We start from the raw sequence: 144,179 nt of genomic DNA, 5'->3' as shown, positions 1-144,179 counted from the left end.
TGCGAGGTTACAAGATTTGAAAGCTATTTGAATGTCGTCCACGTAGACAGAGTAAAAGATAGCGGGTGGTAAGGATGCACGAAGCGTGTTCATCTTTACGACAAAGAGCATGCAGCTGAGTACGCCACCCTGGGGTACCCCAGTTTCCTGTATAAATATACGCGACAGTGCAGGACCTATTTTCACTCGAAATGTACGGTTCTCTAGGTAGCTCTCTATAGTATTTAACATGTTCCCGCGGATACCTAGCGCGGAAAGATCGCGCAGGATTCCGTACCGCCAGGCTGTGTCGTACGCTTTTTCCATATCCAGAAATACAGATAAGAAAGATTGCTTGTGCACGAAGGCATCGCGAATGCTCGCTTCGATCCGCACAAGATGGTCGATTGTAGATCGCCCTTCACGAAAACCACATTGAAATGGGTCAAGCATTTTTCTGGACTCGAGGAGATGCACGAGACGGCGATTGATCATTTTTTCAAATACTTTACAGAGGCAACTTGTCAGGGCTATCGGGCGGTAACTTGCCACTGAGGAAGGATCTTTGCCTTGTTTCAAAACCGGGATCACAATGGCTTCTTTCCATGCAGTCGGGAAGTATCCCGCAGCCCAAATCGTGTTGAAAATTGTGACTAGTGTAACTTGGGTGTCTTTATGTAAGTGTTTGATCATTTCGTACATGATTCTGTCAGATCCCGGGGCAGAGCTCTTGCATGCGCTCAAGGCAGCTCTCAACTCGGCAATGCTAAAAGGACAATTGTATGGTTCATTCTGTTGGCATTTTCTCATGAGTGGTTTACATTCTTCTATTTGTTTATATTTCAGAAAGGATTGCGAGTAATGGTTGGCACTTGACACGCTCTCAAAGTGCTCCCCAAGTGAGTCCGCCTGATCTTGTAGGGTATCGCCTTCTGTGTTTACCAAAGGGAGTGCATGTGCTTGTCGCCCTCTTATCCTATTGACCCTGTTCCAGGCTTTCGCCTCATCTCTGAACGAGTTAATACTTGATAGAAACTTCTGCCAACTTTCTCGTCTGGCCTGTCGGCGGGTTCGCCTGCCTTCGGATTTTACTTTTTTAAAGTTAATAAGATTTTCCGCAGTGGGGGAGGCGCGTAGCAACCCCCACGCTTTGTTCTGATTTTTACGTGCGATCCTACAATCGTCGTTCCACCACGGAACACGCGGTTTGCACGACAGGCCATTTACTTGTGATATACATTTAGACGCAGCATCTATTATGAAGGCTGTAAAATATTCGACAGCAGCGTCAATTCCTAGCGAGGACATGTCATCCCACGAAATACAAGATAGAGTTCGGAATTTTTCCCAGTCGGCAGTGTCAATTTTCCACCTAGGAGTTTGTGGTGGATATTCCTTTACTTCAGGTGTTCTAAGCAGGATTGGGAAGTGGTCGCTTCCGTAAGGATTGTTCATAACTTCCCATACGATTTCAGGCAGTATACACGGGGAAACTAGGCTGAGGTCAATTGATGAAAATGTTCTGTTGGCGAGAGAATAATATGTGGGTGCCTTCTTATTCAGCAGGCATGCACCAGAAGAGAATAGGAACTGTTCAACAAGACGACCTCGCGCATCTATACGAGAGTCACCCCACAGGCTGTTGTGCGCATTGAAATCCCCGAGTACCAGGTAAGGTTCTGGCAGTTCATCTATGAAGGATTGAAATTCATGTTTGCTTAGTTTGTAGTGTGGGGGTATATAAATTGAGCAAATAGTGATAAGTTTGTTTAGCAGAACAGCTCGCACTGCCACTGCTTCAAGGGGCGTTCGTAGCTGTAAAGGTTGACATGCTATACTTTTATGGGTGAGAATGGCCACACCACCGGATGATGCGACGGCATCATCGCGATCTTTGCGAAAACTTATGTACTGTCGGAGAAAGTTTGTGTGTTTGGATTTTAAGTGTGTTTCCTGTAAACACAGCACTTTGGGATTGTGTTGGTGGATGATTTCCTGCACATCATCAAGGTTTCTAAGAAGACCTCGGACATTCCACTGAATTATTTGTGTATCCATTTTTAAAGTAAGTTGGTGCTGTGTGTACGGAAACTGAAAGATGTCTTAGATTACAGAGCTCTTTCGAGGCCCTGTAATCGGGGTTTTGCCCTTTCTGGAGCGTTCGAGGGAGCCTCGCCGCTCCTTAGGCGCTTGGCGCGCCGTGAAGACAGGTGTAGTGTCCATTGCCTCGTGTGAGGTGCCGGACACGTGCTCTTGCGAGCGAGAAGTTACTAGAGAGGGTCCCACCTTGGAGGGCAAGACCCCTGCGCCCACCAGCCCGGAGGTCGATGGGGTTCCCTGAGGGATTTGGCTGCGCCGGCTGTTGCCAGCGCAGGAAGGGGCCGGGGAGGCCGGGGAGGCCGGGGCAACCTCGGTTGCGCCAACCTTCGGGGTCGGTGATCCCTCATTCAGGGTTGACGGAGCAGCGCTAGCTGCAACCGCCGTGGGGGCAGACGGCGTAGCTGCCGACTCACTGCCTGTGGGTCGGACAGCCGCCGGAGGCCGTTGTGACGCTGCCCCCTGACGCGCCACTTCGGCAAAGCTTTTCTTTGGCAAGTATGCTACCCGCCTGCGTGCCTCTTTGAATGATATGTTTTCCTTTACTTTGATTGTGACTATGTCTTTCTCTTTTTTCCAGGACGGGCACGACCGCGAGTATGCGGCGTGCTCGCCTTCACAGTTTACGCAATGGAGGGTGTTCACGCAAGCTTCAGAAGTATGTTCGTGTGCACTGCACTTCGCACAGGTTTGACGGCCTCGGCAGCTCTGCGAGCTGTGGCCGAAGCGTTGGCATTTAAAACACCTAAGGGGATTTGGCACATATGGCCGAACACGGAGCTTGATGTACCCGGCCTCTACAGACTCGGGCAGAATGCTTGAGCCGAAAGTCAATATAAGGTGTTTGGTCTTGATTTCTTTGCTGTCACGCCTGATCTTAATTCTTTTAACATTGATAACGTTCTGGTCACTGAAGCCCTCCAAGAGTTCATCCTCAGTGAGCTCCAGCAAGTCATCGTCCGAGACAACACCGCGGCTTGTGTTCATGGTACGGTGCGGGGTTACTGTTATTTGGGTCTCGCCAAATGCGACAAGTTTCGGCAGCTTTTCATACTGCTTCTGGTTTTGGAGCTCCAAAAGGAGATCGCCACTTGACATTCTCGACACCTTATATCCTGTACCGAAAACTTCGGTCAAAGACTTGGAAACAAGGAACGGTGAAATGGATCGCACTAGTTTGTCTGGCTTTTCTGAGTGAATGACGTGGAATCGAGGGAAGTTGTGGACTTGTCGTCCGAAAAATTGAAAGAGCTCTTCGGTGCGCCCTCGTTTCTGAGGGCGATCAGGAAGTTTGGGGAAAGTGGTTTCCATGAAAATGTATAAAAATTCGGCAACAGCGCCGACCACCCACCACGGAGCCCAACGAGGGGACGCGGCAGAGCTTGCATGCAAGTCTGCACGACGCCAGCCGTACGCCGCCACTATAACCAAATATGGTGTACCCAAGATTGGATAGCCACACAGGGTTAACCCTTGCCGCCAAGAAGAAGGAAGTAAATAGAAGAGAGAAGAAGACAGGAAAGATGTAAAGTGAGAGATAAAGACGAAGGTTTGAGAAGAGAGAGACAGGAAAAGGCGACTACCGATTTCCCCCGGGTGGGTCAGTCCGGGGGTGCCGTCTACGTGAAGCAGAGGCCAAAGAGGCGTGTTGCCTCCGCCGGGGGGCCGTAAAGGTCCGAGCACCCGGCATTGGCTCAACCCCCAGGATCCCCTTTTCCCCGGACACGGCTAAGCCGCGCACGGCTACACGCGGGAGGGTCCAACCCTCGTGTGCTCGGGTCCGTGGTGTCGCAACACACCAAACGCCTGCTTACGCAGACGCCCCTGCGGGGGTATCCGCCTTTTAATCGCAAAACTACGTGTTCATGGGACTGGCTGCTCCTGTGCAAATGGTAGTTCTATGTGCCTCAGCTCAATTAGTACGTAACTCAGAGGTCGGGGAAGACAGATTGTAGCAACACTAGGGGGAGAAATTCATCCTCATGTTAGCGATTTTTCCAGAGATGACCTGCCCTTGTGGAAGGCCTACGTGATATAACTAAAATGAAATAGAGCTCTTCTCTCGACCTCTGATGGTGCTATGAGCTATCGGCAATTAATTTGGGCTAAATAATAAGTGTGCTTAGAATTCGTAATTGTGCGCGCTTACTTGCCTTAGGCAACTGCTTATCTTGATGTCTTGTCGTTGAGATGTTGAATTCTTGCGTATTGCCTTCTCCGCAGTTGCCGTGGTTTTATTGGATAGTCTGTCGCTTAACAGCGCAACTTGACGATAATAGGTGTTTTTTTGAAAGATCGTACTACTCAAGCCCGCTGAAATAAAGCTAATATCGTGTGCTGCCCGCCACGTTAGACAACATGGACAGAAAATCGGAAACCGTTTCTATCAATCTCTCTATGCATTTGTAATTATTTTGGTATTATACACGAGATTCACAAACGCATCCACGTTAGTGGGCACGTGATTCATGCATTCTAGAGAAACCCACTAAGGCAGAGGCTGGATGCCATCGCGCAGTGAACGTTTCTTGTACACAAACCATTACATGCAGGTCTGACAATATATATCGCCAACTGCACGTGGCGAAATATGTCCTTCAGCGTACAAATAATACGCGCTTCGCAAAACGCATATTCAACAGTTACAAATTAGGGCATTCAAAAGAAATACAAAGAAAATATTTGCAATGGCATCGTGGCCATTGAAGGAAAACGTAACAAGAAAGGAAGCCCTAAACAAAATAAATTCGTCATATCAGCTTAGGCATGACGGAAACACTTGAAAGTGAGCACTACTGTATCACCGAGCCTTGTCGCGACAACGTCCATTCTTGACTCGAAGAAAACGCCATTCGTGTATGAGTTACCACACTTTTGCCACACCGAGAAGCTTTTGTTCTGGGCACAGACATTTGTTCACATATGCAGACGTAGCCTTGGCGAAATCTCCATAAGGTCCCACAATCATGCGACTGACTTTCTGAAGGACTGCGTCGCTATTATATCGACGAAACATTTGAATAATATTGTGTGGCTGAATAATTTCTGACGCGGTTGATAACTTGACCCACATTTTCGCCTTCCTTGTTAAGTATTTCTGGAATGATGTCAATTTCCCTCACTGAAGCAGCTTTAATTTAAATATTAGTATTCCATGCGTACTGTTCCCACAGAAATACCTGAAGCTGACGGGTAGATGGCTCCTTGGATAAATATTTACATTTAGACATTAGGGTGCGTTAGAGAGCATAATTGCACAAAAATATTTGGCTCATGTCAAGCCGAGGCAGTCCTATAGTTGAAATTTTCCTCACCCACTGCGGCGGCTTAGCGCCTGTGTTGTTCCAAAGCTAAACATGAGATCGTCGGATCGAATCCCGTCCCCGGTGGCTGCATTTAGGTGGGGGCGAGTTGCATAAACACCCACGTTGCGTGCATTCGGGGTACGAACAAAATCCGCAAATATGGCATGGCTCAATCAAACCGTGATTTCGGCACGTAAACCCAGAATTCATTCACTTATTCGCTTTCCGCTTGAAATCCTTGTTCACTGGACTTGAAGATGAAGAAGGCCTTGTCGTTTTCGAAACGCTAATATAGATCAGATTTTGCCAGCCACTGTTGGTCGTGCGCAAAGGAAATGTACACACGCGGCTCTGTGTTCTTTGTAGCAGTTCTTTTGTTGCGGTGGTAGCGGTCTCGACTTTATAGCGACGCCTTTCTTTGCGAACCGTGCTATATTTTCCTGACCATCGCTGGTGGGCGCTGCAGTTGTTTTATGGCATAGCTCACACCTAATGAAATGAATGGCGTGCCCACGATGATGCAATCGACTGTCTCTCTGAGACGATCACCACGTGTTTCACGGATTAGCACGTGGTTGCGTGAGATCGTGCACAGGCAAAGTTTCTTTTCGCGAAAGACGCATGAATGACATGGGTCAACGTATAGCCCTTGATTAACAGCTTCAGGAAAGCTTCACTTTAGATCTATTGCAATATGTGCGTTTGACAGTATATTCTTTTTTTTTGTTCATTTGCATTTTCTAATCTCGCAGCGCCCAGAAGATCGGAATCTTCGTCGGGCTGGTCAATAGCAACAAATTGCTTCGGCTACAGCTGCCGTGAGCTCCGTGCAGCTGTCTCGACACGCCGCCGCTACATTGGCCAGTGTATCCACCGGAACCCGACGCTTCCGAAGGACTGCAGCCTTGGACCGAAGTACTGAGGCAGGACTGCGCGATCCGGGAGCTGGTGATCGACTTGCGTCGTTTCGGGGAGACCGAGTGCCTCAGCTTCCTCGAAGCGGTAGCAGCAAACAAATACCTCCGGAAGGTCACAGTTCTCCACCTACCTGCAACGGCCAGCATTGAGAACATCTGCGGCGTGATCATTAAGCTCGGACTCGAGCACCGAGTGAGCATCAGTGACCATCACGTATCCGAGCTCGACGTAACCGCGCTGCCAAAATGTCCGTCGATTTCCAAAATCACGGTCAACGGCGCGCATTTCATTCCCCCCTGGCAGCCCGGTCCGGAACGACTTCACGCGGCATTGGAGCCCCTCCGTCTCGCGAACCACGTGAAGTCGCTACGTGTGGATTGCGTGTGTTTTGAGGCACGATCGTACGCCTTGTTGGCCGCTTACATCAAAGCGTCTCCGGTGCTAGCCGAGCTGAAGGTGATCTTGCCTGCATCACAAGATGAGCTGAAGGACGATCAGCGGAAGGACGTTAGCGGCAAACTGGTCAGGGCGATTGCTCTCAACGAAAGCCTCACCAGCGTCACGCTTAATGAAATTAAGCTGGAGGTAGAAGAGTGTGAAGCCTTCGCCGAAACTGCGCTGCGATATCTCGTTGAGGTTCATATAGAACCGTACTTCGATATCAACGCTCCGCTTATTCGTCACCTGGCATCTGGCGCGAGCAGCCATTTCTCCTTGCTGCAATTTGAGCTGCAAGGCTGCGGCGACAACATTGCTGAACTGGCAGCCATCCAGGTAACGCTTTGTGTTTTGATAACTACTTTTGACAAGTTTTATAAAATAACTTACACAGGCATTACGAGTATGTGTGCGTGGCAAACACTAGACAGTGCATTAAATCAGAAATACGGTGTCCATCTGCTACATGAAGGTACACATTCGCAATTTCAAAATATTTTCAATATGTATTCGCGGTGAGCTGCTGCAGTGAAGAATTTATTTTTCATGGCAGGCGCCGCTACCCAAAATTTTACATGAACTTTACGGAAATATATGTTCCATAGAGCTCTACAAACCTATGTCTGTGTTAGCTATGACTGTAAATGAGACCCCACCAGGAACAAAATGTAGGATGACGTGGCACGCGAACTGCTGCGTGAAAGACTTCGGATGGTTTGTAAGGGTGTACAGCTGGTATGCAAATATCACGTATGATATGCACCATATTCAGCAGCCTGCAACTTGGTGCCGTTGGTGTTCCGCCACTGAGATTCAGGTGACGGAGTAGATATTTTGGCGGTAGGGGTAAGCCTTCCGTGCACCTTAATATACCAAATGTTGTTAAACATAATCCAATGCGATTTCTTTTATAATTGAAATGCAACTTGGATTAGAAGCTAATTATGAGCTAATTCTACTGTAGTTTTGGGATTGAGAGCCACGGAAAATATTTTTTTTCGCTGAAATATTCTCCTTGATTTCATGTAATGTACAAGAGATGTAATGTATATACAAGTACATATCAACATCTGTGGAGCGGTTGACAGTTGCTTCAAACCTGCTTTTGGGATTCCCCGAGAGCTAGTCGGCGCACTGCAGTCGACATTACAGAATTTGCACCAGTCGCCTGGAGAGACAGGCACTGAAGCCGAGCAAAGCATCGGCGAGATTACTAGTTATATTTAGATAGAAAGCAGAAAAAAGAGAGTAATGAATGACCCAAAAGAACATAACCGCACGAGTAATGCATAGGTGCTTATTACGCAATTGCTCTTACTCCCAGGAAGCAGCAAAAAGGAATGGCTCCCTCATCGAGCATGCGGCCCGCTTTGTTCTCAACGGCGACTCGGGCGACGACCGCAGCGGAGCACGAGCCATCAACCTCGTCCACCAGCACCCGCGGCTCGTGGACATCAATCGGAACGGCGCAGGTGTGGAGATGGCCAAGGCACTGTACATGGTTCGGTCTTCACTGGCAGCGGTCCGACGCTGCAGCCTGGACGAATTTATGAGGCTCGCCGGTGTGGTGGGAGAACGCGTGGAGTGCTCTGACCAACCCGACGCAGGCCTCCGTCTTGCTGACATCGGGAAAACCAACTGGTGGCACATTAGGCAGATCATCAGGCTCGCTGACGTTGTGCGGTCGTGAAAGACGCTCCGGTAAGCAAAAGGCACAGAGCGTTGTCTCTCTTAGGTTGCACATGGGACTAGCGCTGCAGCAATTTGCAAGTTCAGATTGGTTATCGCGTTTAAAGACATTGCTTAACCAGAAGACGTTACTTTTTCGCGGAGATTATTTTTGCTGTCTGGAATGTACTGTGAGTGCATAAAGCACAAGTGCTCCTGCTGTTTTGCAAGGTTTTCGAGCATTTTATTATTATCATCACCACGCATAACCCTATTTTTATGTACACCGTGATCGCCAATTATCCCCAGTGATCCCCAGTGATCCCCAGTGATCCCTAGTGGTCCCCAATTACGCCTTTCTTGCACTCTCTGATTTCAACGTTCGTCTGCAAATTTCCTAATTTCATCACCCCACAAACTTCCTGCTTTACTGGAATGCACTGCCCTTCCCTTGACACCCATTCTGTAAATGTGATTGGGCCGGCTATCTGCCTCGCGCATTACATATACGGCCCAGGTTTATTTTTTTCACTAATGCCAGCTTGAATATCTTCTTTCCCTGTCAGCTCTGCAGGTGGTCCAAGTCGCTCTCATCATTTTTAGTCAAATCACTCTCGGGGGTGTCCCAACTCTTTGGCAAGTTTCTGTCTACTACTGGCACCGGTAGAATGCAATGATTTTACACTTTTCTTTTCAATGACAGCGGTCAACTTCCAGTCATTGATTTTGGTAATATCTGTCCTATGTACGCAAAAAAATGTTTCTTCTGCAAATGGCTAAATAACGTTTTTATAATCAGGTTCCGATATGAGTAATTGACTTAGATGAATGTATTTGTGCAGATACTCCAGGGAATAACTTCCAATTAGGAATACTTGTGTCATGGCTAGGCTGTTGGACATTACTTTTCTCCTGCCTACTGATCTTGAAACCTACTCTTACAGCTTCTCGGTTAAGGTGCTAATCTTTTCTTACATTTCATCCGCAGTGTTGCTCAAGACGGCAATGTAATCCGCGAACAGTAGGTTATTGAGATATTCCCCGTCGTGCCTTACTCCTCAGCGTTCCGACTCTAATAGCTTCTTTTAGCATGCAGAGGGAGAGCTTGCTGCTTTCTTGATAGTACTTTTCAACTTTTGTTGTGCAAGGTGGCTGTGGATTATATAGATAGTTGTCAAGATATTCACGTATGACACATGTATTCTTTAATTGCGCAATGTCTTCATGAACCATGTTATTTCTACCGATACAAATGCATTTTCCTAATCTAGCAAAGGTATACATATAGATTTATTTACGCAGATTTCCAGATCACCGGATAGATGACACGGATGTAATCCATTGTAGAATATCTTTTCCTAAAGCTTGCCTGTTCTCTTGGTTAATTCCGCTGGAAATTATCTTGTTCAACATTTTATACAATACTGAAGTCGAGATGTAGGGCCCATAATTCTTCAATTCTTTATGGCCCCTCGTCGTATGGATTAACTGTCTGATAAACTTGAACAACCATATAAAGCATAAAACCACCTTTACTTTGGTTATACTGAATGGTAGCACTAAAGTGGAATTACTCAAGTTCTAAAGCATAATCACATTCCTTTTTTACGCTAAGCACATTGTGAACTCAAAATCGCGGTTCAGCTCTTTTTTGTGCATTAAGGATACATATGTAGGTAAAGGCTTCCGTAATCTGCCAACTTTGGGGTAATTAATCGTAGGCGTCACAGAGTGCGTGAGCTTTCCGACTAGGCAGTTGGCTATAACAGCTATTATGCCAGGTCATAATAAAACCGTGAAAGGCGTAATAAGAGGTGAAAGCAATGAAACTTAACGCACTCAGTGTGCACTGATTGGTTGAAATACACGGTAAAATAATGTAAACCGTTAAAAGTGAGAAATGTTGCAAATGTGTCCTTAATTCAGACCCTAAGGGTGTAATTTATATAACTCAGACCCTAAAGACGCTAGTTATATACATATTTACATCCTTTTTCACTCCTAAGGGTGTAAATTATTTTAGAGTGTTGTGGAATCTTGGCACCTTATTTTTGTTAAAACATTATTTTGAAGCAATCAAGGAAGGAAGCTAGCTGTCGTCCTAAAAGCTAACTTTCATTAATGATAACACATTTTTGCACGCTTTGTCTCTGTTAGCAGTCTGCCTGCTTTAAATAATTGTTAAGCACAAGCCAGTGGTAGGACAAAGAAGTCCCTAACTTAAAGAATTGTGGCGTCATAAACCGTATTTTGGGCACATATATTATACAGAAATTAAGACGCCCTTCTTACTTGTGCTTCATGCTGCATTGGGAATAGTTTAATCAAAATGGCTCGTCACACAAGATTCCTTTCTGAAGCATTCATACTCCTGAACTCCCTCTTGAATCTTGTTACCGCAGACCACTTCCAGGTTAACCTATGCCACCCAGAAAATCCATTAATGTGTATTAACAACAAAATAGGACCGCTCTCTTCAGTAGAAGAGACTCAGAAAACAAGATGTGATCTATACGCCGCTAGCAGAAATTGGACATTTCTGGAATAAATTGATGAGCCGGATCCGCTCTATTTCCAGGAACCGGCCGCCTTGGTGATTTGACTCGCGGCAGTGGCCATGAACCGTTCACGGGGTAGTGTCGTCACCAGGGCACATCCAGGATGGAACTCGCCAACATCGACAAGTGCCGGCGGCGCGTCCACCAGTTCCTTATGAATGCGGCCATCTCCAAAACTTGACTCGCTTGTTTGGCCTGCAACCTCTCTGGCTGCAGCGTGGTCACCAAGCTAAATCGTGCATGAAGCTTGCCACCATCGACAAGTGTTGGGGTTTGGAGGGGGGGGGGGGGGGGAGTGGTGCGCGTCCTCAAGACTACGGCCCTACTGAAGATTTGACTATCATTGGCCTGCAACAACTCCGCGCACAGCGCTGTCACCAGGCCAGCTATAGACCGTTTTATTGAGGGCGCCGCCATTTTTCTATTGCAGTGCCGTCTATCGTGCGGCGCCATGCGGGACCTATAGGTCTCGGATGGGGCCTGCGCGTGCGAGAACTAAAAAAAACGAATAACTACATTTTGCAGCAGCAACTTTATTTTCTGCGCTAATACTGCGCGCAACGAGCGGCGTTGAAAGCTTGCCGTTGAGATTCGGATGCACGGGGGAGCCCATGTGAAGTAGGGCTGGCCGACACACGGTAGGCATGGCTTCGGCTACAGAAGGCAAAGAACTCACCTTAGTTTCTAAGCTGGCACGTATTGTTTTCATTATATGTGGTCGGTCTGCTTCCGCCAGAAGGTTGGTTGCCAATCATGATAAAATTGGAATACGTTTGAACAGAATAAGTTTAGTGTGTGTGCACGAAGAAATAGTTGGCTTCATCCATTCGCAATAGTTGACCGACTCCAATAAGCACATTTAAAAGTTAAACTTGGGGGTTTTACGTGCCAAAACTACGATCTGATTGTGTGGCACGCCATAGCGGGGGACTCCGAAAATCTGGGGTTCTTTAACGTGCACCTAAATCTAAGTAAACGGGTGTTTTTGCCCCCATCGAAATGCGCCCGCTATGGCTGGGATTCAATCCCGTGACCTTCTGCTTAGCTGCCAAGCACTATAGCCACTAAGCAACCAAGGCGGGTAATATTAACATCTCTTCCATAACCCAGTTTGATCATGGGTGCCCAGTTCCGAGTCCATCGCCGAGCGCTCCCTATAGGAACAAAGCCTCACGAACATGCACGCGATGGTGTCAAACGCTTTCTGTTGATGCTGGCAATACAAAACGGAGGCTTCTCTGCTATCGCAGTGGCGGTGTCCTCGAAGTCGACACGGCTGAAGATCCACTTCACGCTTGCTTCATAAAGTCATTTCTTTAGACGAATACAGCAGAGTGGTAGCCCCTCAGCCTTGAGTCATCTCACATCGCAGAAATCCCAGACAGCACGCGTTAGAATAGCACTAATATGAAATTAAACCGCTACTTTTCCAAACTACCGATGGCAGAAAATGGAATCCACACATACAAGTGCGAGAGCGAGAGGCGCGGAGCGCTGGTTCTCAGAGGCTACGTCCCTCCTCGCCAATAAAACGGTCTATACGATTAAGCTCGGACCACGGAGCCTCTCACATAGCTCGGCTTGCGACAAAATAGCAGGCGCCTGCTGACATATGTTCAAGCACCTGAACGACAACAAAAAGTACTCCTTCATGTAGGAAACGAGCTCCGAATAGACGAGCCGAACAAGAAGGCTCCTCACTATCGAGTCGGCATCGTGTGAAGAACACCGACTGGAAACCCCGGAAGCGGCAGCTGACAATATGGGCCTGGGACCACGGCGCTGAAACATCTTTCATTCCTGGAAATGCTCCGCTGCATCAAAGATCTAGAAATTACCTGGAGCTGGACGAATTCGAGAACCGACAACAACGCCAGGCGTTGGATGCCTGGATGTGAGCCGGAATGAGGTGAAGCGTTTCGTCCGGGCGCTGACGTATTCGCCACAGCTCGGTCGGCGACCAGATTGTTGGGCACTGCCTGTTCACGTCTGGCAGCCTCTACGGCGACTCAGGATCGCCTTTCTCCCGGTACCAGCGTAACCACGAGACAACGCTGCGAAGCTGACGCTTAAGGCGTTGTCCTCCCCGGAACAGAGCCTGACGCGGAGCATTGTCAGCAGAATGTCACAGATGGCAACGCTGCGCGGCTACAACGAGACATTTGGATATACCGTAAAGCCTATGTACGTATAACCCACAGTCTATTCTCATGCCTAGATATTAACACCTAATGACAAACACAAAAACAGTGGGCCAGCACTTCTATGAAAGGACTTGTTTTTTATAAAGTTGTAGAACAAACATTCTTTTTTCGCAATGCAGAAAAAGAAGCAACGCAATATTTCTAAATTCTCAATTTGTTCTAGTTATACCGCCGTATGTCATATGTAATCAGCTATTAAGATCATTTGAATGAAATAATCTGGCTTAATCAAAATGCTACTGTTGAAATTCGCGGCGTATATTTATTGGATATATTCTTTCAACGCGCTATACTACGAGGGAAAGCCTAAATTCATCCCCTTTCTAGAGTTATCATGTACTTGAGCAGGCAAGAGCCGCATGCATAATCTAGTTCAAAAGAAAATCACTATATATGCCGTTGCGTCAACAAAAATGTACAGATGTTTTCTTTTCAATGTAAGTCCTCTTATTGTTTGCTTTTCAGTTCATTTTCGAGAACGCACAAGAAGCCGAGCCAAGCCTGAACAGAACCATGGAGATCGGAAGAGTGGCAGGGGTCGTCGGTAGCGGTGTTCAAACCACAGAGCTTCTCGTCACCTATGTTTCTCTACACCAAAGTGGCAGGCGCTTGCTGCCAGCTGGCACGGCGCCTCAAGGAGTGCAACAATGTGCTCCTGCACATATTAATCGACCTTAGAAAATACGAGCGGTTCAACAACGGTTCAGTTTTTCGCATCGGCATCGTGCCAGGCGTACCCAGCGGATACCCTAGGAGCAGCAGACAAGGACCCGAGACCACGGCGGTCAACCTACTTGCAGTTCTTCTAGAAAAGCACACCTGCATCACAGCTCTGGGTTCAACGGGAACTCAAGGAATTCGGTGCCTGCACTCATGGAACTAGGGATGAGCCGGGCCGAAAAGAGCGTGACAGTTTGCGGGATGCAGTTTCACAGCTACGTGGAAGAGAGAAACCTCTTCCGGACGATCGCCAGGCTCGACCAGCTTGAAGAGCTCCTGTTTAACGACAACTGTCCAGCTGTTTACAGCCACATGAGCCTCTCATAGTTTCCGCTGCTGGACCGCCGCAAGCGCAACTTAACCACTCTAGACATCGGATGCGTGAATATGTGCCGAAAAGAAGCCAAGGTCTTCATACGGGCTATGACACGCAACAACTCGATCGTCGAACTGACCAGTCGGACGGTGCGCGTTCACAACTGGCAGTGGATGTGACCCCTCAGGAGCGCGCTTCACCTGGTTCCTGAGCAATGCCAAGCCGACTCTGCAAAAGCTGACGCTGAGAGCCAAGTGTTCGCCTGACGAGCAGCTACCGTGGACCCATGTGAGCGCCGTGACAGAAATGACCACGCTGACAGGTTTCAACGTGGACTTCTGCATCTACGGTAAGGGCTTGTACGTATTTTCATGCCTATAGTTACAAACCTTAAATGCAGAAGTGATAAAATGCAGAACGGTGCCATAGTTGTACCGATGCTTCCATGAGAAGGAGCCCCACTTTAGGATGTTGTCTAGAAGATATTATTTTTTGCACAATGCTTGCAATGATACTCCGTTCTTCGTTCGTTCTATCTAATATCGCTCTCTGATGTGGTTGGTCGAACTTAATTTAGACATGAAAGTGACTATTGAAGGTTCAACAGAGCGGGAAAATTGGGGTTCAATTACTATTTCAATCGGAAATAGTAATTGGAAAAAGCGGCGCATTTCCGGCAAATCATATTTCATACAGCAGCACATTGTAAAGCCTTGGCAGGTGACGCAGTACCGTATTCTATGGCTCCACACCAAAACAAACAACAAATAAACTAGGAGTGAACGTGCGGGTAATATATAAATTTTGCCTTCAGGTGGGAATTAACAGCCGTGGAGTACACGCCACCGCAAAGCCACACATGCGGGCGATAATTGTATGTTTTCCGCTCCAATTATTCTAATGGCTTCTGATTATTAAGTATTTCTGACAACCTCTCTTAGTATCAATAATCCGTCGGCTACTTAATATTGTCTTAGATTTGTGTGCCAGCTTAAATTCCTTTTCTTCAGTACCGCAACTGCACCCTCGGCTTTTAATCGTATCCGCCTTTTAATCGCAAAACTAAGTGTTCATGGGACTGGCTGCTCCTGTGCAAATGGTAGTTCTGTGTGCCTCAGCTCAATTAGTACGTAACTCAGAGGTCGGGGAAGACAGATTGTAGTAACACTAGGGGGAGAAATTCATCCTCATGTTAGCGATTTTTCCTGAGATGACCTGCCCTTGTGGAAGGCCTACGTGATATAACTAAAATGAAATAGAGCTCTTCTCTCGACCTCTGATGGTGCTATGAGCTATCGGCAATTAATTTGGGCTAAATAATAAGTGTGCTTGGAATTCGTAATTGTGCGCGCTTACTTGCCTTAGGCAACTTCTTGATGTCTTGTCGTTGAGATGTTGAATTCTTGCGTATTGCCTTCTCCGCAGTTGCCGTGGTTTTATTGGATAGTCTGTCGCTTAACAGCGCAACTTGACGATAATAGGTGTTTTTTTGAAAGATCGTACTACTCAAGCCCGCTGAAATAAAGCTAATATCGTGTGCTGCCCGCCACGTTAGACAACATGGACAGAAAATCGGAAACCGTTTCTATCAATCTCTCTATGCAATTGTCATTATTTTGGTATTATACACGAGATTCACAAACGCATCCACGTTAGTGGGCACGTGATTCATGCATTCTTGAGAAACCCACTAAGGCAGAGGCTGGATGCCATCGCGCAGTGAACGTTGCTTGTACACAAACCATTACATGCAGGTCTGACAATATATATCGCCAACTGCACGTGGCGAAATATGTCCTTCAGCGTACAAATAATACGCGCTTCGCAAAACGCATATTCAACAGTTACAAATTAGGGCATTCAAAAGAAACACAAAGAAAATATTTGCAATGGCATCGTGGCCATTGAAGGAAAACGTAACAAGAAAGGAAGCCCTAAACAAAATAAAATTGGTCATATCAGCTTAGGCATGACGGAAACACTTGAAAGTGAGCACTACTGTATCACCGAGCCTTGTCGCGACAACGTCCATTCTTGACTCGAAGAAAACGCCATTCGTGTATGAGTTACCACACTTTTGCCACACCGAGAAGCTTTTGTTCTGGGCACAGACATTTGTTCACATATGCAGACGTAGCCTTGGCGAAATCTCCACAAGGTCCCACAATCATGCGAGTGACTTTCTGATGGACTGCGTCGCTATTATATCGACGAAACGTTTGAATAATATTGTGTGGCTGAATAATTTCTGACGCGGTTGATAACTTGACCCACATTTTCGCCTTCCTTGTTAAGTATTTCTGGAATGATGTCAATTTACCTCACTGAAGCAGCTTTAATTTAAATATTAGTATTCCATGAGTACTGTTCCAACAGAAATACCTGAAGCTGACGGGTAGATGGCTCCTTGGACAGATATTTACATTTAGACATTAGGGTGCGTTAGAGAGCATAATTGCACAAAAATATTTGGCTCATGTCAAGCCGAGGCAGTCCTATAGTTGAAATTTTCCTCACCCACTGCGGCGGCTTAGCGCCTGTGTTGTTCCAAAGCTAAACATGAGATCGTCCGATCGAATCCCGTCCCCGGTGGCTGCATTTAGGTGGGGGCGAGTTGCATAAACACCCACGTTGCGTGCATTCGGGGTACGAACAAGATCCGCAAATACGGCATGGCTCAATCAAACCGTGATTTCGGCACGTAAACCCAGAATTCATTCACTCATTCGCTTTCCGCTTGAAATCCTTGTTCACTGGACTTGAAGATGAAGAAGGCCTTGTCGTTTTCGAAACGCTAATATAGATCAGATTTTGCCAGCCACTGTTGGTCGTGCGCAAAGGAAATGTACACACGCGGCTCTGTGTTCTTTGTAGCAGTTCTTTTGTTGCGGTGGTAGCGATCTCGACTTTATAGCGACGCTTTTCTTTGGAACCCTGCTACATTTTCCTGACCATCGCTGGTGGGCGCTGCAGTTGTTTTATGGCATAGCTCACACTTAATGAAATGAATGGCATGCCCACGATGATGCAATCGACTGTCTCTCTGAGACGATCACCACGTGTTTCACGGATTAGCACGTGGTTGCGTGAGATCGTGCACAGGCAAAGTTTCTTTTCGCGAAAGACGCATGAATGACATGGGTCAACGTATAGCCCTTGATTAACAGCTTCACGAAAGCTTCACTTTAGATCTATTGCAATATGTGCGTTTGACAGTATATTCTTTTTTTTGTTCATTTGCATTTTCTAATCTCGCAGCGCCCAGAAGATCGGAATCTTCCTCGGGCTGGTCAATAGCAACAAATTGCTTCGGTTACAGCTGCCATCAGCTCCGTACAGCTGTCACGACACGCCGCCGCTACACTGGCCAGTGCATCCACCGGAACCCGACGCTTCCGAAGGAATGCAGCCTTGGACTGAAGTACTGAGGCAGGACTGCGCGATCCGGGAGCTGGTGATCGACTTGCGTCGTTTCGGTGAGACCGAGTGCCTCAGCTTCCTCGAAGCGGTAGCAGCAAACAAATACCTCCGGAAGGTCACAGTTCTCCACCTTCCTGCAACGGCCAGCATTGAGAACATCTGCGGCGTGATCATTAAGCTCGGACTCGAGCACCGAGTGAGCATCAGTGACCATCACGCATCCGAGCTCGACGTAACCGCGCTGCCAAAATGTCCGTCGATTTCCAAAATCACGGTCAACGGCGCGCATTTCGTTCCCCCCTGGCAGCCCGGTCCGGAACGACTTCACGCGGCATTGGAGCCCCTCCGTCTCGCAAACCACGTGAAGTCGCTACGTGTGGATTGCGTGTGTTTTGAGGCACGATCGTACGCCTTGTTGGCCGCTTACATCAAAGCGTCTCCGGTGCTAGCCGAGCTGAAGGTGATCTTGCCTGCATCACAATATGAGCTGAAGGACGATCAGCGGAAGGACGTTGTCGGCAAACTGGTCAGGGCGATTGCTCTCAGCGAAAGCCTCACCAGCGTCACGCTTAATGAAATTAAGCTGGAGGTAGAAGAGTTTGAATCCTTCGCTGAAACTGCGCTCAGATATCTTGTTGAGGTTCATATCGAACCGTACTTTGATATCAACGCTCCACTTATTCGTCACCTGGCATCTGGCGCGAGCAGCCATTTCTCCTTGCTGCAAGTTGAGCTGCAAGGCTGCGGCGACAACATTGCTGAACTGGCAGCCATCCAGGTAACGCTTTGTGTTTTGATAACTACTTTTGAGAAGTTTTATAAAATAACTTACACAGGCATTACGAGTATGTGTGCATGGCAAACACTAGACAGTGCATTAAATCAGAAATACGGTGTCCATCTGCTACACAAAGGTGCACATTCGCAATTTCAAAATATTTTCAATATGTATTCGCGGTGAGCTGCTGCAGGTGAACAATTTATTTTTCATGGCAGGCGCCGCTACCCAAAATTTTACATGAACTTTACGGAAATATATGTTCCATGCAGCTCTACAAACCTATGTCTGTGTTAGCTCTGACTGTAAATGAGACCCCACTAGGAACAAAATGTAGGATGACGTGGCACGCGAACTGCTGCGTGAAAAACTTCGGATGGTTTGTAAGGGTGTAGAGCTGGTATGCAAATATCACGTATGATATGCACCATATTCAGCATTCTGCAACTTGGTGCCGTTGGTGTTCCGCCACTGAGATTCAGGTGACGGACTAGATATTTTGGCGGTACGGGTAAGCCCAACGCCACCTAGACTAAGAAGGCCTGTGCACTCCTCCGTGACGTCACCAAACTCAGCCCGTACGCAGCCCTTCGCCATCGTTTAGCAGATGACTTGGCGGCCGCTTTCGCTACGCATAGCTTTCTTTCTGACGTGAAGGAAACTTAGAAGTAGCTTTAATGAACATAAAAGAAGTCAATACGGTGGCCATGGGGGCTAAAGCCATACACTTCATGTTTTAAGGAGGATTTCGCGATAAGCTTGCGTTTTGTTTTGACCATATATTTCGCACATATATTTGTAGTGTGTGCTGTCGTGTTTTTTTTCTTTCTTTTGTGGCTGGCGTGGAGAACATTACAGCTGGTGGTTGTCGTCAAATTCTACGTACGTCACGCATACCTTGAAGACACCTGACAGTTTTGTAATTTTTTGTCCTGTGTCAGGCCACTGAACAGTTGAGTTTACAGGGCGGAATATGCGTTATGATTTGCTGTTTCTCGTTGCCCGGGGGCGCACCAATTTACGAAACATAAATATTGCAGCTAGGAGGATTTTGTTATCACTATTTTTCAAATGTATACGCTACACACATTTTCAAGCAGAGTGATACCAACGGGCAAATATATTCAGAATAAGAAAGACATTTTATTGCCGGACTGAATGATTGTATATATCTCAGCTTGTATATACAAACAAAACATAAGCACACACAAATACAAATGCATATATACAGATACACAAATACAAAGACATCATTTCAGAGTAAGTAACTTTCTCTTCGTTCCATCTGATTTCTTTTTGTTTAGTTCTTCATTTCTGAGAGCAGCATAGTTCTTAAGCAGGATGTTTATTGCTGGAAGCAAAACATTTTTCATTGTGGAATCTGGAGTATGGCCAACTCCACAGGCACCAAATTCTTCGCTATCGCTCAACAAATACATAAGCACACTAAGTAGTATCGCTCGCTGCAGGGTGTCTACCAACCGGGAAAACCGGGAAAACCGGGAATTCTCAGGGAATTTGAACAGTCTGGAAAAACTCAGAGAAAATTCAGAGAATTGGTGCTTCTATCAGGGAAAATTAGCTGTAACTTTATTAAAGGGAACGAAAGTAATGTTAATGCTGGCTGCAGTGACAGAGGAATCGCAACGAATCGTCATTGACGCCGTGTCATCGGCACGATGCATTGCCAGAGTAGTTAACGACCGGTTTTCTAGACGCCTGATTTTTCGGACATGCCCGTTAATTTGCACTGTTTTGCGGCACCACCACGTACTCCATATAGTCAATGTATATTGCCCTGACTGCAGGTCTGAAATGGCATTAATCAAAGCCGCTACCGCCGCTATTTTGATTATCTCGCCGCCCCGAACCGGCACTCTCGCAGGCAGATCCGCTGGCAGCCGTAACCACCACCGCGGCAACGTTAGGCCTAGCTGCTTCTATGTTCGTTACTAAGCTTCTTGCCGTGCGGTGCCGTGTTTTTCAGTGAAAGAATTCGCCGCTATCACCAATGGCACCGACTGCGCCTTTGTAATACTCGCGATTGGCTTTGAAGCTCGCAGAGCACAACGCGTTGCGTAATGCCAGTCTCCGAAAGTTAGCTTCGCCTCAGTACACTATTGTTAGGCGGTGAAGCATAACAAGCGTGGGAAGGGGGCAATTGTCGCGGGACACAGTATGTATTCCTTAATTACACATGCGTGCACCCCGTCTCCTGTCACAGTATCAGCCCTAATATGCCTAATAAGCGTACTGGCAGGCCTTCAGAGCTTTTTCAGACGTGCCTGTGGTAATTTTAGCCCTTAAAGGAAGGTAAAGACATCCATTAATTTTTTTCAGACTGCCCGCTTTTTTAAAAAAAATTTTTTTTGCGGCCCCTTGGAAGTCCGAAAAATCAAATGTTGACTGTACAACTGACCAAGAGGATGCTTCAGATGATCCATGTGGTGAAAGCGTGGTAGAAGGAGGATGAGAACAGAAAGGACCGACGCACTGAGGAATTAACGGGAAAGGAAGGGTGCCGCCGCCTTTTTGAAGGAGCTTGAGCTAAAAAAAAACAAGTGATGGCTGACGCTGAGACACAGGTGTCCCTCATCCAAACCAAAATAAATTGCTTAAGCAGTGAAACCCAACACTGAGATGTTGTGTACGGGCTGAGAGTATGTCAGGACAGTTGAGGTTGACTTCCCAGCTGCTGAGAGAGAACCTTAGTTGTGACAAAGTTCAGGACCTCATACAGATGAGCTTGCTATCAGTTGATAGAAATAGCTGATATTAAAAAATATTTACTTATGTATGCATCTCCTTTTCATTAGTATTTGAAAATGGTCGACTCAATTTGGAATGGGCTTTACCATTTCTTTCACTGTGCATTTTACTAACACCTTCCTTCTGTTTTCTTTTTAAATAAAATAGATATTACTCCTTACTATTCAAACTGGATTAAGTCATTTTTTTTGTTTTAGCATGCTTAATAGAGAGTGACAGCATCGGGCAACGTGGTGTCAGCCTGTCTTGACATAAAACAAAGTTCTGGCTCATTCAGGGAATTTCGCAAAGGTGCTCAGGGAAAACCTGGAAAACTCAGGGAATTTGGAAATGTCAACTTGGTAGACACGCTGCGCTGGTTTGTTTCAGCATGAAACAGGGGCTCATGCTCTTTACTAGTGACACAGTCAAGAACAATCTTCGCGCAGAGGACTGCGTGAATCACAGCTGGCTGTGGGAACTTCAGTCCACCTCGATTGATGCTCTCAATCAGCACATAGTCACTTTCTTCTAGCCCTCGTTCCGTGACTGTCAATAAATCGCGGCAATCATCGCATGGTTTGCGCTTAAGAGCTACGTTTGCACAGTAGCCGGCAATGTAGACCAGCGCTGCCATGTCCTGCCGGGGCTTGTTTAATTCAGTACTGGTCAAGCGGATGTCATACTTCTTGACTGTCTCCTCAGCATTAGGCTCAGTTTCATCCTGATTGGATGATTCAGGAATGTCTGACAGAATCAATGTGTTTTGCAGGCGGATCTTTGCCTCAGCCTCGAATACTTGTGTTATGGATACGTTATAATGCGAACCACATAGCCGCCTATACCTCCCAAAGCGAGCCTCAAGTGAGTCGGTTTGGAATTTGCCGAGGAGTACGTATCTAAAGCCAAGTTCCTCCAAACAATACCTAGACACCTCGATCAGGGCATATGTAGTTAGCCGTAAAGCAGTGTGGGTCTCTCTTGTCAGAGCGCCTACTTGCACGCACCTGTCCTTCCAGGCATCAGGCCAGCTAACAAACTTGTCCAGGTACTGCAGCTGCTCGCTGGTGATGTTGCGCACTGGCTGTTTCCAGACATCCTTCAGCCTGCAGCCTTTCTGAGGAGTTTTCACATTCACGATGCTCCACCATTTTACAATTAAAGCAATGAAATTTGCTGTCCCATCAGCAAGGACCAAATGTAATGTTTCACCTTGAATTCTTAAAGCAGAAGACACAAAGGTGCTAAAAATCTTGAGAGCGAGCTTAACATTTTGGCGCTCTAGGTTGCTTGGGTTCAGTGCCTTGTATGTGAGCCCATGAGCAACTTTCACGACGCTATTTTGTTCAGCTTCATGCAGTTTTCGTAACGTAGTGAATGATGCACCCTCCAACCTTTTGTTCCGCTCGTCATAAGAGTCAAAATGAGGGTAATAGAGGCACTTGTCAGAGTTTTTCTGGTTCAGCCAGTTATTTCGAATGCATTTCAGTAAATGTACTGTGTCGACAATATGAAATAAAGGTTTCTGCGGATTTGCCGGATGAGGATACACAATTTCGAGGTTGTTGCCTCCTGCAAAGAGTGACATTACCTTCCTGTTAATTGAATTATTATCTGTTATTACAGCCACGACGTGAAGGTTAGCATCTTCAAGACAGATTATTACTTTTTTGAGGACCTTATGTAGTTCTTCCGCTGTGATTTTCGACACTGGTAAGATATGTGCTACATCTTTGAACGATGACAGTAAACTCTGAACCATAAAAACATGGGCTGTTTTAGCTGGTTCAGTGCTGTTAACAGAAGCTCCTGTTAATCTGCCTGCCTTATATTCAAAGAATTGTTGCAAGTGTATTTCATCAAGCATTAACGTGACATTTTTTTCATGCTGCTTCAATAGGCTGGCCCGTCTTGCCATGTACCTTAGGAACCCTTTTTCATTTTGTTCCTTCAAAGGACTCGCATCATGAGCGGCACATACACGTTTGATTGTCGAAGTGTGAGGCAATACTATGTTACCGCTGCTTCGCAAAAAGTTATACCCATGGGGTGAAATAGTGTAAAATACACTTGACAGAACTAATAGTTCAGCGGAATACCTCTTGCTCCTTTTCATCAGAAGCTGGCACTGTTCTCTGAGAAACATTATTGCTTCCACTCTGTCATCATCCAGCAGGTCTCCACTAGAAATGTCATTGAGGAGAGAAACCACAAGCTTTAGCACACCATTCACTTTGTCACACTGTCCAGGTTCACTTCTACGACAATACTCTTCCACGCTGTCCAGGAGTTGCACCAACACACGGAAGTCGTGAATTTCTTCTGGAATTGTAAGCCGTTCGTCGGAAGTGAGGCGCGTACCTTCCAAAAACACGCGCACTGACATATCTGATGATATGACCACAGAAGAGAGAAGCTTCGGGGCTTCCATTGCTGCCTCGATGTGAGCAAAGATCACGTGGTTTTCAGAATTCACGGGTGACCAATATTTCTTTGATTGTAGCAGGTGTAGGCGAGACACGACGTCGTCAAGGCAGGTCAATTGTTTTCGTGTAGCTCTTTCTCGTGTGCCAGTACGGACTCCTCAATCGCCTTCCGAAGTTGCTCATCTTCCCTACGTTTTTTCTTCATTTCCGGTTCCTGTCTCGACTGGTGAGTGTCCGAGAGGTAGCCAGGGCTGTCCGGAAAAATTGTTGGCAGAGCATCGTGCGTGAGTCGCGTCAGATTCATTTTAACTTCGATGGTGCGACCGTCACGATCTGTATATTTTGTCGTCGTGCGGAGATATTCTTCTTTGAAGTGACGTTCGCATACCTGCACAAAAGACACATAAAATCCAATTGGTTTAAGTGTGAATTGTGGTGGATGTATGCACTTGTAACAAAAGTAGCAACGAGAAGCACATGGAAAAAACACAATCGCACATGCCACTGGGTAAAAGGGTGGCGTCCTATCGTAGCAAATTCTGTAGCTAAAGGGGCTGCAGCAAAGCACTGTGCTTGGAAAAAGAAAATTGCGCTGATGCCTGCGGGCACAGAAAATATAAAATGCTTCAATGCCGCTTATGTTTGCTTAAGTAACATTTGCGGCTCTAGTAGGCGAAACATACCGACATGAGAGGCAGCTATGTTTATATAAAATAGGTAAATAACCAAGTACTTTCTTAGGCTACACATCAAAAAGCGTGCTCACAAGAAGCTCCCTCCTCACATGTCGATATAGCCTTCTATGTACCGCAAGTTTGCAAAGAGTTATATATAAATAATACACAATAAATCTTTGTCATCTCCTGCACACAAATATTTACAGGTGACCAACGCAAAAAACTAACACTTACCAGTGGATTCTTAAGCATTGCGACGTCGATGTCGTCGCGCCGCACAGCACGCTGCCATTTTGATCTCCGCTCAGGATCGCGGGGGAACTCAAACAGTCGCACTTTTGGCCCATTGTTGTAATTTCCTTTGCAATTCGGTACACAGCAGCGTCCCATTCTTCTGTATCGGTGCTACACCAGCACGAAAAACAGCGATGTTTGGCACAAGATGAACAGCAGCGGCAAAGAATAGCACCTGCGCCTCAGCTCAGAAACGTGGAGACGAGGCAGCCACGAGCATGCCTGGGCAGCCTGGGCATGCCATTAACGTTGCAACTAGCGCCCTCTGACGCAGATCGCCTAACCATGGAGGCTCGCGTTTCCCTACAGGTGGCGTTGGCTCCTCGGGCAGGGTAGCGTGACGTCAGACCGCGGCAGAGGAGGAATGCGTGGGCCTTCATAGTCTAGGTGGCGTTGGTAAGCCTTCCGTGCACCTTAATATACCAAATGTTGTTAAACATAATCAATGCGACTTTTTTTATAATTGAAATGCAACTTGGATTAGAAGCTAATTATGGGCTCATTCTACTGTAGTTTTGGGATTGACAGCCACGGAAAATATTTTTTTTCGCGGAAATATTCTCCTTGATTTCATGTAATGTACAAGAGATGTAATGTATATACAAGTACACATCAACATCTGTGGAGCGGTTGACAGTTGCTTCAAACCTGCTTTTGGGATTCCCCGAGAGCTAGTCGGCGCAGTACAGTCGACATTACAGAATTTGCAACAGTCGCCTGGAGAGACAGGCACTGAAGCCGAGCAAAGCATCGGTGAGATTACTAGTTATATTTAGATAGAATGTAGAAAAAAGAGAGTAATGAATGAACCAAAAGAACATAACCGCACGAGTAATGCATAGGTGCTTATTACGCAATTGCTCTTACTCCCAGGAAGCAGCAAAAAGGAATGGCTCCCTCATCGAGCATGCGGCCCGCTTTGTTCTCAACGGCGACTCGGGCGACGACCGCAGCGGAGCACGACCCATCGAGCTCGTCCACCAGCACCCGCGGCTCGTGGACCTCATTCGGGACGGCGCAGGTGTGGAGATGGCCAAGGCACTGGACATGGTTCGGTCTTGGCAGCGGTCCGACGCTGCAGCTTGGACGAATTTATGAGGCTCGCCGGTGTGGTGCGAGAACGCGTGGAGTGCTCTGACCAGCCCGACGCAGGCCTCCGTCTTGCTGACATCGGGGAAACCAACTGGTGGCACATTAGGCAGATCATCAGGCTCGCTGACGTTGTGCAGTCGTGAAAGACGCTCCGGTAAGCAAAAGGCACAGAGCGTTGTCTCTCTTAGGTTGCACATGGGACTAGCGCTGCAGCAATTTACAAGTTCAGATTGGTTATCGCGTTTAAAGACATTGCTTAACCAGAAGACGTTACTTTTTCGCGGAGATGATTTTTGCTGTCTGGAATGTACTGTGAGCGCATAAAGCACAAGTGCTCCTGCTGTTTTGCAAGGTTTTCGTGCATTTTATTATTATCATCACTATGCATCACCCTATTTTTATGTACACCATGATCGCCAGTTATCCCCAGTGATCACTAGTGGTCCCCAATTACGCCTTTCTTGCACTCTCTGACTTCAACGTCCGTCTGCAAATTTCTTAATTCCATCACCCGACTAATTTCCTGCTTTACTGGAATGCACTGCCCTTCCCTTGGCAGCCATTCTGTAAATGTGATTGGGCCGGTTATCTGCCTCGCGCGTTACATATACGGCCCAGGTCTATTTCTTTCACTAATGACAGCTTGAATATCTTCTTTCCCTGTCGGCTCTGCAGGTGGTCCAAGCCGCTCTCATCAATTTTAGTCAAATCGCTCTCGGGGCTGTCCCAACTCTTTGGCGAGTTTCTGCCTACTACTGGCACTGGTAGAATGCAATGATTTTACGCTTTTCATTTCGATGACACCGGTGAGCTTCCAGTCATTGATTTTGGTAATGTCTGTCCTATGTACGCAAAAAAATATTTCTTCTGCAAATGGCTAAATAACGTTCTTATAATCAGGTTGCGATATGAGTAATTGACTTAGATGACTCTATTTGTGCAGATACTCTAGGGAATAACATGAGATTAGGAATACTTGTGCCATGGCCAGGCTATTGGACAGTACTTGTCTCCCGCGTACTGATCTTGAAACCTACTCTTACAGCTTCTCGGTTAGGGCGCTAAGCCGTTTCTTGCATTTCATCCGCAGTGTTGCTCAAGACGGCAATGTAATCCGCGAACAGTAGGTTATTGAGCTATTCCCCGTCGTGCCTTACTCCTCAGCGTTCCGACTCTAATAGCTTATTTTAGCATGCAGAGGGAGAGCTTGTTACTTTCTTGATAGTACTTTTCAACTTTTATTGTGCAAGGTGGCTGTGGATTATATAGGTAATTGTCAAGATATTCACGTATGACTCATGTATTCCTTAATTGCGCAATGTCTTCATGAACCGTGTTATTTCTACCGATAAAAATGCATTTTCCTAATCTAGCAAAGGTATACATATAGATTTATTTCCGCAGATTTCCCGATCACCGGATAGATGACACAGATGTAATCCATTGTAGAATATCTTTTCCTAAAGCTTGCCTGTTCTCTTGGTTAATTCCGCTGGAAAGTATCTTGTTCAACATTTTATACAATATGAAGTCGAGATGTAGGGCCCATAATTCTTCAATTCTTTATGGCCCCTCGTCGTATGGATTAGCTGTCTGATAAACTTGAAGGAGTAACGCATTGCATAAAACGGACCACAACCATATAAAGCATAAAACCACCTTTACTTTGGTTATACTGAATGGTAGCACTAAAGTGGAATAACTCAAGTTCTAAAGCATAATCACATTCCTTTTGTACGCTAAGCACATTGTGAACTGGAAATCAAGGTTCAGCTCTTTTTTGTGCATTAAGGATACATATGTAGGTAAAGGCTTCCGTAATCTGCCAACTTTAGGGTAATTAATCATAGGCGTCACAGAGTGCGTGAGCTTTCCGACTAGGCAGTTAGCTATAACAGCTATTATGCCAGGTCATAATAAAACCGCGAAAGGCGTAATAAGAGGTGAAAGCAATGAAACTCAACGCACTCAGTGTGCACTGAATGGTTGGAATACACGGTAAAATAACGTAAACCGTTAAAAGTGAGAAATGTTCCAAATGTCTCTTTAATTCAGACCCTAAGGGTGTAATTTATATAACTCAGACCCTATAGATGCGAGTTATATACATATTTACATCCTTTGTCACTCCTAAGGGTGTAAATTATTTTACAGTGTTGTGGAATTTTGGCACCTTATTTTTGTTAAAACAATATTTTGAAGCAATCAAAGAAGGAAGCTAGCTGTCGTCCTAAAAGCTAAATTTCATTAATGATAACACATTTTTGCATGCTTTGTCTCTGTTAGCAGTCTGCCTGCTTTAAATAGTTGTTAAGCACAAGCCAGTGGTAGGACAAAGAAGTCCCTAACTTAAAAAATTGTGGCGTCATAAGCCGTATTTTGGGCACATATATTATACAGAAATTACGACGCCCTTCTTACTTGTGCTTCATGCTGCATTGGGAATAGTTTAATCAAAATGCGCTCGTCACACAAGATTCCTTTCTGAAGCATTCATACTCCTGAACTCCCTCTTGAATCTTGTTACCGCAGACCACTTCCAGGTTAACCTATGCCACCCAGAAAATCCATTAATGTGTATTAGCAAAAAAATAGGACCGCTCTCTTCAGTAGAAGAGACTCAGAAAACGAGAAGATGTGATCTATACGCCGCTAGCAGAAATTGGACATTTCTGGAATAAATTGATGAGCCGGAACCGCTCTATTTCCAGGAACCGGCCGCCTTGGTGATTTGACTCGCGGCAGTGGCCAGGAACCGTTCACGGGGTAGTGTCGTCACCAGGGCACATCCAGGATGGAACTCGCCAACATCGACAAGTGCCGGCGGCGCGTCCACCAGTTCCTTATGAATGCGGCCATTTCCAAGACTTGACTCGCTTGTTTGGCCTGCAACCTCTCTGGCTGCAGCGTGGTCACCAAGCTAAATCGTGCATGAAGCTTGCCACCATCGAGAAGTGTTGGGGTTTGGAGGGGGGGGGGGGGGAGTGGTGCGCGTCCTCAAGACTACGGCCCTACTGAAGATTTGACTATCATTGGCCTGCAACAACTCCGCGCACAGCGCTGTCACCAGGCCAGCTATAGACCGTTTTATTGAGGGCGCCGCCATTTTTCGATTGCAGTGCCGTCTATCGTGTGGCGCCATGCGGGACCTATAGGTCTCGGATGGGGCCTGCGCGTGCGAGAACTAAAAAAACGAATAACTACATTTTGCAGCACCAATTTTATTTTCTGCACTAATACTGCGCGCAACGAGCGGCGTTGAAAGCTTGCCGTTGAGATTCGGATGCACGGGGGAGCCCATGTGAAGTAGGGCTGGCCGACACACGGTAGGCATGGCTTCGGCTACAGAAGGCAAAGAACTCACCTTAGTTTCTAAGCTGGCACGTACTGTTTTCATTATATGTGGTCGGTCTGCTTCCGCCAGAAGGTTGGTTGCCAATCAAGATAAAATTGGAATACGTTTGAACAGAATAAGTTTAGTGTGTGTGCACGAAGAAATAGTTAGCTTCATCCATTCGCAATAGTTGACCGACTCGAATAAGCACATTTAAAAGTTAAACTTTGGGTTTTTACGTGCCAAAACTACGATCTGATTGTGTGGCACGCCATAGCGGGGGACTCCGAAAATCTGGGGTTCTTTAACGTGCACCTAAATCTAAGTAAACGGGTGTTTTTGCCCCCATCGAAATGCGCCCGCTATGGCTGGGATTCAATCCCGTGACCTTCTGCTTAGCTGCCAAGCACTATAGCCACTAAGCAACCAAGGCGGGTAATATTAACATCTCTTCCATAACCCAGTTTGATCATGGGTGCCCAGTTCCGAGTCCATCGCCGAGCGCTCCCTATAGGAACAAAGCCTCACGAACATGCACGCGATGGTGTCAAACGCTTTCTGTTGATGCTGGCAATACAAAACGGAGGCTTCTCTGCTATCGCAGTGGCGGTGTCCTCGAAGTCGACACGGCTGAAGATCCACTTCACGCTTGCTTCATAAAGTCATTTCTTTAGCCGAATACAGCAGAGTGGTAGCCCCTCAGCCTTGAGTCATCTCACATCGCAGAAATCCCAGACAGCACGCGTTAGAATAGCACTAATATGAAATTAAACCGCTACTTTTCCAAACTACCGATGGCAGAAAATGGAATCCACACATACAAGTGCGAGAGCGAGAGGCGCGGAGCGCTGGTTCTCAGAGGCTACGTCCCTCCTCGCCAATAAAACGGTCTATACGATTAAGCTCGGACCACGGAGCCTCTCGCATAGCTCGGCTTGCGACAAAATAGCAGGCGCCTGCTGACATATGTTCAAGCACCTGAACGACAACAAAAAGTACTCCTTCATGTAGGAAACGAGCTCCGAATAGACGAGCCGAAAAAGAAGGCTCCTCACTATCGAGTGGGAATCGTGTGAAGAACACCGACTGCAAACCCCGGAAGCAGCAGCTGACAATATGGGCCTGGGACCATGGCGCTGAAACATCTTTCAGTCCTGGAAATGCTCCGCTGCATCAAAGATCTAGAAATTACCTGGAGCTGGACGAATTCGAGAACCGACCACAACGCCAGACGTTGGATGCCTGGATGTGAGCCGGAATGAGGTGAAGCGTTGCGTCCGGGCGCTGACGTATTCGCCACAGCTCGGTAGGCGACCAGATTGTTGGGCGCTGCCTGTTCACGTCTGGCAGCCTCTACGGCGACTCAGGATCGCCTTTCTCCCGGTACCAGCGTAACCACGAGACAACGCTGCGAAGCTGACGCTTAAGGCGTTGTCCTCCCCGGAACAGAGCCTGACGCGGAGCATTGTCAGCAGAATGTCACAGATGGCAACGCTGCGCGCTACAACGAGACATCTGGATATACCGTAAAGCCTATGTACGTATAACCCACAATCTATTCTCATGCCTAGATATTAACACCTAATGTCAAACACAAAAACAGTGGGCCAGCACTTCTATGAAAGGACTTGTTTTTTATAAAGTTGTAGAACAAACATTCTTTTTTCGCAATGCAGAAAAAGAAGCAACGCAATATTTCTAAATTCTCAATTTGTTCTAGTTATACCGCCGTATGTCATATGTAATCGGCTATTAAGATCATTTGAATGAAATAATCTGGCTTAATCAAAATGCTACTGTTGAAATTCGCAGCGTATATTTATTGCATATATTCTTTCAACGCGCTATACTACGAGGGAAAGCCTAAATTCATCCCTTTCTAGAGTTATCATGTACTTGAGCAGGCAAGAGCCGCATGCATAACCTAGTTCAAAAGAAAATCACTATATATGCCGTTGCGTCAACAAAAATGTACAGATGTTTTCTTTTCAATGTAAGTCCTCTTATTGTTTGCTTTGCAGTTCATTTTCGAGAACGCACAAGAAGCCGAGCCAAGCCTGAACAGAATCATGGAGATCGGAAGAGTGGCAGGGGTCGTCGGTAGCGGTGTTCAAACCACAAAGCTTCTCGTCACCTATGTTTCCCTACACCAAAGTGGCAGGCGCTTGCTGCCAGCTGGCACGGCGCCTCAAGGAGTGCAACAATGTGCTCCTGGACATATTAATCGACCTTAGAAAAGACGAGCGGTTCAACAACGGTTCAGTTTTTCGCATCGGCATCGTGCCAGGCGTACCCAGCGGATACCCTAGGAGCAGCAGACAAGGACCCGAGACCACGGCGGTCAACCTACTTGCAGTTCTAGAAAATAATAATATTTGGGGTTTTACGTGCCAAAACCACGTTCTGATTATGAGGCACGCCGTAGTGGAGGACTCCGGAAATTTTGACCACCTGGGGTTCTTTAACGTGCACCTAAATCTAAGCACACGGGTGTTTTCGCATTTCGCCCCCATCGAAATGCGGCCGCCGCGGCCGGGATCAGTTCTAGAAAAGCACCCCTGCATCACAGCTCTGGGTCCAACGGGAACTCAAGGAATTCGGTGCCTGCACTCATGGAACTAGGGACGAGCCGGGCCGAAAAGAGCGTGACAGTTTGCGGGATGCAGTTTCACAGCTACGTGGAAGAGAGAAACATCTTCCGGACGGACGCCAGGCTCCACCAGCTTGAAGAGCTCCTGTTTAACCACAACTGTCCAGCTGTTTACAGCCACATGAGCCTCTCATGGTTTCCGCTGCTGGACCGCCGCAAGCGCAACTTAACCACTCTAGACATCGGATGCGTGAATATGTGCCGAAAAGAAGCCAAGGTCTTCATACGGGCTATGACACGCAACAACTCGACCGTCGAACTGACCAGTCGGACGGTGCGCGTTCACAACTGGCAGTGGATGTGACCCCTCAGGAGCGCGCTTCACCTGGTTCCTGCGCAATGCCAAGCCGACTCTGCAAAAGCTCACGCTGAGAGCGAAGTGTTCGCCTGACGAGCAGCTACCGTGGACCCATGTGAGCGCCGTGACACAAATGACCACACTGACAGGTTTCGACGTGGACTTCTGCATCTACGGTAAGGGCTTGTACGTATTTTCATGCCTATAGTTACAAACCTTAAATGCACAAGTGATAAAATGCAGAACGGTACCATAGTTGTACCTATGCTTCCATGAGAAGGAGCCCCACTTTAGGATGTTGTCTAGAAGATCTTATTTTTTGCACAATGCTTGCAATGATACTCCGTTCTTCGTCCGTTCTATCTAATATCGCTCTCTGATATGGTTGGTCGAACTTAATTTAGACATGAAAGTGACTACTGGAGGTTCAACAGAGCGGGAAAATTGGGGTTCAATTACTATTTCAATCGGGCGGAAGAAGCGGCACATTTCCGGGAAATCATATTTCATACAGCAGCACATTGTAATGCCTTGGCAAGTGGTGCAGTACCGTATTATATCGCTCCACACCAAAACAAACAACAAATAAACTAGGAGTGAACGTGCGGGTAATATATGAATTTTGCCTTCAGGTGGGAATTAACAGCCGTGGAGTACACGCTACCGCAAAGCCACACATGCGGGCGATAATTGTATATTTTTCGCTCCAATTATTCTAATGGCTTCTGATTATTAAGTATTTCTGACAACCTCTCTTAGTATCAATAATCCGTCGGCTACTTAATATTGTCTTAGATTTGTGTGCCAGCTTAAATTCCTTTTCTTCAGTACCGCAACTGCACCCTCGGCTTATAATCGTATCCGCCTTTTAATCGCAAAACTACGTGTTCATGGGACTGGCTGCTCCTTTGCAAATGGCAGTAGAGTTTCTTTAGCTCAATGAGTCCGTAACTCAGAGGTCGATGAAGGTGGATATCATAAAATACTAGTGGAGAAATTCATCCTGATGTTAGCGCTTCTTCCAGAGATGACCTGCCTTGGTGGATGGGCCATGTCATATAACTAAAGTGAAATAGAGCTCTTCTCCCGACCTCTGATGGTTCTTTGAGCTTTCGGCAAATAACTTGGACTGAATAATGAGTGTGCTTGTAATTCGTGATTGTGCGCGCTTACTTGCCTTAGGCTACTTCTTCTCTTGATATATTATCATTGAGATGTTGAATTCTTTCGTATTGCCTTCTCCGCAGTTGGCGTATTTCATTGGATAGTCTGTCGTTAGCTGCGCGACTTGACGATAGTGGGTTTGTTTTGAAAGATGGCACTTCTCGTAGTCGCTGAAATGAAGCTAATATTGGGTGCTGCCCACCACGTTAGAAAACATAAAAAGAAATTCGGTAGCCATCTCTATCAATCTCTCTCTGCATTTGTAGTTATTTTCGTATTATCAACGAAATTCACAAACGCATCCACGTGAGTGTGCACGTGATCCGCGCATTCTTGAGAAACGCACTAAGGGCAGAGCCTGGATGCCGTCCCGCAGCGAACTCTGCTTGTAAACAAAGCATTACATGCACGTCTAACAATATGCGATAACTTGGTGCCTATGGTGTTCCGCGGCTGGGATTGAGGTTACTCACTAGTAGCCGTATAACGTAAAACTATTTCAGTATGTTTTTATTCCAATCTCCTGACGTCACATTTGCGTAACCGCCGACACGCATCGGGCCGTCACCCGCAGGGTTGTCTGAACGAACGAAACAAATGCTCCCCTCATTCATAGGAGGTCACTTATGTTTGCTTGAAAAACAAATAACATTGTTTCCAATGAGCGGCTTGTCTTATATAATTGGCTCACAAGAGGCGAGGAGCATGCTCAAGTGGAGAGGGATTGGATGGGGCCGAGCCACTGTACTGAATATCGATAACCGGATGAAGAGGGGGGTGCCGGCGTCTGCGATTTGTCCGCTTTCTCTTACTTAGCTTGCGGTGGCTCGTCGACAATTGCGGCGGCATGCAACGGAAGCTTAAGAATGACGCTAAAACGGATCCTCAGCAACGAAAAGTTGGCAGAACGAAGTCGCAAACATGGCGAAAGTACTGGAAAACGTTACACAGCCACGCAAAAAGTCTTCTTACACGCAAATAAACCCATCCTCTCCGGCAGGTGCCAGTAGCCAGTGCCTGAGCGATCGGCGGTAGCCATCTTTTATTCCTTTCGGAACAGGGCAGCCTGCGGCTATTCAGAAGAAAATTCAGTTTTGTTCGGCATATTAATGCATCTTTAATGCCTACGCGTCACTTGACTCGGTAAGTTTTTGCGGTTTTGTGACGTCGCGTGACAGGCAGGTTAAGTGGGTGCTGACCGAAAACTTTTGACCAATAGCACCGCGCTAGTGGCAAAAAGGCGTCGAATCAGAAATAACTATTTTTGTTTTGTTCGGTCAAATTATGTATATTCAGTGTGTACACGTCATACCAGATTGGGAGCTATCGCGGTTTTTGTGACGTCCTGTGATAGACAGGTGAAGTGGTGCTGGGCCAAAAAAGTTTTTGACCAATCCCGGTGGGCTCATTGCAGAATTGGATAAGAAAGTTTGGAATAGTTTTACGTTATAGCGCCCTAGATCCCAGCTTCGGCTGCCTTATTCCAATGGACTGAACGTGCACTGAACTTTCGTGCACGTTAAAGATCCAAAAGTTGTTAAACTTATTCACTGCAATGTGAATCTTAATTCGGTTTTCGGATTGAAAACCAAATATTTTTTTCATGTGAATTTTTCGCTTGATTTCATGTAATGTACAAGTCTGGAAACGTCGTTAGTAATAAACAAGTACCCAACAACACCTGTGGCACAATTGAGAGTTGCTTGAAACCCGCTTTTGGGATTCGCCGAGACACCGTCGGCGCACTGCAGTCGACGATAGACAATTCGCAACAGACGCATTAAGGGACAGGCATCGAAGCCGATCGAAGAATAGGCGAAATTTCTTATGTTTAGATGTAATGTTCAAAAAAGAGCGTAAGAAATGAACACAAAAGGAACATCACTGCACGAGAAATGCGTAAATGCTTATCAGGCAATTGCTCTTTCTCCCAGGCCCAGCAAAAAGGAATGGCTGTCTCATCGAGCCTGCTGCCCGCTTTGTGCTCAACGGCGACTCGGACGACGGCAGCAGCGGAGCACGAGCGATCGAGCTCGTCCACCACCACCCGCTGCTCGTGGACCTCATTCGGCACGGCGCAGGTGTGGAGATAGTCGAGGCATTGGTGATGGCTCGGTCCTCACTGGTCCTCCGACGCTGCAACCTGGACGAAATTATGAGGCTAGCTGGTGTGGTGTGACAACGCGCGGAGTGCTTGGACCAGCCCGACGCAGGTTTCCGGCTTCCTGACATCGGGGAAGCCAACTGATGGCCCGTTATGCAGATCATCAGGCTTGCTGACGTTGTGCGGTCGTGAAAGACACTCCGGTAAGCTAAGCTCAAAGAGCATTGTCTGTCTTTTAGCGCACATGGGACTAACGCTGTCGCAATCTGCAAGTTCACATTGGTTATCCCGTTTAAAGACATTTCCTAGGAGTAGACGTTACTTTTTCGCGGAGGGGATTTTTCCCCTTGAAGGGGCAGCGCAATTTGACGAAGACAGTAGGCAGAAAAACAGAGGACACACAGGATTTTCGCTGTGTGAATTTTACTATGAGGACTTAAAGGAGAAGTGATGCTGCTGCTTTCATGGATTTCATTATTATGATCATCATCACCCTATATTCCTGTCCAGTGCAGGCCGTCGGCCTCTCCCAGTGATCCCCATTAGCCCTTTTGTGCCCCCGCAGATCCCAACGCCCCCCAGAATATTCCTCAAATGCGCTGCAAGTTCCCTTCGCGCCCATTCTGTAACTGTAAATGTGCCGGCTGCCTGCGCATTACATATCCCACCCAGGACCGCTTTTTTTCTCTAATACCAGCTTCAATAGAGCAGTTTAGCTTGTCCGCTAATCCGGTAAAACGAAGGTTTGGGGCGGAGGTGTAAACGTGAGTGGTCTGCATGGCGCAGCCACCTGGTGGCGCAGTGCTCAAACAGGCACAAACAGCTAATATTGCATTCCCCGAATGTATTCTTCTTCGCTCCTGGTGTAAATTTTTGACAGCAACACGGTTACACCAGTGCCGAAAATTGGCTCGCGTTTACACCTCCACCCCAACGCCTTCGTTTTACCGGAACACCGGACAAGAAACTCTCTAATATCTTCTCTCCCAGAGCGCCTCTCTGGTTCTAACCGCTCTCATCCTTTCAATTAATGTTAGGCCTAATATTTTCGGGAAATCGCCGTCTCCGCTTCGTAAATTCAAAATGCTACAACAGGTCCTCATGCGGAATATGTTTTCGCGGTGGGCTTAATTTTTTTTCATGGTGACCTGATACACGTGAACAATTTATGTTTCACGACAGGCACCTGCGCTAATATGATTTTACACACACACAATTTTTACATTGATGTAACGACAATGCACGTTACTTCCATGCGGCTCTACAAACTTGTGTCTGTGTAAAATGTAGTATGGCTCCGTACACGCGCATGGTAGCCGACGTTTGTTCTTGTTTCCGCGAGTGTTGCTTTATTGCCTGCAAGAGACAGGCAAGCCGAAAACTGGCGACATTTATCTATATTCAGAAAAATCCCGCATTGTTCTGAATGGGAAAGGTGCTTATGACAATTGAACCCACTGAAAAATGTATACGCAATAGAGACGGTAGAATTTTCAGGCCGAGTATTTCAATTGGCATGGAGGTACTTGAAAAGCATCATTTTTTTCGCTCTGAACATAACCCTTCCAGTGGACATTATGCTTGGCGTGGCGTCCCATAAATTGGGGTAATTAGTCCGACCCTACGCAATCTCGGACATGTAAAGTTTCTACATCATCAGCCAAAAAGTGTTATCGATTCAATTGGCGTAGGCATATCGACGATGCCAATTAGATGATTATAATAAAATCAGTGAATGTGCTGCAACACAAAAATGCAAGCAAAAAGCAACAATAAAGCAAAACAATCGGACGCCCGTACAATACATTTTCTATAAAAGTTCTCCTTTTCTTCGCTTTTCAGTTCCCTTCGGAGAGGACACAAGAAGACGAGCCAAGCCTGAACAGAAAGGTGGAGAGCCGTAGAGTGGCAAGGGTCGTCGATAGCGATGTCCAGACAACAAATCCTCTCGCTCATCTGTGCTTCGCCTGCACCAATGTGGAACGCGCTAGCAGCCAGCTGTTACGGCGCCTCAACGAGTGCAACAAAGTGCGCATGCACATATTAATCGAGCTTAGAAAAGACAAGCGGCTCAACAGCGGTTCCGATCTTCGCCACAGCATGGTCGCGAAGATCGAAACCCTGGTCTCGGCCTCTGCCTAGAAGGGCCCGAGACCACGGCTCTCAAGCTTCTTGCAGTACTTCTAGAAAAGCACCGCTGCATCACAGCTCTGGAGTTCGATCAACGAGTGCAACAAAGTGCGCATGCACATATTAATCGAGCTTAGAAAACACGAAAAAATCTAGCTCCCGATCACAACGGGAGCTCGATAATTTCGGAGACCATGCCCGCGGCGCACAGCAGGAGCCGGGCCGTCAAGAGCGTCACATTTAACGGGATGCAGCTTGAGAGCTATGCGAAAAGGAGAAGCCTCTTCTGGGTGATCAGCCGTCTCGACCACCTTGAAGAGCTGCTGTTTGGCGACAACTGTCCAGCTGTTTACAGCAACATGAGCCTCTCCGGTTTACCAGTGCGGGACCTTGGCAAGCGCAACCTGACCACGCTTGACGTCGGATGCCTGGATATGAGCGAAAAGAAGCCAAGAGCTCGATCCGGGTTCTTACACGCAACAACGCCATTGCCGGCATTACTATCGGACGCTGCGTGTTCTCGTCTAGCAGTGGATGCGACCAATCGGGAGCGCGCTTCGCCCGGTGCCTGAGCTATCCGGAGATGACTCTGCAAATGCTGACGTTGCGAGCGAAGGTTTCGCTGGACGAGCGCCTCCTGAGGAGCTGCGTGTGCGCCCTGTCACAAATGACCACGCTTACAGAGTTCAACGTGGACTTCTGCATCTAAGGTGAAGGCTTGTGCTTGTACGTACACTGTACTTTCATGCCTAGTTACGAACCTTAAATACACAAGTGGTAAACTGCAGAAAAGCGCCGTGGTTGTGCCGATGCTTCCATGATAAAGGGCCTCCACTTTACAATGTCGTATAGCAGATATTTTTGACCACCAAATGTGTCATTGATTGCGTCACATCATTCGCGCGCAAATTTTCCTGTAGACAAAGACGCATAAATGGGTAAACTTATAGCACTTGATCAACAACAGCTTCACGGAAGTTTCACATTACATCTGTGATAGCGCAGCACGTTATGCCGCATGTGTACTGGGCGCGCTAACTGCCATGATCCATGTGACGTCACATAGCGATATATATATGTACGCCGGCACTGAATAAACTGATTCCATTCCCGGTTTGGCTGCGTGATGACTTTATAACAACTGGCGACGAGGATCTTGCATACCCACGTAAGCGACGGCCTTGGTCCTGCACGGGTGGACAGGCACGAACGGAAGTAAGCGAGCGGAGTTTTCGTCCAGCTTCAAGGCGCTGCACGTGCTCCCGGAATACGGCACCGCCCACCGAACACCCCTGCGGAGGAAGCACTCGGCCACAAGGAACGACAACGGGGCTTGGAGCTGGCAGCACGTCCAAGCAAGGAAACGCCAAACTGATGAGTAACGGATATATGAGCTGCTTTCGAAATGTTGCCACTGGGAAAGATGTCCGAGTTCGACCGGAATACGCTTCAAGGCGCTCTGTTTGCTGAACGAGAGCTGACATTTGATGGCGCTTGCAAAATCGCCCTGGATAGAGAACTAGCGGCGCGAGACACTGAACAACTGCGGGCAAGAGAACGAGAGGCACCCGTGCTAGTCGTGAAAAGCCGACCACACCAGTATTAGAGACCAGCCAATCCTAAGCATGTCGAAGCCCGCAAGAACGAAAAATGCACAAGATGCGGCAGGGGACACTCGTCGGAAGAATGTTGGTACAAAAATTTTATTTGTCGCAAGTGTTCGGCTGTAGGTCATTTGAAAAGCATGTGCCCAGTTGCTAGAGCGAAGCCAAAAAACATGCATGCGCTCGAGTGTTCTGACGAGGACTCGGAGCAGGACATGTACCATGTCATTAACGCCATCCAATCATCTTATGAAGTGAGTGTGGAAATAGAAGGGCGTAAACTGAATATGCAAACTGACCCGGGAGCGGCTTTCACAATTGTCCCGGAGCAAGTGTACGTGTCCGAATTTCCACACGGAAAATGTGAACCTTGCAAATTGTCGCTTCGCACGTATACTGGGGAGCAAATAGAGCTAAAAGGACAGTGTGACGTGGTGGTTAAGTACAACAATCAGTGCGTGACTCTACCAGTCATTGTTGTAAAAAACAACGGGAGGAAGTCGCCTGTACTAATGGGGCGAAATAGGTTAGAACGTTCGAAGCTTGACTGGCTAGAAATTGGCCAGATTCCAGTTGAAGACAGAGTCGCGGTGCTAAAACAGAAATACCCTTCTGTGTTTTCTAAAAAGCTCGGGGCAATACAAAACTTTGAAGCAAACATTGTTATGAAACCGAGTATAGTTCCTGTATTTTGCCGCGCTAGACCAGTTCCGTTTGCGTTGCAGGAAAAAGTTGAGCGGCAACTGCGAGAACCCGTGGAAACGGGCATGCTGCGTCCTGTAATGCGGAGTGACTGGGCTACTCCACTTGTCACAGTTGTGAAGGAAAACGGCAGTGTCCGGTTATGCGGGGATTACAAGACTACAGTAAACCCCTCTCTCAAAACAGTTCATTACCCCCTAAAAATAAATAAATAAATAAAAATAAATGAAATGTGAAGTGCAAGCAATCGATCATATTTTTTTATGAAAGCAAGCCATTTCGGCTTTCTTTTGACATGACAGTGTTTGTGCATGCTGACAAGTAGTTGCCTGTTATCGGAAATTACCTGCCGTCCTGCACGGGTCACGACACTTTCCTGCCATGGCACCTGGCCGTCACTCATGAAGTAGGATGCCAGTCTATCCCTTACTTCCAATGCAGCCCTGTAACAGTGAAAAGCACGAGATGTTCAACCTTTTACTTCAGCTTCTTGTGCCTGTCTGACTGAGGTCACAGTTCTAATGGGTGTGTTTTACTCCTCGTCGTTAGCTGTACCCACTGACTGTTGAAAACATGCACTACGCATGTATTTTTGCACTGTTACAACTCTTAACACAAACTCTAATGAACAAGATCTTATGCCAAGTGTTATTGATGAGCTTCAATTGCTTTATGTAAATAAAGCAGGAAATGCAAACTATTACTGATTTCATGCCTTCATGGAAATAATAATTACCGAGCAGAGTGGTACCCCTGGTCTGTCCATCCAGGAAGGGCACTACTGTCATTCCTCCATGCCCCATTTATGACATTTCCCTCCCAGTCTTCATGGTCAACAAATCCAGGAGGGTTGTACGTTGTCCTTGCGAACACCGAATCTTTCATCAGAAAATTGTGGAGCGCCACACATGCCCTTAGAATCTTCTCAGTGGTTTCTTCTGACGCTCGAAAAGGTCTCTTCAGTATTCGCCACCTACTAGCCAGGATACCAAAACTGTTTTCTATGAGCCTCCTTGCACGACTCAGCCGGTAATTGAACACTGCCCTCTTCAAGTACTCGCTATACTGGCTCACCCTGTAGGCATGAAGAGCTAGAAAAACAAAAGTTCAGGGCATTAAAATAACAGCATACATGTACATACTTAGATGAAAAATGCAATAGCACTAATTTCAAATCATTTAAATAACTGGCCGCTGTGGCACCTGCTGCATACTACAAGAAAAAAACTGCTCCTACATCTAATGTCCTCTTGGTGCCTCTTTCCAGTGCAGCCAATTTGAAATGCTACATAAACTGATATTATACGGGTTTTTATTAATTTTTTCATGCTTACGTTGTGCTAAAGAAATGCTACATAGGGCCACCTTTGGCTGAATTGCACAACTTGTGATTTTCAGTATATTATCCTGTCAGAAAAACAGGATAGAAGTGCTCATGCATTTGCTTACAATCATGCAATTAAACCTTGTATGTCAGCATTACATTTTATTACTGCATCATACTATTGCTTTCGCACAGAATGCAACATGTAAATTATCAGTAATAAAAGTATTTTAATACACTCATATTTCACTGCATAAACGAAATTTAGTCCTCTGCAACATTTCTTTTTCCATGCAGAAACAACCTTTCCTTGTAGGACTTACTATGTAGAAGGGTTGAAATCTGGGCCTATGTACATCTAGCCTGCATGCATGTACTATGTACATGCATGCAGGCTAGACTGCATTTGTAAATGTTTTGTAGAAATAGTTTGACCATTTTTACCGTATGCATGCATTGCACGAAACTGTATCTGCTATGGAAAACAGTGGCAGCAGTAACACAGTACAGCTGCATTGATATTTCATCTCGGCAATCAGAGGAACATGTCAGCGTTAAAAGTAATTGAAGCAACTTGCCACGTCGAGGATAAGGCCGCATGAGGTAAGGCTTCAATGGAAAGGCCTCGTCGCCCACCATCAAGTATGGTATCAGTCCCGCTGAGCCAACTGTTGCTGCTGGGGGGATCCCAAACCTGCGCTCGCCCAATTGGCGCATCAACTTCGTTCTTAAGAAAACTCCTCCATCGCTTTCTCCCCCGTAGTGGCCAACGTCCACATACACAAATCTGAAATAAAGCAAGTTTCAGTGCAGCCCATTTAGCATCTGTAGCACATGACTTTCACCTTGCTCCTGCTGAAGTCACTACTGCGTTCAAGTCTCGTAAAAGTGATATCGGCGCTGCATTATAGTTTGACTAAATATACATGCCACACATAATCACAACTCGGATTACCATCTTAACATCTGCTGCTATTTGTGCAGAACCAAAGATGTTTAGTGTCAACAAGCAACAAAATCCCAATAAAGAAAGGCGTCAGACAGGGAGATACGATCTCTCCAATGCTATTCACAGCGTGTTTACAGGAGGTATTCAGAGACCTGGATTGGGAAGAATTGGGGATAAAAGTTAATGGAGAATACCTTAGTAACTTGCGATTCGCTGATGATATTGCCTTGCTTAGTAACTCAGTGGACCAATTGCAATGCATGCTCACTGACCTGGAGAGGCAAAGCAGAATAGTAGGTTTAAAAATTAATCTGCAGAAAACTAAAGTAATGTTTAACAGTCTCGGAAGAGAACAGCAATTTACAATGAGCAGCGAGGCACTGGAAGTAGTAAGGGAATACATCTACTTAGGGCAGGTAGTGACGGCAGATCCGGATCATGAGACAGAAATAATCAGAAGAATAAGAATGGGCTGGGGTGCGTTTGGCAGGCATTGTCAGATCATAAACAGCAGGTTGCCATTATCCCTCAAGAGGAAAGTGTATAATAGCTGCGTCTTACCAGTACTCACCTACGGGGCAGAAACCTGGAGGCTTACGAAAAGGGTTCTACTCAAATTGAGGACGACGCAACGAGCTATGGAAAGAAGAATGATAGGTGTAACATTAAGGGATAAGAAAAGAGCAGATTGGGTGAGGGAACAAACGCGAGTTAATGACATCTTAGTTGAAATCAAGAAAAAGAAATGAGCATGGGCAGGACATGTAATGAGGAGGGAGGATAACCGATGGTCATTAAGGGTTACGGACTGGATCCCAAGGGAAGGGAAGCGTAGCAGGGGGCGGCAGAAAGTTAGGTGGGCGGATGATAAAGAATTTTGCAGGGACGGCATGGCCACAATTAGTACATGACCGGGGTTGTTGGAGAAGTATGGGAGAGGGCTTTGCCCTGCAGTGGGCGTGACCAGGCTGATGATGATGATGAACCTGCGTGAGCAAACCATTGTAATCATACACCTGTCTACGCTATGCTCCTTAATTCGTCATGTAACTTACACCATTGAACTGTCCTCTTTTCTTTCAGTGTATACAATAGCACTCTTTTTCAATGAATATAACGCACTTTTTTCATGATTCACAAGAAAAATGCACCATTAACGAGTAGTTTAACAAAAGTTTGGTTTTGCCATGAATGCACCATACCTATAATGGGCATCGCATGTTGCCATGAGGGCTGTGCTGAACGACTTCTTGTAATTCAAGTTTCGTGACCCTGAATTTGCAGGACATTCAATGCTCACATGCTTTCCATCAATACATCCAATGCAGTTGGGAAAATTCCAGTCGACAAGCATGTCTGTGGCAATCTGAAAGAGTGATCGGGAGGCAATATAATATGAGACTGACAAAACAATAGCGTAGTAATGCATAAGGCAACCTTTAGTTGTCTTATGCATTACGAGATGCCGGAGTTCAACACATTTGAAAAGTCAGTATGCAGGGGGCATTGGGAAAATCAGTAGCATAACAAATGAGGTAAAGAAAGGCAAGCTGGACGCTTGTCAACACTATAAACTCTCTCCGCAGTAACAAAACGGACTGCAGTGCACTTACTTTTTTCCATTCTTCTGCTGTTTGTGGAAATCTTACATAGATTGGCTGAAGTATTTCCCATAATGCAGCACAAGTTTCTCTTACGATCATTCCAGCCGTTGACCGTCCTGTCAGGAAGTTAAACGACAAACTTCTCATTGTGTCGCCGTTTGCGAGAAATCTGAAAAGCGTATTCTCATCACATACGTCTCAAAGGATAAATGAGGAGGAGAGGGGTGAGTTGCATCACACAGTGCTCATGGGGTATGTTTTACACAATATTTTCCGAGGGACTGCTGATCAGGCACTGTGACGGGACAGTACCGGGTCACGGACTTTCGGACTTACGTTACTGTCATGGCAAGTCGATCGTGTGCGGATATCGACTGCCTGAACGGAGTGTCCTGCCGCTTAATCACAGGCCGAACTAGGTGGAGCAGTATGTCGAACGAGCTCGGCGGCATCCGAAGGAAGCTATAATCAAGAATCAAAGACATCACTATCACGTCACACACACGGCACACTACGCATTTAAAAAGGTTATTGTTGTAGCGTGCGGCAACCGAGAAGGCGTACTCCAGAAAACGACAGTGGCAGGTGCAGAACAAGGAATCAGCGTTTATTCTTTAGCACACGCTTTTTATAGGCAGCGGTTACTTATCCGCTGCTGATATCAGTGCACCCCCAGTTGAAAATGACAACAGAGGTTGTGTTCAGTACTACAGAAATTTCTGTTGTACAACAGGATTTTTCTGTAGTAACTACAGATTCCTGATGGAGCGACAGACTTTTCTGATGTACAACAGACATTTGTTGTTGCTACTACAGAAGTACAGTCTGTCGTATGTCTGTTGTTACAACAGAAAGCTGACGCTTTACAACAGATTTTTGTAGTACTACAGAAATTTCTGTTGTACAACAGGATTTTTCTGTAGTAACTACAGATTCCTGATGGAGCGACAGACTTTTCTGATGTACAACAGACATTTGTTGTTGCTACTACAGAAGTACAGTCTGTCGTATGCCTGTTGTTACAACAGAAAGCTGAAGCTCTACAACAGATTTTTGTAGTACTACAGAAAAAATTGTCATCACTACAGGCACCCTATTGTCCCAAGAGAAATGTTCCTGAAGTAACCCGAAAAACTTCTGTAGTGCTACAGAGAGCTGTTGAAATACTACAGAAACCTATTGTGGCAACAGGCCCCCAATTGTCACAACAGAAGTGTTCCTGAAGTAATGCGACCAACTTCTGTTGTACTACAGAAAAATGTTGTTGTACGACAGAAGCCTATCATTGCAACAGGCCCCCAGTTGTCATAACAGAAGTGTTCCTGAAGTAATGGACAAACTTCTGTTGTACTACAGAGAACTGTTCCACAACGGAAACCTATCGCCGCAACATGTACCCAATGATGACAACAGAAGTGCACTGAAATTGTGTGATGCGACAAGCTTCTGTAGTGCCCGGTTGAAAAAGACAAAAGGAATTCCTGTCGCAACTACAGAAATTCTGTTGTACGACAGAAGTTGTTGACATTTCTTAATTGGGAGACATTTCTGACATTACGACAGAAATTCTGATTTCGCAACAGAAGCATTCTGTCGCGACAACAAGAGTTCTGAAGTCGGAACAACAGCTTTATATCCTGACAGCGACTCCGACGTTACGACACCAATTCTGACGTCGCAGCAGAAACATTCGGTCGCGACGGCCAAGAGTTCCGAAGTCGCAACAGAAGCGATTTCCGTCGCGGTCCTTTAAAATTGTATGTTTGCTCATCGGTGGTGTACACTGTACTTTTCTCTTGCGCGGTATTCAATTGCGCTTCTCTGAAGCCGGCAATGCTGATGGCACCGACACCGGTAATAAAGTCGATGTGGCGAATAGTTATAATTGTGCCGTAACGACGCGGCACCAGCAACGCCCTACCGGCCTCCTGAAAATCGGCCGCTGATCAAAATCATACCATCTGCGGGAATGGCTGCGTATCCGTTTTTTTTTGGTAAGATGTGGCACACAGGCCTGTGGACTTACATGTGCTGTTACACTGACACATTAGTTAATTTCCCAGGAATATTTCACAAGCTTATGCGAAGCGGAAAAGATTTGGGTTGTTCTACAAAGTTGCGTGAAAAGCTGTCTCGCTCGGGTCTCATTAATCTGGTACAGTGCTGCCGTGAGAAGCCAGTATGCTGTCAGAAAGAACTCTCATCCACGAATGTTCATGTAGCTATTTTGCATTGAACACACGAATTATATGCGCGCTCAAAAGTGTAAAGAACGAGAGACAACTGTCGAAACTAGCAGTAATAACCCTAAAAGTCAACGTTGTCTATTTCTGAATTTCTTATTTAATAAGGATATCGTACATCAAAATCGATGTTCTAGCACTGCAAGATGTACCTGTCGATGGTACGAACACTCTTGCTCTTCTAGAGATGCGGCACTTGACGCGGTGGAGTGATAGCGGATCTTGGCTCTCAAAATGCAAGTGTAAACATCAGCGCATCGGCACGTCGTACTGTTCACATGGCCAAAACGTACTCTCGGAAAGCATGTCAGGGGTGGTGCAGTGGTAAGATGCCGGGCTCGGAATCGTGAGGTCGCATGTTCGAATCCTAGGCAAAGACGTTTTTTAAAAATTACATAACCTTGCGGACGTCTCTGTGAATTTTTAATTAAATATTTATCAAGAACTACACAACTTTCTACTACAGGACGTCACACTACAGACAACAGAACTACAGGCAACAGAACTACAGGCAACAGAACTACAGAAACAACGTCCCAAAATACGACAGACTCTTAAAATTTCCTGTTGTGTTTTTCAACTGGGCCGTGATGACGAAGTGGCACGGCATGCGCTTGGCGTTACGTCATCACATTCCTCCCCCCCAAGATCGTCGTCGTCATTACTATTTTCAGTGGCGGACATCGTGAGACCCATATCGGTCTGGTGGTTTCCTGGCACGCTGACTTCGGCGCAGTACTGGTGGAGGGTCGGAAGGTGCTTCGGCTTGCGTCTGAGGATGGTCATTGTGGGGAGCAGGCAGTGGCAATTCCTGCCCGTCTGGTGGTGGTGGTTCCGGCGTTATTGCATCCTCTGGGGGAGGTGCTGCCGTGTCCGCTTCATGATACGCCTGCTGGGGCATGGTTGGGGCCTCCCGATGACGCACAACGTCCTCAGTGCCATGTCTTCTCAGGGCCTCCGCACCCACGGTTGATCCTGCATGCTGGAAACTGCGCGAGCGTAAATGGTCAACATGAACGTGGCGGACTGTGTTCTGTGTTTTTACGAGATAGGTCACAGGGCTAATTGGCCGCACCACACACCCTTCAGTCCACGACACTTTCTCTTGCCTGACAGTCTTTACGTATACGCAGTCCCCTGCCCTGAATGAACGGAAACTCGATCTTCGTTGGTCATGCTGCCGCTTTACCGCTTCTTGCTTGCTCTGCATGTCGTCTCGAAACGAGGGCCTTAGCAAGGACAGTCTCGTGCGCGGTATTCGTTTCTGAAACAGTTCGGCTGGACACTTGCCTGTTACTGTGCTAGGTGTTGTCCGATATACCAGCAAGAAGTCGTCCAGCCTCTCCCGCAGCGGTCTGCCGTTTTCTCCCTTGTCGTGCAACAGCTGCTTGCGGAGGCTCCTCTTAACGGTTTGCACCATCCTCTCGGCAGCTCCATTGGATTCCGGATGGTATGGCGGGCTGTACTTGTGCCTGATGCCACAGGCATCGAGGAAGTCCTGGAACTCCTGTGATGAAAACTGTGGACCATTATCAGAAATGGCTTGTTCAGGGAATCCGTAAGAAGAAAATAGACTCCGCAAACGCTCGATAGTCTTCGCGGCCGTAGTTGAGCTCATAGGGAACACCTCAATCCACTTTGAAAATGAGTCAACACACAAAAGGAATGTCGTTTTTTCAAATTAGAAAAAATCCAAATGCACTCGCTGCCAGCATCGGGCGGGAAATGGCCATGGCTCGAGCGGTGCACGAGGAGCACTGTTTTGCACCGCTTGGCAGATGCTGCACCTTTTTACCACTCCTTCTATATCTGCATCTAGGCCTGGCCACCATAGTAGGCTACGAGCGAGCATCTTCATGCGTGATGCCCCGGGGTGTTCTGCGTGCAACAGTCCCAGCACGGCGTCTTGCAACGTTGTTGGCACAATAACACGACTTCCCCACGTGACGCATCCCGATTCTAACGATAGCTCCGCGCGTCTGCTATAGTAAGGTATTAGTTCAGCGTCTTTGACTTGTGCTGGCCATCCTTCCAGTGTATATCGGTAAACCTTGCTTAGCGTGCCGTCATACTTGGTTGCTTTAGCAACATCCATAGCCGTCAGTGGCGTAGTTTCAAAAACAGTGAGGGTATCTGTCTCCTCCATACTGGTTCCACTTAAGTAGTCTGGACAGTGCATCTGCAGTTTGCATTTGAGATCCTTTCCTATACTTCAAGTCGTAGCGATAAGAAGCCAAGATTAAAGCCCATCGTTGCATGCGAGCGGCTGCCAAAGATGGAACCTGCTTCCGTGGCCCTAAGAAGCTTATCAGCGGTTGATGATCCGTGAACAACGTGAATGTCCGCCCATACAGATAGTGATGGAATTTCTTGAGGGCAAAGATTATCGCCAACGCTTCACGCTCGATCTGGGCATAGCTACGCTCAGCTTGCGATAGGGTCCTGGACGCAAAAGCAATGGGTTTTTCTGTACCATTTGGAAGTATATGAAAAAGAACCGCGCCGAGCCCATACTGCGACGCGTCACAGCTTAGCGCCAAGGGTTGCATTGGATCATAGTAAGCAAGTACCGGACTGGTCGTAAGCAAGTTCTTCGTTTCTCGAAACGCGAGAGCGCATTTACTTGTCCAATTCCAACGATTGCCCTTCTTTAACAGCTCGTAGAGCGGCGCAGCTACGGTTGCCAAGTCCGATAGGAACTTTGCGTAGAATGTTACCATTCCAAGAAAAGACTTAAGTTCTGTACCATTCATGGGCTCGGGTGCATCCTTTATCGCCCTTAATTTCGATTCCAATGGCTTGATTCCCGCTGCTGAAATTCTGTGGCCCAGGTAGCGAACTTCGCTGCAAAAGAGCTTGCATTTTTCCATGCGCAGCGTCACATTGTGATCCTGTAATCGTGTTAACACCTCTTCCAGCTTTTGCCGACAGTCATCAGCACTCGTACCCCCAATTATGACATCATCAATGTAACACCCTACTTGAGGGACGCCTTTGAGAATCCTGTCCATGAGCGACTGGAATATGGCAGGAGCACTTGCAATGCCATAAGGGAGACGCTGGTATTGGTAAAGACCTTGGTGTGTGTTCACAGTTAAAATCGCCTTCGCAGCTTCGTCAAGTTCTACTTGCTGGTAAGCGGTAGCAAGGTCAAGCACACAGAATACCCTTGAACCTGCTAACGTTGCGAACAAGTCTTCTGGCAATGGAAGAGAGTAATGCTCAGTGAGAAGCGCCCGGTTCACAGTGACCTTGTAGTCGCCACAGAGCCGCACTTTTGCTCCCCCATCCTTGGGTACTACCACTAACGGGGTTGCCCAATCGCTTCTGGTGACTTTTTTCAAAACCCCAGTCCGTTCTAAGGTATCAAGTTCTTCAGACACAGCTTGCTTCAATGCAAAAGGCACAGGACGGGCCTTGCAAAATACTGGCGTGCTATTTGGCTTCAAATGAACTTGTGCCTTGTAACCCGTTATGAACCCTATCTGCGGTGAAAAGAATGCCTCAAATTTCCTCTTTAGCGCATCCATGGCATCGTCTTGCTCTACAGCTCGAAGTTCTTGCCAGTTTAATTTAAGCTTTGTCAACCAGTTGCGACCAAGCAGACATGGCAGCCTTCTTCCACCGTCATCTACTATCAGCACAGGTAAAATATCAGTTTGATCGCCATGCTCGACTCGCACGTTCACTGATCCTACAACTGGCACCAGCTCACCCGTGTATGTCCTTAAAGGAACAGTCGCTTTCTTGATAGCCAGTTGCGGAAACTTGTGCTGAAAAACCGACTTAGGCATGACGGTGACGGAAGCCCCTGTGTCTATCTGCAACTCTATGGATTGTCCTTCCATCCGAACAGTGACATAGTAGGCTGCATTATTATTTGTCATACTGTATATTTCTTGCTCTTCGTCCGAATCGTCTGCCGGGCTATCGATTGCATTCAGTGCCTTTGTTCTGCCTGGGCGCTGTCTGCACATTGTTCTCAAGTGACCTTGCTCACCGCAGTTATGGCACTTATACTTGCGATACCGGCAGCTTTCCACCGTGTGACGTTTACCGCAACGGAAACACTCTAGGCACTCATTCTTGCCTCGATAGCGGTCCCTAGCTTGACTGCCTTGCTTTAGAACATCAACTTCTAATCTGGACTGCCTTTGTGAACTGCCTTGGTGCTCTTCTAATGCCATTTGCCGAGTCTGTGTGGATGCTAGTTCACGGTTTAACGCGATTTTGCACGCTTGTTCGAATGTCAGCTCTTCAGCTATAAACAGCTCACGCTGTGTATCGGCGCATCGTAGTCCGGCAACTAGTCGGTCTCTAAGTGCTTCGTCTAGAAATTTCCCAAACTCGCAACTTCTGGCCAGGTGCTTCAGCTGAACCACAAATTCGGCTACAGTCTCTTGCTCAAGTTGCATCCTTCGGTTAAATCGGCACCTTTCTGCTATCACGGCCTTTCTGGGACTGTAGCGACTTTTTAGCAGAGCCGTTACCTCGTTATACGTTTTGCTTGATGGAGAATGTGGAATCAACAGGTTCTTCAATACCTCATACACTCGAGGACCTACTACCATCAAGAATACAGCCAGTTTCTTGCCTTCAGCTATGTCATTTGCCGAGGCGTAAAGCTCAAATCTTTCCAAGTAGGACTCGAAGCTATCGCTTCCTTCGTCAAAGTTATCAATTTTTCCCACCTTCGCCATTGCAGCGCCGGCCCCGCGGTAGTCGTCTTCAGCAGCCATCGAAGAAGCAAGTGACAAGCCGTCCTGATCCCATCTTCGTCGCCAGTGTTGTAGCGTGCGGCAACCGAGAAGCCGTACTCCAGAAAACGACAGTGGCAGGTGCAGAACAAGGAATCAGCGTTTACTCTTTAGCACACGCTTTTTATAGGCAGCGGTTACTTATCCGCTGCTGATATCAGTGCACCGTGATGACGAAGTGGCACGGCATGCGCTTGGCGTTACGTCATCACAGTTATAATCACTCACTCTCGGAAGAAGCCTTCATCTCGGGCGCGCAGCCGGGGAAGCAAAACATTCGCTTGCCCCTCGACGTCTCGGTAGCGCCAGCAGGGGTGCACCCAAAACCTTCGTCTGCGTGCCTTTTGCGCGCGCCGCCGTCGCAACAGCAGAGAACACACAATGACCAAAACGCTCATCGTCGTCAGAACATCGTCGTCTGCATCTGCCATTGCAGGAATCAACGCGATCAGCGCGGTAGATGACGAGGGACGAGGAGCTGGCCTGCTCCGAGCAAGGAAAAAGCGCGCGACAACGGCGATGTCGCGCCTATGCTCGCGCAGTTCGAGACAAGGCGAGATCAGCGCTGTCACGTGACTCGGCGGCGGCCACTGCGCACATAATCGATGTGGCCTCTCTGCCGCGCGGCGTTCTTGCCGCCGGCGGCGTGCCGCGCGCGTTTTGACGCTAGTGTGTCCGTACCTTAACTATTCCATTACGGAACGAGAATGCCTTGCTGTAGTCTGGGCGGTTGCGAAGTTCCGTCCTTACCTTTATGGTCGCCCTTTTTCCGTAGTCACTGACCATCATGCTCTCTGCTAGCTCTCATCACTAAAAGATCCTACAGGCCGGCTTGGTCGATGGGCTTTGAGGCTACAAGAATTTTCATATTCTGTGTACAAGTCTGGCCGCCTGCACAAAGACGCTGATAGCTTGTCGTGTTGACGACCCTGACTCCTCCAATATTACCAGTGCTGCTTGTGTATTCTGTGTCACAGCTGCTGCATTACGCCGACGAGCAACGTCGTGACGCTTACATCAGAGCACTCATCGACCGTTTTGAACACTCTCCGGCCAACGCCACTTTATGCTTCTTCGTCCTCTGCAACGGTACTCTGTACCGTCGTAACCTTCATCTGGACGGCTCTGAGTTCCTACTTATCATACCTGAACACCTCCGCTCAACCATTCTATAAGAGTTCTACGACGCACGAACGGCAGGACACCATGGCGTATCTCGAACCTATGACCGTGTACGTCGCCGTTTTTTCTGGCCGGGCCTTGCCCGTTCCGTACGACGTTATGTCGCCGCTTGTGAACTTTGCCAACGATGCAAGAAGCCTTCCCAGACCCCCGCTGGTTACCTGCAGCCGCTCGACATCCCTGCCGAGCCCTTCCATCGTGTCGGCTTAGACCTCCTCGGCCCATTTCCGGAATCTACGTCAGGAAACAAGTGGGTTGCAGTCGCGGCGTACTACGCGACCCTCTACGCCGTAACCCGCGCTCTTCCGACCAGTTGCGCAACTGATGCTGCGGACTTCCTCCTGCATGATATCATTTTGATTCATGGTGCTCCGCGTCAATTGCTAACAGACCGCGGCCAAAGTCATTGACAACATCATGCGTGCCTGCTTAATACAGCATAAATTTACCACCTCCTACCACCCTCAAACGAATGGCCTCACTGAGCGTTTGAACCACACCCTTACAGACGAGCTATCTAAATACGTTTCAGACGACCACCGTGACTGGGACCAGGCTCTACCTTACATTACATTTGCGTATAACTCTTCCTGCCTCGAAACTGCTGGCTTTTCGCAATTCTACCTCTTGTATGGCCATGAACCAGTGCTACCACTGGACACTGTGCTTCCGTCCACCACAGCTTCAACTAGTGCTTATGCCCGTGATGCTATCGCCCATGGTGACCATGCTCGCCAACTTGTGCGCACTCATCTAAAAGTCTCTAAAGGCAAACAAAAGCAACGCTACGACCTCCGTCACTGTGATGTCCATTTTGTGCCCGGCACCCTCGTGTTGCTTTGGTCACCATCGCGTAAAGTTGGCCTTTGTGAAAAACTGCTTTCCTGCTACACAAGCCCATATTGCGTGCTTCGTCGCCAAGTAACCGATGTCACCTACGGAATCGCTCTAGCCACGCCCACTACGCCCTCCGCTGTGACAACCAGTGACATTGTCCACGTCACCCGACTCAAACCCTACAACTCTCCACGTGCCTTGGATATTTAACAGCACCTTCACGGTGCTTTTGCTGCCGGGGGGTAGTATTACGATATCATCGAGCGATGCTCAAGGGACGAGCCGCCGCGAGAACGACGATGTGGGTCTGTGCCCTTGGCGCGGGCGAGTGTCGGCCTGGCTCCAGTGTAAATACCATGTATATAGCGTCTTTAATCTGCGTTTTTCCACACGTAACAATATGCTCTGTTTGCCATGTGGTACTGCTTGAGTTCAGCTGTTGTCGAAACTTATTCGGTAGGGCTTGCAGACGGCGCTCGGCTAACCTTCGATTATCGCTGCCTGCAGCTTAACTATACCATGAGCTTGTATGATTCCTAGCGGTACCTGGTAGAGGACATCAAACCATGTTATGCTGTCTTCAGATATCTTGCAGACGGCGCTCGGCTAACCTTCGATTATCGCTGCCTGCAGCTTAACTATACCTTGAGCTTGTATGATTCCTAGCGGTACCTGGTAGAGGACATCAAACCATGTTATGCTGTCTTCAGATATCTTGTTTTGGGTGAACCTTGCCATTTTCCACAGTAGGCGTGTCAATTACAATGATGTCAAGACACAGCATCGCGGACAGGTCGCAGTCAGGAATACAAGTCTTGCAGAAACAGAGCACTCGTTGTTGAACTTCCTCTGAGTTTTACGATTCGCTGCATGGTCCCTCCTAACTTGGTTTTCAAGGCTGTTAGATCGCTAGTCAAATGATCGATCTTTCCAGTGGCTACCTTGCAGTAAACATCAGAACCAAGTAAAATGGTTATTTCATGCGGCTGCCATGTGTCAGGGTGAAAGTTGTCCGCAACGTGATATTTATTCTCGCACAGAAGCTGCAAGACTACTTACTTCCAGAGCCTCCACGGTTACCGCAATGTCACTGTGTTGGCCTTGAAAAGCTAAAGCTACCCGACGACTGCGCATGACCTGGCGGGGCTTCGAGTGGCCGAACCTAACAAGAGATAGTTCCTCTTTTCCGATAACTGGGCACGTGAGGTCCTTCGAGAGATCTGCTTGAATTAAGGTGCACTGCCTGCCGCTGTCAAGAAGAATACGCACGAATACGCACGATTCCTTTGTGATCTGCGCTCAATCCATGCCATGTTTGTTTTGTCCCATATCCCCTTGTACACACATAGGTCTTTGTCCCATGGAAGTCATGTGAAAGTGATAAACCTTATAACCTCTGTATGGCAAATCCCTCTTTTGTCATATATTTTCTTGCAATGGTGCCATGTTTGAAAGTTTGTACACTGTCCTTGTTTTAGCACACGAAGTTACATTGTAGAAGTTTTCTTAACATGCGATTTCCGTTATCAGAGTCCATATTACTGTTAATTTTCTTGTGTTTCACGAAATGTTAAATAGAGTACATACATGTATTTGTTGTGTGCCTGGTGCATTGTTACAACTGCAGCTAATGTTTGTCTTCACATGAAGAGAACGATTGTTGTACCTCTATCCCGATCTCTTTTTTAGACATGCCTGAAGGTGTACTATGTGCAATATGGAAATAAAATATGTCAAAGTGCAATGACAGTTTCCGTATTCGGAGCACCATTCACATTTCCACATGTCCATGTGTGTCTGCTGCTTTCAATCCTAGCCAGCAAATGTGCCCAAAACACGGACAGTGGTGCGGTGTTAGAAAAATGAAAACATCTCTATTACCAGAAATTACAGTTTAGCATAAGCTACAAGGCTTTTGCGTTGAACGAAGTGGGTTAAGGAAGGGGCGCAATTTCTATTAATCGTATCATAAGAAGCCGACAAACAAAGACACCAAGGATAACACAGGGGAAATTTACAAAAAAATATGGGGTTTTACGTGCCAAAACCATTTTCTGATTACGAGGCACACCGTAGTGGAGGGCTCCGGGAATTTCGACCACCTGGGGTTCTTTAACGTGCACCTAAATCTAAGTACACGGGTGTTTTCGCATTTCGCCCCCATCGAAATGCGGCCGCCTTGGCCGGGATTCGATCCCGCGACCTCGTGCTCAGTAGCCCAACACCATAGCCAGTGAGCAACCACGGCGGGTAGGGGGAAATTTACAATTTCCCCTGTGTTGTCCTTGGTGTTTTTGTTTGTTGGCTTCTCATAAACTTTTGCATTGTAACTCGCATCGTACTGAGCGCGATAGGACATGCTGTGCTATGTTTAGCCTATGTTATTTAACTTTGTCACAATATTTTCAAGTACGCCAAGTACAGCTTGCTGTTGTGCTGCATTAAAGCGGCGTTCTTCTGCTCGCTCCTTCCTCATCTCTTCTTGCATTAGATTGAACTGTAGCAATTGCTCCTTCCTCTGCTCCAGCTCAGCTTCTTTTAAACGGGCGTCTAGCAGTGCCCGTTCCTTCTCCCACGATAGGCGGCTTTCTTCCAGGACTCAAGCAAGCGACGGCACAGGTGGCACGTATGATCACCCGCGTCTCGCAAAAAAGAAGCGGCATGAAGGAGGAAGATACAGTCAAGCTGGTTAAGAGCCTCATAATCAGCCGGATTACGTACGCCCTCCCATATTACAACACAAACAAAGGCGAACGGGATCAGGTCGACGCCATCATAAGGAAAGCATTCAAAACAGCGCTTCACCTGCCGGCCAACACCTCGACAGAGAAGCTCCTGGCCCTCGGACTCCACAACACGTTCGAGGAGCTCAGAGAAGCACAATTAGGGTCGCAGCTACTCAGACTCCAGCAGACTACCACGGGCAGAAAGCTCCTAAAAAAACAGGGCACAAAGAAATTGAAAGGCAAGAACAAAGAACGGCAAACCTACCCGATGTGTATCGCAGCACCATCAAGGTAGGGTCCCTACCAAGAAACATTGACCCAAATTTACACACAGCCAGGCGGAACGCTAGGGCAGAATATGTGGAAAAATACCTAGCAACAAAAGCGAACACGGTATACACGGACGCCGCGGTGTATCCTCGAGAACGACGGGAAACACAACAAAGAGTTGTCGCGGCAGTAATAGACTCGGACTATAGGGAAATCGCTTGCGCGTCGGCACGGGATTGTACGGTAACCGAGGGAGAGGAAATGGCTGTTGCTCTAGCAGCTGTGGAGGGCTACCGCACAAATAGATCCCTTATAATTCTAACCGACTCCAAGGAAGCATGCCGAAACTACATTAATGGCAGAATCGGTCAAAAAGCGCTCCAAATCTTCCTCCGCGCTGGCCAACAGAACAAGCGCATCAGACACACCATCTTTTGGGTACCTGGGCACACTGAGATTGAGGGCAACCAAAGGGTTGATAGGATCGCTCGCGAGCATGCAAACCGAGCGGACCTAAATAGAGATCCTGAGGATTTCATGACAGTGATCCCAACGTACTCTGACATACTAAATTACCATAGAGGGAGGAGAATCAGATATCCCCCGCCCCACAATACACTCACTCAACAACAGGCAGTTTACTGGCGAAAGCTGCAGACAGGAACTTTCCCAAATTTACATGTACTATGCAAAATGTTCCCAAGGGACACATGCCCGTGGTGTGGTGCAATACCCACACTTTATCACAACACATGGGAGTGCAATACAAATAAGGAATTCCACAAAATAGAAAATCCGAGTGCGGAGCAGTGGGAGAGCGTGCTCTCCAGCGGCGACCGTAGCCTCCAACGGAAGCTGGTGGATCATGCCCGACGAGCAGCCACGCTCAGTGGTGCCCTGGAATAGGGGCGCCAACCATGCAGGCCGGAGATCTTCATAAACCAATAGAAGATCAAGACATCCGGCACGACCGCTGAATTACTCTTTCTAGAGTAATAAAGTTTACTTCCTCCTCCAGGGCGATGCGCTTTGTCTCGAGCACAAAGTCCTTGTCTTTCATTTCCATTTCATGTTTCACACGCTTTTCAAGGAAATCATAATCTGTTCTTGCTTCCTCTTTCCTGCAAACAAAAGTAGTCGCAAAGAGTTAAGCTTGCAACAACTATGCCATCATCTTAGCACAATCAAGAAAACACTTTATCGCATGATTTAAATGTGTAATGATTCTTTTGTGTGAGTTATCGTGATTGTGCTAGGCTACACACAAGCATTTGGTTACCGAGCAGAAAGATAGAAAGCCCTAGAAATAGTCTAAAGTTGGGTGCATCAAGGCAGTTGAAATACCCGTTTCAAAGCCTAAATTATGCAGTGCAGAAGATCTGCCTCCATGCATACAGGATAGCAGAAAATGACTGAGGTATATTAAAATACCTTTACATCTATAATTATTAGCACATCTGCCTTTTGTGACAGTCAAGAACTTCATATGCTGTTGTGACTATTTTTTATAACGTGTAATCATAATTTCTGAATAATAATGAAGTATACGATTACAGTGGAATCTCGTTAAATGGAAATTGCTTAAACGCAATTGCCGCTTACACAGAACAGCAGCCTTTATATTGGTTAGTTTTTATTTGGACAATGCGAGAACACGCGTAAATTGGAACCAACATTTGTGCAACTTTCAGTTAACGGAACAGAAGCAAGGTTTAAAGTAAATATGTCAGGAAAAGCCATAATTTGGTTTTTATTTTTGTGACACCTATTTCCTACATAGAGGGCAATCCTTAAGACTCAAGCAAACAAAAATATAATAGTGCATAGCATGTGCAGTCCAGAGAGCTTGGTGATAAGAGCCACACGCCCCATTGATGGCCAGAGTAAGAACTGAAAATTCGGCCACCTTACAGCGCACTGTTCGATAATTTAGACTTAAACAGCATGACTTCACGCTAAGTCAGCTGACTCAAGCAGTAAGAGCAATGTTTTTGCTTTGATACGTCGCTGATGTCTCCTTTAAATGAAAATGAGTGAACCCTGGACAATCCAGAAGTCTCTTGCTGCGCTTAAACCATGGGACAAGCTAGCTGCTACATTCATTTCTTTATTCTTATAATGTCTAACATTAGTAAGAGTGTGTATGATATAGTGCTACACTTCTGCACACCTCTTTCAGTAAATGGAATCCCTTTTTATCGGAACATGCTTCTCTGGACCCTTGAGGTTCCTGTTACCGAGAGTCTACTGTATTTTCACGGTTGTGTTGGGTAAAAACATGAGGGAACTGACACTCAAATAAGTTCAGCATCGTATCGAGTATCGTATGTCAGGCACAATAACAACACTGAACTTATTGTGCAACATTATTGTTCCTCGGAAAACAACTATAGAATCGGCACATAAGTGGAATTCTGCAGTTATATACACTTATTTTTTCACTGAAAAGTGTGAGATAATAGTGATGGTACTTGCCACGCTGTAGCTCGCTTCGTGCTGTCGTTCTGGGCGAAGCACAGTCAGAAATGCTTCCACTTGGTGCAACGGATGGCCCCTGATCATCGCGTAGTGAGATTGCCGATGCAGCAGGCGCTGTACTCTCTGTGCTCGCTGTGCTTGGAAATTGCGAGCACTGCTGTTGTTCAGCCGAGGCGTTGTCGTTACCGTTTATCATGTTGTTGAACAACTGTGATGGCGACTCGCTCACACCTGCAAGTGATGTTTGTGAGTACACAACAATGCAAAATAAAAACAAATGAATTGCATGTTCAGTGCAAAATTATATACGCTGTAGTAGAAAATTCCATCCCGATTCCTCACGGCAACATCCAGTCTTTACTACGTACCCGTGTTGTCCCAATCGTCCTCCAACGTGCAAGCATCGGCGGCAGCGTCTCTCGCGGTCGCTGCTGAGCGTCGTGCCGCTTCTTGCGTCGACGTGAGGCGCCCACCAGCCGGCTGTGGTACTGCACCGTTATTTGAACGCCGCGGTGCCCTAATCGTTAAGCCTTCATTTTTCATTTTTTCAATGATCTCGTGCAGAAGCTGCTCCTTCTCACTGTACTCTTCCTCTGTGCCGGATCTGTAAGGTCATGAATAACAGTTTTACACTTGGAGTTTAAGATTCATATTAGTATACTTCACCTAATGAACAAATCAACTCACTTGCGGAGGTTTTTCCGGTCGTTCGATGAGTAGCGCCAAAGCATCAGTTCCGCACGTTCGCGGACGTTGCGTGCTGTGAATGTTTTGCCGGTTGCTGCATTCAAAACAGCTGCGATCAGGGGGCCCATCCGTCCTGATCCCCGAAAGGACAGGCCTCCCTTACCTCGCACAGCAGCTCGATGTCGTCAGCAAACGAGAAGCGCACGCGAGGATTGCCTTCGGCCGCTGCGCTCATGATCAAAATGTTGCTTGCACTGTGAGGAGCCATATTGAAATGCACGCTCTCACCATGGCGAGACTTCGAGAGACCACTCCGATAACCCCGCAAAACCGAGAACGTTAACTCGTTTGCGTTGCGTACGCCCGCTATGCCCGCTACTTCGTTTAGCGTTCAGCGCATGCTCAGTGACGACCCGCTATTTTTTTTTGCGTACGCTATACTAAAACTGTCTACAATGAAGTCTGCCTGTGGAAGCGCCCTAATCCAGTCACTCTGGGCGACTTCATCTGGCGGAAACTTGAAGACATGATTTTGCTGCCCCGATTTGTACAAGTAATTGCTCCGGCAATTGGGCACGCAGCACTTATTAGGCATATCTTGGTAGGACACTCCACATTCCGGGGCAATGAAGGTTTGCGGTACACACAATCGCAAGCACAGCACATGTGTTGAGTCTACATGCACTGGTCACGTCTAGAAAAAATGTGCGTTCGGAAGCGTGCAACAGCAAGGCCCAGCATGCCGGGACTTGCTTAACCCTGAAGCTATACAAGGAGCGACAGGGCTCCTGGAACTAATCGAATTGTTGTCGCCGTCGTAGTCCCCTCGGTCTTCTCCGAATATCCGGGGTTAACCATTGTATATCTTCCACGCTTCATTTTCAACACAGGTTCACTGCTCGTAGCTTCCTAGCACGCTGCACCGAACTTCTATGTAGGCCTCTTTTGCGTGACGTGCCTCAAGGGGAGAGGGTCAGGCAGAAGGCTTTAAGTTCTCTAGAGGGTGTTGCTTTCATCCCCAGCTTTGCTCCGCGTTCGCTCTTCTGTCCTTCGCTCGATTACGCCGACGCTCAACGCCGGAACGGGCGCCTAAGAGCTGCACTTTAGCAAAATCCGAGGACACTTGAGCCCTTCTTATGCATTGTGAATGCAAAAGCATTAATGTCCAATTGAACAGCGTAGAACGACCTTGTTTTACTGTTGGTTTAGCAGAGCAACGCCATATCCGCTATGTAGTGTTAGATACGGACCCGTTTCCTGGAATCACTCGTGTTCACCAGACCACATCGAATCGTCTTCGAACCCAATTAAGGTGCGCAGAAGCCCGTCTAACACGTTCCCGGCTCTTTCAGACAAGTGGGCGACCCCAACCAGAAGCATTGCACGAGGAGCTATTGTCCCACTCCTTGACACTTCCCGAAAATGCAACGGCAACCTGCACGGTTCTAGGTAGTTGATCCTGGTCCCGACCAAAGCTGCTTTGTAGTTCGGAAAGCTCGTTTGAAAACAACCCGTCTACTCCAGCTGAGCGCATTCAGACGGGGATGCAACACCAAGGCAACGCCGGCTGTAGGTCACCGTGAAGCTCTTGAAGCCACATCATCTGCCGATTGTGACGGCAGTTGCAGACCTGGAGGCAATACCGGTGGCAAGTCATCCCTCGTACAGTGGAGCATATGGAGCGACCCCCTGAGCCGAATGGGACTGCACTTGCACGGGCGCCTAACATTGGCCGAAAATAATAACACCTGAGCAGGCACGACGACTGGCCGAAAATGATGACATCTGAGCGGGCTCGACGATTGGCCGAAAATGACGTGACCTCGAGACATCGAAGGGGTTAAAATCCAGAGACAGGGAGCAGAGAGAAGCATTCGTTTCTTCATTTATTCATGTCTTTCCTTCTTGCCATAGACCGCAGTGTCCGATTTGCTTCCGGCCTCAATGCCTTTATTACCGTTAATTACTTTGTGTTGTCTCTGTGAATAATGTAAATAAACCTTGCGTTTCATCTCAAGATCCTCCTCAACGTCGGCCAACTCCCGCACCCAACGGCAAGATCCAATAACTGGCGGACAGCGGTGGGATTGTCCTCCAGATCCAATAGTAGCCACTAATTAGGCTCCCGCGCGGCTTTTTTTTTCTTTTTTAAGCATGGACTGCACAAAATTTTCGCACCGCTTACGGGCCAAAGGTCAGCACAGGTAACGGCTACCTAAAACAGTTTTCGGTGGCCGAGGATCGAACGCAATAAAAGAACCCGTACTAATTATTCCGCATTCTGTTACGCGATTAAGACGGAAACATGAATGGAATGTTGCACTGGAAGTCTATTTTTTTTGTAAGAGAATACCTCTCGTAAATGTATAAGTACAGCGCAGCGGATGGGGCACATAATTTTTTTTTGTTTCAAGCCGTAACCAGCAAATTTACCCAAGTTCTTCCGTCTCAGTTTCGCAAGACCTACTGACGGAAAACTATATGTGCAAAAACACAGACGAGAGATAGATGCTGCTTGAAGAAGAGAAGTATTTGTTAGTCAAAGGGAACCGCACAATAACATAGTAGAATGAAAGGCGACACTGCGGCCGCAATGCACGCACAGTCACCGAGTGACATTAAGAAAAATGAAACAAAGAGAAAGAAAGGTACCTATGCCTAGGCATAAACGCATGTCATATGCAATTATACACGCAATTTGAGCTATCTGAACGCATATACCTGCGCGCGAAGTAAAACGAATGCCCCTATGGGGCTTTCAAGGTAATAAAATGAAATCCTTTCGTGAAGTATCGCCAGCAGTTTCCGACGGCGCGACTTTGACCCGCCCAATCCACTTTGATCGCAGCACCGCCACAGTATTTTTCGTCGTCGCGCGCCTCCCCGCAAGGCATGCGCCACCCCTAACCGTATTTTAATACTCTAGGCTTGGGGAAAAGTAGGAAATTGGAATCTTATTATCCCTATCCGTCTGCCCGTCGCGGCGCCTTTATCGCGGAGAAAGGAAGCTGCTGGAATGTGTTACAGTACCGCGCCCGCTCGGGAATGCAAAAGGCTTTCGACGTTTGCTCGATGCTCCCTTATAGATACATGGGAACGGTGCATTCGTTTTTCTCGGCAACCCCTGCACCAATTTCGCTGACGTTTGTGGCATTTAAAATAAAATGTAACATCTGGTAAGTGCGGGAAGATGTTCGTTTTATGTCGTCACTGTATTTAGAGAAAGTCTCGAAAATTGGAAAATACCTAGTTTACAACTCTGCGACATAGCAACACAAAACGTATCACAATTTGCTAAACTACGCCTGATGCCACAGCTAAAGGGAACAAAACATGTTCAGTATACGTGCTCGGAAAGATGCCTCTAATTAGCCAATGTGATTTTTACAAAACCCTTGTAAACCTTGTGATGAGTTCACGTGGACTCCCAAGTTATTTCTATAGCGAATTTGTCCGTTTCAAGTGTTCCAATTTATGTAGAACATTGCAGAATTCACTCCTCCCTGGTCGCGCATCGGCTGTATACGGCTGTACTGAGCTGCTGACCAGGCGAGCTGAGTCCTGGTAGCTCCTATATCGGTTTTGGTGAAAGTGCGAGTTGTATCTATTTATTGTGTACTATTCAAAGTAAATATACAAGGAAAGTTCAATCAAACCAAATTTCTTATACGTCACAAATAAACTTTGCAGTTTTAAAATTTCTGAAAATGCTTACTATAATTTGCGGTGCACTTCTAAATGCGCCCTACTCTGGTTGCAAATAATGAGGCAAAACAAACACGTCTAGATGAAATGCGTGATATGCTGCTCTCCCCTCCAAGAGCATATGGATATTTGAAGCATCTGTTTTAGCTGTAGTTTTCGAAATTATATTTAAGTATTTTATTTTCAAGAGCGATAAATTGAACGATTGAGTCACAGAACTTCGGAATACACGACGGTGGAAAGTGTAAAAAACTTAAGAAATAATCAGCTTGCGAAACTAGCGTTTTACGACTTGACTGAACATGTAACAGCGCAGTTGTGATGCAGTGCGTCGTGCAGATTTAGGTAGAAACGAAAAACGGACAGATAGCGCGCTAGTGCGGAGGTCGAACCGGTACTGCGAGAAAAAAAAACGCCGGTTATGAGAGCCTGCGCAAAGCCGGCAAGGTGGAAACTAGTGCTACTGAGCGCGACTTTCTGCGACAAAAATATATCGCAGGAATCACCTATCCATATGTCTGAAACTAGCGCTCACGCTAAATTTGCGCAGCTGGTCGGTGTAGGCACACGTTTTCTGTTACCCGCCGCGATAGCTTAGTGCGTTAAGGCATCGCGCTGTTGAGCTCGAGGTCGCATGTACGATAAGAGCGAAACGCAACAACACTCGTGTACTTAGATTGAGATGCACGTTACGAACCCCACATGGCCAAAATTAATCCGGAGTCTCCATCTACGGTGTGCTCCATAGTCATATCGTGATTTTGGCACATGAAACCATTGGATTTATTTCGGACGTTTTCTGTTTTCTCAATTAAAGAGCTTGAAGGCCTTGGATCTTGTATGTATGCTCATTGCAGTCGAGCGCTATTAACGTTCGCTTCATGTTTCTTCTTCGTGAAATGCGTGTAGAAGCTACGACTGATAATACAGCGCCACAACACATGTGCACCTTTCAGGATGGTAAAATGACAGACTGAAGGGAAGGCAGTGCATGTACGTGTTGTTTAAGTGAAGGATTTGTGGCCATTTCGAACGCTAGACATGTAACAGCCGTAAAAGCAGAAGAAAGGACCGATATGTCTATTTTAGACTTATACCTGGATAAATATCAGCACATATACCTTCTTAACGTTTTCAAACATTTCCTAGCCATCTTAGACGTAAATCCAAAATCGCGTAGCGAAACGTCTTCCACGCGTTTTATTTAGGACGTCCTCTACACGTACCTAAAAAGACCGTTTTTAGCTGTCTTGTATAGTTGGGACGTCTTAGTCCATTTTGGCTTGGCCAAGACGGCTACAAAACGCCTTGGACTCGGTGGGAAAGTGCCTCGGTTGAAATGGAACATTTTTACAGTGTAACAGTGTCAAATCAGTGCGCTACGTCAGGACATTGCCGCGTGTTATCGAGTTAGCACCGCTACACCTACACGCCTATCAGTTGCTTGAAGTGAATTACGCAGGTACGCGACCAATTATTACCCGCCGTTCAATCCTTCATCTTTGACGTCTTTTTTATTCTGCGCTCAAGCCATGTTTTATGCGTTCGCCTAATGAAAGAAAAGGGGCAAAAAAATGAAAATGTGCCTTTTACTGGTTCCAACAGCTGGGACCTCCTTTCCGCTTCCACATAAGCTCCCATTGTGGAATGAATGTCTGTTGCTTCATTTGAGCCTTTCGATTATTTCTGATGCGGCGAGAAAAATCTCCGCAAGTGCGCACTGGGTGCGAGAAAACACAGTGCACTGCGATAACCGCACTGTTTGTCTTAGCTCTAGCGACAAGCTCAGGGGCTAAGAGAGGTGAGTATGCGACCCGTGGGGTTTATTTCTGTTGTACTGCCCAGCATGGCTGCGTCAGGGACATGCGAAGGAGGGTTCCTCGAATTAGACGGTACAGTTGCCTCGCGACAAAGCGTATAGAGACGAATGTTTAGTGAACGTTGGTAGTAGTTGGGCCAATCGAATTACGATCATCGATATATCGTAGGATGTACCCTTTCTTTCGACAGCTTGCCCTTCAAGTTTGCTTTTCTCTCGGGACCCACCCTGTCACCTATTCAGAGAGAATTCACAAAGACAAGATTACATTGCTGTTTTAATACAACTTACTGGATTTTGTGGAAATCTGTCGCAGATCTTGAAGGCTATTCTCTCCGCTGATATAATTAGTTAATAATTTATTCATTTAGTTTTTATTTTTTCGTATATATGCAGGCTTATTATTCGGCTAAAACCGGATTGGGGAAAACTTGCGAATAGCAAATTAGAAAACGACAAGGCATTGGAATGAAGAACAACTAGTAGCTGGCTGTTTTGTTTTGTTTTCAGTTACGCTTATCCTCATTCGTATTAAATTTACAGCCTGGCGATTTTCACCTTACGTTCACCCCAAAGGTTATGGATAGATTTAAGGTGCGTTGAAGCAGCCGCTTCTTTCGCGAATATAATAACGGAGTGTGAATTATTTCGCCAAACTACGAATTATTTGTGTAGTGCTTGTCTAAGCAACCCCGCAATCGCGGATACCTATTTCAGGGGCCATATTCTGTAGCGGTTCGCTTTGGAACCGGTTCGGTCTCGCTGTTACGTCTGAATTACGTCACTCGGAGAAAGAGTGGAACGGGGCGGCGTGAGGGGAACCAATCAACGAGCGGCGGTCGGCCGGAAGATCACGTCATCATTTTTGTTTGTACTTGGGGGACGGTATAGCAAGTGAATGATGTTGCTGGTTTGATAAAAAAAAACATTGCTTTGTATACAACACTTGCAAATATACTTTTCTGTAATAAATGTGAGCTCGCGGCACTGACATTCAGACTGTTGCAGACAGAAACTTATCCCAACCTGTCCACGTTACATGCGATATATCCGGAGATTCACACTGATGACGCGTGCCCTGCTTGCGGGGATAAATCAACATTTTCGCACATGCTCTGGGGATGTATCTCTATAGCAAGCCCTGACCTCAGCTCAGCTATAGTCGTATACAACTTTAGAAAAAAGGGGGCGTTTACTCCTCCGAGGCGGGTGCACCAATGGGCGCGCATTCTGGACCGACGTCATGCGCCGGACGGCCGGTGACTTCGCCGCTTCGGTCATCTGGGCGGGGCCTCCCCTTTTTTCTAAAGTTGTATCCGACTATAAGTGGGAGGCGGCCCTCCGCAACCCACTCCTGGCTGAGCAACGTTGGGCTGTCCAGCAGGCCCACGATGCGGCTGGCAGGCTAGGCCTGTCGGTCCCGACGTGGGAGCGGCCCGCGACGTGCTAATACGCGTTCTGCAGGACTGTAAAATAAAAGTTACTCAATCAATCAATCAATCAATCGCGGCGCAGACGGCTACTGGGAGTTGTAATTTTATTTGTGTTTTCTTATTTAGTCGCTAGATGGTGGGCCATACGTTATGCAAACAACTTGCCGTGCTTTGTTAACGTTTTGGACTTGTTCGCGCGCCGAAACCGAAACAATATCGTCGCACAAGGACAGGTGGCTGGGTCCTCATGTTTCAGCGAGGCAGCGCGAAATACTGTTTCATTTGTCGAGGAGCACCCCTGCCTAGCGAAGGCGTCGTGTGTGTTGGGCCTGCACAGCTGACGGCGGCTTTCTGTTGCGCCGTGGATGGGAATCTAACCCATCCTTTTTCTTTGCCCACAACGGTAATGGCCTTGGCGACGGCTGTAATGATCCGGTTGGCCGAAGGCTGCGACAGTGCAATCGCTTCTTCATTCCCGAGTCACTGTTGAAAGCTCCCGGTGGCAAAAAACCGCAGCGCGCACAGCAATTTAATCTTAGTGTCGACACCAATCTTTGTGGTCCGAGATGTTCTTCCAGCTCATCGCAAGGACGTCGCACTATGTCTCTGGAGAGCCTAAAATGCCTTCGAAACTCTTCTTCGGCCATGCCGAACGCGTCGCGTCGTTGCGTCTCGTCGCATCGTTGTCTTTCCGCGCTCACCAGCAGCACAACCTAGCACAACCAAAGGAGCCACCATTGCCGTCTCTGTCTCATCTCGGCTAGGTGCCGGCTCGTCAGCTGGTGCGAGACGAGCCGGCAGCCACGGTTTCCCTAGCAACCCTCGACATCATGCTCGCCACCGCGCGCGTCCCTCGAACGAACCACTTCTCCGCGGTTCCTCTCGTAGCAGGGAACCGGTTCCTTTCCAGATAATTGACAAACTGTGTGACGTCAACAAAATTTGTCGTCCCACCCACCAGGGCTGACGACAACAAAGCGCCGACCAATGGCAACAGCCAGACCGAACCGGTTCCAAACGAACCGCTACAGAATACGGCCCCTGGCAGGCTATCCATTACCTGTTACTGCCCTCTTAGCTTTCACCAGCCTTCAAGGTGTCCTATAAGTTGTATTCAAAGAGCACGCCGTGTTTACAGCTGTGTGAGAATATATACAGTGATGAATACTGTGACTAGAGACAAGGGTGTCTATAAATACTGTTATGATATCTGTGCCAAATTTTTTTTCTGCAGTGGCATCAGCGAGAATCTGGAGGCTTGAAGGTCTCGGTAAAGACTTTCTTAACGACCAAGAAGAAAAGGGTGCGTCCCAAGCCTTTCTTGCTCTCTGGCTTGTGCAAGCCGGCAGGGCACTGACTGAATGTGCTGTGATTTGGAGAATTAGCTCTTTTTTCTACAAATTAACATGATATCAGTAACTCAGTACGCATAAATTTCTCGTGCCTGCGCTAACATGCAACGTGCATCTCAGCTGCGATTGTGTGTGTGTGCGTGTGCGTGTGCGTGTGTGTGCATGTGCGTGCGTGTGTGTGTGTGTGTGCGTGTGCGTGTGCGTGCGTGTGCGTGTGTGTGCGTGTGCGTGTGCGTGTGTGTGCGTGTGTGTGTGTGTGCGTGCGTGCGTGCGCGCGCAGGGAACTATTTGGCTGTATCGCTTTGGACTCGAAGGGGATCAGCGGCTTCTTTGAACTGACTGCGTAGATTGGAATTTTTCTTCTCTCTCTGAACGCGTGGCTGGGGAAGTGGAACAGGAGTTCTCGTGTGTATGGCCAACCCACGCAACCAGAGAACATGTAAGAGCCAATCGTTATAGTTGTAGAATACCTGCGTCAGCGACCCACGGCCTCCTCACATATTTCAAGTCTACCAGGATACGTCGGCGCTAGCCTCCTGTATCAGGATGGTGGCATGACTCAACACACAGATAATTGCGCTTGGTAAACCAGCATAATATAGGGCCTTTATTACGAAGACGTTAAGTAATGTTTAAATATAGGCGTTCTTATATAGAAGGAGGTCTCCTGCGGAGACTTTCCGTCAGTGGTGGCGACGGCACGGTGAGGATTACATGAGGTAATTTGTACTTAATTACAAATCCGTTAATTCGCTTTTAAGCTTTTAGTTTCAGAGGGCTCATCGTATTTGGGTAATTAAAGCGAGCTCATCTTAGAAGCCATATGAACTTTTGGGTATATAGAAAGCTGCGATTCACTGCGGACCTGTGACACGATGAATTTTGGCTTTAAGAGCCCGCGAAATCGACTGGGAGGCTGCACCGCGCGCAAAGCCGCGCCCATCAAGGCGACGTTTTCCTTACGTCACCTCACAACGGGCAGCCAGCGTGCATTGATAGGGAACAACATGGAGCCGGAATCGCTATTTAAGATGTTTACTTCTGCACAAGAAATAGCTGGTAAATGCGCTCCACGTCAGCAACTGAAGAAAAATATGAACAGCACCACATGTTTACATTGGGTTATTTGACTTGGACAGAAATACGTCAAGAAAATTCAAACACTGTGTAGAACTGATACGTGATGGCCGAAATTAGCAAGCCTTCTCAACAAATGTTAGCAAATGTAGAGGACAGGATGATTACCACCATATATGGTGATGGTAATAACGAGACCGGATATGTATATATATAAACGTGAAGGAAGGGGTATAACCGAGGGGCCAGATTTTTTTTAGTAGCCATATCATAATAAGTCAAGAAACACTGACACCAAGGACAACATAGGGGAAATTACTTGTGCTTAATAAATGAAATAAAGAAACGATAAATTGCTAGAAAATGAAAGTGGATGAACAAACATCTTGCCGCAGCTGGGGAGCGAACCCACAACCTTCGCTATATATATATATATATATATATATATATATATATATATATATATATATATATATATACAGACAGCTCTTGGCATAGAGCACCAGGAAAACGCTTTGTGGAAGAGATGTTTTGAGTGAACTTATCCTTCACGGATTACTACGACGACATAGACAGATAAATGAGTTTGGGAAAAACCTTAGGCCCGTGCCGCAACAGCGTATCAGGCCGAGATTGAAGTAAGTGTAATGAATGCTGCTATTACGATTGCGAAAACTGTTCGAGGGTTCTTGTGAATAAAAGGTTCCCTGCAATTTATGGAATAGACCGGTCTGCCAGCATTTATTGTTAGCATAAGTAATCCTTTTCAATTTAAAAATGTTTTAGTTAACTGCATTTAAATCATGAATTTTGCGTTCAGTATATCATGTAACTTTTCATTGTATAAATGCTATATTTGCAAATTACCTATGTATGTATTGACCTATCATTCCCAACTTGTTTATTGAAAAGTGTATCAAGAGATTTCTATGGTGAACTAACTCTATTATTTTTTGTTTATGTTGTGTAAATAGTATAATTTTTCATGGTTACTTATAATGTGCTTTTTCTGCATATCATTTTTACCACCTTTATGTAGCTTCTCCCCTCTATAATGTATACTTTCCCTGTTGGTACTGTAAATACATAAATAAATCTTGTCCTTTCCGCAGTGGAAGGAAAGAAGCACAAGTGTCTGTACGTACCAATAGGGGGCATCTGCAACGTATCGTCCATCGTGTACTACTATTCGCCAATGGAAGGTGACTGCAAGAAATGGGACGGCTGCCTGGGACGAGGGTTCTACTTCTCCAGGCCACGCTGCGAGAGGGCTTGCAGAGGCAAGTGTCTATCAACGCGGATAACATTCTGCGGCATTGAAGGGAATGACTGCTTCGGAGGCGGAACTACTACACCTGTGTTACAGCAAGTAGCCCGGTAGTGCTCGGCAGCCTTTTCTTTTTCGGTTGCTAGGAGTGTAAGTACTCCCTTTCTTCTCGTTCAGCACAAATCCAGTACGACAAACGCGTTGCATCTGCGTAGCTTTTACAAGGGCTCCGTTTTTTCCGATAAATCCGAAAAAAACGTCCGATAAACACTCGTCGGTAAAATTTTTAACGATTCGGATAAATCCGATGCACTCCGATTACAACGGCCCCTACGAGCCTGTTCCGTTCTTTATCGAAAGTCGTCCGATAAAGGGCATTTTCTAAGCGGTTACTGACACATCGGCCAGTCTCCTACATGCAGAAGCTTCACAAAGATTTGCAACTCTCCAGCGCCGATTTCAAGATACTTCAGTTCAAAGATCTGTACCACTTACCTAAAAGCGCTCGGGAGGATTAAATTAAAACCAGCTGATTTGATTAGTTCACGATTTTGATGTGCACTTTTCTGCCCTGTTGAAGTCGTCGCTGCTCCGTAAGTTTGGTGTTGCGTGCGTGGCCATGGGCATAACCATCGAGTCGTTGAAGAGTATGTCCATCTAGGTGGTTCTCTCTTTATGAACCTCTAAAAGATGTTCTGGATTCCATACGCGCCATTTTGCCTTTCTTGAGAAGCGGCTATGCCAAGGGAAATAAGTGTGAGAAGCTCAAAACTCTTGTTTCGTCGCCTGAAGTTGTGCACGACTTGCTGATTAAGCTAAGTTTTCTTCAGACAAATTCGCGTTCTGTGCTCTCAATCAATAAGGAACTTAACAGAGAGTACCCTGGTACTCCAGTTTACCACGTACTGGGGGTTCGTTTGCACGAGCTCCTCAGTCAATGGCGTGACCCACCTGAGGTCTTCACATCAGATGTCACAACTCTGTTGGATCGCCTTGACGAGAATGACCGCTCAACGACTGTCGCAGATCTTAATGGAAAGTGCGTACGCTGCTGTCGCTGAAAAGAGGAGGAGGAGGAGGAGGAAAAACTTTATTCTGGTCCTGTACAAGGTGTTGCCACCTGCCTGGCTAGTTCCATGTTGGGACCGGGAGGTCAAGCCTCCTAGCCCTATCACGGGCCTACTGGACAGCCAGGACTTGAGGGATGTGATCAGGTGATCTGATCATTCCTAAAAACCGATTCCGGGAAATGCCAGGGCCGAGCGACCCACACTCCCAGAGCATATGTTCAAGCGTGCATATCTCCTTTTTGCATGCTTTGCATATAATATTCATGTCAGCAATGTCATACCATTTCTTTATTTGTGCAGGTGAATAATAAGACTCTGTCTGTAATTGCCCAAGTGTAACTGCTTGTGCTATGTTTAGCCTATATTGAGGGGGTGGAAACTCCCTCCTTCCCATGTAGTAATGTTTTGTAATTTCATTGTATGTAATGAGCGTATCTCTATGTAAGTTCTCCAATCCAGCAGAATCAAAACCATATGTAAAAGCGGCCCGGTCTGTAAGGTCGCGGGCGACGCTGTTGGCCGATTCATTTGGATTGACAGGAATGCCATCAAGTGAACCAAGGTGCGCCGGGAACCAATAAATGTAACGTGTAACATTTGTTTGCCTTTTGCTAATTATTCTCGCAGCCTGTGGGGCAATCTTTCCCCTATTGAAAGCTCTAATAGCCATTTTCGAGTCGCTATATATTTCGATGAATCTATCGTCTGTTAGTGCCAATGCAATGGCAACTTGTTCAGCGTCTTCAGGTTTATTAGTGTAGACCATGGCGCAGTTTGTGCAATTGCCCTGATGATCCACTACCACCGCCGCGAACTTAGATCTTTGTAGGCAGCCGAATCGACAAAGCAGGCTCCTCTGCCCCCTTTATCCATTTTCTTGATTAACGCTCTGGCTCGTGCGACTCTCCTGTTGATGTTATGTTTTGGGTGCATATTCCTGGGTAGAGGTGCGATAATTATGTTGTCTGCGAATTCTTGATTAACTTTAACGTACTGTGCTGAATCCGTAATGGGGTTGATCATGATCTTGTCCAGGATTGATCTTCCCGTGCTGGTTGTAGATAGTCGCGCTATTTGTGATGTTTCTTGAGCCTCCGCGATCTCCATGGTCGTGTTGTGTATTCCTAATTTGAGCAGTTTTTCAGTGCTGGTTCGAATTGGGAGCCCCAATGCGCTTTTAACAACCTTCTTGATCACTGCGTCAAGCTTCTTGAGTTGAAACTGCGTCCAATTGTACATGGCAGCGGCGTATGATATATGACAGAGTACGAAAGAGTTGATTAACCTGATAAGGTTATCTTCTTTCATGCCCTTGTGTCTTCCTGCCAGGCGTCTGATCATCCTGCACGCGTTATCCGTTTTAAGGGTGATTTTCTTGACCTCGGTATGGTTTCCACCGTTTGCATCAATGGAAAAGCCTAGTACCCTGATCACGTTGACTCTGGGTATATTGGCACCATTTTCTGTATGTAGGTGTATATTGATTTCCGATAGAGGTTTCCAGCCCTTAGGCCTGCCCCCCTTTTCACGTCTATAAAGTAGTAACTCCGATTTGTGGGGGGAGCACCTGAGTCCGGTGGGCCTCAGGTATTCTTCCACCGTCTTGATCGTTTCAGTCAGTGCGTCCTGTATCTGCCCTTCACTGCCACCAGTACACCATACAGTGAGATCATCAGCATATATGGTATGGTCAATGCCCTTAATCTTGCCCAGCTTTCTGGACAGACCAATCATGCACAGGTTGAAAAGGACGGGAGAGATCACCGATCCATGGGGGGTTCCTCAATCTCCGAGCTGAACCACTTCCGAGTTTCTGTCTCCGACCTTTATCTTCGCCGTGCGTGCTTCGAGAAAGGATTTGATGTATTTAAACATCCTCAACCCGAGTCCAATGTCTTCTATCGTTCTGAGGATGTACTCATGCTTGATTCTGTCGAACGCTTTTTCCAAGTCTAATCCCAATATGGCCTTAGTATTTCTAGAATATCCGTCGAGTATGTGGTGTTTAATTTGCTACATGGCATCCTGGGTGGAAAGTGCAGACCTAAAACCCAACATGTTGTGAGTCTATATATTATTGTCTTCTAAGTGGTCTTTTAGCCTGTTAAGGATTGCGTGTTCAGCGACCTTCCCAACGCATGATGTAAGTGATATTGGCCTTAAGTTGTCCAAGCTTGGAGGTTTACCCGCTTTGGGTATTAGTATAACCTGTGAAGTTTTCCATTCTTCTGGGACTTCGCCTGAGATCCATGCTTCATTAATGAAGTCTGTCAGCGATTCAATGGACGGCTCATCGAGATTTCTAAGTGATCTGTTTGTTACTCCATCAGGACCGGGGGCGGAATTTCGATTTAGTTCATTTAACACCCTCCGGATTTCGGATATGGTGAAGGGTTGGTCGAGTTCAGGTTGAGCGGCGCCCCTGTATTCTGATGGAAGTGGCTGGTCCTGCTTATTTCTAACTGGTAGGTATTTGTCAATTAGTTGTTTGGTAACTGTTTCGATGGGCTGATCCCTAAGGGCTACGTGTATGGCTCGGGCAAGGCTGTGTCTTTGGTTGGCTTTAGTGCCTTTTTCATCCAGCAGATGCTTGATAAATTTCCACGCCTTGCCGTTCCTGATTAGCCCATCGATTGACTCACAAAACTCGTCCCACTGTTGCTGGCAGAGGGTGTTACAGTATTGTTCGATTTGTTTGTTAAGTTCTGCGATTCTTTTTATGAGCCTACGATTTAGCATTTGTGCCCGCCACCTTCGGGTTATGGCTTCCTTGGCTTCTATTAAGTGGGCAAGTTTCGAGTCCATTGCCTCTACATTAGTGTCTGTAACAATTCTGTTGGACGCTGTTTTGATGTCCCTTCTGATGCCCTCACACCAGTCTCTGAGATTGAGTTTGGTGATTTCTTTTCCGCTTTGGGCTCTTAATTTGCGAAAAAGCTCCCAATCTACGACCTCGAATTCTCGAGTTCGGCCTTTCTCAACTTCCAGTGTGACTTCTATTACGTAATGATCGCTGCCAAAATTCATGTTTGTATTAGTCCATGAAACATGCTCTGTGTTCTTAATGAACGTAAGGTCAGGTGTGGTGTCTCTGCAGACAGAATTGCCAAGCCTTGTAGGATGTGTCTTATCCGTGACTAAGACCAGGTCTAGCTCATCCGCGTGATTCCACAGATTCCTGCCCTTGGCATTCGTCGTAACGTAGCCCCATAGCTCGTGGGCTGCATTGAAGTCTCCTATTATAATCAGAGGTCTACTTCCAGCTAAATTAGCAGCCTTTTTGAATAATCTCTTGAAGTGTTGTTTCTGGTGTTTCGGATTGCTGTAGATGTTGAGTACGAATAAGCTATTGTTCCTTTGATTTTTGTGTGAAGTTGGTACCACAACCTCAACCATGAGGTACTCTAGGTTTTTGTCTATGATGCCTAATTCATGTGGGATGTGTGTAAGCTGCTTATTTACAAGCACGTACAGGCCTCTACCGAACGTTTGACACTCTATGGCTCTGTATCCAGTGAGTGTGACATATCCATATCCTGTCTCTTGAAGGGTGATAATATATCCGGTTTAGACTGAAGTGACCTAAGGTATTGCTGGATGATGGAACGTTTGTTATTGTACCCCCCGCAATTCCACTGCCATATTCGAAATTCCCTCTTATTGTGAGCCATATTGCATATTCATCTCCCCCGCCTGGGGAGTTAGTGTAGCTCTGAGGAATGACGACCCGCATTGTTCCCTTACGCCCCTTGACATAGTCATCATTTCCAGGGTTTTAATTCTTTCGCCAAAAGCCTTCAGTCCCTCCTTAAGGTCATTCAGTGCCGTCTGTATATGGCCTACATTCATTGTCAACTGTGAGACACTGTCCATAAGCATCTGCATGTTGTCTTTAAAAGACGCCAGCGCTTGTTTCACTTCCTCCATCTGTGTTTCAGTGTTCTTGAGTTTACTTTTAACAGCCCTACGCTTGGCTGACATTGGTCCTTCACCAGCAGGCGCCGGGACTGGGGCTACTTTGCGTGTATTAGTGCTATCTTTGTTTTCTGCTTGTTTAGCCTCGCTTAAGAGTTTCCTTATTGCACCCGCTCATAGTGGACTCACAGGGAACGAGATCGCCAATGAGGTCGCCCGAGGACTCACACACCGGGCCCCAGCGCAGGCAGATTACTTCCTGTCCAAAAAGCGAGAGTTAACCACATACAGAGAAATTCTAGAACACTACAGAATGGGGAGGAGAACTCTGCCTCCCCCCCATAGATCTCTCACAAAGCAGGAAGAGGTAATATGGCGAAAACTGCAGACAGGTACCTTCCCAAACCCGTATATTCTGCACAAATGGCATCCTGAGGTGCACTCTCCAAAATGTAAAAACTGTGAAGGCATAGCAACGCTAAATCACATGCTTTGGGCTTGCCCAGCACTAAACGGCCTACATGGAAACAGAGAGTCATGGGAATCCTCCCTCCATAGCCAGGAAGAGCAAGCCCAAAAACAGGCCATCCGTCAAGCCCAGGCCGCCGCCGGAAGTCAACTGATTCCGGCCGACGTCTAGGGGGGAGGTAGACGGTGATAGGGAGAGCTGCGTTTCACCCGATCACCCATACTCTCTGACGGGTGTAAATAAAGTGCTATCTCTCTCTCTCTCTTATTGCCGTCATCTCTCTAATCATGTTCTGATTCATTTCCTTTAGTTCTGCATTCCCTTTCTGAAGTCTTTCTATTTCACGATCCTTACTTTGCTCTGGGGGTGGGTCACAAAGCATGGCACTTACCGGATCGGTACGCGCGTCGTCGGGCCAGATAAGTCTTGTTTTAATGTTGTCCCGGTGAGGAGGCGTCTTGTACGCTGTGGCCATTCCCTTGACTTTGTCGGCCCATGTGGATTCGTTGATTCCTTCCCCGGGTTTCGATGCAGCCTGTTGGCTCCGATCTCTTGATCCGGATCGCGCCCTGGATTGGGATCTGGATCTGGGTCTTCTTCCCCTGGAGCGTGAGCGACTGCGGGACCTGGACCTGCCGCGGGACCTTGAGCTTGGCTGCGTGTAGTTATTGTCCTTGTTGACGTTGGTTGCTAGTGCTCTTTCGTTTCTCCGTTTTCTGACCACGTATGGAGTTGTATAGCGCTGCTTACACACTTTGTCCGCAGTTGGGTGTGGGCCACCGCACAGTTCACACCTTGGTTGGCACTGATGTTTGTCAGTCGGATTCACTGCACCACAGCCTCGGCATATTCTCTCTTGCGGAGACGGGCACACATCAGCTCTGTGACCGAGCCGACCGCAAGCGTAGCATACGTCGACTTGTTTCTTGTATAGTGAACACCTTACAAGGACCGGGTCATATCTGACGAAATTCGGAACCTTGTGTCCATCAAAGGCGATGATCACCGTATCGATATTCTTGATTCTTTTAACGGCGAGAGCCAAAGGGTTTCTTGAGTTGACTATGTTCTTCTCCAGCTCCGTCGGGCCATCTGCTAAGTCAACGTTCCTTATCACTCACTTGCACGTGTTGTGAGGTGCAGCCTCATATGCGTTGATCTCGAAGATGCATCCATTCAGGTTAATTGACCTTATTCTCACATATTTCTCAGCATTCTCTCGTTGCGGCGTACTCGCCACAATTATGTTTTGGTTCACGTTCGGGCATATGATGTCTGATGCAATGTGGTCCGAGCTTAGACCAGCTGCTTCAACGATGGTTTTGCCTATCTTGGTAGAGCCAATCTTGCTAATATTGAGTCCGCCGCGTGGTCGGAGTATGATTTTAAAGTGATCTTTCGGCAAGTATGGCATTCGGGATGACCTGGCGACCCTGTTCTTGACTCGACTGCCGTTCTCGAATGTTCTTGGCGACGTAGCCATATGAGGCCCAGCTCCGGCTGAATTGCCGCTAACAGCGAATCTGGTCGAAATTCGCCTAGAAACTGCTGCCTGCCACCCGTACTCTTCGGTGCACTCGTAGGGAGGTAGTTCCTCCCCTTCCATCATGACTTGCATGCCTGACTCGCCTCCAATTGCCACACTCAGGCAGCACCTGGCCTAGCGCGGCGGCAATGGTGGCTGCTCGAAAAAGTCGCTTAAGATGCGAATAGTCGACCCACCGTAGAAATCCTGGTGTCGCCGTAATCCTCTTGATGCTAAGCGTCGATTGATGTAACCGAACCAAGGATACACTCAGATTAACGGGTCAAAACCGATGTTGAAAGCGGGAGCCGATCTTTCTCCATGTTCTTCGATGCTTCCTGTCGCTGAAAAGTGGAGACAGACAGTTGAGAGGAACCGTTGCGATGCACTCCAGTACACCAGTGAATCGTTTCGGTTCAGTGTCCAAATAGTGAATTCAACTGTGAAGCATGAACTACCCCGTTCATTCGGAACCTATGCGCCGACTTTTAACTTAGTGTTTCTTGAAACTGACGACTTGAGCGAGCTCACGAGAGATTTTTCCAAGCATTAGAGCTATAAAATAAATAACATTGATGAGCCCCTGTCGTTTTGGAGACTTCACACAGTCCAGTGGCCAGTATTTTATCACTGCGCGCTGAGTCTTCCGACTCATCTTGTTTCTAGCGTGAACTTTGAAAGGGCATTTTCAAAGCTAAGAATCATCAATCGAAAGCAGCGCGCTTCCATCAGTGACAGCAACGTTGTAAAGTATACTTGCGTCTGTTACAACAAGCTATCACGTTGTAATGCTTACAAATGTAGGTGTTTTGCATTCAAGTATTTACGCTTGTGTGTATATGTGTTTGTCCGTTCAAACCTTCCAGACAACTAAAAATTGCTTCGTGTTTTCTGATGTTTTCGCGTTCACGTGTCTAAGATTTTGGAGTATTGAGAATAATGTAAAATTAAACTCCGAATGTCGGAGAATTGGGACTTTCGAGAAATAAACACAGAGAAACGCCGATATACCGCGAAAGGATAAACTCCGAAGAACACCCTCCGAATTTCAAGAAAATTAAACTCCGGAAACAGGGAGCCCTACTTATTACTTACACAAAGTTCGGCGTATCCAAGGGAAGGAAGCGCGAGAAGCGGGGAAGTGTAAAAAATGAGGATGAGCCGAGCGACAATGCAGAATTGTAGTTTTAACATTGCATGGTGTGCTTTATGCCTTGGTTTCACATGATCACTTTCTAGTGACTATAAAAACGATAAAATCTGCAAATAGTGTGAGTTAGGAATATACGGGTGGTCGCGCAGGAGCCACCCAAAGATACAGTAACCATTTCAGGTCGCCGCAAAAGGGCGCTCCTACTACCGTCGGCTGCTTACTTCAGATTGCTGAAATCCGGCATAAAGCACCCCGGAACGCTCTCGCCGACATCTTCTGACCGGCTTCCACTTACGTGCGCACTAGGCAGCTATCTTCAGTCAACACATCCTCAATGTGTTACATCAGCGCCTTCTGGGCAGGGTTGGTTTGACCATTTAAGCGTTTTTGTGATTGCGCTTTGACCCTATATAGCTTCGTGCTGTCGAGTTTTGTGTGCATCACGTCGATGATGGCGAAGCGGCAACGTTTGCATTTCTTAGCGGCAGATTCAGTTCGTTCGAGTCGAAAGGCTAGCTGAGGCAGCCACTCCATCAGAGGGGCGAAAGCTTGTCATACTGGCGAAGTGCCTCGGAAGCAACGGCTATAATATCAACTCCGAAAACAACCTAGAGGGGCGCTGCAAGCGGCGCTCACGTGCTTCAGAGCACGGACTCGCGCCTGTCGTCTGCTGCAGTTCGGGTGGTGCCCAGGCGCCTTCTGCAGTGTTTCTGTTTGTTTGCTCTCGTTCTCTATGCGTGTATACTTATGACGGGCCTCTCAAATATATCTTTTAGAAAGTCTTCGTTCGCGAAAATGTAATCAAGGAAGTTATTTCCAAGACGACAATATATTTCTAAAAGGCAACGCTATAGTGCCACTAACCCGCCGTGGTTGCTCAGTGGCTGTGGTGTTTGGCTGCTGAGCACGAGGTCGCGGGATCGAATCCCGGCCACGGCAGCCACATTTCGATGGGGGCTAAAACACCCGTATACTTAGCTTTAGGTGCACCCTAAAGAACCCCAGGTGGTCAAAATTTCCGGAGTCCTCCACTACGGCGTGCCTCACAATCGGAAAGTCGTTTTGGCACGCAAAACCCCATAAGTTTTCATAGTGCCACTCAAGGGAGCTCAGACCACCCCACTGCGGGTTTTTCATGCGCAGATCGACACTTTGCAGTGGTAGCTCACATGAATTATAAAAGCATACACACAAAAGCACAGTCCAGTTAGGATGCCATACCATGGTGCAACATGCTTGTCACAATCAAACGATGGCTGTATATGACTTGTACAACATTTATCTTGATTTTCACCCACTAAAGCATGTTTGTTGATGACGTGTAGTTCGCGGTACCATATCGAATTGTTCTATTTCTTCACATAAACGCTCGGCAGTAACACGAGGAGTTAACTAACACTGCAGTTTAGATTCTGCCAACAACACTTGCATCTTTAACTGCTTCTGAAAAGGCCGTTCTGCACCGGTTAAACTTAAGTGGGGTAATTTGAAGCAAAGCTGATTGAGGCTTACAGATCTTTGCCGCACATGGAAAGGAATGCACCAATATTTATTCCCGTTCCATGCTACACGTTCCGCTTACTTGAGCAATTTACTGGTGCTTTTTGCTTGAGAAAGAGACATGATGAGGCTCTTTAGAGAACTGACACAAGTTGCTCGGGCCAAATATTTGAGTGGAATATGGCTTTTGTAACTTTTCGATGCAGTCAGCAAGAAGCCGAAGCCTCATCCATTAGTATTGTGGCACCTACTGAAGATATCATTGTTCCCCAGTGGAGGTCGAAAGTCAAGTGAATTCGTGTGAGGCATGTGGTGTCTTCTTTATAAGGCGGGTATGCGAGGTTTTCTTGTACGTACGGACGAAGCGAATAGTTTTCACTTCGTATAATTAAATAACGCTGGATCGAGACATGGTGAGGCGGAATGTGTTTGAATTTTCCATTTCAAGGGAGCCTAAGCTGCGCTGTAGTGCCTCGAGTATGCTATAGACATGGTAATTGATGCTGTAAAGAGCTACTTCATGGTTTCAATTGGAAGTTGTAGTGAACGGCTCAGTGTCGCGAACAATGCGTTGCATTGCCGTAACGACAGTCGGTTGCTTCCGTTGTGGGAGGAGTGTGCCATGTCGTCGATAAAAGCTAGCGAGGGCCACTATGACAAATTTCATCACTTGCAGTTGATTGGTTCTTGATCTTAACCACGCACTTTTTTTTCATGTGATTGCTGTTATGGTATTCGTTAAGCATATGTATACAATACATGATGCGCCGTCGTGTTAACAGCCAATGCGTTTCTGGGTGACTGTTAAAGAGAAAGGTGAAAGTAGTACCCAACCTTCTCACAAAAAATGCGCGCCTAACTCTTCATTTTAGGCCGTAGTCCAGTTGCCACATTTCACTAAAGCTCACCAGAGTAATAAGAATCATGATGAAAGCTTCCTTCTAACATGATTTTGTAATGTTGACACTAAATATCAAGGTTCCCTTCAATGTAAAATGCGATGTCTCTCACAGTTAAGTACTAAGAGAATGTTAAGTGTTTAGAGGAGCATCATACATAACTTCGCGTAATCAGCTTGCAGACATTCTTTTTCAGCAACATTTATGGACAGTCACGGCGCATATATGGATCGCAGGAACAGTAGACACTTTCAGCGCTACATAGCTTGCGATATCCTAGTTGCAAATTTTCTCGATTCACGCGGTTTTGAAGAAACATTGAAGAAGAAGAAACCGGTTCCTGCCGACGAGGGGTCGCCGAAGAGATTTAAGGGAGAACCGGCCCAGTGCGAACACAGAGTGGCTTGCAGCGGCCCAGTCGGTCTGATGCGCTCCTACAGCTACCTGTAGGCTATTACCCACTATCTGTAAATATCATATAAAGGTGTTTGTTTCTTCTTCGACTACGGAACGAGTCCGCCTTTCGTCCTCCACCCCTAAGTCACAACACCGTGCACGTCAGAGTATTCGCTGGTTCTCGCGTACATTTAAGCACCTACAGTAGTACAGGGCTCGTGCACTCAAACTGCTTAGACAGGACTCCTCCGGAATAGCATCGATGACAATATTAAAGAGATTCGGTATATGTAGACGCGTCTTTGCCAAGCGATGAATTGGTAACAGGGATAAATTTCTGAAAAAAAATTGCAGTGAAAAAGTAAAATGACCTATACGAGTGATAATATTCTTGCTGCAGTAAAAGTCAGGTCTCCTCAGCGATTTTCGCGCCCACAGGTACCCGAATCCACTTAACATATGTCGTCGAATGCGCCCATTAGAGAAATTCGCAGGTTCACCAGATTATAAAAGAGCTTACACACTTACTGAATGTATCAACGAGTGCAAGTTTTATCTAAGTTTTATAAGTATTGCGCCTGATAAGTGTTGCATCGTTCACGTCGTTAAGTATTGGAGTCGCTTTATGCGTGTGGAATCAAGGGAGCACAGGAGCATAACTACACACGTGGGTGCGTGCCTTTCTATTCCTTTGTGCTTACCAACTGTTATTTCACCTCATATATTGTGCTCTGCGGTGTTCACATGATTCTTCTGATAAGCCTATGTAAAATAATGTTCCGTGATTTGCTGTAGGTATAACTTACTAAGTCATGCTTTCGGTCTGGAACCCAGTTACTTACTCTTGTGTTAATAGATTAGAAACCCCTCTAAACCAACGCGTTTTCATGTACTTGAAATAAATAAATAAATAAATAAATAAATAAATAAATAAATTGTAAGAACAGCAGAAGAATCTGTCAGCCGTTACAGCTATGTGACGCCCATTCAATATATATATATATATATATATATATATATATATATATATATATATATATATATATATATATATATATATATATATATATTATACGAGGAAAGAGTTGATTCATAGCTATATGAGGAATTCCGTTTTCTATCCTTCTGTTGGTGTAAGGAATATAAAGTTTGTTTCAATGCGCACGGTTGTGATGCATGTTTTTGTCAATTTTTCCTGCTTTTCCAAGCAAAAGTACTAATGAAGCAATGGGAACAAGCTCGTCCGAATCACTGTTAAGAATTCACAGCCTACAGTTTCGATCAGAAGGAAACACAAACGCAAGAAGTGAGGCAAAGGAGTGTCACTCCTGCATTTCTGTTTTGTGTTATCTTGTAGTTTGATGTACATTTGTCAACATCATGCCACTGGTCAAATTCTGTACTTGATAAGCCGTCTACGTGTGTGTTGCAGGAAATGGGGGAAGAATTTTTATGTTTCTATCGTTCAGTTGTATTCACGCTTTGTATTAATTTCGAGCGAAAGAAGTATGTGGCAGCACAATGTTGAATCCCACATGCAAACTGTAAAAGAATGCAGGAAGAAAACGCCGGCTACAGTCTGCCGAATGACCACAGGATATACGAATGCAATCTGAAGAAATGTCAACGGGCGTGAAGCGCGCGGTGACATTATCGCAGATTTCAGCCTACAGAATTTTGGATCGCTGGCTTTTCATAGCTATATACAAGTGCAAAAAGACAAGGCCGTTGGAATGAAGTTACATGTAGGCAGTGTCAAAGGAAAGAATGTTTGCGATGTTGTTGATACAACTGTGCTTGAAAATAAGGTTTCACAGCCTACACATGATGACGGGGGAGGAAACGCAGAAAGTCAAGAAGGAAAGAGAGAGAAACAGAGCGCATGCACACTATAACTGCGATTCCCAGCAAAGTATAACAGTAAGCGCATTCTCAGTGCTAGAATCGCTTGTGCAGGTTGGCCCTCCGCAAGAATTGCACGTTTTCTTTTTTTTTTTGGAAACCGATGTGGACGCCGCCAAAATGTTTTCTGGACTGTTGCATGCTGATATCACCACCTACTCGAGTACAGTAAAAGGAACATGACGTATGCGCTCTACTTCTTCATAGCAGCCGAAAAACGCATTTTCTCTGAGGCAGTAATCAAGCAGCGGGAGAGTGCGAAGCACGTTTCATCTGCTTTCCAATTTTCTCTGAGTTTTTTAACTATGACGTATACACCCCTTTGTGCTATAGTGCATCGTGACAAGCTGGTTGGTGTCATGCCGTATCGTTAAAGGTATCACGCGGAAGCAGCATGTTTTGGTTTACGGCTTAATCCAAGTACGGACGAGCAAACTAACACAGTCTGATAACTCCTACGATGAAAAGCTTAGTGTGGCTGATGAGCGCTAAAAGAATTGTAGATGGTACCCGCGAGGCCGCAAAAAGTACGCGCTGATCACAGGCGTCTGCAAACACAGATACGCAGAGAGAAATTGGAAAAAATAAATATAGAACGCCAAGTAAGCAAGTATCATACACAGAACTAACCATTTTGCATCTCTCCCAAATGTACCTTTAAATTCATGCCACGGTGTTAAGCTGCTATTTTTCTCTGCCCATTTATGTTCGCTAACAGATGCTCCATACGGCATCTGCGCTCTGGAGAAGGACGAGGGCACCTTCGGCGTTCCGCCGTTCCAGAAGAAGTACTTCTACAACCAGATAACCCAGCAGTGCGAGGCTTTCGACTACCAAGGAAACGGCGAGGAGAATGCTAGGGCCAACCGGTTCGACGACTGGTCTCAGTGCCAAGTTAAGTGCGGTAAGCTGAGCGCGCAAACATTTCGCCAGGGTCGTGTAAGCGAAACGTCGCAAGCATTTTTTGCAGCGTTCGTGTAGACAATGCCTCGCACGCGAAACAAATAGCTGCAGGCCACATATCCCACTATGCACAGTAGCGTGTATTGTACGATATATACATGACGTATATGCTGTCTCCATCGCGTATAGCTTATGTGAACTAGCCTTCACCCCACGTATAGTCCACTTCAGAAGTTCACTTTCAGTGCTATGCAAACTACAGTCATCCTGAGCCAACAAGGCCGCACACGCATCCAGGACTGTGTTCGTGCCTCGTCAGCTACGTGCCATTATCGCGGAGTTGCTCAGAGGCGACCAAATGTGCTTGCGTATAGAAGTACAAATATGCCGCTAGCTTCAATGTAGCAATATCGAAAGAGCTAAGTGACAAATGCATTGTGGGGAAGGTTGTTGATATCGATCACTTGTTGGAGACGTTTATTTGTTAGCAGGGTAGGGAACTTCTTGTAATGTTGTACTTTCATGGCAATTGCCTGTGTTGGCAATTTGATTGCTTTGAACAGCGCTAAAAATCGAGGATCAGTCTCAAAATCAAAGGACGATGAACTATCAGCAATGTATTCCATCCATTGCGATACATAAATTCTTAACTGGATGACGCTTGGTCGCTCCTTTCCTTTACAATGCACGCAAAATTATTGATACCGCACGATACGGCTTCTTGGAAAGTGTCATATTAGTGACATATTCCATTAGCTTCCTTATTAGGCTAAACGCAGCTTGAAATCAACTTTCTCTGAAAAACATGGCACAGACTAATTCTCTCGTAATGTATCCAATTGATGCCTAATGAAATTTACATTGTTTGAATGACTCAATGCCTATTAAGGGAGCTAGTTCACAGCAAGTTGTCAACAAAGACCCAAAAAAGGAAGCCTCATCGTGGAGAAACGTTTCTACGAGGAAAAAAAATTCTTTACTCAGGTTAAGAACAGTTTTCATTGGCAGAATTTATATAGCTCATTCTATAACCAGGCGTGAGGAGATTGAGGCTTGGATGAAGGCTTGGTAAGGGAAAAATGGCGATGTTCTGATGGGCAGATTTATCGACAGGATGAGAACGAGGAAGCGGGTGCGGCCGAAATTTCATTTCAGAAGCATATAGCGGTGGCTAGCCTTATGCGAGTATTTAACATTATCAAATATCTTCCAAATAATATGCTGCTCGATATTCGCGTAGGTTGGAGTTTCCCTATGCGGGATTTTCGAAGTATTCTAAACGAACGGACAATAATTTAAAAACACGTACAATCGTCAATTTTGGTTTCGGAGAGTAAGTCGCGTTGTTATTAACCTAAATGGCACACAATTAAGACAACACGTAAGCGAAGCATTGGTCTTTAGTCGCCGATCGATATTTTTTCAACCTGTCGGAATATTCGAACAGGCATGCGACACTACGCCGCATTCCTAATTAAACTAATGCATAGCGCAGACCGACATTTCTAACGCCTCATGGCGTCTAGCTCGCTCAATATTTCGGGACACAGTGCCCGCGCGCGCGATGTCGGAAAAAATGGCCTGCGTACCACTTTACCCGTAGTCTCTCTTTCGCTGGCTAAGGTAGTTTCTACACTTCGATAGAGCCGCACAACCGTTGCGAATAGGTCTGCGTCGACGGGCACCTAACTTTTGGGCGCCGAAAACCGGCAAAGCAGCCCTATTCAGGCCTAGCAACCAATGTCTCAAACATCACTTACAGCGCGTACATAGACAGGGACAAGAAGAACGACGAAGAAAAGTGCTGACTTCAAAACTGATTTTTCTTTTCAATAACACACGTAAATATATACCGAGACGCCAGAACAAAAGCGCCCTCCCCCCCAAAAAAAACATAAAACCGACATGACTATGCATTCATAATTCAAAGAAACCAAGACCGTCGGCTTAAGATCAATGAGAGCGCATGCGTGACCTCAAAAAGAAAAAAAAAACATCTCTATCTGTTAATGCAATACACTATATATACACAATATACTAGGTGGTTATTTTCCCCAAAAAATTGGAAGTATGCAGAGATAGATTTTGGGAAATTAACAAACAAGCTAAACGGAATCTGCGTTTTACAAAAAGTTTCTACTTAGCATGAAAAACGTAATAGACGAACACAAATAAACGCGTTTTGTCAAAAGTGGAATGAAGAAAAAGTGAGTTCATAAACATAACAATAAATTTAAAATAAACGACCATAAGATTTACCTACAGATATGAGCAATTATTTAAAATAGATTAGTAAAAATACTGTAAGTTTGCACGCATGAGTTAACAAAATAATGTCGAGAGAAGGGTAATCACATAGAAATGCTCTTTTCAGCAAGTCTAGCACTCCAAAAGTTAAGCGTTTCTACTGATATCGCTGTCATTAGCTCATATAGCAATAACATTGAAGAGCATCTTTTTGAAGTATTATCGCCAGTTTGTTCCAATATGTTGCAGTTGTAGGTATGTCCCTATGTTTTCCAGCTTTGGGAGAATAAGAATTCTGAATATAAATTACCAAGCTTAGTTTGTTCGTAGCTGTGACCTTGCAGATTTATATGTTCAGCGACTGCTTTCTTAAGTTTTTTTTTTTTTACTTCGCCTGCACGGTGTCCGTTTCTTCTAACACCCAATAACCGTCACGTTCGTCCAATGTATTATTTGCCACAGAAAGAACATTTAGGTATGAATAAGAGATTAGAGGTGGCACAGTTAGAGCTGAATTTAACTTTGTGCTCATGATTAGTTCCTGTGCTTCTAATGTGCATTTTCCCCCTCCTCAACTGTAGGGTAGCCAACCAAACACGTCCTTGGTTAACCTTCCTAACTTTCCCTCTTCGTTTCTCTCTCTGTTGCTGTAATTCGTAAGCTGTTTAGTGATACAAAATGCAACAAAATTACGAGAACCGGCGGCGCACCACACAGGTGTTCGGCGCACGAATCGCCACAAACACTCCTTTTTTTGACGTTTTCGGTTCCTGTACCGAACCCTCAGAATTCTCATTTGCACTATTCCAGGAAACGAGTAAGTTACATGAACACTGCTTAGAAAAGCAGTTGTTCGGGAAAAGAAAACAATTAATTTAAAAAGAAAATTAAATTATGGGGTTTTATGTGCCAAAACCACTTTCTGATTACCAGGCACGCCGCAGTGGGGGACTTTGGAAATTTCGACCACCTAAGGTTCTTTAACGTGCACCTAAATCCAAGTACACGGGTATTTTCGCATTTCGCCCCCATCGAAATGCGGCCGCCGTGGCCGGGATTCGATCACGCGACCTCGTGCTCAGCAGCCCAACACCATAGCTACTGAGCAACCACGGCAGGTTGCTACGCTGTATACTTTTGGCTGTAGTCTCATGGTCTACGATTCGTGAAAACATCTTTCTTTCCTGGCTGAGGCTTCTCTTTTTCGGCGGTCGTTGAAGCTATTAGTGCATTATGAACACGAGTGGAAAGGGATAAGACAGGTACTAAGGTAATACTGAAAGCGCGTTGTAACATTCCGGGAAGTAGAAGTGATCAAAATGCCCATGTATTGTTAATGTAGTCCAATAAAACTTATGAGAATAACCTGATCCATTTTGTGCGTATGTTATCCTTCACGGAATAACTAATTTTCTATTGGAATACACTACAGCAGCGACAGCTTTTAACGCGTTGTCCAATCACAAGTCGTAATCAGAATCACAAGTGTCGTCAACTGGTATGTGTTGCATAGGTATTTTCATTAAAGAAAACTATGTACAGAGCTGTCCCTTAGCGATTACATCAATGCTGACGCTTTACACCGACTGCGTTGTCAGTATAATAGTTCCTGTCACAATAACAAACTGCTACTTAAATTTTCGCCCAATGATATTGCACCGCCGATGCGGTTGTCGCGTTTACGGATTCCTTAAGTTGAATACTGGGTTTGGAATGGTTGATGGACAGGTTGACATTCTCTATTGCTAGGCTAATTCACGGACAGGTCACCCGAACCCCGTCACATAGCACTTGGATCACTTCGGTGCCCATCTACTGCTTTTGCACAATTGTTATCATTTTTTGATCGTTCTAGTTGGTATGAAGGCGGTCGACTAGTCTGCCAAAATAAAATTAGTTTGTCTTTGCATTGAAGAGATCTTAATAGGTTTGAGTCCTATCTTGATGAGGTCGCCATTTCAATTTACCATGGCAATGCGGCATCACAGTTAGAGGGATTTTCACTTTCCCTCATTTTGATCATCACATAGAAAGAACTAGTGACCTAATGTTAATCAATCAATGATGAACTAAACCAATGAATACCTTTTTCCACAGCACAGAATCCGGTACCTTATTACGAAGTTTGTCGGCCCGAAGGATGTTGTGACCCCTCTCCGGTGTGCAAAGCCAATGAAATAGCCCACTTTACACTAAACATTGTCCACTGAAACTTATTGCAACGAACACGTATTGATGAGGTGCCTAACAGACAGATCAAACCAAGTCCAGCCCATCCATCCACCTGTATCAAAGTAACCGCATACAGATGAATATTTCGTCCAGCAGGGAAAACTAATTAGCATGCTAATGATAACGATGAATATTTTGAAAATAATATACAGAGGAACCCTACACCAATATTAGACACGTATAAAAGAAGGAAAGAAAAGCCCCTGCCACCGGACATTACAAATGGTGTACATGTAATGGATCCCTTTTTCTCGAGAAAAACCTTTAGCTCCATATTTTGCTTAGTTCAAGGAATTCACGATGAATCAATCTCTCAGTAATAGACCGCAAGCTTTAGAGAACAAGAACACTTAATTGCACCGACTCCCATATTTGCGGCTTTTTATTCCTTATGAAAGTGCTTTTGTCCACATGTTTTTCATGCCTAAATTATTTAAATTTTGGGATGTTATGTGTCACGATATATGTGGAGTGCCGTAGGTGGCAGCTCCGGAATAATTTTGACGGTTGTGCAAGATTCCAGTGGTATATTGGCTATTGTGCATTTGAATTTTGAAGCATATATACCGGAGTGTAAGATGCTCTTTATCTTCTGGACCCATTACGCCGACAGACAAGCTCAACAAAATTTTCTTGCCCCTGATTTCTTTTGCAGGACGTTCTTACAGAGAGCACAATCCAATAAAGCAACGTCACGTACAGGGTCTCACGTGGCCACCAGAGTATTATTCGTAATCTTCTGGAAGCATCGGAATAAAACCAATAAAGCATTTCTTTAAATTCAGTATTTCAAGAAGGGTTTCAAGAAGGGTTCAAGAAGAAGAGTTTCAAGAAGGGTTCGCGTACCACGAACACCTTACACTTTTGGGCCGGTCATCCAAAATGTTGTCGCTCGGTCTAACATTCTCTTTATGGCCGTTTTAGGTGAATAAACAAATGAAAAGACTGACAACCCCAGTCAAGCACCCCACTAAGCAACTCCAACGCCATGCACCCGTTGGCACAGCCTATCACTCCCACTCCTACAACAAAACGAATGTATTCAGGAGCAATGTCCTGGATTCGAATGCACTGAAACGCCGCTGCGCACTGCTCAGAGTGTGATCACGTTGTGCCCCAATAACAATAAGAAAGAAAGTCAATTGGCGGGTTCGGTACATTTATTGATATATAAGAAATATTTCCACGGTCCGAAGGCATTGCATGGAGGAGTGGGGAGAAGAATTATACAGTGCAGCAAGAAGTTATTCAACAGCAGGAATTTTCTGCAGCGTTCTGAAAGTGTTTGCTGTCCATTATGGAAGTGCAGAGGAGGCTCCATTGCATAATTGTTTTCCGGATAAGAGTCATTACACAAGCTAGTTCGACATGACGGTACTTCTTTTAAATGCGAGGGTTAATGCCTCAGGACGTACAGGGGTATGAGATGTAGGCGAATAAGGATGATGAAAAATGAAAATGATTTGCGAATCTAATGAAGTCTAACAGGGATTCATAATGTGGACCCGGAGTCCAAGAAGTGTAGTAAGTAAGGTTATGCGGTGAAAGTCCCGCTGCTGCGAGGTGCCTGAGCCTCGTCGGTTTCAATGCAGGGCAAACCCAGAGCAAGTGGTGGATGTCGGCTTCAGCGTTTCGCGAGTTGCAGACTGGGCACCCAGGGTGAGGATATAACTGGCGAAAGGGCGGCCACTTCCGAGTCACGGCAAGAATGAGGGCAACCCCGACCCGGATCCTCCTAAGCGCGTCCTCCTCTGCACGGGTGAGACTGCGGGGGAGGGTTGCCGCACACGGAAGTACCCTTACTGTAAAAGCTTGATCCGAGCGACAGGAAATCAGGCAGCATTGCCAGTTTTGATCGTGCGCGCATTAGTAAGGGCTTATCTGCGCTATAGTGTGGTGCTATGGCTGCTCCTTAGACGAAGTGACCATGCTCAGTAACAGGAAGGTCACCGCCTCACCACAGTTTAGCGCCTTCGTTGAACAATAGTACTCAGAAAACTCTTCTGTAATAGCTACTGTTTTTTTTTTCTTGAGTGCGTTACAGCAATGCCATTTCCTTTTTCGTGTTTCTTACTTGTTCAGATTTGCTCGTTGTTATGCGCGTTGACAGATGGTACAACACCACTGTGCACAGTGAAGGATCTTGCTTATAGGCAAAACCTGATCATATTTAACTACATATTTCTAGTCGCGAAGAAAATCCAACTACTACACCTTGCCTCATATGTGCTAACGTGTCACCAAGATGGACTCGCCGTGCATGTGGGCATGTAAATGCGGTACAGTGTTCAGGTCAACCTTCATTGAAAGGAGCTCACATTGACACGGATGGTCATCGACAAATTCTTTTTACCGGATATTTATTTTACTCCCAAACATTTCTTGTCATCAGACGTGCAAAGGTGATATGGGGTGAAAGAACGTGATCTCTCCTTGTTTCAACCTGGTGATCGTTCATCATGGACTTCAGTGATGGGCCATACGTCGAATTGTATTCGTGCAACGATAATTCAATTTATATTTCAATATATACCCCGCTTCATATATAACAGGCAATGCCATGAAGTCTACGTAAGAATTATACTTCTCTCGCTGTTCGCCCTCGCCGCAAAAAATTAGTGACGTTTCATTTCGAGAAAGCAGGTCACGCGCAAGCGTATGGCTGCCACTCCCATATAATTGCGACAGCAATTACATGGACACTCCAGGCGTATTTCTGCCGTTGTTGTCGCATGGACGTTCTGTATAAAATCCAAGGGCGATAACATCGTCCCCGCGCGCCATATGCTAGATGTGCGAGTGAAAGCGTGCGACGGCGACTCCACAATCGCGGCTCAACCTTGCATGCGCGCTGTCTTCCGTCGCGTGCATGGTGCCGGTGGGAGGCGACGGAGGGGGGTGGGGGCGTTGTACCCCTTCATCAAAAGCGTATTCTGCGGCCGCGCTCGCGTTATCTTGAAAACGATCTACAGAGTGTAGGGGCACCGACGGCGCCTGTGGCTCATAGCTGCATGGACGCTGTGTTCGCATTGCCCCAGCACCCATGACCAATGAGAAATTCAATATTCCCCACTCGATACATGAGCACTTTCATATCCCTCCTCTACCTAAGAATATGCACCCTGTTCATCACGAACACAGAAGGCAACAACGAGCTAAAGCCCTGCAGAAAAAGTTATTTAACTATATATATATATAAAGACGTGCTCTATGTCGATGCCGCAGAGTATCCGTGTGGACATAAATTCGCCATATCAGTTGTTGACTCCACTGGCAGTATTGCGACGGGAGCATCCATTATAGCCTCTTCCTCGGAGGAGGCAGAGGAGGCGGCGGTGGCACTCGCCGCAACAATACCCAATTACTCTGTCATAGTAAGTGACTCCAAAACTGCCATACACAACTTTGGAGCGGGTAGGGTTTGCAGGACAGCCCTGGCAATTCTATCTCACAATCCGCCAGCCCAACTTCTGAGTTTAATCTGGACACCTGCTCACGCATGTTTAATCGGCAATGAAGCGGCCCACCTAAGTGCTCGAGCTTTCACGAACCGAGCACAGGCAGGGGACGGTTCAGACGCCAATTATCTCCCTCCAGCATTCACTTCCAAATACAGATTACTTACTTACCACGACATTTGCGGGCATTACCGCCTAGGTCGCCTAACCCTCCCTCCTTTAATGATTCGGTCGTCACGCATACACGAAGTGCTATAGCGTAAACTACAGACTCGAACTTTTCTATCTCCTGCCTCACGTCACAAAATTCACCCGGGAATATACCCTACTTCAGCATGAAAGTTTTGTCCTGCCAGCAGAGCGGACCTTAACCACATTATGTGGCAATGCAAGAACAACTCCCCTCCCCCTAACCTTTGTAGAGTTTTAAGTAGTAGGGAGCTGTGGGAGGCTGCCATGCGCAGCTACAACCCCGAACTTCAGGAAGCTATCCTGAGGTGGGCTGAGGTGGTAGAGGAGGCCTACCGCGAGTAGGATAACCTCCCTCGCCTTCTTCCCGCGCTTCCTTTCCCTTTAAGATGGGATAAATAAAGTTGTCTCTCTCTCTCTCTCTCGCGTCGCTGAGTTTGCGTTGATGCGATAGGCAGCCCGAAGATTGCTTCGTTCACTCCTGCTGCTGCGCTTCCTCACGGCAGCGTTTTGACAGCGAGTGTAATTTAGTTAGGCAGCCAATGTATGGAAGTTTATACGGCTGATTAAACTATTATCCTTACTTCGCATAGTTGTCTACTTATTTGCTATCGCAATCGATACTTCTGTTCGCTGTTGCGCTGCCGGGCTTCGCGCAAGACACTACGTTGGGCTTCCAAATGGGCTTCACGCTGTTGAGTTTCCAAGCTACGGCGTCTTCCCTAAAACGCCCGCATTGTCGCAAGCCACCTCGGGAGTCTCCCGGGCACGCGAAGCCCGCACCTCTTGCCGGACTTCTTCAGCTTGTATCCGGCGCTTGGGGTCGAATTCGGGGTCGGTCTACTCACGGTCAGCCTGCTGGCGCTTGTGTTGCTGCTATGTTCTTGCTCGGCGCTCGGCCACTTGATCACGAGACAAACCTGGTACCTCTACAGCGCATCACACAACCCGTAGAAACTGCCACAGGAGGTCAATCCTGCGCACCTCCACACACCTTACTCCTCCACGACGCTTCACCTAGTTTTCCCGTCCCCCTTCGCTCAACGTTACCTATACTTTCCTCTAGGTCTCGTTACTTTGCCATACATCCAGCGGGAAGACATTTACGACAACAGCATTGGTAGCAGTCTGTTTGAGGCGCGGGCTGGCGCGCTCAGAACGCTGGCATATCGCCACCACTTCGACCCAACTATAACCAGCACCATCTGTAGGGCATGTGGCGAGGAGGACGAAAGCATTGAACACGTAGGGCTACGGTGCAAGACCCTCCCCACTTTTCCGCCAGAGGACGCCACCTTCTCCCGCGCACTGGGATTTCGACCAGCCGGCGATGTCACTCAGGCAACGGGGACGAAATGCTCCTGGCTGCGGCGAATGTGACGAAAAGACGGCTCTCCGATTGGTGGACTGTAGTGCGCCACTAATGAACCGACTCTCTCTCTTTTTACAACGCTATCTTATTTCTTCATTTTTTTTTCTTTAGCCTGAGTAGGTTGTAATACTACTCACCCGTTACAAAGGGTACGACCACAAGTCCAGTTCAGTTCACCTCAGCGCTTTGTAATTTCCTTAGCACGCGATACTCCTCACCTCCAGGCGCCTTCCTCCTTCGCTTCCTTCGCGGCTTCAAACATACATTTGCGGATTTCACTAGTTGACCAGTTATGCTTGCTCATAAAAGTAGTGCGTCACATACAACGTGCACCAACATATAGGTATGTGTCAAGTGATCATCCGGTAATATGAAGTCTTATACTTTCATGTCGCCGACTATCGTGTAAGTACATAAGAGGTGTCGCGGTTATTAACCTATCAGAGCGAAAGGAGTATCACATTTCCGAGTCTAACGGCCACAACTCACGGCATGCGCCCGCGTTCAAAGCATGCATGGCACGTCGCATGCAGGAGGCACAATGTCCACAAGTTGTAGTTGTAACTTATGAAGTATTTATTCTGTATAAAAAACAACACATCCAAGGACAACAGCACTGGGAAAGACGCCGAGCTACATTTCCATAACCGCCTTGCCTGCGCACTTCCGCAACGTGTGATCCGAGTATGCCCTTTGTCAACGGAAGGGGTCTCCCGTAAAGCACTTTAAAATTCTACTACTTTCGTTCCGCTCTGTGCGACAGATGTTTCAAGATCGCGTTTTTTTCGCTTTCTGGTAAACGCACATCTTGGTAACTGTCAGACGTATTTCGTTATTGTTTATTTAGAAGGACAAAGGCCGGCAGGTCTGGGGAAGTGGAAAGAGGAAATAAGGTAGCACAAGTTAGATGGCGGTTTCGGCATTGGGACTCTCCATATGTCGAGTAGACTTTTGGACCCGCTGCCCGGAAACGCATCACAAATGGTCTAACCACGTGCCATGGCAGGTCCAGATGAGGTACCTTGTTTACCGAGGCCGAGAAATGGCACGATTGAGAGATTCGGTTGCTGTACCAGGATGCGAAGACTGGAGTGGCACCGCACCCAGTTCACTACAGCCTCTGCTTCCTGAAGCCGGGACAAATGAGGAGGAACGCGGACTATACGTCGGTTCCGTGAGCGAGCGTGAAGCAGTGCATGCACAGCGAACTTCCGTGTCGAAAAGGGTAGAGGCGTTCGACAAAGTGATTCATAAGGGCAAACCTGGGTAAACGTGGGCCTTCCACCGTCAACATCACGGTGTTGGACCAGCATATACGGCGAATTATAAGGAGTTTCGATTGTTCTACTTCCACAATACTCTGCAGCTCTTCGTCGGAGACCGAGGCGGGTATTGCGCGTATGACGCCACGTGCCTTCATAGGATCAGGGGCACGTAGGAGTTTGTCTCGTAAGCTGCATCATTGATAGTGATTTTCTTTAGTTCCGTTGCTTGTCGACAGCAGATCGACGATAGGCGTCAACGGCTGCCAGGTTTTGCGTGGTGCGGATTTTGAAGTATGTGTCGCTGCATTCCATTGTGTTGAGTCCTGCCGCCGAGCGGATAGCGTTGCTGAGGGTATCGGCGTCGATTGCGGCAAGGTTCAGGCATGCCGTGAATTTAACTATCACCATTGTGGCTTGTTGCTGGCGCGGCGTTGTCCCTACATTGCGCAAGTGGCCGAGCGTCGTAGCGGACGCCGCTGCTTGCTCGATTTCCATGCTTCGGGAACCCGCGAACGCGCGTGGCGTCGGTGGTGTCGCGGTGGCATCCAGCCAATAACTAGGCTTAGCGGCCGGCAAAGCCAGCCACGTTTCTCCATTAACTGCGCAGAAATGATAAAAGTTTGTCTCACCGGAAAGTTGGTACTTTCTACGTCGTTTTAGCCCAGGTTTGGAGTCCTATCGGGCAATGTTCCATTCATCGGGCGAAAACTTCGAGGAGCAGATTTGGGCTCGTGCTAACTCGTCGACCGCACCCGCGCTCCACGACGAGTGAGTCCAGCGCTTCTCAGGTGCAAACGTGCCGAGCCGCCGTCAGGGACGCTGGCTGTAGTCACGGAGACTGCGCGCGTTTGGCGTGACCGTAGGGAAACGCGGACGGAACGCCGGCGTTAGCTGTATCCCATCTTTCGTTGCGTTGCGTCGCTGGTGTGGCTATAAGTGTAATTATATTGGTTATACAATTAAAGATGTTGATTTCTCATAGAAGTACTGATCACTTCATCCTGCTGTTTAGCTCCAGAGTTGGAATTGCACTATTTGCCAGAAGCAATTTCGAATTGTTTGGTGGAGCTCAAAAAAATACCCTATATTGCATAATTACCTACGCTTGCAATCACTTCAGTTCTATCGATCTTTTCCCAGCTTTTCGTTTTTCTACAAATGCTCTTATCGTCTGTTACTTACCTCGACTGCTGACCAGGGCATCCTTTCATCTTTTAATCCCAACGCTTCCGGAAGGTGGACATTTCCTATTGGTTTCGCTGGGTAAATATCTTGGCAGGCCATTACCATGTGCAAAGTAATTTCCGGACTTCTGCAGCACACACGCGCCTCATCCAGTGGCGCATATTTGTTCCGACATGCTTTTGCTCCGACAGCATTTTGTTTACGGTTGAAGCTGCAGCGTCTTTAAGCCGCAGCGCTGCCTGGCGACGGGTTTTATACCCCTGTTACACGGGCGTTTGGAAGGCCTTCCAACCGATAGTCATTTGACTCAAACGTCAAGTTCGAGCTGCTACACGGGCGGTTTCGAAGGCCGCGGAGTCAATAATAGTCTATCGAGTCAACGGAGCACCTTACAACTCTATCGAAATCTCGATCGCCTTTGAGCAACGGAAACGGAAATAGCGCTAACGTGCCCTCTCGTTCACAGTGTGCTCGTACTCACGGTTACAAAGAAGAAATCAAACCAAAATGCTCTAAATATACTATACTTGAGTGTTATTAATTATTCAATAAAGTATTTTTTGCCACTTGATATGTGCGAACTGCACATACTCTCGACAACAGCGACCGTGTTCCTTGTGTTCCTTCCTCCATGTTGTCTAGTACACTCTCCCTCTACTCCAGCTACCGTCATATCGCCGCCATATTGCTCTCTGCATTGTTTGTTTTTGTCTGCGTACTTTCTTGCTTGCTTTTCCAGTTCCGCGTGTTTAGTTTATCTTGCAGTTTTTTTTAATCATTAACGTAATATTAGTGTATAACTTTTTTTCCCTCACCTCCCAGAAGTGTTTTCTCGGGCAAGTGAATTTTTTTTTTGTGTGTGTGTGTGTGAGTTTGAAATGGAGCGCGCCCAGTCGCAGAAGAAAAAAATGGCTGTGGCTTAGGTAAGGTTAAGCCCAGGATGCGAAGCATACTAGCCTTTATTTTTGTTCTTGAATCACTGTTTAGCTTGGTGAACTGCTGTTGCTTGGCTATATTTGGTTCGGCTAGACGAAGAAACAACTCATGCGTTACTCTGCTTCACCTTGGACGCCCCGCATTGGACGCGGTGAGCGTCGAGCAACGCAGCGTTCGGCGCGGCAACGAAATGTGCGCCTGAGCAAGCGACGCACGCCTGAGCGTTTCTAAGGCAACACCGCATTCACTGGAGGCGCTTTTGTACCGCTTTGAAGCATCGTACTCGTGGCTCAGTGGTAGCGTCTCCGTCTCACACTCCGGAGACCCTGGTTCGATTCCCACCCAGCCCATCTTGCAAGAGTTAGCCAAAGCCACTTCTCCTCTGTCGTGACGTCACGGTGTCACGTGGTATTCAAGGCGACACCGCCGCGCCTGAGGAGCTGGGTTGAGCCCTCGTAATATGCTTCGCATAAAATAAAGTAGCGCCATCGCAAGCGCGGCAGCTGTGGGGAGAGCGCGAAACGGAGTTCCTCATAGATTTGTGGGAGGACCGCCTTATGGACCTACGCCGTCAGAAGAGAAATAGCGGCGTTTACGACGATATTGCCGCGGCCCTGCGACAGGTGGGCTTTGAAAGAACTCGGCTGCAAGTTCACCACAAGATTGAAAATCTCTCGCAGACTTATCGGTAAGTGGCTTTCATAAATTTGTCCGATGACCTTAAGATTAACCGTTTGCAGGGGCTTGGCCGTGAGAGAGAAAGGTGTTTATTGAGAAAAAAAGAATGAGCAGTTGGATCTTTGCAGAATTTCATTTGTCGTGGAATTTTTGTTCCGCCACCCCATGACACTTTTAATGAGCCGTAAACTCGGCCTCGAACGAGCATAACTTTTCAAGAAAATTGATTACGCATGATGCAGTTGGTTGGTGTCTAAACTCAAAGTAATTGACTAATGTGACTTCAGAGGTCCGATGCGGAAAATTACACCGCAGCATACTGTGCGAAAATTATAGTCACGTGACGAAGATTTCAAAAAAGAATTTGGTTACGTTCTAATGAAATATAATAAGACTCTCTATTGTTCCTGTTCCACTTATCGATACCTCGGTTAGGCGAATTTTAATCATTACATTTTTGTATCTGTGCCCGCACATGCATCTTTATAGGTAACCAAACCTTCTCTTTTATAACATTTCAGGTTTTGGCTCAAAAATCTAAAGACTGGTGCTGGCGCCATACCTTGGGCGCATTTCTGGCGAATACATAGTTTTTTGGGGACACTCCCGGCCAACGACCCATCAAGGGCTCAAGAGAGCCAAGTTACTGTTGAAGAGGTATAGCATTTTTTAAAAGCCTCCAGTAAGTGCAGAATAATCTGTGGAGCCATTCACTTGCTCAATGATGTAACTGAATGTGCACGAATCGTTCTATTACATGCTACTTTATAGGATGAAAGTGCAGCATTGTCGTAAATTGTGGCTCATACTGCTGGTTGCAGGTACTACTTTTCCATGCGCGTACAGTCCTCAGGATAGTTTAAGCGCATAAAAATAAGAGCTGTTTGCTGGCATCCAGTCATTGCAATCACGTAAAAGAGAGACGAGGTGCGTTCCCATTTTTTTGGCGTTCTCTGTTCAACTACAGCACTTACAGTAGAGTATGCATTGGTGTGCGTATTATTGCATCAGAGTGTTGAGACCCATGACGGAATGTCATCTTTCAAAACATTCTGAAGTTATCAAAGATGCAAGTAACATTAAATCATTGTGCAGGTCATCATGGAGATGATAAACGGCAGCGAAAATGCTGTCGTTGACAATGAGAACAGGCTGCAATGGGAGGAGAGTGCGCCCATCAGACCTCTGGACAGCCCAGGACTGAACTCCCCGTCCACGTGCTGCCCGGCCTCCAGCAGCCCGGCCTCCCGCAGCCCGGCCTCCTCCAGGCCTGCCATCAGCAGTGCCACCCCTGCTAGTGTGGCTACTACAAGCCGGGGTCCAAAGAAGAGGAAGACGGGTGATGACTTCAAGCAGCAGATACTGGCTGAACACACACTGCTGAGGGAGCAGCTGGTGGCGAGCCGTCAGAGAGAGTACGAGAAAAGATAGAGACACATGCAAATGCAAGAAAAGTTTTTTAATTCAATGTCGAAATATTTAGAAAGAAGTTCCAAATAAAGTTGCTGTAATTAGGAAATGGAAAATGCAGCATCCACACAATCGCAACAGATTGTTACAAAGGAAACATGTTTGGTCAAGAGTGTACGGGTTTTTATTGTAGGAATTTGCTGCAATTGTATGGATGCCTCATTTTCCATTGCTTACATCACCCATCTTGTGGGTTTTGTACAGAATACTTTCTTCAATGTGTGCTAAATCGCTCTTTTGAGTGCAGAATACCTGTGCGCTTAGCAGAAAACTTCCGCTAGGCGCACAAGTATTTGATGATAACGGTGGACTCACTGACCTACCAAAGCATGAACGTCCACAAAGCTTCAGCATAAAATTCTCAGCTCTGCTGGAAGTGCCTGACAAGATCTGCTCTCACATCACCGCCTGTGCCTCCCTCAGCATCTGTGCTGTGGTCAGGCTGATGGAGGCCGCCATCATTGTTTTGAGCCTCGATGAAACAGTGTTGGAGCACAGTGTCACCAAAATGCTCGCACACATTGTTCAGAGCACAGCAGGCACGAATGACAAGGCGGGCATTGTCGATGTTGCACTCCACCCTTTTCAAGATAAAGCGAAATCTTGCCTTGAGCCTACCAAAGGCATTTTCCACCATCCGTCGAGCTTTGGAAAGGCTGTTATTAAATAACCTTTGTTCTTCACTTAACTGTGCCCTGTGGCTGAATGGCTTGATCAGGTTTACAGTGAGCGGAAATGCTTGGTCGCATAGTATTAAGGGTGGCACAGCTGTACCACTGATTGTTACTAGTGGTCGGCGGAACAGGGAGCCCTTGACTGCGTCTGCTAGCCTTGACCGGTGGTACACATACGTACCGTGGCAGCGGCCAGGAGAACCCACATTGATATACCGGAACCTATACTTGTGGTCGACCAGTGCGAGGAGGATGATGCTGTACCTGCATAAAAAAAGACCTTATTAATTCGGATTGGTAGTATTTACCCATTCCCCATACTCTAAAAATATGACGTAGCTTGGAAGCTGTAGGTGATGTAATAAAAGTGCACACCATGTCAGAGGTAGGACTTACCATCCTTTATAGTTCCTATAGTCGGTGGCGCTCTACCTGGGCGGTGAAACGGGGAAATGGCACCCGTCTAGTGCTCCCATGGCTTGCGAGAACTCCAACATGGCCGTGAACTCGCGAATGTGCTCGGCCATGCTTGAAGCTGTGGGCATCTTGATCCACTTCGCCTCCATAGTGTGGATAACTGCCTCGCACAACTCTCTGTAGGCCACGTTGACGGTTGAGCGTCCCACAGCAAACAGTTGGGCGACACTACGGTCTTCGGCTGTAGAACACAACCGGTACAAGCCAATCGCGACACGTTTATCGAGCGTGATGGCTTCACGCATGGTCGTGTTCTGACGCTCGAGCAGTGGTCTCACGGCGTCCACGATGTAGCGAAAAGTCGCCGGCGTTACGCGGAATGCACGTTTGAAAAACTTCTCGCCAAGCAATGGCACAGTCTCCTCAAACCACCTCGTCCGGCGAGAGAACGACCATCTATCTCTGTTGACGCTTCGTTCGGTCACCGAGTCTATCGTCATCATCAAATTGTTGACGATCAGCAGCTCTTCCTCGATGGCGTCGACTTCCGCTTTTGCCGCCTCAATCTCGGCATCAAGCTGCATGATCGCACCCATATAGGTTATCATAGCAGTCTTGTCATCTTGAGCCTCTGTCTCTCTGTCACCCATAGCGGTAGAGCAAGAATGCAGTCGAAGCGCAAGTCACACAATTTCTTTCTCTATGGGCGCACTTTGAAGAGAAATATGTGAGCACAAACCAGAACGACAGCAGCATCGAGCGGAGCGAATGTTGCCGCAGTTTCGTTAGTCAACAACTTAAAAACTAAACATATATGTATAGCAATGTATAAACTTTTCTTAATGTATAAACAAACATATGAGAAATTATAGTGCTTTTGAGCGCTTTTAATGTTGTTTAACTTTTTGTGACATGAAAACAAAAATAAAGGTCCCCAGCGCCACAGAATTTTCCGAGAAACGCCTGAAACACTCAACGGCCTTTCAAAAGTGCCGTGTAGCAGCGCGACAACTCCTTTGAGTCGATAGAGTTGTGGCGTTTCCAAGGCCGTCGACTGGAAGGCCTTCCAAATGTGCCCGTGTGACACAGGTATTAGTCTATGCGCAAATGTGCGCTTTGTCTACCCCCATATGCCTGCGTAAATGGCGCCACTCTCTGTGCGTGCGCCATACACATTGCATAGGACTCAGTGTTTTCTGGAGCACGAATGTTGTTTTATCGCGGAACTGCAATAGGTTGGAAAACGTTAAACAGCCCGTTACTCCTCCAGTGTCTAATGAATAAATGAATGAATGAACGAACGAACGAACGAAGTGGTTCTGCTTAAATGAGGATGGCTCACGTACAATTCAGTCGCAGATGGGAATATGGGCTGTAGGGGTTGGGGGACGGACGTCGCGATGAAGACCCAAACTTGGGAGGATTTATTCTACATTATGTACAGGTAGGTGAGAGTCAAGTAACAGGCGTACAGTCATTACGGGCCGGCAGCAACTCGGACGCTGCGGCCCGCGGCAAGTAGTTCGAGAGAGGTGAATCAGGGAATCAGGGCATATCCCAGAATGCTCAGGTCTCTATGGAAGGCTTCTTATAAACCCTTCGAACACTGCAAGTCACGTCATGTTTGACCAATGGGAGAGTCCGCTCCGATGACGCCACTTTCAGCCAATGGTAGGCGCCCGTGTCGCGGTGTCGCACCTGGCGGCTCTCTGTGGTCTTGCCTCGCAGACTGGCAATGCACTTCTAACGAGGAGAAGGGGAGGGCTGCTCATGCTCCATTGTCGGATGCCCACCTGCTAATCCCGGCGGCGCACGAACTTGTTGGCACGTGAACTTGTTGCCTTAAACTTGTTTGCTCGGCCGCTCCTCTGGAATGCGCTTTCCTGCTTCTGCATTCCTCAATTAGCTGTGCTGCGTTCCGATGTATTCTGGGGAACTCGAAGTAATCGCAGGAAACAGCTCCATATCTAAGAGCTCGTCCTCGCCCCGGTAGTTCTGAATGGCCGGTGAACTCAATTCGCTGGCCATGAGGAACGCTGAAAGAAGCTGCAGGGTACTGGGGTCGAGCCTCGTTTGACAACCCTCGGGATCCTGGGCCCTGGAGAACATACGTCAAACAAACCAAACAACACAGCGCTGCACCACGCGTAAGCGCAGGCTCTTCACCCCTGACTCGCCAGGCTATTACTGAGTCAAAATCAACCCTGATCTTTTAGTTCCCCAATTTTGACAAAGCAGTTCCAACCACCCTTCCAAACAGCTATCCATTTCTCCTCGATTGCCGACAAGACCAGAGTACTATTGTTGTTGCAAAACAAAAGGGTCGTTGACGATGCAAACAACAAATGAAAACAGCCGAACATAACTTAAGTGGCCTAACTACACGAACAGCATGTTTCCAATCTATCGCAGTGGCGTACTTATCGCACGTAATGGTGCCACTGAACAATCTGGTCAACCTCACAAGTACGTAATCACAAGCGCACTAGCCTTGTGGTCACTAAACAGAACGCGTACTTGCGTTGTAGGCAAACTTTGCATTCACGCTTACTCTCACGTTTCTTCCCTGAAAGTCCTACAGGACACGTGACGTAAACGAACAATTAAACTCGCGGGACTTACACACTCCGCAGAACTCTTAAAATGATGCGTCTTCTACTAACTCGTTCCACGCGTACTTATAAGAGAAGTCAGAGTACGGCTGCCCTCAACACACGAGCAACACAGTCATAAATCTGCTTCCTTCCGTCCACACAGGACACGCGCTAATGGAACTAAGAACGCCTCTCAGTGCAACTCATGCACTCACTGAAAACTACGCGCTTAACCTCCGACAATTCAAAGCCACTTAAAAAGAAAGAAGGTTAAATAAAACACACGCGCGTTACGATAGGCCTCTCAACAGTAACCTTCACCCTCAGGTTACTCACACACACAAAAAAAAACCTATCTACTTATTAATGAGCATCTCGCGAGACTACATGTTTACATAAACCTCATCTTTCAAATCACGGAGCTTCTCAAACGAAAACACAAACAAAGCTCAAACCTTACATATTGAAAGAAAACCTAGTCTCAAATCGCGAAATTTTCCGATGTTCAAAAATAAAAACAACACACTTCATATCTACGGAAGCTCTCCTGGCCTCCTTTTCCGAACGCTTATGTCTGACTCTTACTCTGAGCCGTCCCCGAGCTGGTCGCGGCTTGAAAACTACTCTGGCTGCCGAGGAAACACAAAAGGGCTGACTCACTATCAGCTCCCCCAAGACGTTACGGTCTCCTGCCAATTTGCGTCCCCGCGCCCCGCTTTCAACACGAACTCGATTGACCGCGTCGCTACTCCCCACCTGGTCTCGTCCTGCCACCTTGCGTTTCTTCGAACTGCACGCTGAGCTATGAAAAGAACTACGGAACGACGAGTAGTTTAACAGCCTCGTGCCCTTTGTCCGCGTCCGTGCAGAACATTCTTCGCGGTCCCCCTTTGACCTGTGGCTCGAACGTTTAGGATGCGTCAACATCGTCAGTGACGACCGCACCTTTCTTCTCCTCGCGCCCTGCCCATTTGGGTTTCTCGCCACTTTTGGCGGCGCTACATATTTACCGACTTTCGGTCTTTACCGCGCTTCTTTTTACGGCGCTTTCTCTTCGCACTCACTTTCATGTCGCCTCGTGCCTCGTGCTGGCCGGTACACGTTTCGTCGGCCCGGATCGGTCTCTTACCCGCACAGTCTGAGTGATTCTCACTAAAATCAACACTCGCTCTGCCTCGACTGGCGGACAGCTCAACCGAATCTGGCACAATGCAGCAGGCTTTACTCGAGTTAGACAACTCGCACTCTTGCGAACTGCCCTCTACTACATTGCCCAGCTCACGCTGTGCATCGGCACACAGCCCGTCGGTATCGATCGCTGTCTCACGCGCACAGTCCGAATGATTAACTGAATCATCCCTATCTAGGCTATCTAGACTGGCGGAGAGCCGCACCGATCCCTGAACAATGCAGTTGTTCTCTCGTGAGCTACGGAGCTCGCCATCCCGAGAACTATTCTCAACTGCATCGTCCAGCTCGCACTTCACTTCTGCTCGCACATCTGGCTCTGCATGGGTGCTCGCTTCTGTCGGGTCAGAAGTACCCTTTCCTTCGCTAGCAACCTCGCTAACATTAACAGCGACGCACACACGCGGTAACTGTGCCAATTTGTTCGCAGCTGGCCTAGCTGTCTCTACAGTCATCTGTTGGCACAGCACCTCGTCGCTCTCCTTGCGGCCTTTAACGGCCTCTGTTGCCACTAAGGCATCGTTAGCAGCTAGCCTTTTCCCTTCACTTATGAATCGGCAGCCAATCTCACAGGCACTACACTTCTCGTCGGCTTTTGGCGAAAGTCCGCTAGACACTTCCTCATTCTTTCGCTCTGTACTACCTACAGAATTCTCAGACAGCCGTTGTCTCTGTGCCAATAACTGATCACAATACTGTATCTCTTTGATCAGTGCTGCCTTCTCTCTCTCATACTTTTCCTCTTGCTCAAGCTTACGTTGATTCTCACGTTCGCGTGCCTTCTCACGTTCGTGACGCTGACACCTAAGAGTAAGTTCTTGAAGCTCCTGCTTCCGTTCATTCTCGCGTTCTTCACGCTTAAGCTCACTCCTAAGTTCACGACGCGCTCGCAAACGTACACGACGCTCTCGCTCCCGTGGCTCCTGTATCACTTCCCAAGCAAGCTCAATGCTTTTGTGATCATTGCCACTATCGTTAATCGCCTTTATGATAGCTGGCGTCTCCATCCGTTCGTCCGCCTCAACTCCCAAATCGTCGCACACCAACAACAAGTCTAACCTCGTCAACCTTCTAAGATACATGGCAGCTGCCCCGACAGGTGGTTAAAACTGTTTTCCTTAATTAATTTGTGCAAACACACAATGCATCAAACTCCCGATTCCCAGAACTATCAAAATTGAACACACAACCTTTGAGTCTGGCGAATCATAAGGAAAAAAACCACGCGCTCGCTTACGGTTGCAGCACCCTGCCATCCGGTTCATTCGTCCGCTGTATCCGGTTCCTCCGGACTCCCTGGGTCGAAGGCTCGCTCCTTCTTCGCTACTCCCAGTTTCTTCGGACCTCTTTCGACGAAGGCTCACTCTTCTTCGCTCTTCCCGGTTCCTTACGATCTCTCTCGACGAAGGTTGATTCGTAGCGCTGCCACCAGCTGATGCATTCGGAGGCGATCCTACCGCTGCCAACCAGATGTAGGGGTTGGAGGACGGACTTCGCGGATGAAAAACCCAACTTGGGAGGATTTATTCTACATTATGTACAGGAGAGGTGAGCGTCAACTAACCGACGTACAGTCATTACGGGCCGGCAGCAACTCGGACGCTGCGGCCCGCGGCAAGAAGTTCGAGAGAGGTGAATCCGGGAATCAGGGAATAAGGGCATATCCCAGAATGCTCAGGTCTCTATGGAAGGCTTCTTATAAACCCTTCGAACACTGCAAGTCACGTCATGTTTGACCAATGGGAGAGTCCGCTCCGATGACGCCACTTTCAGCCAATGGTAGGCGCCCGTGTCGCGGTGTCGCACCTGGCGGCTCTCTGTGGTCTTGCCTCGCAGACTGGCAATGCACTTCTAACGAGGAGAAGGGGAGGGCTGCTCATGCTCCATTGTCGGATGCCCACCTGCTAATCCCGGCGGCGCACGAACTTGTTGGCACGTGAACTTGTTGCCTTAAACTTGTTTGCTCGGCCGCTCCTCTGGAATGCGCTTTCCTGCTTCTGCATTCCTCAATTAGCTGTGCTGCGTTCCGATGTAGTCTGGGGAACTCGAAGTAATCGCAGGAAACAGCTCCATATCTAACAGGGCTAAGCAGAGAGAAAGCCTCGCGCATTAAGGACAAAGAAGAAGCAGAAGAAGAAGAACGCCGATCCGAGCCGACGGAGTATCAAGCCGCTCTCGCTCTCCTGCCTTAAATCCCAGCTGCATTAGAACATCTCCAGCGTCTGAAGGGTATCCACGCCTACACGCCTTGCCTAGCTGCGAAGGCGTCAAACAAGAACCGTCGAGACCCTGACGAAGCCCCTGGAGGTCCAGATCTCTCGCTGATCATGTTGGTACCTGCGGCCGAGGGTTGTCAATGCACTACTGGTGGTGCTGGTACTGCTGGCGGCGCCTGTGGTCCAGTAACACGGCCCGAAGAAAAAGCCCGTCAAGATGCGTCAAAAGGCGTCGCGGAAGCGGCGCCGTCGTTGGTAGGATTGACGAGGACGTCCAAGTTGAAACGCGGCGACGGGGTGATGCGCGGTGGCGGCGGTAGCTTGAGATCACCTTCAAGCGTCGTGAAGCACAGGACAGTGCATCTTTTCAGCCTGAAATAGAGCTTAACCTGGGGACGCGAGGGAGTGCGCTTGCAGAACGCGGCAAGGCGAGCATTGCGTTCTCCAAGCGTTGACATTGCGTTCTGAGCATTGCACTGACACTCCAGGTGCGTTCGCGCCGTCGCCGCCTTGCTGTCCCATGTGTCACGTCAAGCCCGCGCAACGATATAGTGCTCAGAGTGCTGGAGGACACATGATCACGTGGGGTGCTAGGACCAGCACGCAAGGTTGTCCGTGAGGGCGAGCTGTTTCGAGGGACCCTCACCTGGTTTGGGCGTCGCAAATAAGCAGCTGACGTTTGTAGGTCCCGTGCTCGCGATCATGTCTATAAACTCAGTGGGAGACTGCGCGAAAACGGCCAGAATTTCTAAAAACCCCGTTCGCCCTTACTCTCGTGGGTGATTCGTTTCTTGACAAAGAATGAAAGCCACATGCGTAAATGACTCTAGTTAAGACCTACTGCCTGCAACGTCACCGATTATAGCACGTTACTTCGGTAAATCATGCAATGCAGGACGAGAAAAAGCACTACTAAATGTGTTACGCACAGCCCAGGAAATAAAGAAAATCAAGCAGTAACGTCACTCTTTGGGGCTGATTACGTTAATGTGGTTACCATATGAGTCCTGGCGAATATAAAATCTGGTGATGGGAAATTCGATAATGGTAGAGATTTTCAGGATTATGTCTGTGCTATCTGATTGTGAAGTATAAGTTGTCTTTTCTGTCCTATTGGCACATACCCAGTCGCGTATGTTGTCTTCTCGGCTATACAGCAGCCACCACACATCTAGTCCACAAGCTGACAGATAACTGATAGCATTGGAAAGAGTGGCGCAAGCTGGCTAGATAGATATATACACAAATTTGCTGGAGTGATCTAAGGCTGTGGGCTAACCGCATGAAAAGAATATGCGGCGTAAGCATTGTGCCACTAGCTCATTTCCCCGCATTCGACGCGATGTTTGTCGTCCTGCGCTGTTGAAGATGCAGAAGAAGGTTCAATAAGCGTATGCTTATTGGCCTTGTAGTCTGTGTTCGCCCTCGATCCGACCAATATAAACCGTTATCAGCCCTTATTACTCGTTGTCGACCTGATCGGACTTCAACCAACACTTATCAACCATTGTCGGCCTTTATCGGTCGTTATTAACCTTACCGAAGATGAGCTGACCCTTATCAGCCGTTATCAAACTTATTGGAATCACTCTGACTCATATCAACCCATACCGTCTTTATCAACCTTATCGTACATGAACCGACAATTATCAACCCGTATAGGTCGTTATCAATCATATCGGACTCTATTCGACCCTTATCAACCCATACCGTTTGTTATCAACCTTAGCCGGTTCAATCTCACCCTTATCAATCGTTATCAACCTAACAGAATTGATCCGACCTTTATCAACCGTTATCTGCCGTTACCAGGCATGTTCCTACCTTTATCGGTCCTTCTCAATCGTATCCGACTTGGACCGACCCTTATAAATCCTTATCGGTATTTATCAACCTTATCAGAATTATAGGTTAACAAAACTTAATGTTGGTTGGGCTAGTCAGTTCATGCTAATAAATCAATACTGGCAAGGGCATTTTCAAGACGAGACAGGCCACCAACGCTTGTCCTGTGTGTCGGTGTCTTGTCACGTCTTGAAACTGCACTTACCAATATTCATTTATTATTATAATTTTTCTGACCATTCTAATAAGCACTTATCGCTCTTTGGCACCTGATCCATCAGCGTCATACAATTATCAACCTCTATCAGACCAATATGACCCCTCATCATTCCTTATAATCATTATCAACTGATTGACTGCTTATCTGTTTGTGTTGCGCAACACATACAACGCGGTACAACACCATTCTATGGTTCAGATATACTCAGCTTCTACAAGTACGGTTGTACTTTAGCCAGGTGCGTATTCTGAGTGTCATGCGTCAGTGACAGTTTTCCTCCGTGAGTCAACATAGAAATACTTAATGGAGACTTGAACCACCCCTCAGGCTCGGTGATGCTACTGTGACCATCTCAGCCAAGTTTTGCTGTCATACACGGCGCGTGGAGCTCGCAAGGGAAGCGCGAATTCACTTTACGCTCAAACGATCTCTTTTGAAGCGAAAAGCTTCACTACGATAGTCAACACTGCGCTTCGCGCGAGCCGGCGTAAGTCGGAATTGGCTCCGCAAGCGTGTTCGGAGTCGGAATTGGCTCCGCAAGCGTGTTCGGAGTCGGAATTGGCTCCGCAAGCGTGTTCGGAGTCGGCGCAGTAGGCCGCTGCCACGCGCGATGCGTCCTCGTTTTACGTTCGCCGCAAGCACGTGTTTATCGCGGAGGCCGACTATATAACCGCTTGCCAGGGAATAGGCGTGCGTCATCATCATCATTAGCCTGGTTACGCCCACTGCAGGGCAAAGGCCTCTCCCATATTTCTCCAACTCCAGTCATGTACTAATTGTGGCCATGCCGTCCCTGCAAACTTCTTAATCTGATCCGCCCATGGACCTAACTTTCTGCCGCCCCCTGCTACGCTTCCCTTCCCTTGGGATCCAGTCCGTAATCCTTAATGACCATCGGTTATCTTCCCTCCTCATTACATGTCCTGCCCATGCCCATTTCTTTTTCTTGATTTCAACTAAGATGTCATTACCTCGCGTTTGTTCCCTCACCCAATCTGCTCTTTTCTTATCCCTTAACGTTACACCTATCATTCTTCTATCCATAGCTCGTTGCGTCGTCCTCAGTTTGAGTAGAACCTTTTTCGTAAGCCTCCAGGTTTCTGCCTCGTAGGTTAGTACTCGTAAGACACAGCTATTATACACTTTTCTCTTGAGAGATAATGGCAACCTGCTGTTCATGATCTGAGAATGCCTGACAAACGCACCCCAGCCCATTCTTATTCTTCTGATTATTTCCGTCTCATGATCCGGATCCGCCTTCACTACCTGCCCTAAGTAGATGTATTCCCTTACGACTTCCAGTGCCTCGCTGCCTATTGTAAATTGCTGTTCTCTTCCGAGACTGTTAAACATTACTTTAGTTTTCTGTAGATTAATTTTTAGACCCACTCTTCTGCTTTGCCTCTCCAGGTCAGTGAGCATGCATTGCAATTGGTCCCCTGAATTACTAAGCAAGGCAATATCATCAGCGAATCGCAAGTTACTAAGGTACTCTCCATTAACTTTTATCCCCAATTCTTCCCAATCCAGGTCTCTGAATACCTCCTGTAAACATGCTGTGAATAGCATTGGAGAGACCGTATCTCCCAGCCTGACGCCTTTCTTTATTGCGATTTTGTTGCTTGCTTTATGGAGGACTATGGTGGCTGTGGAGCCGCTATAGATATCTTTCAGCATTTTTACATACGGCTCGCCTACAGCCTGATTCCGTAATGCCTCCATGACTGCTGAGGTTTCGACAGAATCAAACGCTTTCTCGTAATCAATGAAAGCTATATATAAGGGTTGGTTATATTCCGCACATTTCTCTATCACCTGATTGATAGTGTGTATATGATCTATTGTTGAGTAGCCTTTACGGAATCCTGCCTGGTCTTTTGCTTGACAGAAGTCTAAGGTGTTCCTGATTCTATTTGCGATTACCTTAGTAAATAGTTTGTATATAATTGTAAATAGGCGTGTATATTCAACATGGAAGGAGAAGAGAGTGATACTACCGATACAGAGAGCTGTGTATGGCTGTACAGAAATCGCAAAACAATGTGCCCAACAATGATGAATAAAGAACCTTAATAATCCTGCATAACTTATGGTATATATCATTGATAAGCACTTTGCATAACACAAGGCACACGTATAGCATAAGCATAAGCTAACCAAAGCATATCCATAACTTAAACCATAAGCATATCCATAAGTTAAACCGTAAGCATATCCATAGGCTAAATCGTAAAGCATAACCATAGGCTAAATCCTAAAGCATAACCATAAGCTAAACCATAAGCATCACCGAACCTTTTCGCTTCGAGATATCCAGGCTGAACCTCAGCTAAGCCCCAGCCAATTGTTTAACAGGTGTCTGCTCGTCATTCTCTACTGGATGCTATATTTCTTAATAAAGTGGATTGCCATACGCGGCTGCTATTTGCCAATAGCTGATATCAATCAAGAAGGGTGTTTTGATGGTGCGCTTCTTCCTGCTGTTTCTCTGTATATTTATTGACAAACTTAATCGAACAGGCTGAATTGAGAGAAAATGTGCTTGTGAATTTATATAATACTTACGTACAGTGTTTTCCGGTCTATAAATCGTAGCTTTGTATAAAACATACCTCCCCCAAAACGACACTTACGCAATAAAAAGAAAGAAAACGCGCAGATAAGTCGCAACTGTTCATTCGGCAAGGTGCTTTAATATATACAGAGCCGTTCCACTTCGTGAACGTTGGTCACGCGCAAGCGTATGGGTGCCATTCCTATAGGATTGCGATAGCAATGTTATGGACACCCCAGGCGCATTTCTGCCATCGCATTTCTGACGGCCGGTAATGCAGCTCTTGAAGTGTGCAGACAGACGCGCTCGTAAAGTTCACCTGTTACACCACGCCCCCCTCACTGTTTTGCTTGTGGACCTTTGTATGAATTTGGTGACTCGGGGAGCTTTATTGGTTCTTAACCTGGTCAGTCACAAGTATTGAGTTACAACCACCAGATAACTGTTTACTTGTTTTCGTGTGACTGCGCTGGTCGACGGGCTTGGCGTCTGAAGATAGGACCAGCACTCTACACCTAAAGCCTCCGTCGGCTTCTAAACAAAAGTATGTTCTTAGCAGGGGTGTGATTTCGACAATTGTAAGGCTGCCCGTTTTCTGCATCGATTTCCGCACTGAAAGTTCTAAACGCCCATCAAGTCAAATGGCGGTGCATTTGAATGAACAGCTCTTAAGCCGGGACACTAAAATAAATTTTGCACCTTCAAGAAAAAAAAAGACGTCATTTCTCTTTTTACCGAATATGGCGTTACAGTAATTTTTTCTTCCGTCGGAAGTGTTTCCTCGTCACACAGATGGCGCTAAGCCCCATGAACTGCTGATGACGAAGTAGTAAAGGCAAGGCGCGGAAGACCAGGACTCGAGAAGAACAACACAAACGACAGGACTGGCGCCACTCACAACTAAGTTTATTTTCGCAACAAGCCTGCCTTATGTAGGTTATTCACGCCGAGTCGCGCACAAAACTTTAGAAGTAAAAAAACAGCAATCTATCGACCATTCAGGAATCTTACCTGGCTCATATTATCGAATGAGCAAACAAGAACCACACATGGATCAGCACAGGAGGCAATTGATGTAGTATAGTCTTTTTTCCAAGCCAACGGGGACAAAAACCAGACATAAAAAGCACCGTCTACGCTTCACTACCAAACTATCCATCCACAACATAACACATTTCAAACGCCTAAGGCCCAGTCAGTGATAAAACCTGCACGACTATGGCAATAATGACCACCGAATAACACGGAAAAAACATGAAAAATGCGTCTAAATACAGTGTCTGCGTCAAAACTAAAATCTCTAATAGTCACTCACCTAAAAAGTTGATAAATCATGTGACCGCGTGAAAAAGAACCACGTGGCAAACAATGAAATGGACAGAAGTGTTGAACGATAAAGGTCTAAAGAACAACGTCTGCGTCAAAAAAAAAAGTGCTAGAAAAGCTTAAGAGCCACTAGAAAATCGACAAGAAAATAAAAACTAGTTAAATAAAAGGAAGACAGACGGTAAAACCAAATGACATCACTCTAACATGAGGCCTAAATGAAACCTTCTAAAAAAGCCGTCCCCTTGTCACTAAGCATAATGGACGGCCTGCTGACGCATGCCTTTCCTTCTTTTTTGATGAAATAGCCTTCCACAATTTCCCGCTCAAACCTGTCTTTTCCAAACTTCAAAAATTTAGTTTTGTAAAACTGAGGGCGGCAATTAGAGCAGTCTCTGCAATGCTCTGCAAGGAAACTCCCTTCCTTGTGGCGCAGATTACGACAATGTTCCGTTGCTCGCTCATTGAAACATCGGCCTGTTTGTCCGATATAGCTGCGACCACAGCTTAGAGGGATTTGGTAGACTGTGGCAGTAGAGGCTGTGGTCGCCATTTTTGAATCGCTGATGATGCTGTGTGCATTGGTAGCCGCGTAGGCAAAAGCGATGGCCGTGTCTTCTGCTTCTTCGGGTTCGGTGGTGAGTATTGATGCTGCCGCAGCGAGGCGCTACTGCGAGCCGGCTACTGCGACGACCGCCATGGCGTTTTGGTTGGGGTATTCCGCTTTGTCCACGTAGGCTACGTCAGCGGCTTCGTCGTAACGCTTGTCTAGTTCAGCTATTTCTGCACGTCGCTCCAAATTGTGTTCAGGGTGCATATTGCGAGGTATGGGCGGGATAACTAGCTGAGCGCGAATGTTTGCGGGGATGGGTACTTTTGGTCTGAATTGGGTGGAAGTGCCTAGGGTGCCTAAAATGTGCCTGCCCCTGGTGGAATTCGCGAGTCCTTCGTATTGGCTAATACGTTGCACTTCAATAAGCTTGTCTATGGTGTTGTGAATGCCGAGAGCGTCCAGTTTCTCGTTAGAGGTGGAGATGGGAAGAGGTAGGCCCTCTTGATCATGGTCTTGAGTTTGAGCTTGTCAGTTGCATTGAGGCTGAGGTACGGGGCGACATAGGTGATCCTGCTCAGGGCGTAGGTGGTTACCAGGCGTATAACGTTGTTTTATTTCATGCCGTGATGTCGATTTGCAATGCGTGTTATGAGGCGAGTGGTTTGGTGTACATGAGAATCTAATAGCTTGAGCATCTGCGTGTTTCTGCCGTTTTGTTGGATGCGTAAGCCAAGGATACGGATGATAGGTACAGTGGGTATTCGTTGCTGCTGCACATGGAGTTCTATCTCGGGCGGGTGAGGGTCTGAACGTCGACCTCCCCAATTAGGCTTGTACAGAAGGAGCTCCGATTTCATTGGGAAGCACGCCAGGCCGCGCGGTTCTACGTATGCAACGACCTCGTTGATGACTTGCTGCAGCGTGTCCTGGATGTCCCCGTCACTGCCCCCGGTGACCTACAGAGTGATATCGTCCGCGTAGAGACTATGCTTGAGTTTGGGGATGCTAGCTAATGCAGGCGGTAGCCCGAGCAAGGCCACGTTAAACAGAAAGGGGTACAGAACCGATCCTTGCGGCGTGCCTTTGCTGCCGAAGCGAATAATTGGCGACGGCTACCCTCCGATGGTAATGGTGGCCAAGCGACCTGTAAGAAAGTTCTTCCCGTAGTTATATGTTCGATGTCCAACCTGGAGTTGTGCCAGTTGGTTCAGTATGGCCTCATACGTGACGTTATCGAAGACTTTGGTTAGGTCGAGGCCCAAGATGGCTCTGGTGTCCAGCCTGGCGCTTTTATCGCCATCGATAATTTGGTGCTTGAGCTGAATCATGATATCCTGAGCGGAAAGTTTTGGACGGAAGCCAACCATGGTATTGGGGAAGAGGTCGTTGTCGCTCATATGTCTGTGTAAGTGTGTGAGGATGACGTGTTACTTCATATGTCGGAAAGGTCCTCGAACACGTCCTCCTCACACGCTTATATACATGGAAGGAGCGTGGCAGGGAGGACAGCCGATAAGAAAAACTCATTCGGATATTTCCATCATGTCGCATGTGCATAATGCCCTCTGGAGTTGCCTGGGCATCGCCACATTAACGTATTGACAGCTGTAATTATCCGTGACCCCCGCGAAAGCATTGAAGAAACTACAGCGCTTACCTTTCTGCTAACGTGCAAGTCCCGTGTGGAGGTAGATAGAATAGTAGCAAGGAGACGGAAGAGTAGGCAGAGAATGGGTAGAACTGACGCAGTCGTGAAAAGAGGGGATAGTTTTGACACTCTTCGCTCGCACAGGGGGAGAAGGCGGATGAGGAAAGAGATGACGTGAGAAGTTAAGGAAACACTTCTACGATGAACTTTAAAGTGGTTGCGGGCAAACTGAAGTTGCGGTACGGTACGTTTCTGCTATTCCTGCACAATTAACACCGTGCAAATTTGTCAAGTGGACAACTGACGCAGAGCGTGCGACGCGAGACCTCATTAAAGCGCCATAGGATATATAGGCGACACTATGGAAGTGGTTGCACGTCTAATCAACTTTCCTGTACCCACCGTGGTAGCTTTTTAGCTATGGCATTGCTCGAGGTCACGGGAACAATTCCGACTACGGCAGTCGCATTTTGACAGGAGGGCAATACAAGAACGCTATAGTGCACTTAGATTTAGGTGCACGATAAGTAAGGCCAGGGTGTCAAAATTGATCCGCAGTCCGCTACTACAATGGGCCTCGTAATCCGGTTGTGGTTTTGGCATGTACAGGGACTGCACTTGAGGGAGAAAGGTAGCCTGTTGCACAATGTAGCTTGCATGGCAAGCGACTTATAAATTTCTGCAATGTATTTTACTCGACATGCGCCACAGTGGAATGTCAAACCTAATGGGAATTGAGTTTTTCTCGATCGACGGCGACAGAAGTCCCGTAACTTATACACCAAGCGAACACGCTCAAATGACGGTATAAGCACGCCTGTTGTCTCGGTGTTACTATAGCGCACATGGTGTCTGGAGTACCCGTTTTCTAACCACGCGACGACACCTCAGGTAGCGGGTTCTGGGCTAACGGTCACTATGAATTTTTACAATTGTCCAGTGGCCAATTTGTAAAATCACTTCACTTAGTAGCGTCGCCATAGAACGCTTTGAGGGTAGACGTAATTCTGCCTTAATTGGCTCGCAAACTGCCTCGAAATCCCTAGCTATATCGTCTTGTGTGATCGATTGTAGGCACTTCCAGTACTACCTGCGCAACAATTAGGGCAAACGCCTGACGACTCTCGGTCATGCTGCCCGACTCACTCCTTTAATGAATAGTACCTTCAATGAGCATTTTGGAGGCATCCAGAAACGCCTGGTTGAGATATTGAAAAGAACACCGAACAACACAACGGTTCTAAGATGCAGTTTTGGTGATAACATTGATCACATAACCATTGGTTTGTGTTCTTTTAATGCTGGAAGGACATTTGACGTTAATTGAATTAAATAAAAAGAGACTTGATTTCACTATTATATTTGGTGGCTGCCTGATAACTACAGCAAAATGCACTCTAATGTACAGCAAAGACATGCTCTACGCAAGCTCGTCTGTATGCTTCAGCTACCTTCTACGTGCCAAAGCGTCAAAACGAGACATGGCGGTTAGCATAATTAAAGGGGACGCGTGCGAGAGAGCGCTAATTTCGGTATAGACACCTTGGAAGACGTCACATGAGAGTGACCCTAACTTCCATTGCTTCTAGATCCTTATCAAACAATATGCGCTTCGCTTTTGTAATTGGAAAACCTGTCTAAAGAAGACGCATTCTCACATGACAGCTCCAGCGGATGAAAGAGAAAGTTCCAGCACAGATCGCCGAGAAAGCCTTGCTTCAGGTTTCGTGAACACGTATATATATATATATATATATATATATATATATATATATATATATATATATATATATATATATATATATATATATATATATATATATATTTATATTGTTACGGTTAAAGTTAAACAGGCTTTATTTAAGGACCGAGATTGATGGTGAAGTAAAGATGGCGTCCCGAGGCTGCACACGCATGCACACGCTAACGTCTTCTTCTTCTTCTTCTCGCCCGGCTCATGCCGTAGCAATCCCCGGTTGCCAGACGAAGCCCGCTGGGCAAGTCCAAATCACTCGGAAAGCGTAGGGTGAAACCGCTTAAGACGGGCAACATGTACTAACTGGGTCCGGCTAGACCGACGACCAGCCGACGTCAAGCGTGCCACCACGGACGTCAAGTCAGTCACTCAAGCGATCTACAATGACGAATGGGCCCATGTACTGGGGTAAAAACTTTTCGCATAAGCCACGTTTACGTTGCGGAGTCCACAACCACACAAAGTCTCCTTTGGCGTACGAGACAGACGGATGTCGGCTGTCATAGCGCTCTTTCGATCGGTCTTGCGATGCCACAGTGCGAAGACGAGCGATACGCCTGGCTTCTTCGGCAAGACAAAGCGTCTTGGCAACAGAGTACTCGCTGTGAAAGTCAAACGGTAGTATAGTGTCAATGCAGCTTAGCGGTGAACGTGCGTAAAGGAGATAAAAAGGACTGTAATCAGTCGTCTCATGCATTGCAGTATTATAAGCATAGGTGATGAAGGGAAGTACGTCATCCCAGTCCTTGTGATCGGAAGATACGTACATGGCCAGCATGTTAGTTAGAGTTCTGTTCGTACGTTCCACGAGCCCATTTGTCTGAGGGTGATAAGGCGTTGAATGACGGAACTGCGAACTGCAGAGACGAAGCAGTTCTTCTACGGCGTCCGCAACGAACTGACGACCGCGATCGCTAATGATGACACGGGGGGGGGGGGGGGGGACCATGTCGAAGAATAATGAATCGAAGCAAAAACGTCGCAACGGACGCAGCTGTTGAAGATGGTACGGCCGCCGTTTCCGCGTAACGGGTCAGATGGTCGACACATACGATCACCCATCGGTTGTCGTTAGATGATCGGGGAAATGGGCCTAGAAGATCGATACCCACTTGTTCAAATGGCAGGCAAGGTGGCGCAGAGGTTGGAGAAGACCTGGCGGAGCGGTCGTAGGGCGCTTGTAGCGTTGACATTGTTCGCAACTGGCGACGTAGTGCTTGACTGTGGCCCGCATTTTGGGCCAGTAAAAACGCTCCTGTGCCCGGTTCAAAGTTCTTACGAATCCTAGATGACCAGAGGTTACATCGTTGTGCATGGCTCTCAGTATGTCCGTTCGCAGACTTTGCGGCACCACCAGAAGGAAGCGTGCTCCTTTAACCGCATAATTGGTCTTGTAAAGCAGGCCGTCACGGACACAAAATCGACCGGTGGCTCCAGGACGCGATGCGGCTACAAATAGAGGTTCCAAACTAATATCATATTCCTGCTCTGCTTTGAAAGTCATCGAATCTGGGAATGTCGAAGAAATGGGAGCAAAACAGTCATCAAAATTGTCTTCGTCACACTCCGTCGTCGTCAGAGGAAGGCGGGAGAGACAGTCCGCATCTGCGTGGCGACGCCCGGACTTGTAGGAAATAACGAAGTCGTACTGCTGCAGTCGAAGAGCCCAACGTGCCAGTCGTCCACTCGGGTCACGGAGATTCACCAACCAGCACAACGCGTGGTGGTCAGTAATGACAGTGAACGGGCGTCCATAGATATAGGTTAGAAATTTGTGGACAGCGAAAACAGCTGCCAAGCATTCTTGCTCGGCCACAGTGTAATTGCGTTCCGCCTTAGTCAAAGAGCGACTAGCATAAAAGCCTGAACGTGTTCAGCTCCTTGAAGACGTTGCACAAGTACGGCACCGATGCCGATGCCACTGGCATCAGCGTGCACTACCGTAGGTGCGGATGCATCGAAGTGACGCAATATGGGCCCTGACGTTAGCAGAAATTTTAGCTGGCGGAACGCGTCGTCGCAAGCCGATGTCCAGTTGAAAGGGACGGCTTTTTCGAGAAGACATGTTAGGGGGTACACCACGTCGGCGAATCTTGGGACGAAGCGACGAAAATACGAGCACAGGCCCAAGAAACTTCTCAACTCCCGCACTGACTTCGGTGCTTCGAAGGAGCTGACTGCCTCAATCTTCCGTGGATCTGGCCTCACACCGTTTTTGTCGACCAGATGCCCAAGTACTAACGTCTCGGTTTCCCCGAAACGACATTTCTTGGAATTTAGGATCAAGCCGGCTTGTTTGACACAATCCAGAACAAGACTGAGACGGCTGTTATGCTCACTCAATGTGCTGCCAAAAATCACCACATCGTCGAGGTAGCACAAACAAATTTCCCATTTAAGGCCTCGGAGGATAGTATCCATGAATCGTTCGAATGTTGCTGGCGCGTTACAAAGGACGAACGGCATAACGTTAAATTCATAAAGACCGTCTGGTGTCACGAAGGCCGTTTTCTCCTTATTGTCTGGGTGCATGGGTATCTGCCAATACCGTGATCGCAAATCCAGTGATGAAAAGTAGGCAGCGGAATGTAAACAATTGATGACATCATCAATTCTAGGAAGTGGATACGCATCCTTTTCGGTGACCGCATTCAGTTTCCTGTAATCGACGCAAAACCGCCACGATCCATCCTTCTTCTTTACTAAGATAACTGGTGCTGCCCACGGACTAGAAGACTCTTGAACGACATTATTCCGCAGCATGTCTTTCACCTGTTCAGCAATAACTGTCCTCTCGGTTGAAGAAACGCGGTAAGGCTTTTGCCGAATGGGGTGCACAGATCCGGTGTCAATTCTGTGGCGAGCACGAGAACGCGGGAGAGAAGCCTGCTTGTCGCCTTGTGTGAAATCGAACACAGAAAGATGTGCCCACAATACTTGTGCGAGAGCGCGGCGCTCATGTGAGGGCAGTGCCTTGTTGATCATTCGTAGGATCTGCTCTTCAGAAATGTTTCGTTGGGGATCGCTAGTATGAGACTGCTCCTCCTCGCTTAGAACTGTAATCGAGCTATAAGTAATCTTATCAAATTCAGCAAGCTTCATATCACGCGGGAGAACGGCAGGGACACAAGAACAATTGAAAGCCCACAAATTTGAGGTGCCATCCACTACTCTCACGACAGAGCGTGGTACAAGTACATCTTTCTTTGCGCAGCTCGACGTAAGTGGCTGGAATTGCGCGTCAAACGATGAAAGGTCGGCAGCAGCGAAATTGACAGGGATACGGGAGAGCGACCAAGGAAGTATCAGCAAATCGTTCGAAACAACACAATAGTTTTTCACTGGTAAGGATGTGTCGGCAAGGGTGGCGAGAAGCGCGCTATTCAAAGTAATTTCGCCTGTGCCACAGTTAACGGATGCACCACAATCCTGAAGAAAGTCAATCCCGAGAATCACATCATGAGTGCATCGCGGTAGTACGAGGAATTCTGTTTTAAGATCTTCTCCTCCGAATAAAACACTTGCAACACAAATACCAAGGGGAACTAGGCACTCTCCACTGACACCACGAAACGTCACACCATCATTCCACGCGAACATAACTTTCCGACCCAGCCTCTCCTTGAAAGTCACACTCATGACGGAAACGGTAGCACCAGTATCCACTAATGCTGTTGCAGGTATACTATCAATTAACACACGCACTTTGTTCTTCACCATCATATTAGGCAGAGGAGTATTTCGCAGAGAGGCAGACTGTCCGGCGACCTTACCTCCATCGGACGCGCCGGCTAGTTTCCCGACGGCTGTGGTGACGCAGCACGTCGCCGTGGTGACGGTGAACGGCGTTGGCGACTGGTTGGGGGCGTCAGGCTGCGGTCTGAAGCTGGCGAGCCACTCCTTCTACTATATTGATGGAAGGTATTCCGGGGTGGCGCGCCTGTGGCGTTTGCGCTATCAGGGTCTGTCGGCCAACGGTCGTCATAACTGTCACGTTCAAAATTAGGCCAAGTTGGTGGTGGGCCATATCTTGTTGTCTGTCGGCGCCGGCGACAAAAACGAGCAATGTGTCCTGAGCCGCCACAGCTGTAACACACAGGCGATGCGCGACCGACGTTGTAAACCTCGGGGTCAACCCTGGGACGCCGAGAATAATAAACGCGATCTTCCGAATTCCGATTCGTGGTGGTAGCTCGACGAGTTCGTTGATCGTGCATCGCGTCGTTGGGAAAGGTACGTCGGTGCTGTCGCAGTTCATCGACTCGACACTCTGCAACGCCTGGCATGGCAGACAATGCGGACACAGCAGATGCATGTTCTTGAGGTTGGTTGGGAGCCCAGCCAAGCAGTTCGACATCGGCCCCTTTGGTGTGTCTTTCAAGTTCTTCGCGGACAGTTTGCCTTATAGTTGCCGCAAGGTCACATTGAAAACTGTAGTTGTCATTGTCTTCAACGCTTGCCACCGTTGTGACATTTGTCAACCTGCCGAACTTAGGCGTGATACGGCACAGCTTCAAGGCCTCAAATGTGCGGCAATGCTTGATGAGGTCGGCGACCGAGGCGAGACTCTCCTTTCCGATTAAATAATTGTACACATCCTCGGCTATGCCTTTGAGAAGGTGTCCAACCTTGTCCTCTTCGGACATTCGAGGACTGACCGTTCTGCAAAGCTTCAGGATTGCCTCAATGTACGTAGTACAGGTCTCACCTGGGACTTGAGCACGCTGAAGCAATGTCTGCTCCGCCCGCTTCCTTTTCGTGGTGGAATCGCCGAAGCACTCGGTAAGGTGAGTAACGAAGCTGTCCCACGTTGTGCAGATATCTTCATGGTTCTCGAACCACACGAGCGCAGTGTCTGTGAGGAACAGAACCACATTGTCGAGCTGAGCCGTGGCGTTCCAGCCGTTGTACTTGCTCACACGCTTGTAGTGGGTGAGCCATTCCTCCACGTCCTCGCCGAATTTTCCTGAGAAAGGGCGGGGCTCCATCTGATGCATCCAGGCGCCGGTTGTTCGCACTGGAGCTGCCAGAGAAGGTTGTCGGTCACCGCTGTGGGACATCGGGATCTCAAGTGGTGTTGGGGGCAGTCGAGCGAGGCGTCGGCTCCGGCGTGGTACTTGCTGCAGCAGCTCCGTCGTCTTGGTCGAAGTACCCCGCACCTCCACCACAAAACTGTTACGGTTAAAGTTAAACAGGCTTTATTTAAGGACCGAGATTGATGGTGAAGTAAAGATGGCGTCCCGAGGCTGCACACTCATGCACACGCTAACGTCTTCTTCTCGCCCGGCTCATGCCGCAGCAATGTGTGTGTGTGTGTGTGTGTGTGTGTGTGTGTGTGTGTGTGTGTGTGTGTGTGTGTGTGTGTGTGTGTGTGTGTGTGTGTGTGTGTGTGTGTGTGTGTGTGTGTGTGTGTGTGTGTGTGTGTGTGTGTGTGTGTGTGTGTGTGTGTGTGTGTGTGTGTGTGTGTGTGTGTGTGTGTGTGTGTGTGTGTGTGTGTGTGTGTGTGTGTGTGTGTGTGTGTGTGTGTGTGTGTGTGTGTGTGTGTGTGTGTGTGTGTGTGTGTGTGTGTGTGTGTGTGTGTGTGTGTGTGTGTGTGTGTGTGTGTGTGTGTGTGTGTGTTACCATCCGCTCGGTTCCAGTAAATCCAAGAACGGACAACATTGCATTCCGATGAGAGCAGACATTCAATCCATAAAGAAAGCAACCGAATACTACAAGAAACTACATGACGTCACAGTGCTGTAGCATATGTATATCGGTGTAGGCGACGGAATTAAAAGGGGAAATTTGTACTTGATTTCCTTTGCTACTAAAATATTTTCCGCCATATGAATAAAATCAAAATGAGTCAACGAAATGTCGACGCTAAAGAAAAGGTGGACGTTCCTGGTGAATCAAATGTTTTGATAATGTTCATTATATCTCTGCATTCTCTCTTATTCATGTTCATTACTCACTAATTTAATATATTATTCGTATTTATTTAACACGCGATTGCGTGTACCTTTCTTCGTTATCGTCTAGACTTGGTTCACCTGTTCTCGTTCTTTTTTCTTTGAAGTCAGGTGATCCTATCCCGGAGATCGTGAAGTCTTCGATGCAATGTGGCTCATTTTCGATTATAATTGTGCTCTTGTGTTTATATAACAGCATTGAAGCGGTGTGAGCCTTCGAATAGAAGATGAAGAAGCGCGGGAACCGGGGGGACAGAAGAAGAGAAGAGAGAAGTGAGAAATAAATGTAGACGAGATGGACGCCAGTTCCACAGCAATGCTTTAAGTCTACTGTGTCCTTTAACTAGGAACGCTACAATATTTTGGCGCAGCCGACAACTGACTCCAACATGTGGGTGACATTTTTCCTCGAGGAGACCTCCGCAGAGAAGATCATCTTTTCGAGATACCAAGCTCAAGACGAACCAGCGGTGGAACTACCTCGCGAACTCAACTCGGCAGACCTCGTGAACCTGGTTTTAGAGAAGGCTTCCATAGACATTGCTGAACTACGTCGGAAGGGTGCGGTGAAAGTGAACTTGCGTCTGGCGATCTTCGACGAATTAGTTCTTGAACCCATGCGTCGAAAGGACACTGCATCACGGTCTTCGACAGAAGAGGTGAGCCTCGTTTTGAAAGCTCTTCAGCTACAACAAGAACAGATGGCGCAACAAAACCAACTGGTGACGTCACTTATAAGCTCTCTAAACGCTGAGAAGCCGGCGACTAAATTTGTCGAACCCGATACTTTCGACGGCAAGTCTTCAAGCCCAGAAAGTTGGCTTGAATTCTATGAATATGCCGCTGGGAAGAACAAATGGCACTCTAATGAGGACAAAATTACCAACATGCGTAGTTATTTAAGAGGTGTTGCACGTAAGTGGTACGATCTGCACATTATTGAAGATGTTGGCAACTCTTGGCACCAGTGGAAGGAAAAATTCTTGAAGACATTCCGAAGCAACCCAGTGCAAAGATGGGACGCCGCGCTCAATTTCAAATTCACGCAGGGCTCCCCCGTCGAGTATTTCTTTGAAAAACGCCGCCTTTTAAAGCTGGCCGAGCCTATGCTTCCTCCTTCTGCCATAGTAGCTCTAATAATGCAAGGATTGCCCGCGGAAGTCCTGAAGATAGCGCAAGCACGATCACCTAAAACTATAGACGGGCTCTTGGAGTGCCTTCACGACATACCATCTACTTCAGACGAAAATATAACCGCTGGCTCAAGCAGTCGCTTCAGACGGACCGGCGCGGATTGGTCAAGCCGTAATCCGCGAGAACCGAGCCGCCTTGCAGGCAGTACAGAGAGCTTGGGTTGGCGTGCTCCCAGAGGTCGAGTGAATAACGTCGACAACGACCCTGTCCCCATACTTTCAGACGCTCAAGAGTCTCCGACAACAAAAAACTAATAAACAAGGGTGATCAGTCCGACCCGATGACCACAACTGAGACTGTTTATTTAACTTGCTCTAGCTTACTTCACATTCCTGTCAAAGTGGGAAATAGACATATGATGGCTTTGGTTGACAGCGGTGCTTCTGTGTCTATAATAAATGCCAAGCTGGTAGATTCAAGTCACCTGCATAGTGGAAGAGTACTACGGGTGCAAGGGTACGATGGAAAAGTGACAATGCATAATCAGTGGGCCTCAGTAAACATCGAGTTCCAAGGTCATGAAATAGAGAGTGACGTACTGGTGATAGCGGGGGTGACGTACGACTTTCTGCTATCCAGACCAGAGATAAAGAAACTAAAAATCAACGTATATTGGGACGATGCAGTTTTAGTGGAAGGACTATCAAGGGAAGAGACACAGCAAGATAGAAAAGATAACCTGCGAATTGTCAAGTGCGCGGAAGATATTGCAACGACCTACCCTGAACTGGTATGCGTAGGAAGCTATCCACAAGAGATGAAGTCGCACAAGGTGCCTTTCGAACTAACTGACAAGACCGTCATCCGAAAATCACCTTATAACATGTCACGAGAACGTAAGATATGGTTGAAGAAAGAATTGCAGGAGATGCTAGACGCCGACATAATCCGGCCTTCGGTGTCACCCTTCGCTTCTCCCATAACTATTGCGCCGAAGGAAGATGGAACTTTCCGACTGTGCACAGATTACAGGGTTCTCAATCGCCAAACAGACCTTATACCATTTCCCATGCCGAAGATAGACACGATTATAGATGAGACAGGTGGTTGCCGGATTTTTTCACGCATTGACTTGTGCAAAGGTTTCTGGCAGATCCCGCTAACCGAAGAAACAAAAATGTACACTGCTTTTATCACGCGCTTTGATCTGTACGAGTATAACCGGCTTCCTTTCGGCTGGAAAAACTCGCCAGCATGGTTCCAGAAGATTATGAACGAAGTCCTGAAGCCTTTTCTGGGTGTCTTTTGTAACGTGTACATAGACGATATTATCGTCTTCTCCAAAACAGAGGCTGAACATCAGGAACACCTTTCTCAGGTATTAAATGCCTTGAGCTTGGCACAACTCAAGGTTAATTTTAAGAAAAGTGCATTCTTTCAAAGAAAAGTTGTGTTTCTTGGAAGAGTATTTGATGGGACTACCAAAAGCACGAAACAAGAGTCCGTCGAGAGAATATCCCAACTGGTTAAACCGTATGACGCCCACTCATTGCGTGTATTTTTGGGATTAGCAGGACATTTCAGACCTTTCATAAAAGACTTTGCTATAAAAACAAGATGCCTCACGCGCCTAACGCAGAAAGAAGTTCCATTTGAGTGGGATGAGGAATGTGAGAGAGTCTACCGTGATCTGGTGCACAGAATCTCTGCTGACCCTATTCTACGCATACCAGATTTCACTTTACCCTTTGAACTGAATACCGACGCCTCACATTATGGAACAGGTGCAATCTTGTACCAGAAATGTCCAGAAGCATCCGGCCCAGAAAAGCGACATGTAGTAGGCTACTACAGCTACACCCTCAAGCCACCTGAAGTCAACTACACCACTACTGAAAAGGAAGCTCTTGCTGTCCTTAAAGCAATTCAGTACTTCCGTACGTACCTAGAAGGTGCGAAGTTTACTTTGTTCACGGATCACCAGGCACTCACTCATCTCTTGAATATGACCCAACCTAAGGGACGTATCGCCAGATGGGTGAACTACTTGCAGCAGTTTGATTTCACCATCTCCCACAGACCTGGACCCCTTTTGACTGATGCAGATGCATTGTCTCGACTGATGATACAGGCCAATAAAGAACAATCGGAAGAAATCAATGAAGTAAAATTGTGGGAAGGCACTGAACAATTAATTTTTATGGCAGGTCGCTATCAAGTCCCGCCAACGCTGGTTCCCAAGGTGCTTTATTTGTACCACGATAGCCCAGAATCTGGAGGACACGACGGATTTTGGCGCACATACAACAAGCTAGTCAAGAGATTTACGTGGCCTCACATGAAAGAAGACGTCAATCAATACGTTCGTTCATGCCACATTTGTCAAGTCAACAAAGTGAAATACAAGCAGCCTACAGACGCCATGATAATACCTTGCCACTCGAACGTGCCTTTTGAAGTTATACACCTGGATTTTGCTGAGCTAAATAAGAAACGAGAAGGAGTCCGAAAAACGCAAGCTTTTCTTCTGGCCATAGATGAGTGCACCAGGATGGTCGCGGCACGGGCAGGACAAGAAGATGCGAATAGTGTCATCGCCCTCCTCAAACGGGATATGTTTAGGACAACCAGAAAGATCGTATGTGACAACGGACCAGCGTTCAAGAGTGAAAAATTAGCAAGATGGGCTCGAGACCACAATATATCAATCAAATTCTGTGCACCATACCATCCAGCGGCGAATGGGCTTGCAGAGCGTGCTATACGAGATGTGAAGCAATACATCAGGATGTACGATAGTTTCCCTGGTGGATGGAAATGCTCTTTAAAAGCAGCTGTAAGACATCACAATCGCTCCTACACCAGTGGCTTGGGATGCAGCCCGCAGTTCGCTTCTTCAGGAGAGACCCCTATTCTTCAAGCGGACCTTGAACTGGGGCTGTTAGACAATCTCAAGATCGTCGAGGAAAGGAAACAAAAATCACAGGAGGAGAGGTACCGTAAACGAATGAAAAAAAATTTTGACAAGAGACATTGCTCAGCTATCCCAGACATTCAAGTCACCGACCTCATCCTAGTTAGGAAAGGAGTAAGAGAATGCAGTGCCAAATTTTATGGTCCTTACTCTGTGACAAAGACAGCCACTCAGAAAGGAATATTGAAGACTGTGTGGTACATTGGTGAACGGGGCTCAGTTGAATGTGCTTCGATTGGAAACGTTTTCAAGTATTACCCCAGGAGGGGTAAGCAAAAGAAACCTGGAAGGGTGAAGCGGTATGAGCCTTCGAATAGAAGATGAAGAAGCGCGGGAACCGGGGGGACAGAAGAAGAGAAGAGAGAAGTGAGAAATAAATGTAGACGAGATGGACGCCAGTTCCACAGCAATGCTTTAAGTCTACTGTGTCCTTTAACTAGGAACGCTACAAGCATATAACATAGAGGCCCCCTCCACAACTCCTACGAGAGTTATAGGGCCCCACCTTTATACCTTACCCAATGTACTTATCATCATGTAATTAATAAAAGAACTTGAACTTCAAGTACTTTGACCCAGCGAATAATTCTTCCTCCTTGTGAACACCGCCAATGCCGCCTTCCAGGCACCAATACCTGGGGCTAGCACTGTTCAGTTCAAGCGAACTCGCTAAATTTCCCAAAAGTGTACCGTGCGGTGGCTTTCCCTGCACATGTCTGTATCTGTAGCAGTGCACTTTTTACAGCGACATACTGCAGCGTGGGTACTTTTCAGCTATATTGGCGCTAACTGAGCGTGTACCGGTAATGTTGCCTACTCTACGACTACCTCTTGCCTTTTACCTTGTTGAAATCTATATTTTGATACATATTGAGTCTTGGTAGGGCGCTCTGGAGCCGCGAAAGGGCAGTTTTTATCTGGAAGTGTTTTCAAGATCAGCACATTCCAAATAGGCCAAACCCGTGTAAAGTCTGCCAATAAAACCTTACCTACAATGCCTTACTCAAATACTTACTTGAAGTAACAGTTTGCTGGAACATAATTGATTCATTGTTGCCCTCAGGATCCTTTCAGTCTTCTTTATTGTTTTTACTCTCATCTCACTAACGTTAAGTAGGATACCATGCACGTATTTGGAGCTGTAGAGGTGTCTGCAAATACAGCGATGGTGCTGGTAAAGGGTTTTAGTATCGCGTACATAATGTGATAGGCGTGCTAATGTCACAGGAACAATTGCTCTACAAATGCAATGATGACACTCATTCAGACAGCACTTATTTGGCGCATAACAATTGTTCTCTCGCACGCCCAGGTCTCTAAATGGAGCAAGCTATCGTGGCCAGCCAAAGTCGTCGTTGCCGTGGTGCCACTCTTGGTCCTCGCAAGCTTGGCGATTGTATTGTTCATCGGTCTCAGCGAAAAGCATGCAGTCACACATGGCGGCTGCAAGAGCGAGGAGTGCCACCACTACGCCCGGCGGCTCCGAGAGTCGATCAACGAGTCTGTGGATCCGTGCGTGGACTTCTCGAGCTACGTGTGTGACGGTTGGCGCCGGAATCACGAGTTCTCGGTGGCAGAGGAAGCCTTCACGTCGACGTTCGATAGTATGTCCAGCTTCGTGCGCGCCCTGGCTGTTCCCCCGCACGGCCAGTCTACCATCGAACGTTCGGCGGCCTTCTACCGCAGCTGCATCACCGTGCTTCGAGGGGAACGCGACGAGATGCCACGAGTGAGGAGCGCCCTCGCCGCGGCAGGCATAACGTGGCCCGTCGTTTACGAGGCGGCCAAGAACCTGCTGCACACGTTCCTCTACGTCCATGTACAGCTCCGTTGGAATGTCCTGTTCACTGTCGACGTCATTACCAACGGGAACGAAGACTCCATCACGCTGGACATGCGACCCACTACAGAAACGGTTCCTATCAAGAAACGCTTGCAGCTGTTGCAGAAACCGCAGATGGCCAGAGAATACTTCGACACCTTAGTCTTGGCATTCGCAAAGGACGGCAAAAAGGATGGTCGTCGTGTTAGTTTCGCAGAAACCCCCAACACCGAATCGCTCGCTTTCTATGTTCTCTACGCCAGTCTCTTAAACGGCACTTTAAAATCGCAGCCGATAGACACGGTCATGTATACAACAGTGCCGAATCTCACGAAGGCTCGCTGGAATCCCACGCTCCATTATCTCGGCATCACTAAAAAGGTTTCATTTCAAACCACCAACCCGACCTACGTGGTCAGCTTCCTTGCCTTATGGGACCACCTTGGGGAGTTAAAGCTCCATCTGTTTCTCTCCTGGTACACCATCCAGACGGCGGCCCTGTACACCAACCAGCGAATGATCGCAAACTATTACGGAAGCGTGAAAACGGCTCTCCTTTGGCATAGCGCCTTTTGCTTCAGCAAGGCCTACCTGCTCTCGGGAACGGCTGCATTCAACACATCGATAAACCACATGTTGGATGGTGCCACTAGAGCCGAGACTACAAATGTGCTCTGGGGCTTTCGCAGTTCTTTCTTAAGTCATTTTCAACAGTGGCCTTACAGTGACAACGACACTGTCGCCAAGATGCTGACCGTTAGTGAGCGCGACTTCGCTGTCAGCGCATTCGCCGTCTTCGACGAAAATAACAGTGAGGATGCCGGTTCGTAAAGTAGCAACCCTGTAGACATGACAGACTCTTTGGTCGACAACTGGATCGCAGCCGCCGTTCCACACAGGGAGGATGTAACCCACTCTGCCTCGAAGGCCATTGCAATGCTGTCGTTCACGGCGCCATCCGCGGACGGAGAGGTCGCGTTGATGCCCTACGCGTTCTATTTTCCTTTTTACAGTGCGCGCGGAATTCCGGCAATGAACTACGCGGGTGTGGGCTCGCACTTCGCCTACACATTGAGCCAGTGGTTCCTGGCACCGTACCTAACCTCCTTAGACAGCCCGCTCTACAGATTCTACAATTGCACTGGCCTCTCGCTGCAAGTAATCTCGAGCACACCGGCGAAGTTACTTGGCGCGTTCTCCACTGCCGCCACGCAGCCACTGTTCGAGGCTTTCGGCAACGCATCTGCCACCGCGGGGACAAGTGACAGTCTGCCAGGATTGCCTTCTCTGACCGGATCCCGGCTTTTCTTCGTGTCGCTCTGTTACTCAAAGTGCCATGGTAGCTGGACCGAAGGGCTCTCACATCCTGAATGCGGGGTCTTCCTGCCGCATGTGAAGGCCTTCTCGGAAGCCTTTGCCTGCCCAGTCGGCTCACCCATGAATCCAGCCGAAAAGTGCGAGTTCTTTTGACTCGGCACTGCCTAGAGCTCCGACTTCATTGTCACTAACCTTACAATAACTCAAGTGCCACCCGTGTTACTTATTCAATGCCTTCATCCATACGGCATTTATAGGACTTATCATTTTATCTTGAATTCCGGCAACTATCTTCGTAGAATATGATGCTTCAGATATTCGTGTTTTCTAGGAGGCAGACACCGCTTCCCCTGTCAACACTCTAAATATATGCACCGCCAAGGTGGGTTTGCTTGTCCCATGGTCAACACCGCCATGGTTAGGGCTTTAACAGTATTATAGCGCAGGACAAGGAAGACTAAGTAGGCGTTTGGACATAAAAGGCGTTGCTGAAAACTATCTATACTTCTGAGAGCCTTGGGAGATATAGGAGAATTTGAAAGTGATAGCTTTGAAAGATTTAATGCACTTTTCGGGTCATCTTTCGGCGCTCTGATCATTTTTACTTAGCAGAAAAAAGATTGCAAGAACATACCTTCATTGGTGCTCACTAAAGTTTCAATTCTACTCCATAAACGTGATGGTGTAGAACAACAGAACGCCTTTTATGCACCCATAAATGTGTGAAAATGTCCAGCACGTATATTAAAACTGCATTAGCTAAATTCTTGACTAACTGGAGACCTGCTGAATCAGGTGATATGCGGTGAGATATCGTTCAATTCTTGGTGCTTCACAGCCTGAAGCTTCACATGTGGAACCACAAACCAAAGAATATTTGGTCATGTGAGAATGGAAGTGCTTGGCGATATTTAGAAAGCACGATGTTTGAATTTCATGCCTATTCAAGTTGACGTTCAATAAAGCCATAAAGCAGGGGCAATATGAGTTGGTTCAATTGGCCCTGCGTTTTAAAATTGAAAAGCACTTTTTCAGACTCGAAGTTAAACTATACATAGATAACATGAATCCAGTTAACTCATAGAGGAAATTACCATAGTTTAGCTGAAATGCGCAAATAAGAAAACAGAAAATTGAAGTTGACGAAACGGCAATTTCCTGCCCGGCTGGTTGGAGGCTATATAAGTGTCTGAGTATATTATAACCGCATATAGTTGCTGAATGCGAGACTAACTGAAGACTTATTGAATCGGGTCATAATGTACAAGATGTGGTGCAATTCTTGGTATTTCGTACGCTGCAGTCTAGCTGCTGCAGCTTCGCATTTGAAACTGCAATCCAAAGGCTTTTAGGTCATGGAGAAATGGAAGAGCTTGGCGATATTCAGAAAGCGCGATGTTTGAATTTGATGTCTCTTCAGTGTCACACTTAAAAGTCGCAGATTCACCTGAAAGGCGAAGCATTGCAATTTAGTAAAAAGCTGTATAAAGTAAGGATAGTAGCATTATCGGCTGTATAATCTTGTAAACATTTGCTTACTAGCTAAATTAACATGTACGGTGTCACGCGCGGACAAGCAAACATGAACACATTTTACTAACGAGCCGCGCCCCCTCGGGGTTTAAGCGCTGTAGTGAGAAAGCACGGCAGCACCAGCGACTGAATTGACCTTCAAGTGGCGAGAACACGAAGTGGCGAAAGCGTACACGAAGCTATCAGGCATCGACGCACCCTATCTCCATCATAGATCGCTATCGAGATAGGGCACACGCGGTCGCGCCATGCCGCCGCAGGAGTACAACACCTGCCCCCCCTCTGGTGCCTTGCGTGCGGCGGAAGACGGCGTCCCCGCTTTCATCCCTTGCGCGCGCGAGACTGAGCCACCGTCATCGGTTCACCCTCGCATGCTTTCACTCGCACATACAGCATACTGCGCGCGAGGACAATGTTAACGCTCTTGGCCTTTATGAGGAATATCATGCCAACGGCTACGGCAGAAATGCAACTGGATTGTCCAATATAATTGCAACAGCAATTATAAAACAGTGAAGCAGGTGGAATAAGTTGATTCTATTGGCCCTTTCTATTTTTTTTAAATTGAAAAGCACTTTAGAGACACAAACGTCAAATGAACTTTCAATACAAGAAGCCAGCATAAATCCAGGGACACCATAGAGCAAATTAGCTGACAAAGCTGAAATGCGCAAATAATAAACAAAGATACGGAAATAGACCAAACGGAGACTTCCTAACCGGCAGATGGGATTGGATTTATTGGAGTCGATTTGCTTCTTTGATGACTCGTACCCACTGCGAGGGATTGGCCAAGCAGCAGACCCATCACTGTTTTCGTAAACGGAAATGAGGTTCCCAAGGTGGAGGAAATAAGAATTCTGGGCATGTATATCCAGAGAAATGGATGCAACCTCACGACAATCAAAAAGCTAGAAGGATACGCGGCGCAGGTCACGGGGATCTTTAGGAGAATTTCACTCAAAGGCAGGGGCCTCAAAGAGAACAGCCTCCTCAGACTCATGCAAGCCTTCATTACCAGCCATATAGCGTATGCCACACCGTATCTTCTGTTTAGACGAGAAGAAAAGGATAGAATAGATGCGATCATTAGGGAGAGCGTTAAGAGAGCCCTAAGACTCCCAGACTCGACCTCGACAGACCTCCTCCTCAAAATGGGGGTTCACCACACGCTAGTTGATCTCACTGAGGCAGTACGAGTGTCTCAGTTGGAAAGATTAGGCCAGTCTAAAACAGGGAGAGATATGATGGAATGGGTTGGAAATCAATGTGACAGGGCTGCCCCGACTGACAGGAAAGACATTCCGTTGGACTTGCGTAAGCGCTTCCAAATCGCCCCCCCCCCCTACCTAAAAATATGCATCCTATCTACAAGAAACAGAGGACAGCTCACAGGGCTAAGGCTCTAGTAAATAAACTTAAAGACACACCGGCGCATAACGTAGCGTAGGTGGACGCCGCTTGCGGTTGAGACGGGGCAGCGGTATCGACGGTGGTTGATGGCGACGGGTGTGTTAAGATAGCGTGCTCCACGTGCGCGAGGGACGCCTGTACAGCCGAGGAGGTTGCAGTAGCGCTCACTTGTGCGGGAACAAAAGCCGGAGTAATATTATGCGATAACAAATTAGCTATCCGAAATTTTAACAAAGATGCCCTCCACATTCTACTCAAAAACCCTCCCAGGAGGGACACAACTTTTATTTGGGTACCGGCCCATGAAGAAGTCCCAGGCAACGAAGCCGCTCACGAGCTCGCCCGAGCACTAGCTACCACCGGGCAACTCTAGAGCAGCCAGTTCCAGGGATAAAAGATAGCATGATCACGTACAGGAAAATCGTCGATCACTACAAAGCCGAAAGAAGAATCTTTCCGCCTCCGCATCAGTCTCTCTCTCTGGAGGACGCTCGCATTTGTCGACGCCTCCTGGGAAACAATTATACATCACCACATTGGATCTACTTAACACAGACGAGCGACTATAACGACGCCCTCTGCAAAATTTGTAAGCAAAAAGGTACACTAGACCATATAATATGGGAGTGTGCTGGCTCCCCAGGGGCCAAGGAAAACATTGGCAGTAGAGAAGCCTGGGAGGCCTTACTCCAGAGCGAGGCTGAAGACGACCAGCGTCGAGCAATCCGCCTGGCCGTTGAGGCCGTGAAGACTCACCGTCCTCAACGCGCGGGGACTGCTTCGTCCCCCCCCCCCTACCAACGTGTAGCTTAAGAGGCAGGCACCCCAGCTCGGTGGAACAATAAAGTTTTCAATCAATCAATGGCCAAGGTTTGGATGGTATTTGGAAGATGTTGGCAGTACAAAAACTGGTAAAAGGGTCATGTGGAAACGGATAAAAATAATGACTGCGGATGGACGCCAGGCCAGGCGCAGGTACTTGCCAAATTACCAAAAAAATGTGTCAGAAGGTGTAGGTTTAACTACCCTTTATGGCCGATGTCCTGTACTAAAGTGTTGACTCCGATGATTGGCCCCGAAAAGACTTGATCCCGCACAGAAATGGGGCGAGAAAATACGAGATAAGCGATGTTCAAACAAAGAGCCACTACTATACTGATCACCATAGCGTATTTATTGTTTTGAAAATAAAGGAAATAGCAGAGTAACGCATGAGTTGTTTCTTCGTCTAGCCGAACCAAATATAGCCAAGCAACAGCAGTTCACCAGGCTAAACAGTGGTTCAACAACTAAAATAAAGGCTAGTATGCTTCGCATCCTGGGCTTAACCTTAGCTAAGCCACAGCCATTTTTTTCCTGCACTCTTTTATCGGTATTGTGTTAAATATCCAGCCGTGGGAGACTTAGCCAGTGTCACACAAGGCCAGAGCGGTGGATGCGCAGAATTCTTTCAATCGCAGGCGTCACGTGATACGTGTACTTGGGAGCAGACAATCGGTACATTGACCTGTGTTGCTAATAAATTCTATAATTAACAATTTCTTGCGCCTCTAGAGAATCGAAACAGCAGGGCGTGATTACGCTGTCGGTACCTAAGAAACAAAACAGAAAAAGCGAAATAGTAAGCGCAAAGGTACTTATTTTTCTCAATGCCCCTCTAAAGGGTACCTGAACAGTCTTGGGCATTTTAAACGGCAAGAGCGATGCGTAGATTACGCTGTATATTGGCAGCGTCTCTAAGCAATCGTACTTATATGCGTCACACTGAATCACACAAACTGCTGAAAACTAAAACGACATCAAATGCTACTTTATTCTTGTAGCAGACGCTCTTTGCGCCAGCAGGCAAAAAGTTGCATGCTGTTTGCTAAGTGCCCACGTGCACCTACAATATTTATAGAATATGCTGACTGTACCGGTTGACGAAGACTATAAACTTGGAGCGACGTTTATTTGCGGCAGCCCGAGTCCAAAAAGCAAGTCGCAGTTTCACCCGAAAGGCGACGCATCAATTGCGATAGCAAATTAGTAGACAGCTATGCGAAGGAAGGATAATAGTTTTATCGGCTGTATAAACTCGTAAGAATTGGCTTACCAACTCAATTAACAAGCATGGCGTCACGCTCGCACATGCAAAACAAACACATTTCATTCGATGGGCGCGGACATTCGCTGTCAAAGTTCTTGGAGGAGGATGAGTGGCAGCAGCAGCAGCAAGCGAATGGAATGACCTTCGTGCTGCCTTTCGCTTCAACGCGAACTGAGCACCGAGAACACAGTGCAAACGAAGCTATACGCGCTCGGCGCACCTAGACTCTAGACTCATCGCAGACCGTCTTCAAGATAGGGCTCGCGCGGCTGCGCTCGCCCGCAGCACACGCACTGCCGCCGGAGTAAAAGCCCTCACTACACCTCCCCCCACCCCAGTGCTTTGCGCGCGGTGCTTTCTCCCTTGCTCACTCGAGATTGCACCCCCATCGTCCGCTCACCCTCACACACTTTCACTCGTACCTACAGCATACGGTGAGTGGCATTGGTGTTATCGCACTTCCACTTTATACAGAACATCATGGCGACGACACCCGCAAGAGCGCCTGTGTCAACAGGCGTTTGGTGTGTTGCGACACCACAGGTCCGAGCACATGCGCGGCGTCACCCTCTCGCGTGTTGCCGTGTCCAGTGTGAACGGGATCCTGTGGGTTGAGCCAAAACCGGTTGTTTGGATCCTCGACAGAGGTAACACACACCTTTGGCCTCGGCTTCACGTAGACAGTACCTCGGGCTCAGCCATCCGGGGGAAACGATAGTTGCCTTTTTCCTGTCCTCCTCTCCAATCATCGTCTTTCTCTCTTACTTTAAGTGTTTCCTCTTTCATTTGCTTCAGTTTTCCCAGGCAGCGAGGGTTAAATTTAAGGGGGTTGCCAGCTTTGGGTGTACCATATTTGGCCCTAGTAATGTAGGCGGTATTGAGGCTCTTTAACGAGACGACCTTGTCACGAACCTCCGGTATGCTGGTGGCGGACGTCGGCGTATTCACGCGATGGCGTTAGGGGTTCCGTGTTGCAGAAAATCTGGCGTTGGCGTCCCGCGTCGTGTAGCTGGCACATGCAGGGCCTGTTTTTTGGAGATCCTCCAGAGTCCCCTCGTTGGGCTCTATGTTAGGCGGCGGCCCTGCTACCAAAAATTCGATGTGTATTTATGGCAAGCAACTCCCCCCCCCCCCCCCTTCCTTTCCTGGTCGCCCTCTCTAACAAGGGCGCACTGAATGATGATGAAGCAACATTCACTGGGCCCGAAATAAATCGGTGGTGCACGCAGGCACCAGACGGGGTGGTTCCCTAGTTACGGGACCCATATGTTTCCAGCAGCTCCTGGCCCCTGTCCGTCAGTGCGAGCTGAATCGGTAGGGCGGGGCTGGATAACAAGGTCTCCCATCGCTCAAGGGGTTGGGGATTGGGGGTGTTGGTGGGAAGGGGAGGAGGGGGGGTCTTGAGTTCTGTGCACTCTGCCAAGACGTGCGGCAGGGTGCCCTTTTCTCTTCTGCAGAAAGGACAGAGCATATCGTATTCCGCCGGGTACATGCGGTTCATCAGTACGGGATGCGCAAGCGATCCCGCCTGCGCTCTGAAGAAGCATGTAAATTTTTTGGCCGTCAAAGTGAGATTTTTCCATGTTTTCATGCCATAAACTCCGAGAAATCAGAAAAGGCAGCGAGAATGATCTGTTTCGAAATCACAGACTGAAGCTTTTGGACAAGGCTATAAAGTTTCCAACTTAGTAAGCGGAGACCTCCTTCTGGAACTCCGCAATAAGAAGCAATATGAAAGGCTACCTATTGTTGTGTTTTGGGGGGACGTTCCAGTGACTTGTGTGTTCTGTGAATTTTGTTTGCTGTGGGTTCAGGAAAGACACTTAAATCAATGCAGACAAGCTTTCTTACACAATATGTCATTTTTTGGAAAGAACGCGACGATGATGTGCCTTCGTCAGGTGGTGTGGCTATAATAGTTAAAAGTGCTGCCTTCAAGCGGTTACAACTCCAAACGTCGCTTGAAGCAGTTGCTGTCCGCCCGAAGCTGTTAAGTAAGCTGGTAACTATTACTTTCTGTTAGATCCCTCTCAACTACAAGCTTCACAAAATAGAATTTCACTACCTTGTCGATGTATTTCCTGAACGCAGTGTATTCGTAGGAGACCTAAAGGCGCACAGCACCCGGTGGGAAGTCTCACTTTACAATGCGAGGGGTCGCCTCATAGAAAATCCTCTTTATTCCATAGGTGCATGCCCCATTAATAAGAAAGTGCCAAAATTCTATAGCGTTCAACATGAAACATTCTCATCGATAGACGTGAGCATAGCGCTAGGCACACTCATGCCATACTTTGAGTGGAACGATGTCAGTAACATAGAAGTCGCAGCGGAGCGCCAGAACAATAGGATCAGCATAGCAGGCTTCTACAACAGAGCAGCCCGTGTCGTGCTTGAGCATAGAACACGCGCTGCCCATCTTCATTTGTCTCGTCTTTCGCAGCCGCACCAAGGCGCCGGCTGATAGCGCCGGCCTTAGCGTCATTGCAATGCGGCGTCGGCGGATGCTACAGGACCACCCGCCCAGACGGAACGGCGATATGTACGCGTCAACGAGGCAGAGATCTTGGTGACATGCAGATCGTTCGATACGGTGGCGACCTCCGCGGCTAGCTCCGTGGGGGGCGTCTCGATGTAGGCGGGTTTGAGGCGCCCAAACGAGACGATCTCTTGCCGACCATTCAATATGCTGGTCGCGGACGTCGGCGTATTCACGCGATAGCGTTAGGAGCCCCGCGTCGCATAAAATCTGACGTTGGCGTCCCGCGTCAAGCGTCGACCATCATCATCATCATCAGCCTGGTTACGCCCACTGCAAGGCAAAGGCCTCTACCATACTTTTCCAACAACCCCGGTCATGTACTAACTGTGGCCATATTGACCCTGCAAACTTCTTAATCTCATCCGCCCACATAACGTTCTGCCGCCATCTGCTACGCTTGCCTTTCCTTGGAATCCATTTAACTCTTTATGACCATCACTTATCTTCCCTCTCATTACGTGTCCTGCCCATGCCCATTTCTTTTTTGACCATCTTTTCAGCAAAAATCATTTTGAGCCACGCATACCCAACCACGCAGACCCTCCATGTAGCGCAAGGAAGTTACTTAACTAATTGAATTCCTCAAGGTGAAATACACGAGAAAGGTCGTAAAGTACACTTAAACGCAATGTACAGACAAGATAGCGTCGGTTTATAATTTGAATATACATGGAAACATAACTCTGTTACAGGGAAACTCAAAAAACAGCCATTTTTCAGCGTTCCTTACTATTCATAGTGATCACGGGCTCCGAGATTTGCACGCGCAGGCACTCGCATATCTCAAAGGCCATAAAGTGGCGCGCCCGGTTCCTCGTAACAGCTCCAGATAGCACTCGCCTCCGCCGCATCGCGACTCATGCAAGAGGCCATGTTTCTAGCAGAAAGCTCGCCTTCGTGCATAGTGTTTGCCGCCAGCGTTTCCTGGCAAACATTATGGGTACGTAAGCTGCAGTTGCCGTGAAGCGTGAGAAACAGTCAGGCATATTTGAAGGCTATATCGCGTTCTACTCCTAAAGGGGAAGCTTAAGTACCCTCTAATTTTTTTGTGGGGTACATAGCACGGCCAATTGTAGGAGTGTGTAAGAGGTGCCTTTACAGTGTCTCGACTAAGAGGGGCGTGCGTCGCAGACGAAAGGTCCGGATGCATAAAGATGCTGGGGCCAGAAGATCGAGATGGGACGGGGTGCAGTTGATGAATGCAGTTACCGCAGCGGCTAGGGCGAGGGGGGCGAAGGAACGAGCAAGTCTCCATCAAGGCGCAAGCGCGCACCATAGACGATTTCGCCAGTTCAACAGCGAAAATCGTGACGAAGATGGCGCATCAGCTAAGCAGCACCATAGGAAGGTGGCCGAACCATTTTTCACGACCCAGGTGCGCAGTGAGGGCAGCCTTAAGAGAAAGCTTTAGCTCGGTTGCTCCTATCTAAATGCATGTAAAAGGAGAATTCGTTTTTCTCGGCAACCACTGCACTAAACTTGACGAAATTTGTTCCATTTAAAAGAAAAACTTAAAATCTAGTGACTCTCGTTTCCAATTTTTGATTTCGATTCTCAATTTTTCTAATAAACATTGGCAAAAATTCAAAATTTTCAGAAAACGAAACTATCTAGTTTACAACTACGCAACTTCGCAAGAAAAAACGATGTCACAATGCCGTGAGTTGCATATGATAGTACATCTACAGCGGACAAAATTGATATGTTACAAATGAATCTCAAAAGATTTTGTAATATGGAAATACAGCTATTGCATAACCCTTGTACACAACGTAAAAATTTCACGTAAGATATAAATTGACATATCAACTTTGTCCGATTTGAATGATCTAATTGATCCCGTTTACATAAGCACGATATCTGTTCTTGATGCCGAGTTAATTTATAAACTTCCTGCGGCTATTTCTTTTGAACCTTAAAATTTTTGAAAATCGTTTTCACGAAATTGAAGCCCTAAATTGAAATTCCGCTTCCAGCAGTCCATAGAACTTAACTTCCTCTCTCAAATGCAACAACTTTCATTAAAATTGGTCCAGAGGTTATCTCAGAAAAGCGTTTTTTGCATTTTACGTGTATTTGAATAGGCCGCGTCGGAATTCGGCCCCAGCTAAAGCTTCCTCTTAAGCTGGCGATGGAGCCGCTCAACCACCCCGTTGGTACAAGGATGGTATGCCATGGTACGGCAATGCTTTGGTGCCAAGCTGGCGGTTGAGGGAAGTGAAGACAATACATTCAAATTTCCGGAGGTGATCAGGTGTAACAATGTTGGGGCATCCGAAGCCGGAAACCTATGCTGAAACAAAGGCTATGGCGACTATTTCTGCAGTGATCTCTGGAATGGGTATGGTTTGGGCCAACAGGTGAAGTGGTCAATCACTGTCAGAATGTAGCATTCAGAATGTACCGGCAGCCGTGAGAGGGAGGATGTGGCCCAACCAAATCAAGATGGACGTAGTCAAAGCGACAGCCAAGTGGCCGGAAAAACTGCGTGGTAGACTTCGTGTGGTGGGTCACTTAGGCGGATTGGCAAGCGAGGCAGGAGTGGGCCCACTGGCGAACACCGATATAAATGCTTGGCCAGACGTACTGCTGTATAACGAGGCGCTGCACGGCTCGGATGCTGGGATGGCAGATGTGAAGTGATTGGTCAACCGCACGACGAAAGGAAGCCGGAATGAAGGGGCGATGTGCAGCCGCTGACATTTCGCACCATAGTGAGTCGGGCCAAAACGGTTGAGGGAAGATTTACAGACGGAGGTAATGGGGGCGGTCTTACAGCGCTTGCTATTCAGGGTATTCGATCTCCGCTCGAGCTAGATGTTCCCAGTCCACAACAGATGTAGAAGTGCCGAGGAAGTTGATGCGTGAAACTGCGTCAGCTGCCTCGTTGTCGGTTCCTTTGAAGTGCCAGATATCTCTTGTGAAATCCAATACAGAGGCTATTTGATGAAGTGCACTTGCGACGTGCTTGGAAGTGCCCGCACGAAAGACGTACACCGGCCACGTGTGATTGGTTATAACGTAACATGACTGACCCTCGAAGAAGTGCCGGCAGTGCTGGATGGTGCAGTAGATGACGAGCAGTTAACGGCCAAAAACGCTCTAGTGAGTCTCGGCAGGTTGTAGGTTCTGCGAAAAGAAAGTCAATGCGTGCCAGTCGGAGCCAATTTCCTGTTGGAGAACAGTGCAGATGACCACGCTAGAAGCATCCATCATGATGCGAGTGGGAACGTTAGTCTTCGGGTGGATGAGGAGTACAGAATCGGCAATGGCTTGTTTAAGCCCTCAAAGCAGCTTGAGTTGTGGTGGGTGACAGTGCGCTTCGGTGACTGAATGAAATTGCAGGGCCTGTTTACCTCAGGAAGGCCTTTGAGGATTCTAGCGCACGGGCATGATGTAATCAGCATGCGGGTGCTTGAGAGCAGCAGACCACGGAACACCAGGAATGCAGAGGCGCGTTTTGCAGTCAATGAGGCGATGGCGTCGCACGCGGATGTTCAGGTCGAAATGAATCAGGAATTCTGAGCCGGCCGGGTGGTGACGGAAAGTGCGAGGATTCCAGCAAATATGCGAGGTTCGAGAACTGTTAGAGCGGGGACCGCTCAGAGAAAAGAAACGGTGGCTAGGACTTGAAGATCAGTCACGCTGATTGTGAGAGGACGTCCGCAGGGCATCGATGGAAACGACGAGCTGGTCGATCAGAGACTCTAAGCGAGACATGAAGGAGGACTCTGGTTTTGAAGAGAGGGCGGCGACCGAAGGAAAAGTAGGGTTGTGGACTCGATCAGCAAGCTGCACGAGGTGGTCAAAAGTGAAGTCCCCTGTAGCGGCCAAGACAAGGCAGGTGAGCGGCGGCATGCATTGCAGGAAGATGTGCCTCATCTGCTCACCGTTAGAGTTGATGCTGCTTCTCCCCAGGAGCTACCGCATGCTATCTACCAGCTGAGAGGGGCAGCGATCTCCAAGCTCCTAGGAGGTGAGGAGATGCTGCAGGCACGCGCTCTCAGGCCACCGTGGTGCGATCTAGAATATTCAGCTGAAGCTGCTGGTATATGGGATATCGCCCAAAAGTCCAGCGATGACGTCCACCACCTCTTGAGCTACCTCAGGAGACAGGTTGCAAACTAAGTGGTGACACTGAGATGTCTCCAAGGTGATGTGGTGCAGATTGAAGACTGCTTCGACCTGGGCAAACCAAACCTTCGGGTTCTTGCGCCAGAATGTGGGCAGGTGGAGCTGGAGAGCTGCGACGTCCCGTGTCCACGAGGTAGGATCAGGCGGTTGCTGGGGTCAGTCATCTCTTAGGCCGGACTCACCAGTGTCGGGAACAGAGGGGTCGAAGCGGAGCGCTAGAAGAAAAGGACCAGCGTAGCGGGCTTCTATGAGAGGACAGTCTGAGCTGTGCTTCCGCATCGAGCACGCGCTGCCCATCATTACCTTTCTCATCTTTCGCAGTCCTCACCAAGGCGTCGGCTGAGAGCCGCGAACATAGCGTCTCAGCGTTGCGGCGTAGCTGGGCGCTACAACAGCATAAAAAAAACTGTTTCGGAAGTGATCACTTTTCGATTATTTCAAAGGTCAGAAAACTACATGGATGCTATCCACAAGTTCTTAGATGAAAGTCGATTCAGGAAAACAGACGGCGGCTTTGCGAAGTTATGCAGTGTACCTGGAATGTTGTTCATGCCCTCAGTATTGTTGATGCAGCAACATAATTACCAGTTTTATTAATTGATGCCGCATCACTATGTACACAACAAGCAATTGGTTCGGCTTTTATATGACGCATTGCCTGGTGGAATAAGGAATGAAAAGAAGCACAAATGAGACAACGCGTGGTGTCTGCTACGTGACTCTCCAACAGCAGAAAACTTGATAAGCTTTAAACATATCAAATAACAAAGCAGGCGAACAAGATATATTGCTTAAATGGAGAGCTGGCGAAAGCGCATTTCGTGTGTTAATTCTTATGCGCAAGAAACAAAAGTATGAAATAGTTTAGGAGAATGATTACATTGGCCTTCTCACCATTTCACTTTGGTTGATGATCAAGCACAAATTCAGAAGTTATCGAAGAAAGGGCCAATACCATTGGATAGAATTTCTGGCGTGTTTTTAGGTCAAAACATTACTCCGATGCTTTCCTGAAGCACAAGAGTATAGCTGAAAGAATTGAATCGAAATTGCAGTGGAAATAAACAATACAACCGGCCCTTTTGGTGTAGCCCTGCTCAGAGTGGCTGGGAATGCCCGTAATAAATCTGCTTCGGGAATTTATCGGATTATGTACGCAATAATCAAACACCCTCACCCTGATACACAAATAGTTCTGTTGTCTTTTTTAACACTATGTGGACAATAGGATACATATCGTTGGCATGGAAAGGTATTACTGGGGCCCTAATCTTTAAGCAGGCTATAGTATACATCTTATGTGGCAAGGTGCCGGCCTATAGCGCTAACTACCTCTTTGTATAAGCTATTCCAAAAGTAATTAACCAATTAGAGACCGGTTTCTTTTTTCTTGCTATCTTGAAATCAATGTAATATATCACCTTACCGTTATACTAATAATTTACATGCAAGAATTTATTACTCTTGCCTAATTAGTTCTTGAAATATCGCCCGTGACCATATGGTCACACTGGGCCCTTACGCTACTGCAAAAGACACGAAGCTAAAAACATTTATTTCAAGCCAAGAAACATCACAAAAACATACATAGCGAATAGTCGAGCACTTATTTGGTGTGATATGGTTTAGATCATGGAATACACATGCCGACGTCATACTTTGTGCATTGTGTGTGCACCGCGCTGTTGCAATTATCTCATGCACACCCCACCTCTTGCCATTAGGTATGGCTGCAACAAAGTGGGCCGCTTGGTCATACCGTGTACCATTGAGGACATCAGCAGTCTTTGGGATTCTGCGTTGACCAAGGCTTATTGCCCCATCGCATCAGGTAGCTTTGTGGAATTTGTCTGCGGAATTCCACCTGCGTGACGTTGAGCCCTGTGCTACGAATTAGCGCCGAAGCGTTGCTGATAGATACATTACAAAGTCAAGTGTAAATCGGCCACAAACACTTTGCGCCACGGATTGCAATCCTATAGGCGCCTACATTCGCATCCATCTGGTCCGTACCTCCTGTAAAACTTGCACTGAGCAACAGTGTTTGGACGGGCCACCTTGATTCGCTTCTTCTCAACACGAGGGTTTCTGTCTGCAGATGACATTGGCTCTCCGCCGTGAATGGTGCTTACGATCGTTACTACAGAATCGTCTATCCAGCGGACAGCAATTATTCCATTGTCGTTCAGCACGGGATCTTCCTGCCCGCGAGGTTGGAACATGACGAATTCTGGTCAAGCGATAGGGCACTCTTTGGGAACACGGTTCTGCTTCAGTGTGCCCGTGCCTTCGTAGCCCTGTGCCTTGAGATGCCTGAGTAGCTTCATGCTTGTGAATAAATTATCAAAATAGAAAAAGAATAGAAGGTCGTGCGTCTCTGCTGCGAGTTCCTCCACCATTTGAAGAAGTGGCGCCGCTGCTCTTCCGAAGTCCTTTTCATATTTTTCAGATGTTCCGGGATCTCCCCTGCTCGCCTTGATACACTTTGAAGTTTGCAAGGTACCTGTTCTTGGCATTTAGGCACCATACTTTATACTCGCAGCGGATAGGCTTTCCGCGTTTCAGCGCCGGCCCATAGCTGCCACCTGCTTAGATTGTCAATGAGCCCACCTGAGTCTTCATCGGCTGAGTCTTCATCCGAATAGGTGCTAGCCTATGGTGGCTTGATATAAATCACTGACACGACGTCATCTTCCTCTACGACTATCTTCGCTATTATTCCAATATCAACCTATTCAGACAATACAATAAGGAATAACCACTACGAGAACGCGCCAGCAGACGTACAAGAGATGAGAATTCAGTTGAAAAAATAAAAAATTAGGTAGCCTAAAGGCCCAGCGTGACCATATGGCAACGCGCAAGATAACACGTTCGTTCATGGATAAATCAAACATTAATATTTCACAAATGCTCATCGAAGGTCACATATTCAAAGAGCAATACGGAGGCAAGGATATCTGACTATTGCTTAAATAAGTAGTGAAAAAAAAAACACACTTATCCCTTGGAGCCATGCATGGCAACGCTACTCGCAGAGCCACACTTATTCCCCGCTTTTGCGAGGGGCTCCCACCAAACGACTGACAGTTGCTGCCACTTGGTAGCCATAAAGGGAATTCTAATCTGTCAAATGGCACGTCAAAGGCGATTTTAGTGCCGCTTTGTTAATCTTAAATAATTGAAATCCGCTGTGCAGACTAACTTGACCATATGGTCACGTTGGTCTTTATTGGTTAAGCGTTGGCTATTACACTTCTTCGAATTCCACAAAATGCTTGACCGTAATCAGCGTGAATTTAGGGAACGCCGATCCACAACTGACCACCCCGTGCGAGTTGAGACATACATTCGCGAAGCTTTCGTTCACATACAGTTCTTCACAACAGTCACAAAATATAAGTGCGCGTGCGTTTCGCCCTAGTCGAAATGCGGCTACCGCGATTCGGAGCAAACCCACTACCTCTAGCAATGCCATAGCCGCAAAGCTAACGCGGAGGGCACAGAAGTTGATTTGACGGTCAACCGCTTCCGTAGTGTCTCCTGGACCCAGCGGTGCGCTTTAATTAAGGCGGCTTTGCTTTTGCAAGCCCGGCATAAGTTGTCCGCTTGACATATTTGCATGGCGTTTATTTTTCAGAAATAGCAGCAGCATACTCTGCCGTACCTGGAACCTAAGCTTATACAGTTTCCCCGAAAGCACTGTCGTATAGAAATGGGGTTTTCTTGCCTTCTCACGTCACTTCCTCCCATCCGTTGTATGGAAACTGCATCTTCTCTTCCCTCCTCCCTACAATTGTATCTACGTACCCTATGGCCTCGCACATTAGTAGCAAGGGAAGCGCTGCCGTTTCTACAATGCTTCTCAGGTGAGCTACGGATAATTACAGCTCTGAAGCGGCTAATGTGGCGACGACCAAGGAGCTCCAGGTGGCATTGGGCACATTCGACATGTAGGGTGAAAACCGAGTTTATTCCGTCGCCTTTACTCTCTTACTCGCGCTTATTATCTATATACACGCTCTGAACCATCCCCCGACGTGGTGTGCGCGATAGGAGCAGCCCACAGCAGCCCACAGCAGCGGCAGCAGCGGGAAAGTCGGAGGAAGGGGCAAAGAACGCTTCGCTTTGAAACGTTTCCCCTAGCATACCGTTAGCAAATCACGTTTCATCCGGAA

At 47.2% G+C, this 144,179-nt stretch overlaps 4 protein-coding genes across 6 annotated transcripts; 3 read left to right on the top strand and 1 right to left on the bottom strand.

Annotated features, from left to right (window-relative positions):
• Window positions 1–34,962: 34,962 nt before the first annotated feature.
• LOC135915955 (uncharacterized) lies at window positions 34,963–51,070 on the bottom strand. Its single transcript, XM_070533803.1, has 8 exons — window positions 50,730–51,070; window positions 43,838–43,963; window positions 43,511–43,670; window positions 43,100–43,263; window positions 41,457–41,735; window positions 40,361–40,684; window positions 39,971–40,067; window positions 34,963–35,227 (listed from the first exon to the last, which is right to left on the bottom strand). Exons 1-8 carry the CDS (start codon window positions 50,930–50,932, stop codon window positions 35,204–35,206), a joined length of 1,377 nt encoding a protein of 458 aa, XP_070389904.1. The 5' UTR covers window positions 50,933–51,070; the 3' UTR covers window positions 34,963–35,203.
• A 12,930-nt stretch (window positions 51,071–64,000) lies between these two features.
• Window positions 64,001–88,330, top strand: LOC135915935 (doenitin-1-like). 3 transcript variants are annotated; one of them, XM_065449125.2, is made up of 5 exons: window positions 64,002–64,187; window positions 66,873–66,941; window positions 69,180–69,347; window positions 82,882–83,057; window positions 88,201–88,330. In XM_065449125.2, the coding sequence occupies exons 1-5, from the start codon at window positions 64,076–64,078 to the stop codon at window positions 88,228–88,230; spliced, it is 555 nt and encodes a 184-aa protein (XP_065305197.1). In that variant the 5' UTR covers window positions 64,002–64,075; the 3' UTR covers window positions 88,231–88,330. The 3 variants fall into 3 exon arrangements, with proteins under 3 accessions (XP_065305198.1, XP_065305197.1, XP_065305196.1); XM_065449124.1 differs by having other exon boundaries at window positions 64,003–64,187; window positions 82,882–83,067; XM_065449126.1 differs by lacking the exon at window positions 66,873–66,941 and having other exon boundaries at window positions 64,001–64,187; window positions 82,882–83,067.
• A 923-nt stretch (window positions 88,331–89,253) lies between these two features.
• On the top strand, window positions 89,254–128,487 carry LOC135915911 (uncharacterized). The gene is made up of 2 exons (XM_065449101.2): window positions 89,254–89,304; window positions 126,464–128,487. The coding sequence occupies exons 1-2, from the start codon at window positions 89,254–89,256 to the stop codon at window positions 127,802–127,804; spliced, it is 1,392 nt and encodes a 463-aa protein (XP_065305173.2). The 3' UTR covers window positions 127,805–128,487.
• On the top strand, window positions 128,006–128,443 carry LOC135915910 (endothelin-converting enzyme 1-like). Its single transcript, XM_065449100.1, has one exon. It carries the CDS (start codon window positions 128,006–128,008, stop codon window positions 128,441–128,443), a length of 438 nt encoding a protein of 145 aa, XP_065305172.1.
• Window positions 128,488–144,179: the final 15,692 nt, after the last annotated feature.

The sequence above is a fragment of the Dermacentor albipictus genome, chromosome 2 (genome assembly GCF_038994185.2).
Source record: "Dermacentor albipictus isolate Rhodes 1998 colony chromosome 2, USDA_Dalb.pri_finalv2, whole genome shotgun sequence".
Lineage (NCBI taxonomy): Eukaryota > Metazoa > Arthropoda > Arachnida > Ixodida > Ixodidae > Dermacentor > Dermacentor albipictus.
Note: the sequence above shows the minus strand (reverse complement) of the source record. Positions and strands in the feature narration are given on the sequence as shown.

Bases quoted from the DNA above. Each gene is read 5' to 3' on its own strand.
- LOC135915955 (XM_070533803.1), bottom strand. From the start codon at position 50,932: ATGGCAGATGCAGACGACGATGTTCTGACGACGATGAGCGTTTTGGTC. The intron at 43,964-50,729 runs GTGAGTGATTAT...TCTTGATTATAG, and splicing joins GATGAAGGCTTCTTCCGAGA to CTTCCTTCGGATGCCGCCGA. The intron at 40,685-41,456 runs GTACTGTGTTAC...GAGCCAGTATAG, and splicing joins GATGAAATATCAATGCAGCT to CGAGTACTTGAAGAGGGCAG.
- LOC135915935 (XM_065449124.1), top strand. From the start codon at position 64,076: ATGCGGCGAGAAAAATCTCCGCAAGTGCGCACTGGGTGCGAGAAAACA. The intron at 69,348-82,881 runs GCAAGTGTCTAT...GTTCGCTAACAG, and splicing joins CTGCGAGAGGGCTTGCAGAG to ATGCTCCATACGGCATCTGC. The intron at 83,068-88,200 runs GTAAGCTGAGCG...TTTCTTTTGCAG, and splicing joins TCAGTGCCAAGTTAAGTGCG to GACGTTCTTACAGAGAGCAC.
- LOC135915911 (XM_065449101.2), top strand. From the start codon at position 89,254: ATGAGGGCAACCCCGACCCGGATCCTCCTAAGCGCGTCCTCCTCTGCA. The intron at 89,305-126,463 runs GTGAGACTGCGG...TCGCACGCCCAG, and splicing joins GCGCGTCCTCCTCTGCACGG to GTCTCTAAATGGAGCAAGCT.
- LOC135915910 (XM_065449100.1), top strand. From the start codon at position 128,006: ATGAACTACGCGGGTGTGGGCTCGCACTTCGCCTACACATTGAGCCAG.